Source organism: Phocoena phocoena, chromosome 1 (assembly GCF_963924675.1).
Source record: "Phocoena phocoena chromosome 1, mPhoPho1.1, whole genome shotgun sequence".
In the NCBI taxonomy this organism is placed as follows: Eukaryota; Metazoa; Chordata; class Mammalia; order Artiodactyla; family Phocoenidae; genus Phocoena; species Phocoena phocoena.
In genome coordinates, this window is record NC_089219.1 from 32,961,408 (window position 1) to 33,103,093 (window position 141,686).

At 49.4% G+C, this 141,686-nt stretch overlaps 2 protein-coding genes across 10 annotated transcripts; both read left to right on the top strand.

The window, feature by feature from the left end:
* The first annotated feature begins 6,059 nt into the window (after positions 1-6,059).
* Positions 6,060-69,613, top strand: NFYC (nuclear transcription factor Y subunit gamma). Of its 8 annotated transcripts, none has more exons than XM_065898306.1 (10): positions 6,060-6,228; positions 39,334-39,446; positions 47,146-47,217; positions 48,638-48,751; positions 52,290-52,385; positions 57,224-57,397; positions 61,161-61,319; positions 64,812-64,919; positions 67,394-67,453; positions 68,725-69,613. In XM_065898306.1, exons 2-10 carry the CDS (start codon positions 39,342-39,344, stop codon positions 68,842-68,844), a joined length of 1,008 nt encoding a protein of 335 aa, XP_065754378.1. In that variant the 5' UTR covers positions 6,060-6,228; positions 39,334-39,341; the 3' UTR covers positions 68,845-69,613. The 8 variants fall into 8 exon arrangements, with proteins under 8 accessions (XP_065754378.1, XP_065754390.1, XP_065754383.1 ...); XM_065898318.1 differs by having other exon boundaries at positions 6,070-6,228; positions 68,728-69,142; XM_065898311.1 differs by lacking the exon at positions 6,060-6,228 and adding an exon at positions 6,631-6,772.
* A 12,368-nt stretch (positions 69,614-81,981) lies between these two features.
* Positions 81,982-136,211, top strand: KCNQ4 (potassium voltage-gated channel subfamily Q member 4). Of its 2 annotated transcripts, XM_065898339.1 has the most exons (14): positions 81,982-82,295; positions 113,923-114,013; positions 114,656-114,782; positions 114,991-115,166; positions 115,809-115,934; positions 116,336-116,446; positions 116,638-116,733; positions 119,714-119,802; positions 121,538-121,699; positions 128,495-128,715; positions 130,435-130,534; positions 132,678-132,809; positions 135,294-135,423; positions 135,999-136,211. In XM_065898339.1, the coding sequence occupies exons 1-14, from the start codon at positions 81,982-81,984 to the stop codon at positions 136,209-136,211; spliced, it is 2,088 nt and encodes a 695-aa protein (XP_065754411.1). The 2 variants fall into 2 exon arrangements, with proteins under 2 accessions (XP_065754411.1, XP_065754417.1); XM_065898345.1 differs by lacking the exon at positions 121,538-121,699.
* Positions 136,212-141,686: the final 5,475 nt, after the last annotated feature.

The window sequence follows — 141,686 nt, forward strand, 5'->3', positions numbered from 1 at the left end:
CCGCTTGCCACAACTGGAGAAAGCCCTCGCACAGAAACGAAGACCCAACACAGCAAAAATAAATTAAATAAATTAATAAACTCCTAACCCCAACATTTTAAACAAACAAACAAACAAACAAAAAAACCCACAAAAAAAAAAAAAAATGACAAAAACAGTTACACATATTGGAGAGAGTTGGATCTCAGAGCCCAAAGGATGTCTGGGCACTGTGTCCTTCTCTTTCTCTGAGCTCTGCCTTCCTCTGTGATGCCTTCATGCTCAGGCAGGCTCTGTCCATAAAGCAGAAATGATAGCCACCCACAGATCTTTATGGCTCAAGACCTACAGAAGAAAAGTCCTGTCTCTCCTATATTTCACATCTTTAGGAAGGCCTTGCTTAGCTTAGTTTAGGTCATGTGCCCATCTGTTCAGAAACTGTGATCTGTCTAAGCAAGGGTTCCTGGAAAACAAAGCCTGAAAAAGGGGTTAAGTGCTAAAGCTTTATATGGGATGCACAGTCCTAGGGCAGTGAGGATAAGGGGATAGGGGAAGCAGGAAAAGATGGCAAGCAATGCAAGGAAATGTTTGCTGCTATTTCTTTACGATGAGCTGTGAAGAGACACATCTAGTCTCTGGACAGGTCTACCCACTTGGCCATACAGAATGCCTATAGACGGGTTGTATAGAGAAATTATACCATGAAACAGTCCATCAGAGGAAGGAAGGGAGAGTGGATTGTTCCCCCATTAATCATAGTTGACCCCATGGGCAGTTAAATCTCCTGTACTTCTAGGTTGCTTCATTGACCCCTTCAGCAGCTGCTTAGGAAGCCAGATCTCATGCTCTGTGAGGTGGTGTGTCCTCAGGATCTGGAAATTGCAGGAGAAGCCAGAGAATACATATTTGCAACTACTTGGCCTCAGGAAGTGGAACTGTGAGGCGTCACTCAGAGTTGGTCAGCCACGTCTGTGGTTGAGGTGGAACAAGCAGCTGATGGTCTGGGAGCCAAATGATGCAGAGAAACTCTGAGGAGGCACTGGGCCAAGATGTGGGGATCATTATGATTGGTCAGACTGGGTCATAGGCTTAACCCTATGGCTGATGGGGTGGAGAGGAGGTACTACGATCTCATCCTCCTTCCCCTCATGTCAGTTCAGATCCTCAGAAAACAGACACCTAGACAGGGTTAAATGCAAGAAATGTATCATGGAAAACACCCGTGAGGGAAAATGGGGGCAAGACCTAAAAGAGACTGGGAGAGGACCATCTGACAGTGAGACAGGTCTGACCCTAAGTGAAGAAGAAAGAAGGTGAGAGTTCTAGGTGGAAGCACCTTAGACTGCCGTGCAGCTCCAAGGAAAGGTTGTGAGGTCACTGAGGAGTCCTTGAGCCCAAGCTGTCCATCAGAAGAGTGTCACTTACCCCAGGAAGAAGTCTGTCCAAAATTCTCTGCTGTGCTCAGTCATCGGCCAGGAATAGCTTGTGGGAAGTGAGGCCTGGGGGTGAAGGGCAATGGATTTCAGAGCTCAGCAGCTGGGCTGCAAGTAGAGTGCCATTACCATTGGAAAGGGCAAGGGTGTTGAGCAGGCAAGACAACAAGTGTCCATCCTAGACCTTACAATGTCCCACTCGACATGCTCTGGAGAAGTCCAGAAGTCTTCATCTGGAGACTACCATCCTCCCATGTGGGAAACCTGGGGGTCATACTACACACCTTCATTTCTCTTGATCCCCACCCCTACAGCAGCTGATCAACAGTCCAGTCCTTCCAATCCTACGTTGGCAATATCACCGCTGCATTTGTGTTTTCTTCCCTCCATTCTGCTACATATGTGCTCAGGCTCTTGTTACATCTTGTCTGATATGTTGTGGAAGTCTCTAACTGGTCATTCTGCAACCCTATTCCATCCTGTTATCTCTGCCAGATAGTCTTTAAACACAGTTTTGACCATGTCACTCCCCTCTGTAAAAACTTCTATCACTGAGAATGTAAAACAGTACAGCTGCTGTGGAAAACAGTATAGTGGCTCCTCAAAAATTAAACATAGAATTACCATATGACCCAGCAATTTCACTTTGGGGTATGTATCCCAAGGAATTGAAAGCAGGAACTCAAACAGATATTTGTACACCAATGTTCATAGCAGCATTATTCACAATAGTCAAAAGATGGAAACAACCCAAATGTCCATTGATGGATGAATATATAAGCAAAATGTGCTATATACGCACAAAGGAATACTATATTCAGTCATAAATACAAATGAAAGTTTGGTACGTGCTATGACATGGATGAACCTTGAACACATTATGCTAAGTGAAATATACCAGATATAAAAGGACCAATATTGTATAATTCCACTTATATGATATACTTAGAATAGTCAAATTCAAAGGGAGAAAGTAGAACAGTGGTTCCAAGGAGCTGGCGGAGGGGAGGATGGGGAGTTATTGTTTAATGGGCACAGCGTTTCAGTATCAGATGATGAAAATATTCTAGAGACAAATAGTGGTGATGGTTGCACAACGATGTGAAAGTACTTAATGCCTATGAACTGTACTGTTAAAAGTGATTAAAATGGTAAAACAGGGCTTCCCTGGTGGCGCAGTGGTTGAGAGTCCGCCTGCCAATGCAGGGGACACGGGTTCGTGCCCCGGTCCGGGAAGATCCCACATGCCGCGGAGCGGCTGGGCCCGTGAGCCATGGCCACTGAGCCTGCGCATCCGGAGCCTGTGCTCCACAACGGGAGAGGCCACAACAGTGAGAGGCCCCCGTACCGCAAAAAAAAAAAAAAAAAAAAGGTAAAACAAAATAAAAACAAAAAAACTTTAAAACCCAAGAGCCTTAGTCTGACCACAATGTATTTTTCCAGATGATTTTTCTTCCTTATCCTCTTATTCTGTATTTCCTCCATCAATTCCCTGCTTCCTATATTTGCTCTAGTGGTCACCTACACATGGCATGCTCTTCCCCTAATTCTACTCATTTTTTAAATGTCACATCCTCACAAATCTTTCCTGAACTCTTCCCACTATTTCATACTAAATGGAAGAAATTTCTCCCTTTTTGAACTCCCACAGCATGTGAATTATATCTTTCTTTAGCACTTACCGCTCTTCTTTGAGATCAAAGAAGGCACACAATGAGATAGAGGGGTGTAGCTTAAGGTAGTCCAGCTGGTTGTCTAGACAGGTCCCTCTACAGTTCCAAAACTTTAAGGAATTTACCATCATCCCAGAACTGGTCTTCAGCCTTGCAAACTCAGAAGCCTGATTTTAATAGTAAGCACAGAATGGAACCATCTCCCAGGGGGACTCTTGTATTCTCTAAGTTCACAAAAACTGATAGTTACATAAACCAGAATCCAATAGATTAATTTACAATGAAAAATGCAATTATCAAAAGAACTTGGATCCTCTAGGTGACAGATCGCTAAATTCTGTCCCTACAGGAAATACATTTGCTGGGTGAGCGTAGAATCACACCAGGAAAAACATTGATCTTAAGAAGCATTTCTTAGCTGAGGCAGCCTGAGATATTCTCACCCACTATAGGGATGACACAGACAAGGAAATGTTAATGCCCAGGTTGGCCTGAGACAGGGCTCAGAGGGACAATGCTAATGCTTGCCTCTGTGACTGGGTTGTTTTGAGTTGTCATGGCTGATTAAGCCCGTCGGTTCACAGAATCTCTCTCCAAATAGGACACAGAATGATTGGTTGACAAGATTGATTGGGCTTCTGTTTATTAAATTACAATCACATCTGCCTTGAGATTCCTTTCATATGAACTGGATCAGAGTCTGGTTTGTTTTTTGATCATGCTTGTAGCTAAGCTCTTGGCTTACCCCTACAGATAGCTAATTTCAGAACTGTATTTGCCAGTTTAGGCCAGCTAAGTTATGTTGCAGTAACAAACAACTAAATCTCGGTGGCTTATAGCAAAGGTTTATTTCTTACTCACATTACATGTCTTGTGCATCAGCTGTGGCTCTGCACATCTTCATTCTGGGACCAAAGCTAGAAAAGCAGCTCTATTTGGAACATGATCCTCTCAGGGCTGAGGAAAAATATGGTGGAATCATGAGATGGCCCATACATTTCTGCTCAAGCTATTTCTACTCACATTTCACTGACCAAAACAAAGCCTAGCTTGATGGCATTAGGGTGAGAAGTATAACCTCCTAGGGACAGGCCAGATGGGGAGGGTTTTAGAAAAGGAAGGGCAGAGAATATTGATAACCACAGTCTACAGCAAGGACTAATATTCAGCCTGTATGTACTAGTGTGACTGATACCAGTTATAATACCGACTACTAAAATACTGAAATACTTTGGTACTAGCTGCTAAATAGCTGCTGTTCCAACTCTCCTGACAACTCCCCTCCCCTGGGACCTACTATTTAAAAACTAGCAACTGAAGGGTTAACACCTAGTACAGAGGGATATCTCTTGGACCCTTCCTGGAATTCACATCTGGTAGATCAGTGCTTGAGCAGTACCAGTTGTTAAAATATGTTTACTACCACCATTAGCTAATTTCTTCTACTATGTAAATTTTTATTAGTTTAATTCTGAGGGCAACCTGATTTCCACGCTCCCAGAGGGAAACTGACTGCAGCCCCTATATACTGTCAATACTTAATTATAAGAATGATAACTAATAATACTAATTTGTGCTGCTTCCTGCACATTTTTCTTCTCTTTCACAAGCATAGTATATGCAATAATTGCTCAATAAACATTTGTAGAAAGACTTAGCTAGCTTTTTCCCATTAGCTAAGCTTATCTATCTCAACATACTATTTCTTGAGTCTGTTTTTAATTTTTTACGCCATTTCTCAGGTCTGAAAAATCATTATCACTAACTTCTTTATAACACTTTTGCAACTTACAAAGCACTCTCCCTTACACTGTTTCATTCAATCTCCCCAACACCCCCAGGAGGTAGGAATTAGATCATTTTACAGATGAAGAAATCGAGACTCAGTGAAGTCAGGTGTCTTATAACTAGTTAGGTTTTGTTCATTCATTCATCAAATATTCATTGAATGCCTGAAGTGAGATTTATTAAAGTTGGAGTTGAAAACAATTTTCCTGAGTTCAAGTCAAGGGTTTATTCCACTATTCTCAACTACTTTATCACCAGGGTCATAAACTCAAAGGAAGGAAATAATAATAGTGTATTGATTTTATTGTTGAGGACCCCTGCAACCCAAGTCTCAGAAAGGCTGTAAGGTCATTTGTAAAATTCAAGGTAACCACCAGCAGGAGCAGTCTCACTTCTCTTTGTGCCTGCAACCTAATGCAAACTGTCTCACTGTAGCTACTCAATACATATTTGATGCATTTATCTACAGGTTTGGGGGCTATTTAAACTGAGTTTCAACACTTACTAGCTGCGGAGCCTTGATCAATTTAACCTTTTTTGCGCTTCAGTTTTATCACCAGTGAAATAAAAATAATGCTGATGCCTTCGACCAAGTAGTTGTGGAGATTAAAGCAGTAAAGTATGAAAAAGATATAATGTTCATTGTAGTTTAGTTTCCAATTGTTTTTTTAAGTTTTAAAATGCATTCAAGTGAGAAAAGCAGTGTCCATGTCGACGTAAGGTAACAAGTGACCACTATTGGGAAGTGCTGCTCTTTATTTTGGAGTGTATCATTTTACAGTTTTGGTGTTATATCCCTTCTTTTACGGTACTGGTAGCTATCATTAAAGGCGCACTTAATTTGGCATTCCCACGTCGCCCTCCAGCCCCCAGCTCTGCTTCCTCCCAAATAAAAAAAAAAAAAACTCACAAAAACTTTATTCCCCTAAAATTCAAAAGCTTACGCACCAAAGCAAAGACCCACAAACACAGAACGCTCCACGGAGGTCACTATTAAACGCCTCCGGATCCCCCAAAGGGGGCGGAGTCAGAAGGTTCTCGCCTCTCATTCCGCCTCACCAAGTCATCGCCCCTTCTCAAATCTCGCGAGACTTCAGGCAACTAAGCTTCTGCGCAATAAAGACACTGGGAGTCGAAGCGCCGAGGGGAAGGGGGAGGGGGAGGTGAGGGGGAGGGGGGAAACGGTGCAAACGGCGTGGCCGCCATCTTGTTTGTACCCCCGCTTCGCGCGCGCTCCGTTCTCCCTGACGCACGCTTCCCCCTCCCCTTCGCCGTGCCCAGGTCTCTGCACTGCCCGACTCCGCAGGAGCGCGGGGGCGGCTCCTGCTCTTCCTTGGACTTCTAAACAGAGGCGTGTGAGTGTGCGGGAGCGTCCGCGGGAGGAAGGGGGAGAGGTGAGCGGCGGCGGCGGGGGGAGGGGCGGCGCTTCCCGCCTTCGGCGGAGACCTCACTTCCCTCGCGCGGCTGCTGCTGTAGTTCGGTGCGGCCTGCCCGCCGCCATGTTATGTTCTCGCCGTGCCCGCCGCCGCCGTCGCCGCCGCTGCGGTCGTGGGGTCCGTACGCCTTGTCGGCCCGACCCGCGGGCTTTCTCCCATTGGCGGAAGGCGACGGCGGGGGGGCTCGCTCGTGATTGGTCGGTGGCGGGGAGGCCGAGGACCTGGCACGTTATTGGTCGCGCTGGCTCTGGCCTAGGGGGTGATGAAGGAATCGGAGGCTGTAGGGATGCTCGCGTCTGGGGCTCTCTGGCTGCGGGGTGATGACCCCCTACGGCGCAGGCGTGGGGTGGAGGTTGGGGGCGAGCCTAGAGGCCTTAAAGGGGAAGAGTGGGAGATGGTCTGGCCAGTACTTCGTGGGTAGCCTGTGCATGGCCGGGAGTGGGAGGCACTCCAAATTCCAGAGGTACCCTCCATGGAACGTGCATGGCCCGGGATAGGGGCGTGCAAGCGCCAAGGGTGCCAGGTTTGGAAATACTGAAACCCGAGTTTCAGGTTGAGAGGATCTTCGAGATCCAGGGGTGCTAGACTTGGAGTGTAACACAGGGAATGACCCTGATGTCCACGGGTGCCAGGTCTGAGGGCATGGTATAGGAGGAGAGGGCATCAGGGCCCTAGAGACATACCCGACGAACAATAGGATCAGATCAGGAATTTTGCTAGGGAGTCCCAGTTCTGAAACACTGAGGTTTTGGTGGAGCCCTGGAGTCCGTAGTTACCAGACCTGGGCAGTGGTGTGAGGAGCAAATAAACATACCCAGACTGAGAGAGGGTTTCTATGGGATAGGTGTGCATGGTCTTAATAACTGAATGCCGAGCCTAGGAGGCACAGCATTAAGTAGTGACAGATCTATAGGAATGAAAAAGCAGAAGCATTTTTGGAATTTTACGATTTGGGGATTATATTAAGAGAGTAGTTATAGATTATCGGGTCTCAGGACCATGCTGCTAGTTTTGAGATGTTCTACATGAAGTTTTACTGTTCTAGGAAAGATACAGTTTAGGGCTGAGTTTCCAAGTTTCCAAAGCTGCTCTTTTTAGCAAATATCAGATACTTGGCAATTATTTGTTTGAAAGGATATTGTTAGGTTCCTCTTCAGTGGAAGAGCGCTTGACAGAGATCCTGGGTCTTGGCTCATTTATTTCCTTTTATATATGACTAAAAAATATACCCACCTTCATACACACTTTTTTTTTTTTTTAATAAGCAGCTGGGAACAAAAATAAGCTCGTGCATAGCTTCTTGCATCTTGTCTTAAGTTGGAGGACTTGTCAACTCTCTGTGGTTCATATTTCAAACAGCTTTTGTTCTAATTGAGAGTTGTTAGAGTCAGCTTATTGGGGGTACCTTACTTTTCCATTGAATTGTGGTAACTTGGATTGTTCTACATTTGCTCCTCCCAAGGTTTGGGGATCATGGAAAAACATTTGTTTAACCTCTGTGTTTTCCTAATTTGTTTTTCCTTGTCTGTCTTAGGTGGTTCTTTCAGCTTTAGATAGATGTTACACTTCAGTTTTTATAGCATTTTCAAGAAACTCCTGTGATTTTCACATTTCTCAGTTTTATGTGAATGCAACTGAATTTTCAAGAGAAAAGGAGAAAGTGGTAGAGGAATTGACATTTTGGAGCACATTTAACACATTTCCTGTTAGGTAGGCATTATCATCCCCATGTTGCAGATGAGAAAATTGAAGATCAGAGAGGTTAAGTAGCTTGTCCAGTGTCACTCAGTGGTTGAGCTGGGATTCAAATCCAAGTTACCTGATGTCAAAGCTTGTAGTTTTATCTACTATGTCATACTATCAACATAAGCCTGACTTGTCAAACGCCCAGGTAGTTTTATATTTCACAGTGGATCATCTTTCTTTGACTTCTGGGTGTTAGGAGTGTATTGAGTGGGGAATTTGAGTAAGAATTTGTATTTATTTGAATAATTACAAAAAGAATTTTTGTACTGTTCAAACCACAGAATGGTAACCATATAGATTATAATTTTTTCAACTAGGTATTTAAATTGTATCCCTTGGTTTCTATTGTGAAGGGAGGGATTTACAAAGTAAACTGCTGGAGTTTTTCTGAACCCAGGTAGATAATGGGGAAAATATGTACAGAAAGCTTAAGAATCTGCATCCTTTAAAACCAGGCTTCAGAATGTTGCTGACATAGTCTTTCTATATATGGAAATGATTAATGCCAAGCAGTGAGGAACTACCAAGTGCATAGTGTAAAGAGCTCACTGGGGAGCTTTTTCAAACATCACCAGTTCTTTAGGATGTTTGTCCCCAAATACTGGGACCTATCTAAAAACCTAGTACCTTCTTCAAACTGTGGGGTGATCCTAGGATATGCTTATCCTCAATGATGTGTAAAATTAAAACTGGTTACAACAAAATATTTGCAATTCCAGTTTTGCATGGAAACTTTTAAATAATTCAGGTTTCAAGGGGAGACCAGTGAATTGGAAGTCTTAACTCCTTTGTGTCTTGATATGATTAGGTGAGGGTCTCCTCCCTCATGTTTGCAATTACATTGCAGTGTGGAAGATAGTCAAAAGTATGAGGGAAAACAGGGCTTGCTGTACATTTTGTACATTGGTTATCTCAGCTTCATTTGGCTTAGTCATTAAGTTAATCAAACATGAAGACTGTTATGGCATCCATAACTTAGTTTCTTTTTTAGCAAATCTGGTTGAGGTTATAAAAACAAGTGTATACATATAAATATCTTTTTTATTCAGCAAGCATTTCTTGGCGGTAGTTCTTCAGCACCAGTGACACTTTCATTCTACGTTAGCCCATGTACATTCTGCATTAACCCAGCGCCAATTGCTGGGCCTTGTTATTGATATAATTTGGAACTGACCACCCTAGAAATCTTGAACTCCCAGGAGGTCTGAGTAGATCTCAGTTTATACTAAAACCTTGTGAACATCAGCTTTGTCTTCTAAGCAGAAATCATACTAATGCTTTGTACTTTACAGACTGTGTCTATGTCATCTTATTTAATCCTTATAACAAATAATTGTTACTTCATTTGCTTACACATTTTCCATTTGGGCAAAACTGATTCATGGCACTAGAAAAGATTCAATGTTCCTTATCTCCACTTACAGAGAAGGCAGAGTGAAATGTGGGGCCATGGTAGGTGTCTTTTTGAGGCAGTTTTGAAATTCCCCTCTCTAACTTCTTAGTTCAGAGGTACTGAGCCACTAAAGATATATGAATAAAATTCAGGAATGTCATAGTTACTGCCTTTTATTGAGTGCTTACATTGAACCAGCAGGGGTATAAATATATATATTATCCTCACACAGTATGAGATAGGTACTATTACCACCCTCATTTTTACATATGAGGAAACTGAGGAGTTGAGTAATTTGCTCAAGGTTACATAGCCAGTCAGTGGCAGAACCCAGATTCAAACATAAGTCTGTAACTCTTAATTCTTACACAATTTGTGAAGGCCTTACTCTTAAACAGTGTTTTCTCTTTTAAAAAAAAAATTATTTATTTATTTATTTGGCTGCATTGGGTCTTAGTTGCGGCACACAGGATATTCATTGGGGCATACAGGATCTTTCGTTGCGGTTGCGAGGGCTCTCTAGTTGTGGGCTCTAGAGGCTGTGGGCTTAGCTGCCCCGCAGCATGCGGGATCTTAGTTCCCTGACTAGGGATCAAACCTGCATCCCTAGAAGAAGAAGGTGGATTCTTAACCACTGGACCACAGGGAAGTCCCTTAAACAGTGTTCTCTTAACAACATAGAATATGATGAGAAAAAGAAAAACTCTTACATCTTAGCTCGGGAAGTGACCTTTGGTTCTTTCAGGCATACCCTTTGTACTGAGGCCCTGAAGAGTGTGATGACCTTGATACGGTCATTTCTGTGTAAGGGCACAGCCAAGTGTATGCCAGATTACTGGATTCCCAGGCTAGTGCTCATTCCACTGGACAGCATTTCCTCTCCTGTTGGAAGCATTGACTTGACGGCAGAGATGACTCTAAGGCACCTTTTGTATTTTGACAAGTTTGCCTCATTCACTGGAGGGAGAATAGCAGAGGACATTATTAAGGTCACAAATGACCTCCTTGAGGTTCATTCCAGCCTCAGGCATACAACCTAAGAAGAACATTCCTTAGCCAGCAAGTTGTTCTTTTCCATTCTATTCCTTGTGCTCACAGCAAACTGATTGTGAGTTATCTGATGTCTTACAGTCTCTCTTTTCATTTTGTTTATTCAGTTTTGCATGCATGCACTGTGACTAGTTAGGAGGGCTACAAGGTCATTTTAGTATTTTCCCACAGAGACTCAAAGCACCTAACATAATATTCGTAGATTAATTGTAGAAGGAAATGGATTTGAAATACTTTGGCCAAAAAGTGCCTTTGGGAGGGGCTAGTGTAGTTGCTGACCTTGGAGTCCGACCTGGGAAAGAATTCTGTCTCTGTAAGGTGTTTACCCTCCGTGGCAGGGGGTGGGGTGGGGGGGGGTGGGGGTGGGGTGGGGGGGGGTGTCAGATTCTTAACCCGTCTGAGCCTTAGTTTCTTCCTTTGTAAAGTAATGGTTAATAATACCTATCTTATAGAGTACTTACTGAAAAATGAATACAGTAGCATATGGTAGGTGCCTGTCACTGAATGGACCTTAATAAGTGAGAGAACACATCACTTTCTTTTGAGAATAGCATAAAATCTGCCTGACAGCCAATTAGAGCTTCCTTGATGAGGAGGCTTTGTAATTATCTGCTCTGTTATGTACAGTAAGATTTCTACATGGCGGGGGTGGGTGGGGAGGCACTTGACATGAAAGAAATAGTCTAATTTAGTTGTACTGTTGTGGTTTAGGAGCTGATTTCTAGTGGACCGCTGTGAGGTCAGTATTACTTATGAATCCGCAAAGTCGTAGGATCATTTGTTTCAGGGTTAGGTTGTTTCCTGATCCCCTCTGTTAATCCCCAGGTGCTGAATGGTAGTGATTCTGATGAGAAGAAAAAGTCTTCATATTTGCAATGATTATTCATTGAGCAATGATAATTGAAATCAGAACAACCGGTTTTATCATTTTGTCCGGGAAGGGACTTGCAGTATAGTCATTTGAAATTTTTTCTAGTTGTAGAAATAGTAAGTTGAAATAGGACTGTAAGTTTGATTTGTAGTCACCTGGATAACATTTTCTTTGAAGTAAGCAGAAAGACAACATTGTGGAATGGTTGAGGGAAAAAATCTCCCTGCCTGCAGAAATTTTTGCCGGGTTGCAAAATTTGCTGTATCCTTCCCACACCTCTCCATGTTTTAGCAGTGATGTACCTGATAGCAGTGAGGTAACCTTTACTCATTTTCAGCATGGGAGTTACACTTTCCATTTTGTTTTAAGTTCTTACTTGTCTGCAGGTAGCGTTTAAATCCATTATACTTTCTTTTATACAGTGAGAGCTTTCTGATGGATAAACTTAAGGTGCAGTTTTTAGAGAGAGGGACTAGTCTAACCTTTGCATTTGAATGTTTCCAGTAGAATAGGTTTAAATTAAAGGTTCAAATCTTCATGTTCAGGGTATATAAGGTGTCCTATTTAAATGAACACTCTCATTTAAAGTCAACAGTGTATTGTTATAAATCAGATTCAAGAATTATTCTTAAACGCATTCATGAATATGAGCTAAAATAGTGATCTTGAGCAGTGCTTCAGTAAATGCTTCAGTGACTCATAGGAAATGATATTGGAGCATAGAATATTTTATATCTTATCATTGGCTTAAATTTGTTAGTTACTGAAGGTTTTCAAAATCCCCTAATTACTGTTAACTCTGTCCTCAGGAGCTGCAAGTTTTCCATTATCTATATGAAGTGAGATTCTTTGCCCAGTGTTAAGAAAACATATCCCCTCACCAGTGGCATGATCTGTCCATTTAAAAGAGAAAAAAGAAAGTACATGCAATCTGTACAGCTGAACATTTTTGTCATTTTTAACTGTCAAAAACTATTATTGTACCCTGAAGGTAAGTAGCTTAGACTTTGCTCATTATCAAATGACAAAGTTGGGGCCTTTTTAAGAAGCAAAGCATACTCGGTTGGCAGTTACTTGAGAAGCAGAGGATTGCTATTTATGGTGATATTTAATGTCATTTTCATTAAAAAGGGAAATGCCATAATGTGTGTAAAACTCCAACCATTTTTGAAGAATAAACTGACTATTCTGACCAGAATAGACTTGCCTGTGGTCTTCCTTTCATTCCACTAAAATTTGTAAGTGGCTTAGAGCAGCATTTCCCAAGCTGTTCCATTGAACATTAGTTCTTATACAATGCTAGTAAGTGTCCTCTGGGGATGAAAAAAGGATCCTTGACAAAGTAATGGGCAATGTGAAATGCATTTCTTTTCTGCAGAGGTAGTATTGAGAACATTTGTGCTCATATACCTTAACAACCCTTCAAGAGAAAGGATACATTATGCAGTGTTTCTCAGACTTATTTGGCCATGGAACCCTGTTTGTGAGAACACCTAATAAGCATTTCATGTTATGACCGGTGTGGAGTGGAGCCCAGTTGAGTAATTCTGGTGTAGAGAGTTTATGAATAAAAAAATGACTCCTTTTGGGGCTTCCCTGGTGGCGCAGTGGTTGAGAATCTGCCTGCCGATGCAGGGGACACGGGTTCGTGCCCTGGTCCGGGAAGATCCCACATGCCGCGGAGCGGTTAGGCCCGTGAGCCATGGCCGCTGAGCCTGAGCGTCCGGAGCCTGTGCTCCACAACGGGAGAGGCCAAAACAGCGAGAGGCCTGCGTACCGCAAAAAAAAAAAAAAAAAAAAAAAAAAAAAGACTCCTTTTGTATAGGATTCATAGTTTGGCCAATAGTGGGAAGGGACTTTCCTGGGAACATATAAGATATGTTTCCAAACTAACATAGACTGTTAGGGATGAATGTGATTTCAAAGGCCATCTAGGCCCATTGCCAATAACAGTAATACTAGTAGCAGCCTCCATATTTTGGAGCATTTGCTGTTCATCAGCCACTGTGTTGTCCTTCTACATGCATCATTAACTACTGGTCTCTCCAGAGTAGTTTACCATCCATTGGTCTTCATTTATGCTTTGGAGAATATAATTTATTTTTAAAAAACAAATAATTCAGAATTTATAATCCACTTATGGTCTCATATATTAGTTTACTTTATTCGTTTATTTATTGAGCAGCCATTTACTGAGCACCAGCACCATGTTCCTTATTCTAACGATGTTATCGTTGCTCAAAATGTTTCTGGGACTTCTTTGGGGATTATCTTCAGAACATCTGTCAGATACTTTAAGATATGTGTCGACATACCTTTTTTTAAACCTTGAAGGTGATTTTGATTTGCTAAATAGCGAATAGTTGTTCAGAACCAAGTCAGGTGAAAGCTACGGGTCAGAAGTTACAATCCGGCAGCCCTCAGTTTTCTTTGATCTGCTTATACGTTTTTAAAAAAATTGAAACAAAATGGAAAGATTTAACATTAAACAATCTGGTTTCCTTTTTCTTTTCTTTTTTTTTTTAAAACCAGACAAAGTGATACTATTTATGAAGCCGTTGCAAGGGTTCTGGAAGACATAATGAGGGTAGTGGCACAAGGAATGGGCATAATGGATGTTCTCTGTAATGCTATTTACAATATTTTAAAATTGAAGACATTGAAATTATTAAGTAATATGGAACTGATTAAAAAATTATATCCATTCAGTGGAATATCATTCAATTATTATAAATGATACAGGTCTGTATTTGATAGGGAAAATTATTCACATTATTTAAGTGAGACAAGATTACAAAACAGTTTGTATAGTATTTTTGTATGGTATTATCTAATATTGGGGGGACTAACTCAACCTTACATCTCATTTACATGAGAAAAACTTCTAAAAGTATAACCCAAAATACTAATGCTGCTTGATTCTGGCTGCTTGGATTAAAGGTGTTCTTAAAAAAAAAATACCCCAATCCCACTAACTTATAACAACATAAGTGCAAAACAAACTGCTATATACCTCCATCTCATCAGCTTAGTATATAATAAGGCACACAACAAATTTAATAGTCAAATGAATATGGCTTCGTTTCCCCATCTCAACATATGAGAAGTTCATTTTTCTCTAGAGATTCTCTTCTATGATATTTCCTGGGACCCACAGGTTTGCTTACTAGTCCAAAAGGGTCAGTTAAGGACACCATCAATAAAATGTTCAGGCCGCTGAAGAGCCCAGTTTCTTTGCTGCTCTTTTTGCTTCTGCTGCAATACAGTGTAACCTTCAAGATCAGGTAATCTGGGGTACTGAGCAAGACCCTGTCCTTGGCAGGAATTGCCATGGTGGTTGAGGCCAACTTCTGCCATAACTCTGGTTCTTTAGTCATTCTTCAGGATGCTATATCAGGGGTTATGCTAGCATCAACTTTTTGTGTCCAGGATCTGGCTTTTGCTTCTTTTATTGAATCTGAAGCTCTTACCGCAGTGGACCAGCATTCTTCCATAGCCCTCATCAGTTGGAGTTCAGTACTAGCTGCCCCCTACCACCCCCACCATTGGCTGCGCCGCATGGCTTGTGGGATCCTTGACCAGGGATCGAACCCAGGGCCCTGGCAGTTAAAGTGCTGAGTCCTAACTACTGGACCGCCAGGGAATTCCCCAATAGCTGCCCCTTTAGATGAGACATGCACTCTCCAGTTTTCATCAGTCCCCACTACTCCCTGTTATTTCATTGACACTATGGCTAAGGTCAGGTGTGATTTATATCTCTGTACTGAGCACTGAGGATATATGTAGATATAAATAAGACACAGTTGCTGCCTTCAAGAAGCCTTCCTCTGGTAATAGAGACATGGTAAAATGTAATTATATGGTAGGTGCTATAGTCAAGTGTATATTTAAATATTAATTGAATACCTACCACATGCTAGGTATTAATGCTCAGTGCTTTAACTCACTAAAGCCTCAACACTTCTGTGAGTTGGTGTTATTTTTTCATTTTACATGAAGAAAGTGAAATGTTACTTGTTTCATTTTAAACATGAAGTGAGCTCAGAGATGGTTAAGTAACCTAGCCTAGGTCATACAGCTAGTAAGTAGGTAATTGTGATTCAAAATCAATTTTCTGACTAAGCGCATCAGTTCCCACCCTGCCTTCTTTGGGAGCATTAAAGCTTGACCCATGTAACCACATGCACTCGTTTTGTCTCAGGGTGTTTATTAGGGCAAGATGATGCAATTGTCTGGTGTAGAGGGCTGTTGAGTTGCAGGACCGGGGAAGAATATGAGTTAGAACCGCAGATATCCAATGAGGCTCTTAGTCCACCATAATGACAAGCTACAGAAAGCTATCCTAAGTGAGAGTGCCAGGTGGAAATTCTAGGATAATTTGAGTTATCTTCTCACTAGTGGCTTGAATTCTACTAAGGTGACTGTTGATGAGAAATAGGAATTGAAGTGTTTTTCTTGCAAACTGCCAAGAACTAATAAAAAGTATGCCAAAGACCTTCACAAAGTATCAAGAGACATGTTTGGTTTAATCTGGTACATCAAAAGCAGAATCAAAGGGTAGGCTTTTGGAACAATAATCAGACTTCAGCCAGGATTGGTGGTGAAAGGCACGGATTTCCGGCATAAAAACTGGGGAAGAGTTTTAGTAGCAGCTGGGAAGTCCTCCTGTACTGCCCCCTTTATGGCTCAGGAGTTTCTTTCTGCAGGGTTGCAGGGTATGCTGGAGATAGAAGAGAGACATTGCGTTGTGGTAGCTTTGGGGCCCTAAGGAGCTAAGCTTTTCTGAATCTTAACTGCTGCGTAAAACAAGGAATTTGGATTGGGTGACCTTTAGTACTTTACTTTTTTTTTCAATGCTTATTCAGACACAGTACAGTATACTTTATATATGCTGGTTCATTTAATCCTTACAGTGGCTCTGTGATATAGATGGTGATATTCATATATTAAGATGAGGAAACTGAGGCTCAGGGTTAGCCCAGTGTCATACAGTTAATAAGTAGAGGAATCAGAATTTGAAACTAGCTCTGCCTGATTTCCAAGTGTTTATTGTTTTGCCGTAGTGACACTAATTAATGATCAGTGATGTGAACATGTTTTCCATATTCCTGTGCCTCCCACCCTTCAAAGGAGCTTCTTTGCTTCCTTGCAGCTGATTTGACCCCCAGTGTTATGAGGTTAAGAGGGGCTCTAGTGTGAATAAGGCACACAACTGGCCTCTTGGCTTTCTGCCTTCTCTTCCGAGTCTGGTAGCTATTCAGAAGCTGTGATCTAAACTTTTCAGAAAAGAGCTACAATACCTGTAGCTCTTTGTAGCTTCAGGAATCATCCAACAGTGCACCCTGTTAGCATAACTAAGCTCTTATTTAGATGCCATAGTGAAATTGCCATGCAGTTCCTTAATATTTTAATGTATAGTGTTTTTAATAATTTAGTTGTTTCAAGTCCTTATAAATTATACAAGTGATTTGCTACTGGTTAAATGTTTCTAGTAGTTTAGTAATAAAATTTGTATCAACTTATAGAGTGCTGTTTGTCAGATACTTAGCTAGATCTCTAACCAACATATCAAATTAAACATTAGTCAAATTTGTAATTTTTAAATTAGTGAAGTTGGGTGTAATGATTTATGCTACCTATACATACAGTCAGCTTCTATCTGTGAATGCTGAACTCAGATACAGAGGGCCAACAGTATTACACCATTTAATATAAGGGACTTGATCATCCTTAGATTTTGGTAAATGCAGGGGTCCTGGAACCAGTTCCCCATAGATACCAATGAAGGACTGTATATGACACCTAAGAATTTCCTTGGATGTGCCCTGAGGTGCTCCATGTCTTGGTAAGCAGTGTAGAGCCATGGGAAGAGTACCACCCTAAATGGGACCTGAGTTTGACTCCTAGATGAATGGCTAGGGGCCAGTTGCTTAACTTCTCTGCACCTCACTCTTTCTCGAAGAGAAGTTAATATGGCAAAGTGATTGGACAGTCTGCCTTGCCTCTATTTCAGTGACCTGCTGGATCTCTGCATATGCCTATAATGACCTCTCATGTAAGATCAACCAAGATTTTTCTAGAAAAGATCTCATCTGCCTGGCAAAACAGTTGTGTTGTTTAGTCCTGGGATACTTTGCTTTGATGAGAGGAAGCAGATATATAAGGAGATTGTTAAAGGCCTCAGGTAATAGTGAGATGTTTCTATTTGAATATTAAAAGAATATATATTAACTGATTTTCACCATATTAGGAGGCTTCTCTTAAAACCTAAACAGTTGGGCCCACAATCCATAAACAAGTCTTTGACTGTCACTGGTTAAACTTCAGCACCCCAGAATGTCTTCAGTAACCACGATACTTATAATCTCTCTTGAGATCACCCCTGCTGCTTGTTCTTGAAAATGTGGTAGAAAAGTTTATCTTCTATGATATCAAAACTCTGTTATATTAAAAGCTAATCAGCAGCATTTTATAACCACCCTAAATAAATTAATCTATCAAACTATATTGTGTTTTAAACAATATATTCACTGATGTTCACTCATCTTTGCCAATTTTTTTCCCCCTTTATCATTATATTTCCCTCTTGGGTTCCTGGTAGACTTTTTGAAAATGCCACTGTCCCTGTCACTAACTTCATACATTATCCCAGAATTTTCCTATTTAGATTAGTTTGTATTTCAAAATAAAGTGATTTGTCGTGGTACTAAAGTGTGCTTTTAAAATTACCATGGACATAAAGATAGATGCCTTTTCAGAAATCTTGCAAACCATTGTATGACCATTGATATCACTGTTTGTTACTTTAAAGAATCTGTATTTTCTTTGGTGACATTGGATTTAGCCCACCCAGTTTTCTTTTTCTTCTTCTGTTAATGCTTAACAGAAAACTGAAGATAGTTAAGTCACAACTTTCCGACCTTGTGCACATTGCTTCTCTGGTTTACTGCCATAGGATACTGTAGCAGTATCTTACAGACATCTTTGATGGCCAATCAGCAGCAGTTAAATTACCTTAAATTTTTTAAATGGAACTCTGACAGCCAATAAGAAATCCTTTGGGTGGGAACTGTAACAACCCTTTCGCATGATTTTAAGAACAATTCTAAATTTTCAGTATCTTCTGTTTTGGAAGCACATATGGCCCTAGTGCATCTGCTGTGTGCATTTGCCAGGCATTTTGAAGCCTTAAGTTCCTCGTAGTTTGAAGTCTGGATCTGACCCCTGTTCTGCTTCTCAAGGTAACTTTAAAACAGGAAGTGTACAAAGGAGGTAACTGATGACGTGATCAGCCAATCATGGTTTTGTGTTCTTAGCTGATAACGCAGCTCAGCCAATGGGACCACTCTGGAGGCAAGGTTTGGTGTCAAATAGCATGCTAGATTGAATGCCTTTGACTGTTAAAGTGGAAGGAGGCTGCAGGGCTTCATTGGAGCCTCGGAGTTTTTCACTGAGGCAGGGGTCAGCTGAAAGACAAAGAAAAATGGCGAATAGTTTGCTGGGGGGTGGGGGGACAGCTGTTCGGGTTTTCACTGGAGTGGACATTCCAGACTCAGGTTTCTGCATCTCCTGCTGCCTTTTGTTTCCTCCGTCCTTTTTTGGGGGGGAGGGATAGGAGTGACTTAAATTCTCCCTGTCCGAGGAGATATAAATAACTACATGTAAAATTAATGCAGTTCCCGGTAAGTTTAATTCTTTGTTTTGTGTTAAAATGGTAGAAACTGTTTAGCTTCAGAGAGTGTAGACAAGTTGCACTGTTTCAGAAAATGGCCACTTTACATTCCATGCATACCTTTTGGTGCACCTAGAATACCTTGCTCTGTTTAGATTTTGCATGCCCTTCAACTAGGATTTCTTTTCCTAGTTGAGTATTGAGTAGAGCAGGTACATGAAGAAAGGCTAATCATTTTTCAGGGGCACACAGAAGCAAAGCACTTTCTCTTTGCATTCGGTAAACTTATCTGTTTTCCAAATAATTTTCCTTTGTTCAAGTGCACTGAAGCTATCCTACAGGATAAGCTGAGTTGTTGTAAGACTTTTTCTGTTTCCATGCACTTTGTTGACATTTGTGTTTTCAGAGGTGGAAGCAACACCATTGCTGTTCTAAATTCGTGTGAAAATATGATTTGCACTGATGCAGGTTCTAATGGTAAAGGCCCACATGCCAGTATGAAATTCTCCCATAACTTTTTGATTTACCTGTCTGCTTCTAGATTCTAATAAGTACCGATTAATTAAAAATCTTTGTTTTAAAATGCACATTTTAGCTTACAATGCTGGTTAGAAACATCTCCACTATATTGGCAGTGACAAGAGCAGATCTTTTTCTGCCAGTTTCACACATTTTGTCAGGTGTTGATTTGGTTCCTTTAAATGATGTGAGAAAAATGCTTTTCATTTTCTATATGAAATCTTTAAAATCCTAATTTACCTGCAGTTTGTGAATAGGAAAGTTAAGAGTACAGGCACCCTGTCTTTTGCCCTTGGTATTTTTTTTTCCCTCTCTAGGGATATGAAACTAATGTAGGTTGCTGGCTAATTGGTAACCAGCCTATTCTTGTGAATAGTGAAATCTTCCATGCCGTGTACTAAGATCTATAATACACTTGATTTGAAAAAGCAGTTCTTTGTTTTCTTTTTATTTGCAAATATGGAATGAAGGTCATTGGAACATTTCTGCAGCAGTATGGAGCAGTGAACTGGCAGCACTCAGCCTTTGGGTGGGGAAGAGGAGCAGGCCCTATTAGAGGAGAAGTTTGGAGGGTGTTGGTTTGCCTTCCCCTTGAGTAAAGGATTTACCTGAGAGGATCGATAGGGGTTTAGATTTTGGGCTCTTGTAATTGGAGTGGTGTAGCAGTCAAAGTTGCTAGATGCAGGCCTCTGTCGTTGCTCGCAAAAGTGACCTTGAAAAACTGCCGAGGAGTTGAAAGATTGAAGGACAAAGTTTGTTTATGCAGATCTGGACTGAAAAGCTCTATTTAAGATGAAAAGAAGCTGTACTTCTGATGTTCAAGTCCAGTGGTTAGTAGGAATATGTTATAGATTCAAATTAGGAGTTTTCAAGCAATAAGACAATGGGGCTGTATTCATTCTCTCCCACTCTTCTTCATTCCCTCCCCCCAGCAAAAAAAATTTAAATCCTTTTTGGTATGATAGTTGAGTGAACTGCCTAACAGATTCAGAATTCCTTGCATGCTACCTTGTCTTCTATGTAATTTAGAGGGTTCTTAGTGAAGAATGGTATTTCAGGAGTTCAAGGTAGTTATGTTTGTGAAACTTCTTTTGGGAAATTGGAATGCTTATGGTAAGAAAACAGTCATTCTGGAAAAAAAAAAAAGGCAACGGTCATTCTGGGAAGTTAAGTCCTAAGAGAAAGGCATATGTGTTAAAGATTACGTTTTAACAGTTAATTATTTTAAATTTATTGTTTACAAGTCATTGATCTATATGTTACCAGTTACTCCAGTTTTTAATAATGGGATTAAAAAAACAGTTGTAGATACTGAATGAGCCTATTGGCCCTGGGAGAAGGCCTGGAGCGGGGGAGGCCGAAGGTAAATGGCTCACAGAATGAGGCCTAGATAAAACTCTTTAAATTAAGAACTTTGTGGATTTAGCGTCTTGGAAAGATATGTAGCTACTGCCTCTAGCCTGGGTTCTTAACCTTCTTAGGGTCATGGACTCTGAGAATCTGCCCTACTGCCTGGGAAAGTGCACCTAGGCATGCCTATGCAGAGCCCCTGGTGACTAAGATATTTCCTAGTATATGTTGAATGGTGTTAATATGATCTCCTCATTTAACACTTTAGCCAAATAAATGTTTCCCAGAGAAATGAAGAAAACTCTACTTCCATAAGGAGCAAAGACCTACAGCTAACTATAACTTAGGCTGGAGGGTGGGTGCGTGTGTTGGCCGGGGAGACTTAGATGGGGTCTGAGATTTGGGCGTTTATTTACTCTGATTACATTGTTTGAGGCAGCATTGTGCAGTAGCAAAAGCAGGAGACCTGTGTTCAGCTATCATCAGCTTTGTGAGCTTGGGCAAGTCAGCCATTTAGTGTCAGCTTCCTCACATGTAAAAATGGAACCTAAAAATAGCACCTTTCTATTTAGTGGTGAGTCTCAAATGAGATCATGTATGTCAAAGTGCTTTGCAAGTTGTGAAGTGCTGCATTAACGTTAGCTGTTACTAGTCTAAACTAGGGGTTAAATGCTCATGGAGTTAGCTGTGACATCAAAGAGAAAATGCCATTCTTTTAAAATGTTTACGAAAGAGTTTGTTTAAACCTGGTACATCTCTTTTTAATCTGGTTTCACATACTTTCACCTGCATATACCTGTTTCTGCTGACAGGACCCTATGTAATGCAGACATTGAGACCATCAAACATTCCTATGGAAGAATTTTAACCCTTCTGTCAAAAATTGAGGGCCTCTTAGAACAAGATGAAATGAGAACACTGATATTTTTAAAACCCTTGTTAGCTTTAGGAACCTCCCAGAATAAAAACTGGGAACCTGTTCTGATTGGATACTAAGATTTGCAGTATAATGCAGGTAGGTTGTGATATTTTCAGATGTTTACCAAGCAGGGGTTAACATTTTTAGTTTGTGCACCAAATATTTATAAAGTAAATGGGAGCCACTTTTTGTTTGCTTTGTGGTCATATGATCTCTTTTCTGTCAGTTTTCAAACTGGGAGGTAGTTTTAGCTTGCAAAGTAGTAGTAAGCTAATAAATGTTGGGATGAAGACTTAAAAAAAAAATACTTGGTCTCATCAAAATATAAATGCGGGAATGCATTTCTCACAGTTGATACCTATTGTGAGATACATTTCCAGGGTAAATGGCGGGAACCCATGGAGGTTTCTTTCTCACCCATTTTACATGCCTGGTGCCATCTATTTTTAGGGTTCCCCACCCCCACGGGGGGTGGTGGTAGTGGATATTTTGTGATCTATTAGATTTCCTGTCCTATTCAGTAATTTCCTCTCAGGCGTGTTCAGTCAGCATTGATGTCTGCCTCCTTTCTGTGCATTGAAAGAATCATAAGAAGATGGAATAAGGTTTGGCAAAATTGGCATTGACCTCTGCAAGTAAAATTCTAGTTCAGGGATGTGTATGTTTGAAAACAGCAATCATGGTCACTGGGAACTTTTTGTTCCTAAAACAAGATGGGGGGTCTCCTTTTAAAGGAGCTATATACTTTTGTGGAGGTTCCAGTAACCCAAAAAGCATTTTTAAAGCTAGTCATTTATACATGGTCGTCTTAGTGAAAGAAGTTATTTTTGCCTATCCCTATTCCCAATAAAATATGCAAACAGAGTTTATATAGTCTTAAGTTAGCCTAACGGAAATTATTTAGGGATCTAGCCTAGTTCCCTTGTTGTAAAGTGGGGAAGTTGAGGCCCAGAGAGGTTAGTTGTCTCAGTCTTTCAGCTTTTTAATGACTGGCCTTTTTAGTGGCTGGTCAGAGATTCAACTCCTGCTTAGTTCATTCTATGTTTCTTTTATTCCTCTAGGCTGTGTTTACTTCTTACTTTTCATATTTGTCTTCCTTTTTGGTACATCTTTGAACACAGAAGGAACAGAGAGAAAGTGGGCCATGGAAGAGGTTCAGAAGTCTTCATGTGGAGTCTGGTGGTTAGAAAGTCTTCTGTGGCAGCAGACTTACTGTCCCTTTTGGGATCTGAAGATCTCTTGCCTCAGCCAGTTGCTTATTCAGAAAGCTGAGAATAAGCTAGGAAGCTAATTGTACCCGCCTGGCTAAGCTGTCCCAGAGAGCTGGGTCACTTACATGCATTACAAGGAAGTAAACTAAGGCACACAAATACAACACCTGCATGCCAGTTAGTCTTGTTGTTAACACACCTCAAGAACAAGCCAATTCCCAAACAGGTTTGGGCCTGCTCTTCGAGTGTGTCCTTAAAGCCAACCTGTATTTAATAAACAAAGATCCCAGGATCATTTTAAGGATTTGACAAGACTGAAATAGAAATCATTGTCTGTATACTCCCAAAATAATATTTTAACTATGCTAACTTTAATCTTTACTACCAGCAAAGTAGTATTATGTATCTGCACGTGTGTGTGTTTGGGTACTTGTAGGTTTGATTTTTGTTCTTATTTTGCATATTCTCTGGTAGAGCATAATCTACTTGAAATTTAAAAATTTTTCTCTTTTTACCATTTTCATATATTTGAACAAAAAGTACAGCTTATTGAAACAACAAGAGCTTGAATTATGTAACTTATGTTATATTTAAGTCCTGAGGTATACTGTGACTGAAAATTATAGTAGACACAGCTGGATGGTATCCACCTCATGCCTGCATTTTCCAGAAGCTTAGTTTCCTTTTTACTCTGTTCTTTCTGCTGCCGCTGTTGGGCCTGGCTCTTTAGAACTTAGATTCTACTTGCATTATCACCCTTATCTTCCTGTCACTCCCCTCGGCATCCCAAAGCCAGACTCCACTGTTCAGTAATTGACCAAAAGTTTTTCTCTAAGAGTATTTACTATAAATTACAGTTCTACACCCTGCAGTGAAAAAGGGCAGTTGAAGGATAAGAAATGAAGGTAAATTCCAGTGTAAAGACAGAACTAAAGGAAAAAAAAACCTTGTAAATGTTTAACTTTAAAGTGGCATAACATAGCTTGTGACCTTGTGTTCCTTAGTTGAGAGGAAGAAAGGAGACTAAAATAACCACAGCAAACAGCAGTGCTGATTCACTTGGTTATCCTTTTTTTCTTGGAGGTACTGTCATTTTGGTCTGTCTCTATAGTTTCAATTACATAGAAAACTAAAGAGAAGACCCTCTTGACTGGAAATATCCAGACACAATGAATTTTTCCTTTATCTACCTAAGCTATATAGTTCTTACCATTGAGAAAATACTAAAGTTGGACGCTTTATAGTTCTTTCACTAATTCACCTGCATGCATGTCTCATTTATGTGGAGATTTTAAAAATGTATACAAATAAAATTTTACTACAGGATCTAACAATCTGATAGGGGAGACAGGTGATGTATATCAAGTATATGAAACTGCTATGGAAAGTACAAGCAAAGGACACAGAATTCAGAGGAGGGGAGACCTTTTCTTCTGGCTTAGGAATGAAGGAAGGCAGTTAGTTAACTGGGTGTTGGATTCAGGGAGGTAGGCACATGGGCACTTCAGGCATGGGGAACAGAAGGAGGAAGGTCATGATTCAGAAAGTGTAGTGTGGGCTGAAGAGAGCAGTAAATGGTCTAGTCTGCTTAGAACATAAGGAGATGAGTTAGGGACAGGAAGGAGTGGCAAAAGAAAGAAGTCTGAAGAAGTAAGTTGGGGTCAGATATTGGAGGGCCTTGACTGCCAGGCTAAGAAATTTGAACTGTCTCCGCTTGATAATGGGAAACCATTGGAGATTTTGGGTAATAGGTTGATGTGGCATTATCAGAGCTGTGCTTTTATAAGATGTATTAAGCATCATTATGTAGAAATGAGTAGAGGACAGTAGAAACAGTGAACATTATGTATTGAGTTCACATACTAGGTTCACAATCCTTAGGATTATTATGAGGGTTAAAAGAGACAGCAGTGTAAAAGGCTTAGAACCATACTTGGCACACACTCCTAAATGAATAGCATTAGCTATTACCGTCATCTTTATTATTACATGGAAGTGATGAGAACCTGAACAGAGATAGTGGCAATGTGAAGAAAGGTCAGGAGATGGACACTGTTATTACAAAGTTTAGCAGTTGATTAGAATTGAACGGAGTCTAGGATGACTCAGATTTCAAGCCTGAGAAACTGGAGGATAGAAACAGAAAAGTTAGAAGGAGCAGGTTTGGGGAAAGAAGATGATAGATGCAATTTTAGACAAAAGGAGTTTGAGTTCTGGGTGGCTTTCCAGTTGGAGATGTTTAGCAAGCAGGACTGGAACTTTGGAGAAGTACCAGAATTGGTAACATATGTTTGGAATTTAAGCTCATAAAGATCGTAGCTGAACCTGGAGAATGGATGGGAGAATCAAGGGAGAGCATGGGCAGAGGACCAGAAGAATAAAGCTTCTTGTTAATGATGGAAACGCATAAAAGTTTGGCCCCTGCAGTTGAGACATCTAGAAATGAGTGTGGCAGAGTCCTCTAGGTCAGTGTTCTCTAAGCTCTTTTGATTGTGCACCCCTATTATCTGAGTGTACAGCTGTCATATATGAGTTAGTATTCTTCACTCTAAAAAGTCACTTGTTCTTTTTTGGAATGTTAATTTAGTTAAAACTAGAGAATATCTATATCTTCCCTTATCTAGGGAAACACAACAAAGTGAAGGTATCGCTACTAGCCCCACATTTTCCTCTGAATACTTAGAGTACCGTGCGTGATACACGATCTTGTCACAAGTTAAACTGAGCGAGGATATCAGTATCAGCCCATAGGTTAAATATTCAGAAAGCTAATACTAACACATTTTCTGTGTGTGCCTTGATCTGAAAAAGATTAGAAATACTGCCCTACGATCTGGCCTTCACTTTTTCTGAAGAAGTACAAGTATTTCCTTGAAATGTTATGCATTAGCTCCTTGAGATTAGTTATGTATATGTTTATGTCTGTGTGTGTGCATGCATAACCTCAAGCTTTCTTGTTTAAGCTCTAAGTATACACCCACATCTCCATCCAATGCAAAGACTTCTTTTTTCCTGAATTGCATCAGGCTTAATCTTGCTGGTGTTAGCTTTGTAAAGTCTTAAATGACAGCATTCTGCATGAAGCCAACCATAAATACACAAGTAGGAATTTGGCAACATTTACTTAGCAAGTAATTTATATCCACATGGTCATGATAACACTGAAGAGCAGCACACACAATAAATTACCAGGAATAGGATAGCCTCATCTGTAGGATTTAGCAGATTTCTAGGCTAGGTATGTTGTAATTATCCTCAGTCTAAAATAAAGGCAATAAGAAACTTTTCGCTAGAGAAATAGTGGTAAATTTCCAGCCATCTTACTTGGTTATTTATATCTTGAACTCCATGATTATTTCTCTACTGGTAATTAATTGGCCAAATGCCCATGAAACTACCCTTGAAGGTAGTTAAGCAATGTGATGTGTTTGTATGAAACATAGTACTTTGCAGTTAATGGAACGATTTTTAAAGTTTTTGTCAAACAAGATAGGTGAACACAACCCTCTTTTCAGAACGAAACATAGTGCAAATAGATTATATACTAGTATGAGTACTACCAGTATGTTGGGAAATTGTCTTGTGTTAATCCTAAATTCACTAAGGTCAGATAACTAGTTGAAGGATTTCCAAATAGATATGAGGTTAGAATTGTGTTAGGTGTTCTATAGTGTTCTCTTCTTCCTTCCTCCCTTCTTTCTTCGTTGGGAAAGCTGTGTGCGGGCTTTCTCTAGTTGCAGTGAGTGGGGGCTACTCTTCGTTACGGTGTGCGGGCTTCTCATTGCGGTGGCTTCTCTTGTTGCGGAGCGCGGGCTCTAGGTGTGCAGGCTTCAGTGGTTGTGGCACGTGGTCTCAGTAGTTGTGGCTCGCGGGCTCTAGAGCATAGGCTCAGTAGTTGTGGCACACAGGCTTAGTTGCTCCATGGCATGTGGGATCTTCCCGGACCAGGGCTCGAACCCGTGTCCCCTGCATTGACAGGCGGATTCTTAACCACTGTGCCACCAGGGAAGCCTGTAGTGTTCTTTAGCTGTGCAAATCTATACTTTGTGGTATATATTGGGCACCTCTTATATTTGAGTTCTTATCTTGAACCACAGAGATTGATGTTTTTAGATGAGTCATGGTGTTCTTAAATAATCAGTTGCTTTGTATTTCTTAGCTGTGATTTATAATCTTAGTTTTATCCCTAGTAAGGTAGTTGGAACAGGGATTTTGATTCTGAGAGTAATGGCTGCATAATTAGAATAACATTGTCACCATGTTCACAGTGTTGCAAAGGCTGTAATTTTGAAACACTGCATAGAATTTAACCAGATGATTCCTCCTATAAGTGTGCAGCTATGAAAACAGCTCCAGTAAGGGGGGCTAGGCTAAGGCTATTCCTCTGAACTATAGTGAAAAGATAGAGTGACTTCTCATCACCAGGCCCCCAGAGAGTGAACTTGATCTACTGGACCTTTTTATCTCTGCTCTTGGTTGGTGACCAGATATCCCCAAGTCCCAGTCCTTGTGGGCAACTGCAGCTTTAACAAGCTTGAAAAACTTAAGCTTTCCACTTCGAAATGTGTAAGAATCTGACATCTTGGCATTTTGGAGTACTTTATTTATTTATCTATCTATGGCTGCGTTGGGTCTTTGTTGCTGCATTCTGGCTTTCTCTAGTTGTGGTGAGCGGGGGCTGCTCTTCCTTGCGGTGCACGGGCTTCTCACTGTGGTGGCTTCTCTTGTTGCGGAGCATAGGCTCTAGGCACATGGGCTTCAGTAGCTGTGGCACGCGGGCTCAGCAGTTGTGGCTCGCAGGCTCTAGAGCACAGGCTCTGTGGTTGTGGTGCACGGGCTTAGTTGCTCCGCGGCATGTGGGATCTTGCCGGACTAGGGATCAAACCCGTGTCCCCTGCTTTGGCAGGCAGATGCTTAACCACTGTGCCACCAGGGAAGTCCCTGGAGTACTTTTGTCCAGGAGAATGATCAGGAAAACTAAAGATAAAAGGCTTTATGGATTTATGTTCCAGGCTGAGAAGATCCACACGTTCTTAAATTCTTAGTCCTCTACTGAGTTATCAGTTCTGAAAGAGAGAAGAGAACATGCCGTGAAAGAGCACAAAACTGAGAATAAGGGCTTATGGGTTGTGGTTCTGGCTGTGGCATATACTTGCCCTGTAACCTAAGGCAAGTCCCTCAGTCTACCTGGATAAAGTATCTTTATCTGTCAGATGGGAATATTTAGTACCTGTGTTGTGTTTGCTGTGAAAAACAAATGAGATAATGTAAAGAAAGCTACTTTCCAAAGTGTAAAAGCATGTACAAACGCAAGGGATTAGCATAACCATCTCAGTTGCTTTGCATTCTTTGAAGTGATCTTTACATTCTCTGTTCCTGACAGCTGTATACACGGAGGTGGGAGATTTAGAGTTTGGTTGACTTGGAGGATTTGTTTATTCTCGTGCCCTTTCTTGCTTGCTTTCTTTTAACTTTCAAATCAATGCTAAAAGACACTTAAGCAGAGGGCAGAATTCTGTGTGTCTGTGAATCAGCAGAACCCATACAGCCAAATCAATACAGCCAGGCTCTTACTGACACTCTTGTAACACCCTCCAGGTTTTTAATTGAGAATTCTCCAGTATTTAGATGGATTAACTCACCTGCACAATATTCCATTTTCCAGTGGAGTCTATGATTAGATAATTATGTACACTTCTGCTACATTTTCTAAAGTAGAACAGGTTTCTCCCCATCCCTACTCTTTTTTGACTTTTCCATTGTATTACGACCAAAGGTTATTGCACAGCTGAGCTCAGGTACTTGCAAGGGATTTCCCTGTATGCACATTTCAAAGAAAAGAACCCAGAGTAAAGTCAAAGATACTTGGGGTCTTGAAGTAGTTCTTGAGGAGCTTGTGTTTGTTTATTCAGTAGATGTGTCCTATTCATAGGTGCTACTGACTGTCTCCACTAGTGCAAGGCATGTTTCCCTTGAGGATGTGTCAGAAACAAAGATAGTTACATAAGAGCTAGGGAGAAAATAGGAGCATGGAAATTTTAGGCTTAAAAAATAATGTGCCTAATAATAATAATATTCAATATATTAGAAAGTGAATATGATGATTGTAGAAATAGATTTTATTGGGTGCCAGGAATGGTTTCTTGGGGAGAAAAAAGTTTAGTGGTCACTGGGTATATTTATTTCTTATAGTTGTACATACTGTGAGAGCAAGCTTCTTATCAGTGCTAGTCCCAAAAATCTTTGGTTTCAGTCCATGAGATAGTCTCAAAAATTACTGCTTTCAGAACATATTCCCTTTACTCCAAGATCTTGGATGGAGATAGAAGCAGCCAGAGCTCTCTTCAGAGCTCAGTGTTCTGTTGAATCTTTTTCTTGGTTGGTGGGACCAGATGGGGTAGGATGCTGCCTAGACTTCAGGTCTACTCTGCCTTCCTTCTGCAAGACAGAACAGCTACATACTTCCAGCTTACAGAAGTCTGAGGTGTACAAGGAGACACGTTCTAAGAATTTTTATATTTTTGGACTTGTCTAGAGGGAGAGCCTGCATGGCTACTGATCATTGACATCCCCAAGGATTTAAGTTAAGAGCATTCCTAGTCATTTCCATCTTGAATTCTTTATTTGGAACTAGTACATTCATTCTAAATTTAATAGTTTAAAGGGCTTTAAAAATTATTTTATGCTTATAAAAGAGATGGAAGAAGATTTCTTACTGCATTTGTTTCCATGCATCTGATGCAGGACTCTTAGGACACGTGTTAAAAATAAAGTAAGGGGCTTGCCTGGTGGCGCAGTGGTTGAGAGTCCGCCTGCTGATGCAGGGGATGTGGGTTCGTGCCCCAGTCTGGGAAGATCCCACATGCCGCGGAGCGGCTGGGCCCCGTGAGCCATGGCCGCTGAGCCTGCGCGTCCGGAGCCTGTGCTCCGCAACGGGAGAGGCCACAACAGTGAGAGGCCCGCGTATCACACACACAAAAATAATAATAATAATAAAGTAAGTAGTCTAAATTAGAGAGAGAAAGAAGCAAATTGGGTTACTTGTTACAATACGTGAGGGAGATTTGTGTTTGGGCTTGGTACTGTGTTTGAGACTATTCAGGCCAGGAGTAGATGTCTTGTCTAGCTCTGAGCAGTGATTTTGATATGCCATCTGGCATTTATATGATGCTTGGTATTTTTCAAGGCCTTCTAACGTGTCTTTCCCATTTGTGTGCTGCAGCTGCCCTGTGAGGTGAAAGAGGCCTCAAGAAGTTACGGGACAAGTCAGTAGCCAGAGAGCAAGAACCTCCAGGTCCGATACATTTTATTTATGTATTTACCCTGTACTTTACTGCCCCCCACTGTTTGCTGCTGAGTATTCATAGGTGCTACTGACTGTCCTAGAGACAAGCAAGAGGGAGGATAAAACAGAAAAGAGAGTGATGGAGCAAGGAGAGAGACAACAGAGAAATAAGAGAAGGATGTTTGTATGATAGGAGATAGCAGTGCCATTAGCATCTTCTGTGATTGCCACAGAGATTTTGTGAGCAAGTGGATAAAAATGATCTTCTGGGTTAAGGATTTGAGTCAGTGATCCAAGCCGAGACTGCTCATCTCCCTGGACGGTTTGAATATACACATACCTTAAAGTAACAAAAAGTGAGAATGAACGATCTGTACTAAATCAAGAACAGAATTTTAGAGCTTTTGTATTTCCAGCTGCACTATTTACTATATTGTGACCTTGAGCAGGTGACGTAAGATACCCAATCCTCGGCTTTCTTATCTGTAAAATTGGAATGATACTGATATCTTTGGCACTGAGCTGAGTGAAGATCAATTGAGGGTAAAACTCTAAAGCTTTTAAGTTGGCACCTTTGAAACATTCTTCAGAATCACACTTTTCACCTCTCCTGGGCGTACATTAACACAGGATCCTGCTAGAAGCTGGGCAAAAGATTGTTCTTAGAGTTTCTGAGTCTCAGAGGGGATCCAGTAAGCAAAATGGCTCTTTGTTTTAGATTACGTTTTAGCTCAGACTTACAGGCACTATTCTTTCTCCAGCTCATGTTAGAATTCTCTTTGAGGCTCAGGGTCTGAAAACCCAGTTACGTACTTGTCATTCTTCCTTCAAGAATTTATTTACTTTCATTAGGTTGGAGTGTCAGAGAGATTAACAAATATTTCTGTGGGGTAGAGAGGGCTGGCCTAGTTTACTCCTAATGGAGGTTGAACAGGTGAGGAAGCAATGTAACAGCTGTGTGATCTAGGGCAAGCTTTTCAAACCTCTGACACTCAGTTTCCCCATCATTATATTATCAGATCCTTTTTTTTTTTTTTCTAAAGGGCCAGATAATATTTTCAGCTTGTGGGTCATACAGTTTCTGTTCTAGCACTTCAACTCTACTGTTGTAGCGTGGAAACAGCCATAGACAATGTAAGTGAATGGGGGCTGCAGTCTTCCAGGAAAACTGAATTTACAAAAACAGGCTGCACGCCAGATTTGGCCTGTGGGCTGTAGTTTGTGGACCCTTGCTTTAGAATACTTCACTAAAATATTTGGTCTTTTTTCTCCATCATACAAAATACTGATAGTGTTTTGTTGCTGTCATATATGCCAGTGTATAGACATACATGTCATGTAAGCTGAATGTCAGTAAAGGCATGAGGAAGAAACTATGTGAAGTAAGATGTTCACATACCATTCCTATTCCACAGGAACAGGTTTTTAAATGTTCTGGTCACGCCTTCCTGTTAAGTTTCATTGCTTATACCAGTTGCTCTGCCTTCCTTTTTTTCCCAGATACACTATAACTATATTATGATCTAGCCCTTGTTTGAAAGATTATGTTGTAGTAGACAGCAAGGAGAAACATGTTTTGTTTTTGAAGGAAGAGTATCTCTGCTGCCAATTTGAAAATGTATCTTTGTGAGCAGATCTTTAGGGAGAGTAGTATGCAGGCACTTCCAACCCATAGTCTTTTGGAAAGCATGATTTCTCCTGTAGGCAGTTTGAAAAGGGGCTTCATACATAACCTTTTGGAGCTTAAGACAGACACACCCTCAGACACTGAACTTGGCATTGTTTGGGATTGGGGCAAGGGATCTACATTATTCATTCTTAGAGTAGTGGGATACTGTGTAATAACCTGCCAGTAAGTATGACCATCTGGAACCCAGTTATGTTTAGAATTTAAGTAGTAAGGTTTCTGGCACTAGGCTTAGTGCTTTCTTGCTTCAGTAGAAACCTTAGATGAGCTTAAATAAAGACTGTTGAGGGACTTCCCTGGCAGTCCAGCAGTTGAGACTCAAGTGCTTCCACTGCAGGGGGCACAGGTTCAATCCCTGGTTGAGGAACTAAGATCCCGCATGCCATGTGGCACGGCCAAAAAGTTTAAAAAAAGAAAAGAAAGGACTGTTGAACTCTCTTTTCTCTCTAGTCACCCTGCCTTCCCTTGTATTCATTCATTTATTACATCTTCAAGCAGTGAAATGTAGGCTTTCCATACCAGACCACCCCTTCGGCCTTTGGAGTATGTGTTCGGTACACATTGCTTCTGGAATGGCTTAGTGAAGTGACTGGCCCAAGGCCACCAGCTTGTAGGCAGCAGGCCAGTTCACAAACATAGGTCTTTTTATTTCCAGAACATTGTTATTTTTCTCCTGAAATTGTCAATGTAAGGTTGGTTTTATTGTGGAGAACATATGCCTCCTTAAGGCTTGAAATGCTTTTTAGCCATTGTGATTGATAATGGTCCTTATGTCCATCTATATAAACATGAGAACCAGCTTGATGTTGGTGGAATTGTTTTGTTTTAAATTTATTTATTTATTTTTGGCTGCGTTGGGTCATTGTTGCTGCGCGCGGGCTTTCTCTAGTTGCATGGAGCGGGGGCTGCGCTTCTTTGCGGTGCGTGGGCTTCTCGTTGCGGTGGCTTCTTGTTGTGGAGCACGGGCTCTAGGCGTGTGGGCTTCAGTAGTTGTGGCACGTGGGCTCTAGAGCGCAGGCTCAGTAGTTGTGGCACGTGGGCTCTAGAGCGCAGGCTCAGTAGTTGTGGCACACGGGCTTAGTTGCTCCGCAGCATGTGGGATCTTCCTGGACTAGGGATCAAACCCGTGTCCCCTGCATTGTCAGGTGGATTCTTAACCACTGAGCCACCAGGGAAGTCCGGAGGAATTGTTTCAGAAATTTTAGTTCTCAAATTTAGTTTTCACTTTTCTTTGTAGTTTGGAAGAATATCTAAAATAACAAGCACAAGTTAGCTTAAATCTTACCCCCTTTCTTCTTATTCATTCATATTAATATTCTTTCTTGATCTTTCATTCCCCATTTGAAATATAACATCCCAACAGTTTTAGCCAATTCAAATAAAGAAGCCTGGAACTAACATTAATAAATACCTGAGCAGTACTGGAACATAAAATGCAGGTGATAGTGCCGCTAATTGGGCAAAATAAAAAGCATGTCATCTAATGACAGGAAAACATGATCAAAACGCAAGTCAAAAAGGCAAGTGAAGAAGTTAATTTGCTTTGAACATAGGGAGGTGCTTGATATATGTTAAGTTGGAGACACATAGGAATGTTTGGGGACATTCTCAGCCTGAAAGGCCTAAAGGCTGCAAGTTGGGATTGGGGTGGTGGTGCATTAAGGTGAAAGATGGTACCAGTGTTTAGATTTGTTTTTCCGTCACAACTGGGCCAAGAGATATTTGCTTGCATTTGACAATGAGAGCATTATTTTTAGGTAAAATTTGACTGCCTGGGATGGGGCAGCTCTAGTGTTTTAATAGGAAGCAGCAATGGGCAAGGATTGGACTTCATTTTAGGGGAAATTTCTGTGGTCCTTTTTCCTTGAATAGTTGTTGTGATGATAGGGATTTAGGTATTATCTCCCAACAATATCTATTTGGTTTTAGTTGTTTTCAGAGAGCTGTGTTGTGGGTTTAGGCATATTATAATGAAAAGGATTTTTGTAGAGAGAGTGAGGTACATGCCAAGAAATAGAGAGCCAAAACCTAAAGGTGCAGAGTTTTAGAAACTAGGGAATATTGTAGTAAAACCTTATGTTTCTTTGTATTTTATGAGGTTGGTCATTTTGATACATCCTCTTCCATGTCTAGCATATTACTAAGGGAGGATTTGGTGAGAATGGTAACTGGTCGAAAGAAAGAGCTTAAAAGACTTCCAAGGGAATCTTAAAGGAGGAGCACTCTGCTTCTGGGATATTTTGAAAACTCCTTAGGTCTCTTTCTTCAAGAATGATAAAGAGTAACCAGATATTAGAATGACAGATTGTCTACCCCTGAGTGATATGATTGAATCATCCCAATTTGATTGAATCATCCCATTTCCTCCATGATTTTCTCCTTATCCTCCTGGCAATGGCCAAACACAGGTCTCCCCCCTGCCCCTTCTTCTCCTACTTAACTATTGTCATTAATTTTTCAAACTTTGCTCATCTGTCCTGGTCACCTTTCTGAGAAGATTCTGACTTTCAAAAGGTTTACGCTTGGGAATGGTATGCACCCATGTTTCTAGCCTTGCAGTCTGCCTTGCAACTTCCAGGACGTGTGTGCGTGTGTGTGTGGTGTGTGTGTGTGTGTCCCCTTCCTATCATGTCCTTTTATCTTTTTAAAAAATATATATATATTTATTTGGCTGAGCCGGGTCTTAGTTGTGGCATGCGGAATCTAGTTCCCTGACCAGGGACCAAATCCAGGCCCCCTGCATGGGGAGCGCAGAGACTTAACCACTGGACCACCAGGGAAGTCCCATGCCCTTTTATCTTAAATTCACTTCGGCAAGTCATGTGGATTTCTGATTGTAGTCCTACTTATACTTTCAAGGCCCAGAGAGAACCTCGTTTATTTTGAAACTCCTAGGATAGTTTGCAGTCCCAATAAATCTTATTTCAGGGCCAGGCTTTCCAAGAGGCCTCTTTTTTCTCAGAAAGGCCATATGCAACAACTCTCTTGCTCCTTCATTCAGAAGTAATTATTTATCAGGCTTTGAGCTAGGTTCTGTGAGGGAATCCAGAGATAAATCATACTCAGGTCCTACCCACAAGCTTATAAATCAGAAGGGGAAATATGGTAAGAAATACATAAATAATGATCATACAAGGTAATGTGGTGAGGGCAGGAAGAAGTACAGATTAAGGGCTCTGAAGGTTTACAGGAAGGAGTGATCACTTGGAGTTATTTAGAGAACACTTGTGGAGAGACAGCAGTTGATTTGAGCATTGCAGAAGTGGCCTTTTCTTGGTGGACTTTGATTCTTCCCATTTTAGTTTTGGAAAGCAAACTGTTTTTGAAACCAGATAAATTAAGAGATAATGGGAGTTGAGATTTCTTATAGCAACAAACATTCAATATTTCATCTGGTCCTTAAGTCTTTATTAAATAGTTAAATAGGCAGTCTTATTCAAGTGTTTATAATCTAATTAATGAACATGAGTAATAAATCTAATATTAATTATGAACTAAATCTGGGAAATTCTATTATGCATTTTTCATGAGTCATCTAAGCTAATGTGGCTTGGTCTTACTATATATAAATAGCTTTATCTCATGATAGTGATAGCAATTTAACATGGAATAAAAAGGATCCTGGAATATAAATCTCTTTCTTACTTTTAAATGCATAACCTTTCTTATCACTCTAGAAGATGAACCTGGCATATTTGCCGTGGGTTGTAGATGTTGTAAGTAGGCTACTTCTGTAGCAAAATCCATTCAGTTGCAATTTATGTATTAATTATTAAAATAAGTGATAAAATTAACTAAGGTTACTTTATATTTTTTAACTTGTTGGGTGTTTGGTGAGCAAAATTTGTTTATGATTAGGTTTTATTATTTTAATGTTAAGTTTTGCCACAGTCAGAAAATATTGAGAACACCAACTTGTTTTCATAAGATCTGTTGCGTGAGATTTGATCTAATTTTTAAAGCCCCATGTGAAGACTGGATCTGCTTTGGGGAAAGCCTTTTGAATAAAAATACTCACTTTCTAGGAATTTATAGTAACAATTTATGTTCTTCCAAGAGATTTTTAAGATTTATTTATTATTTATTTATTATTTATTTTATTTTTGGCTGTGTCGGGTCTTAGTTGCAGCACGCAGGATCTTTGTTGAAGCATGCGGTATCTTTCGTCTTGGTGCCCAGGCTTCTCTCTAATTGTGGCGTGCGGATTTTGTCTTCTCGAGTTGTGGCACGCAGGCTCCAGGGTGTGTGGGCTCTGCAGTTGTGGCGCGTGAGCTCTGTAGTTTGCTGCACGCAGGCTCTAGTTGAGGTGCGTGAGCTCAGTATTTGTGGCGCACGGGCTTAGTTGCCCCGCAGCATGTGGCATCTTAGTTCCCTGACCAGGGATTGAACCTGCATCCTCTGCATTGTAAGGCGGATTCTTTATCACTGGACCACCAGGGAAGTCCCCCAAGAGATATTAAGATAATTAGCTACAAATCATCTCTGGGCAGAGATGCTAGAAAACATGCTCCAAACCATTTTCTCTTTTTCCTCATGAGAGGATCTTCTGTCCCTGATGGAAGTATAGTACCTTTGTTTTTTTGGAGTCAGGAATTTATGAAAAGAGGTTTCTCAATGGAAAAAGCATAAAAGTTGTAACTCTAAATCGAAAGCTGAAATGATCCTTTGTTCGTAAATTCAACTTAGAGTAAAGAACAGTGAGAGCTGGATGGATGGATGGAAAAGAATGCCTTACCAGTGAGCCAGTTTCTTAGAAGTATAGCGGGAGGAGCTCATGTTTAAGCTAAATGACTCCTTAGGGTGGGAGTGAGGGAGCTGGGCAGAGCTTGAAGTAGGGCTGTAAGCATCTTTTAGAGGAGGTGGCCTGGGTGGTTCTTAATGCCTTTTTCCCCCCAGTTTTAAACTTCTGTGATGCAGTAAAATGTAAAGGACATTATTACTGACTTGAATTTTTTTTGCCATTATCCATTTATGATTTTCTAATTCAGACAGGTCTCTCAAGTTAAACACTTAACCTTTAATACATTTATCAGTTCCAGATAATTTGTTAACTTCTGTTCTGTAGCCAACCCCCACTCTGACAGTGTGGCTCTGAGCCAGCCAAAGATTCATTCATAATCTATTGACTGCACAGATGTTTGGGAACTGATTGCGCCAGCACATCCTTAGTTGGGGCAATTCAAGATTTAAAAGCAGACTGTGCACAGATGGTTTTAAAGATGCTTCTTGAATTGTGTACCTTGGTAATGTTTGTGGGAAGAGATCAGAGGACAATCAAAACTGGTTACCAACTTTCTAAATCTCACGGGCCTTTGCACTCAAACTAAACCTACTCATCATTAGCAAGTTATACAGAGATACACTGGCAATTGTGCATCTTCCTCCTTTGACCATAGCAGTTTTCATGGCAGATTCTGCTAAGATCAGGCATGTACAGGGGTCCCTACAATGAAAGGTTAGATTCTTTTTAAAGTTTTTTTGATAATTATTTTCATTTCTAGAAAGCTTTTATTTGCCCCATTTAAAAAGGTTAGAGTCTCACTCTCATCATTGTCATGAGTACCTCGTAGGAATCTATTAATAAAAGTAAATAAATTTCTGTAGATTACCTTGGTTTCTTTGTTCTCAGTACATCTAAGAGAATAGTGTATATAGGCCATGTGCATATGGTGATAAGTGAAAATGTCATGGGAGCTGAGTTGAGAGGATCTTACTTGGTTGTTTAGGACTCAAAATTTTATCTAGTCATTTCCAACCGTGATTCAACATTCTTCACTTTAATTCCCTCCAGAAACTCCAAGATCATATTGCTTCCTAACACTTAGAGTTCCTGTTGATGTATGGAGCTGCTTGTAGGCCTCCAGCACCAGAAATTGGCTCCAAACCTTTTCCCATTACATCATCAGCCACTAATGTCATTACACCAGAGTGAAATCTGCTTTGAAGATTGTACTCTTGTTTTCCTTTCATTTCTTTCCTCTCATCATTTCCTTTAGAAGAAAAAGGGGGGGAAAAAATTAGAGACCTTTAGGACAGTCCCAGGCAAACATTTAAGAGTGAATCGAACATCCTCACAGTCTACACCTAGATTTATCAGCCTTCATTCCATTCTGCTGATGGAGAACGATGTGCCCAGCACGCATCCACATGAAGCCTGGAAAGTAGCAGTTTGGTCATGTGACCCCTGGCTTTGGTGCGTTTCTTTCAGCCCTTCAGAATTAGTTCTTAATGACTTACATAGCTGTCCACCAGCATCCTGTCACTGGCCCGTCAAACCTTTTCAGATAGTTTCCCAGAATAGAAATTCTTAGGACGTCGCTAAGTGTCTTGCTCTTTGTGTTCAATTAAACTGTTTCTTGGGTGTAAGTTTTTGTCAGATAAGCATTTAAGCCATCTGGAGTTTTTTACTTCCCCCCTGTAAATCTTTTAAGACATTACAATGTTATCTGTATTTATAGCTGATGTGGAGATCCTTATTCATCTTCCCTCCCCCATCACAAAGCAACTGACGGCAAGTTCTTACTCTCTTTTCTCTGTCCTAAATTTAATTCTTCAATGTTTTTCAACCATCTTTAAAGCTTCCAGTTGGTGGTGTGCTTTGTTTGGCTTTGTGCCTGACAGCATGGTTCAGGTAAGGAAAGAACGGGGAAGTGATTTCCGTTCGGAGACTTTGTGCCATCCACTCAATTACTGGCCTAGACTTTAGTGTTTTTGTGTCCTTTGAGGCAGATTAGCTTGAGATTAGAAAGAATAATAATCATCAGTAGCCCCAAAGAAGTGGAACCACAGTGTCTAAAACAAAAGAATAAACTTGGCTCTTATTTTTTAAGACTTTGGGTTTACATTTCTGTACAGTATTAATCACTGGGGACCCGTAATGTATGTGCTGCAGGCTGTGGCATGGAGTGTGAGAAGCCACATAGAACTTGAAAAACATTGGAGAGAATGGCATTGAAAATTATGGACCAGACTAGGACAACCAAGTGCCTTTTTTTCTTTCCCCTCCGCAAAATAAGACATTAAAAGTCCTTGATTCACATTAGGATTTGAGTTTGGATTGCTAGCAATTTTAGATTTTCTGCTTGGAGCTCCTTGTTAGTCTCTGCGGTATGAGCTGGATAGAAGGGAAAACTTTCCTCCTTATTTTTGGCTAAGACTTAAGCTGGTGTGAAAAACCCCTTCAGCACAATTTTGTATACTTTCTCAGGCTGAGAAATTGAATGAATTAGTGAAAACATCCACAAGGAAAGCTATAAATAAGCTGGACAGAAAGTCTGACTTTATTATTTCTAATGTATCTCATGTATGTGTTTGTTTTTAGTTGTCAAAATGTCCACAGAAGGAGGATTTGGTGGTGCTAGCAGCAGTGATGCCCAGCAAAGCCTACAGTCCTTCTGGCCTCGTGTCATGGAAGAAATCCGGAATTTAACAGTGGTAAGGAAGAATGAGAAACTTTTAAAGAGTGTAAAAGCTTTGAGATGAATAACCAAAACTTAGACTAAAGTGTTTTTAATCTCAAGCATATTTCTAAAAATATAGTTCATTTCTGACCTTTGGATAGGAAAATGAAAATATAATTTACCTTAGGTGAGGTAACTACAAGGGTTTTTTTATATCTTAGTGGCTCTCTTTAGGCATGTGGTTGTATAGTGGATGCTTTGACTTGGAGATACTTTAATGTGAGGCAGATCTTTTAGAGAATGCAGAAAAGCAGAGCTTACTTTCCTCCAGTAGCTGTAGGTCATTTCTTAAGCCTGATTTAGTGGCCCTGCCAAATTTCTAGGACCTGGTGAAAACTTGGGCAGTTTATTCAACAACAAATCTATTGTAAGCAGGCACTCTTTCCAGGTGTCAAAAGATACACTTAGATTGGGGTTACTTAACAGCCTTACTGACATTTTGGGCCAGATAATTCTTTGTTTTGAGGGGCTCTTCTGTGCATTGTACGGTGTTTAGCAGCATCTCTGGCCTTTAATCAGTAGATGCCAGCCAGTAGCACTCCCCTTTCAGTTGTGACAACCAAAAATTTTGCTAGACATTGGCAAATGTTCCCTGGGGGCCGAAATCATCCCCTGTTGAGAACCTCTGACATAGAAGAATCAAATAAAACCCTGGCTCTTGAGGGGCTTACAATGTAGTAATTACAACCGGAGTCATTTATTTGATAAGTATTTATTAAACAGTTACTGAGTCAGGCACAGTGATGAATCTGAAGCAATAAAAGTCAGAGTATGGTGTCATATCCTTAATGAAGAATGTTCCATTTGGTGTCATTTCAGCAAATGCTGAAGGAGCTCTCTGTGTTAGATGTGTCATTCCTGCCCTGAAGGTATCAATATTAGCATCCTGGCAGAGCAAACACTGGATTCCTTCTTGATGTAGAACTCATGTTGCAATTTCTTAGAGCTTTGGTCCTTAACCTCTAACATAACGTAGTCAGTTTATTTGTTCACTTGACGAATACTTATGCACCTACTTGGCTATGCTAGTTACTGTGGATCCAATTGTGAACCGGACAGACGGAATCATTGCACTCACAGAACATGTATTCTGGTGGGAGTGACAGACTATAAACAGGTAATGAATGAATAAAATAAACAAAATAACTTACTGTGATAAACGCCCTCTTGACTTCAGGGGTAGAGAAACTAATTTATATTCTGAATGTACCTGTGGGTCACGTTTGTGGGTATGGGGGATTTTCAGCAGTTGAACTTGGCTTGAGCTTTCTCGGAGTGGCCTGTGCTCACAGGTGGATTTCCACTGAAAAATCATTCTTTCTCTTCTGCAGTCTAAAGGTAGTAGTTATCTGTACTATCTTAGATATAAAACAGAAGGAAGGAAAAAAAATGAAATTATAAAGTCAAAAGTGGGGTATTTTGTGCATGTTTTGAGGGGATAATCTCATGGTTACGCTTATCAGGTTTTAGTGCTGGGATCAGCCTGGTGTAAAACTAGTGCCCTCCTGGGGTATGGTGGGACTAGGCCAGTGCAGCAAGTCTGTCCTCCAGCTTGAACGCCGAAAAAATCCAGGATCAGGCGAGGGGTCACATAAACTGTGGAAGTTCAAATTCAGCACCTAGCTTTTCTGTATTTTGTTGGACTTTGACTTTTTTTTTTAATTGTGGTAAAAGGACACAATGAAATTTACCATCTTAACCATTTTAAAATGTACAGTTCAGTAGTGTATTTACATTGTTGTGAAACAGATATCCAGGACTTTTTAATCTTACAGAACTGAAACTTTATACCCATAAAACCACCACCACCCGCTTTTCCCTCTCCCCAGACCTTGGTAATCACCATTCTACTTTCTGTTTCTCTGAGCACTCTAAGTACCTCACATAAGTGGACCCATACAGTATTTGTCTTTTTGTGCCTGGCTTATTTCGCTTAGCATAATGTTTTCAAGGTTCATCCATGTTGTAGCATGTGACAGGATTTCTTTCCTTATTCAGGCTGAATAATATTTCCTGTGTATGTGTACATACCACACTTTGTTTATCCATTCATCTGTCAGTGGGCATTTGGGTTGCTTTCATTTCTTGCCTATAGTGAATAATGCTGCAGTGAACAGGAATGTGGGCTTTGATTTTTATCCTACTTGGTTTAATTTTCAAGTTTGACATCAGAGCAGATGGTGGTGTTGACCAACTTTTTGTCACTAGACAGCTAGTCCTTCAGAGGTTAAAAATGGATTTGGGACTTCCCTGGTGGCGCAGTGGTTAAGAATCCACCTGCCAATGCAGGGGACATGGGTTCGATCCCTGGTCCGGGAAGATCCCACATGCCGCGGAGCAGCTAAGCCTGTGCGCCACAACTAGAGCCTGCGCTCTAGAGCCCGCAAGCCACAGCTACTGAAGCCTGTGCACTTAGAGCCCATGCTCTGCAACAAGTGAAGCCAACCGCAATGAAAAGCCCATGCACCACAATGAAGAGTAGCTCCTCCACCACTCGCCACAACTAGAGAAAGCCCGCGTACAGCAATGAAGATCCAATGCAGCCAAAAATAAATAAATAAGTAAATAAATTTATTTTTTTAAAAAGTGGGTTACTTTGAGGGATTCACTTGTAGTTCAAGTTTTATGAGTAAGGAGAAAGAAGCTCAAGGAGGAAAGTCTTCTTTAATCTTCTATTGATGGCTAACTAAAAATTTCCTCCTGTGTACCCCTGAGAAAAGACTCCTAGACTGCTACCATCGTATCTCTTACATCAGATGCTTAGAATGATGTTCGGCATAAAATAGGTGCACGTTAAATATTTGAATGAATCAGATTCCTCTGCTTCAGAGTTAGTGTGAAGCAACATAGTGCCAAGTTTGAGTGAGAATGCAATCCAATAAAGTCCCTTTGTAAAACTTTTATTTTCCCTCTGCCTATGGCACACGAAGAAGGCATCTGCTTCTCTGACTGCACTTCTGCCTGTGTAACATGGCTGACGTTTTAGTGTTTAGTCTGTGCCTTTCCAGAACTCAGCAGCACTTACAACCAGACTTCCTCAGATATATCAGAGCCTCTTAGGTTGACATCTCAAAGTGTCTACCAGATTTTTTTAAAAATCCATATGTTCAAACCATCCAAACGTAAATAAAACTTATGAGAATACTCATAGGTGTTGTGGTCTCTCTGTGACTGGGACAAAGATGTTCCAAAAACAAGTAATTGAAGTTTGCTAGATGATATAATTCGTGATGTATTGGAGACATTGGCCCCAGTCGTTTTGGTCTGTGTTCTGCAAAAGCAATTTGTCTTTCATCTCAGCTTGGCCATCAGGCTCTCCTCATTCTTGAAAGCTCTGCATTGTCCATAAACCCAGATGGTGTTCAGCTGGAATTGAAGTTGGTTAAAAATCATACCAAAATGATCGTACACCAGGATGATTGTGTAAAATACTGTAGCAGAACTCTGGGAACAGTAATTAATAGACTTCTTGGCATTGAATTTTACCCTTCTAGACCTCTTCGAAAGGGGGGAAGAAGAAGCTCACTTTTGTCTTTTGGGGGGCAGATGGGGAGGCAGTAACGCTGAATCTTAAAGAAAAATCTGATCCTCCTTTAAGCTCCTTCCGTACATCCCATTTAGCCTTCAGTTAGCTGTAATTTAATGCTTAGGTCACTTTCTTTTAATCGCCAATTATATCTTTTCATTCTTCAATGCCTCCAGATTGGAAGATGACATTTCCACCCTTACAATCAAATCAGATAACCATTTAAATAAGAACTTGGAGGTAAAGGTTGGTGGACTGTTAAAAAATAGGTCCTGTGCTGTTTGAGCTCTTCCTGTAGAGCAGTGCTTCTCAGAATTTATTATCTATATGTGAACAACATAAGGGTCATGTTGAAATACAGATTTTGATTTAGGAGGTTTGGATTGGAGCCTGAGATTCTACATTTCTTTTGAGTTCCCAGATGATGCCATTGCTGGTCTAGGGACCTCACATGGAGCAACAAGGCTTTAAAGCAGTGGTCCTTAACCCCTCACTGTGGATTACAGCCACCAGGGTAGTTTTCAAAAAATGTGATGCCAGGACTCCACTCCCTAGAGTTCCTGATTCACTTAGTCTGGGGTAAAGCGCAGACATCTTGTTTTTCAAAAGCTCCCCCAGTTGATTCTGACATGTTGCCAAGGTTGAGAATCACTGCTTTCGAGAGGATAGAATCTTGACTTTGCCAGAGTGAGTGCCTGACTAGGTAGGCCTGCAAAAGATTTCTCATCATTGTTTGAGACTGTGGATGTTCTTTAGTGCAGCCTGAGACCCACTGACTTCTCTTTGGCTTTCAGCTCTCATTGAGTGAATTCAGACTTCTTGAAATTCAGCAATTTGAGTTGGCAGCGTTTTTTTTTTTTTTTTTTTTTTTTGTGGTACGCGGGCCTCTCACTGTTGTGGCCGCTCCCGTTGCGGAGCACAGGCTCCGGATGCGCAGGCTCAGCAGCCATGGCTCACGGGCCCAGCCGCTCCGCGGCATGTGGGATCTTCCCGGACCGGGGAACGAACCCACGTCCCCTGCATCGGCAGGCGGACTCTCAACCACTGCGCCACCAGGAAGCCCCGTTGGCAGCATTTTTAAGTGTAGCTCTTTGGTTGTGGTCAAGAGCACGAGAATGTTCTGAGAGAATCTGCTCTTCTACCATGCTGACGTCACTTCCAAGAGTAAAATGTGTTAGTTGTTCTTCCACTTGGATTAGCATCGGGAGAAGAAGTTTAATGTTACTCATGTCAGTTGCATGGTTTCCAATGACAAGGGGAGCATTGACTTGAAAGCCAATTTACTGATAGTGAAGGGGCTCCCCTCTCCAATAAGCTTGTTGTAAACCCTTACATGTGACTGGAAAGCTAGGCTGAGATTATAGAAAACTGGGCTGTTGTCAGCGATAATGAGCCACACACACACATCTGAAGATCCTTTAAGATCTCAAGGTTTGGGGATCATGAGAAAGTTTCTCACAAAAGAAAAGGTTGGTGGGGCTTAGAGCAGAGCTTTTTGTAAATTTCTGCCTCATTTTACACATCATCAAGGTGGGGATGATATCCTTGACCTTTTCTTGTTTTTTCTTTTAATTAAAGAATAGTCTCATAGAAATTCTAAAAGTAATATTTTATTCTTTCAAGTTAGGGAAGGAGGTCTTTTTATTAGCTTTGGGCTTTAGTTAAGTAATCTTAGAACAGCCTTGTGGGAATTATATTAAATAACCAAGCCAAATGAGAGCACACTTGCAAGAGACCTAAATCTTGTGGTCATAATCTTTTTCTTTATGTATCATCCTGGGAGGCCTTCCAAAGGAATTATCATCCCTAGTATTCTCTTTGGCATTTCTGTTTAACATCACCATTTTGTGTGATATGCCACACAAGAAAGAAGACCAGTGATTGATTTCTGTAGTTAAATGTTTTTTTAAAAATCCCTTTAGAATCTGGCCCCAATCCAGCGTTCCCTTTCCTACTGTTCCCCTCTGTACTAAGGTCATACATCGAAAACTTAAATAGGCCAGGTTTTTTGTCTCTGTGCTTCTGTGCATGCTGTTTCTTCTGTCTGAATAACATACTTTTCCAGCAAGCAGATTTGCAGTATCCCTAGATATAATTGAGATTCAGCCCCTCTGTGGAACATTTGCCAGTTCCTCTCGCTCACTCCAGCGCCCCACACCTCCCATTGCCAGCTGGTCATTTCTTTTCCGTGTGGGATTTTACACCCCCATTCTAGTATAGGATAGGGGATTATAATGTTCTTATGTGATAGTCTCTAACAATTAAACTATTTGGCTATTCAAAGGTAAGAATATATTCGCATCTTCCGCATAGTAGTAGGTATCATACATTTGCTGTTAGTTGAGTTGCATGAAGTAATAAATGAAAGAGGAGGAGAAAAAATAAGAATAGTATGTGTCCTGCTGTCTCCTTTTGGTGAAACTTTAATAAACTGGACTTCTAAGCCTCTACCACTCCAGGGTTAGGTTTTTAGAGGCTTATGGAAAATGCTGATACCTAATTTGGAAAAGGAAAAGATGAAAAATTAGTGTTGGAAATTTGCAGAGGTGAGTGGTAGCCAAGCAGCTTGTTGGGTTTGGGTGGAGTAATTAGACGTCTTGGGACTTCCCTGGCGGTGCAGTGGTTAGGACTCCATGCTTCCACTGCAGGGGGCATGGGTTCAATCCCTGGTCGGGGAACTAAGATCCTGCATGCCGCCCGGCATGGCCAAATAAATAAATTAAGTAAGTAAGTAAGTAAGATGTCTCGGTGTACATTTTATCCTAATAGTTGCTCTTCTGTATTCATAAAATAGAGTCTGGAAAGGCTGGTGATGTTTTTCCAAAATGCCCCACTGCCTTCTTTGATGTATAGTTGAGGTTTTCTGTTGGTCTTGGAAAAGAAAGTTCACTGATGCATGTTAATTATACCAGATCTCAAATAAGAGCTGCTTCCTCCGTAATGTGATGATGTAAATTCCCAGGTGAGCATATTGAGTCACATTTCAGACCACTTATAGAATCAATCATTTGACACCTAGTCCCAGTAGGGATTTTGCTGATTTTAGCTAATCTCTGCCTTTGCACCTTTCTCTTCATTGCAGCTCTGAAACCCAAAATTGATTTTTATTTCTAGAATTGCATCCATCATTGGCCATGTGTTTAAATACCAGTAGTATCAAAATAAAATGAAAAAGCGCTTAAACTGCAAGTAATTGAGTAGTGCTAATCGAAAATCCCTTTCCTAAATCCTATCCACAGTAAAGTTAAATGGTTTCTCCCCAGCTTAGTCTTGTTTGTTAAGAAAAAATTGACCGGGCTATTCCTAAATGACAGCTGATATATTCACCCTCACCCTTTTTCCATACTCTTCTACTCCCACCCCCACCCCCAAGCAGATTTTGGAGACAAGGCCTTTGCTGCTGTGATGGGAAAGGAGCTCCTCCCCAATTTCTGGTGTCACATTAGTGCAAAGGTCAGAAATAGGCAGTGCCGGGCTTCCCTGGTGGTGCAGTGGTTGAGAGTCCGCCTGCCGATGCAGGGGACACGGGTTCGTGCCCCAGTCCGGGAGGATCCCACATGCCGCGGAGCGGCTGGGCCCCGTGAGCCATGGCCGCTGAGCCTGCGCGTCTGGAGCCTGTGCTCCACAACGGGAGAGGCCACAACAGTGAGAGGCCCGTGTACTGCAAAACAAAAAAAGGCAATAGGCAGTGCCACATTGGCTGATGAGAACAGTCACTGTGGTCAGGTGCTGCTGGCACTTGCCCTTGCAGTCCTTGATTAGAAGGAAGAACTAGAGGAAAATCCCTAAGACAAAAATCTCATTTTAACCTGCATGCAAGCTGGTAAACTTTCTTGGGTGAGGGGAAGACACGTATAATACATCTCTATATTGTGCTGGCAAAGAATCTGGTATTGTTTGGGGCCACTTTTCATGAGGGCACTGTTAGAAGCCATCATAAGTTTATCCTGAAACCCTTTGTTTGAAGCTCTGCCTTGGTTAAGAAGTATTTTGCCTCTAGAGCTTGTATTTTGTTAATTTCATTTGTACTTCCTCTCCTGCCATATTTTCTGAAAGGAGGGACTAAATCAATCAGAGTGTTTCATGCTGCCTGTCATACCCTGTTGATTATTCCTACCATTTATGTACCTGTTGTTACTCATTTCAGAAAGATTTCCGAGTACAGGAACTCCCACTGGCTCGTATTAAGAAGATTATGAAACTGGATGAAGATGTGAAGGTGAATTCACATTCATTTTCATTATTCATATTGAAAGTAAAACGATGGGAAAATTATTGCTCATTTCTCTAGAGCTCAAAGTCTAATTAAACAAAAATGAAAATAATATTGTCTGTTGCTTTTTTATTTGGATTCTCTCTAAAATTGTTATGTGAGCTAAAATTGAACAGTTTTAATTGTTGTATGGTCTTCTCTGAAAATTGGGGATATCCTGTTTTCCAGATGTTGAAAAGATGCTGAGTATTTGCTTTTTGAATCGCCCGATTCTTTCCACTGTGTAATGTGAGCGTGTGTCATCATATCAGCGGGACAGTGGCGTCTTCCTAGCATCTTATTGCAATCTCTAGTGTGTTGATCTGAGCTCTAAGAAATGTTTGATAATGATATTGCACTTGTTCTAACTTTTCAATCTGTAAGTTGTTTCACATGATTTATACTTGTGAGAAGATTTACTTGGGGGTGGCCTTTTCTGTATTCCTAGGAGTCCACATCCTGTTACAGTTCTCACAGGAAAAGAGCAACTGTCTCTCTTTCCACTCAAAATTGATAGTCTCTTGTATTTGTGTGGAAAGCTAACAGTTTACCACAGTTTTCCCTTTTATTAGCTAACTTCTTCCTCATGGTAACCCTGAGAGATTTGATAGGATAAGAATTGTTAGTTTCACCATTCTATAGACATGGAAATAGACACAAAGAGGTTAAAAGTGTCTCACCCAGCATAGAAGAACCGAGATCCCAAATCTCACCTCCTACTTCCTTAACTACAGAGCTCTTCCCGTGGCTATATCCTGCATAGACCACCTCACCAAGGGTTCAGAGCTTTGTTTGACCAAGAGTTTGAACTTTGAATTCAGACTTGGCAAAGGCAGCTTGCATTACTTGAGCACTTACTGTGTGCCAGGCCTTGTGCTGGGTGCTTTTATATATATTATCTCATTTGATTCCCACAGCAACCCTGGAAGGTTGTTATCCTCTTTTTCACTATGTGAAAAATAAAGCCCAAAAGGATGGGAAGCCAGAGATTTTCCCTAAATCCGTTGGCTCTCATACTCATTATCTTTCCCCACATTGTCTCCCTTTGGATTAGAACCTAAATCCTACCACTTACTGGCTCTATGGACATAGGCAAATCGCTTCATCTCTCCTAAACCCTAGTTTCTCTCAAAGGCTATTATGAGAGAAAGAAAGTGCATGGTAGGTGCTAGATAAATATCCTTTTTTCCCCCTTCCCTTCTTCTGTCAGCTACCTGCTTTGTCCCTACTCGTGGATTTATTTTACCTTGGAATCTTATAAGGCTACCGCCTTCTTGTTTTCTAGCCCTTGCCCCATAGCCCAAGAGTAGGACATGAGGTAAGGGACGAACTGACTGGTTTGAATGACTTGCTGGTGATTGACAGGGAGGGCCTACGTCTGTTACAGATGATCAGTGCAGAAGCCCCTGTGCTGTTTGCCAAGGCGGCCCAGATTTTTATCACTGAGTTGACTCTTCGAGCCTGGATCCACACAGAGGATAACAAGCGCCGGACTCTTCAGGTAATATTGTAGAAAATTAGGCAAGAGCTGCCTTTGCCTTCTTCTGTTGCATGGCTTTGGACCAAAGTTTTTGTTTTTCCTTAGGACTCTGTCAAGCTGATATGTTTAACTGGCATCTTCCTCTACTGCTGGGAGGCAGGCAGACCATATAGCCAAGATAGTCTTTATTTCCCCACCAAGAATCTTAATTTCCAACTCTCCTGTTTTTCACAGCTCAGTGACTGAACTTTGTACTTGGTGAGCTCTCACTATAAACAGAGGCTAAAGTGGTATTTATCTATTTCCAGACCTAAACAACTTCTGGTTGGAAGCCTTGAGAGACTGCAGAAAAGAACAGTCCCAGGAAGAATAGTCTCACTAACCTCATTAGCCTTTTTGTTCCTTCCCTACTTTCCAGGGAATCCTTTTCTTCTTCTTTCATGTTTCCTTTTTTATTTTAATCCAGCAAATCAGCATTCATGTTGTATGAGGACCCCTTGGTCATTGGCTCTAGAGGCCCTCCGCTCAACATCCAGGCCCTAGTTGTTAGAGGAAAGGTTTCCCAGACATAAGAGGAAGGGTGTGACAGATACAAGAGTGACAGTATTTTAACAACAAAGTCAAGGAAGTAAATTATGCTTTCTGTTTCCCTTTATCTCCAAAATTGAAAATTCATGCTTTTATTCATTTATCTTACAGATATTAAATGAATACCCACAATGTGCCAAGCACTGTTCTAGGCCCTGGGGACTAATACACAAAACAGACAAAAATTCCTACCCTTGGGGAGTCTATATTCTAGTGCAGCCAGACATTGAAAACTTATTTTATGCTGTCTTGAAGGAAGTCTGTGAATTTAGAGAGATCCAATTAAAGCTACCTTCAAGATCCATTCAGATTAAAAAGTAAAATGGGCAAAGCACTTGAACAGGCCCTTCAAAACAGAAGATACCCAGATGACCAATAAGCATGTAAAAAGGTATACAACATCATTTGTCATCTGGGAAATACAGATTAAAACCACAATGAGATACTGGTTTACACCCACTACAATGGCTAAAATAAAAAAGACTGACAATACCAAGTGTTGACAAGGAAGTGAAGTGACTGAAACGTTTATTGCTGGTCAGAATGTAAGGTGCGATCACCTTGGAAAACTATTTGGCACTTTCTAATAAAGTTAAACATGTTCCTTATCCTAAGACCCAGCCATACCACTCCTATGTGTACACCCAAGTGTGGACATTGTTGTATTGGAATGTTCATAACAACCTTGTTTATAATAGCCAAAAACTGGAAACAGCTCAAATATCCATCAAGATGTAAATATATTAACAAATTGATATATTCATAAAATGGATTACTACTCAACAATAAAAGAAGCAAACTGTTTATTCCTGCAACAACATGGATGAATCTCAATAATATTAAGCAAAAGAAACCAGAGGAAAAAATTACGTACACCATATACTGTCACCATCCGTGATGATAGAAATCAGAGTTGTTGCCTCAGATTGGTAGGGGAAGGAAGTTGACTGGAAAGGGATAGAAGGAAACTTTGTCTGTTCTTATCTGGGTGATAGCTACCTGGGTGCATATATTTATTCAAATTCATCAAGCTGTGTACTTAAGATTTCTGTATTTTTTTTACTAAATACGATAATCAGTAAAATACTAGCATTAAAAAAGCCAAAATAAAAATGTTAAAAAGACCCATTTAAGTATATCTGTTTCCAAAATTCTGTAGAACACTTTGGTGTATGTTTGGAGGTGATTTTTTTTTTCTCCCCCTCATTCTATCCATTGATGAGCCATTTGGGTAGCTTGAGTAGGTGACATCATCAAGAACATGATACTACATCGTACTAATCTTAAATGAGACCTGGCAGCCTTAAGATGTGCCCTGCTTCGGTTGGGAGGGTTTATTATCAAGCTGGTGGCTGGCAAGAAGGGTGGACTGGAGTTTTGCATTTCAATGGCTTGGGGCCATCACAAAGACAAGGGAAGGAAAATTTCCATCCCCTCCTATTTTGTCTGATGAGTCACCTTCTTTTAAGATGTGATATATAGGTCTTGCTAAGGATTTCTGTTAGCATGTTGACTTTTCCCTCCAACATTTTATTATGTTGGAAAAGTCAACATGCTAACGCACAAAAAAATTTGAACATAAGCAGAGTTTACAGTGAACACCTGTATACTGACCGCCTAGATCCTACCGTTAACATTTTACTTGTTTTGTTCCCATGTCTGTCTTTCTCTCTATCCATCAAGTCATCTATTTTTTTTTTGAAGATGCGCAGCCACCATTGCTGCTCCAAAGTCAGTTTATTTATTTGTTTTTATTTTTAATTTATTTTTGGCTGCACTGTGTCTTCATTGCTGTGCGTGGGCAGGTGGGGGCTACTCTTCGTTGCAATGCGTGGGCTTCTCATTGCGGTGGCTTGTTGCAGAGCGTGGGCTCTAGGCACGTGGGCTTCAGTAGTTGTGGCACGTGGGCTCTAGAGCACAGGCTCAGTAGTTGTGGCACACAGGCTTAGTTGTTCCGTGGCATGTGGGATCTTCCCGGACCAGGGCTTTAACCCGTGTCCCCTGCATTGACAGGCGGATTCTTAACTACTGCGCCATCAGGGAAGTCCCCAAGTCATCTATTTTTATATGCATTTAAAAGTTTACATTACCCTGAACACTTCAACATATGTCTCACTCACCATAGTTCACTATTTTTTTCTGTTTTTTCCTTTGCTTTAAAATTGTCATACAGTGAAGTACACAGATCTTAAGTATACATAGTGTGTTGGTTTTTAATTAAAAATCTTTTAATTTTATTATTTAAAGAAAGGGAATGTCACTCTTAGAAAGAACGCCATCAGAGCAGACCGTGGTTTCAGTAGCATTAGTCAGCTGACTTGGTCTCTACCCACCCTGCCTCTGTTCTAGTGACTTCAGGCTTCCAGTGTTCATGTCATGTGGAACAAGATTTAAACTGTGGATTTGACATTGTGATTTTGAATTTCAAAATAAAAATTGTAGCCTTGTAGGAACTAACATATATAGATCCAATGACTAGAAAATATTGCAAAAAGTTATTGAATTAGGATTTCAGCAAAGAGATTCAAAATAGATTATAACTACTTGTGAACCAAAGAGCCAAAATATTATTTAGGGGCTTAAAAAGTTATAAGGTTGAATGATAGTCTAACCTTGCTAACCACAGAATGACCAGAAACGTGTCAGTTAAGATTGCTAGATTTGTACAGATGTATCTGGAGGATGATAATTTAGGATCCAGCGGAAGTGGTAGTAGTTGGAGCCTCAAATATACAGTTTGTAGAGCATGAGCTACATTTATCTCTTTTTTGTCAGTGTTTGTCCATCAAGTCTGATCATTTGAAGTTTATAAGAGTTTGGTTGTACTACTTTTGGCCTGTAGGCTTGGCCATGGGTATTTAATTTGGCTTAGAAGTCATCATCTTACCTTACTTGTAACTTGGAGAGTAGAAAGCCAGGTGAACTAGTTTCTCCCCAGGCTAATTTTTCACTCTGCTTTTCTTTGTTACAGAGGAATGATATCGCCATGGCAATTACAAAATTTGATCAGTTTGACTTTCTCATCGATATTGTTCCAAGAGATGAGCTGAAACCACCAAAGCGTCAGGTGAGCTGGGAAGGCATTGCTGCTGCTGACTAGAGAGTGCCTTGCATCCTGGTGTCAGATACGCTCCTTTTCCTCTCGCAGCACAAGTCATTTGCTCTTCTTTTGCTTTTCTTTCTGTAGACCAGATCCACCCTTAACATCTCCTCCTGTTACTCATTTAGGGATGCTTTTAACTCAGTGCCTCTGAGGTGGAATTTCAGTGAAAACAGACAAAATGAAAATGAAAGACTTTAGTTACAACAGTAAAGTGAAGCTCATTTCGAGGTATCCTAGGAAGTCTGTCAGAGTTCTTAATCTGGGATGGGAGAGCAAGTTACAGATTTTAGATTTCCAAGAAACAGCTTCTGTGTGTGCATAGTGGTGTCTGGAGTGAGTGGACTGGGTTTTCTCTTAGTCTGGATTGTGGTTCTCTGCACAGTGCGCTGGCTGCACATTAGAATCACCTGTTAGGGTTTAAAAACTACCAGTCCCTAGGCCCCGCCCCCTACACCAGCTGAATCAGAATCTGCGAGGGGGAGGCCCAGGCATTAGTGCTTTTTAAAGCTCTCCGGATGCTTTTAATGTGTAACCATATTTGAGAACCACCACTTAAGCAACCTTTCTAAGCAGTCATGAGAAAGAATGTGAGTGTCTGCCTTTCCTGCTCTTCTGTCTGCTCCTCTCCAGAGGTCACACCATTGTTTTTCAGCACTTTGGGTGCATAAAGCTCTTAATTGCAATTGTGATAGACCCCTCTCCTGTATAGCTCATCATTTTAGGCATGCAGATTGCATGACTCACTAGATGTAGTAGAGATGCTTGGGGAATAGTGGCAGAGTCTGGCAGGAGCAAAGCTGAGCCTTGATCTGCTTTCTCTGTTTTGTTAATAAAATTTTAAGCGTTTTTAATGAATTAATTCATAGTGTATTGTCCTTAGAAACAGGAGTCATTCAGTGACGACCATTCTCCTGTGCCGTCTCACGTTAATAGCGAGTAGGAGAGTGTAGGAGAAGTGGACATCTTAAACACCCTTTGTAATCCCGACCCTGCCTGAGGGTCTTTGGGTTAGCAAGCCCTCTGCGCCTCCTTCCTAGAGCGGGGTGCCTCACTGCGTCTTCGTTCTTTCTGGGCAGTCTTTGCTACTGTAAACATCCTTGACTGGAAGCTGTAAGGCGTTCCAGGGAGCTTTCAGTCGGATGTTTACAGCGGCAGGCTGCCACGGTCGTCCCGCTGTGCATCGCCTTTGAAACATTGCAGGTTTGTGCCCACGGCTCAGTTCCTCCTCTTAGTGCTTCCCTCCTCTCTGAGAAGTCACCACAACAAGAACTCAGACCACTTCACTTCCTTCAGAACAGTTGATAGCATTCACCCATTCTCCTTGTTGGAATTTGTTTCAGAAGCCCCCTTTAGACCAAGGTGGTGAGCTCTGTGACAAAATCAGGCCTTGCTCGGGCTCCTTGCACCAACTCCTGCTTGTTCCCTGGGGCTGCCTGCCGAGCCAGCTGGCTAGAGAGAATGGTCATGTCCTCTCCCTTCCTCCAGCGTCCTCAGTGCTTGACTCTCTTAGGGTGTCAGAGAGCTCCTTGTTACATCCTAGCCTGACTCAGAATGCTATGATCCATCTCCTTTAAAGTGTGTCTAGCTGAAACAGCTCAGTTTCTGAACTGAACAGGTTCAGTTCTTTGCAGGTGTTCAGGCCATTGATAGGCATCCTATTCGGGAGAGCTACTGCCTGGCCTTTGAAAGGTTGAGGTTGCTGAAAGCTGGCCTGAAATTCTAAGATAGCACTTTTAATCCGCTGTAGACATGATGTTTTCCCAAGCTCCAAATTGGCTGGCACCTTCCTTAAGTCCTTTAAAAGCGCCTACTCTCCAGAACTCACCCTTTCTGAAGGAGGGAGCAGTTCATTCTTGCTACTGAAGCAAATGTGCTTTTTTCCAGTCTGGGGCTGGCTGCACAGCACTGTGGTGATGGCTCTAGGATGTGAGGCTGCTTGTTCTCTGGCGTTGTCTGTCAGACTCTACTTCTGAAGAGATTCTAAGAGCAGGCACTCTGGTTGGGGAGGCCACTGCTAAAGCTGGGCAAGCGCCCCATTCTGGATTGATCCAGTCATTCAGAGATTGTTCTAGCACAGGGGGTGATTTCCCACTGCTCGGGAAAGAACCGAGCCAGAAATACTGAGTTGTGCATCTAAGGCCCTTGACTTCTCTGAGGTGCGTGGGGATGTCTTCTTGTTCTTTGGGGAAGCGAGACTACTCAGGCAGAAGATAGTTGAGGCCTGACTTCTGCCCCACTAAGACTGTGAGTTGAAAGTTCCTGCACACTGAAATGTCATTTCCTCTTCACCCATTTCTTTAAACCAATCATAATCACTCCCTTGCTAGCTTGACCTCCATTGGCGGAATGAGTATTCATAATGCAGAAGAAGCTTAGATATGCCTCCTTCCATTCCAGTGATTTGAGAGCTGTCATGCCTGTCCTCACAACATAAACCTTGGTGCCTCTATTTGATACTCACAGAAGTGTCCTAGACACTGCCTAGTTCATAAACAGTTTAAGAGCATACAGTAGGCATCATAGGAGAAGCTCTTTACATGTTCTCACAGCTTTGGCAAGGGATATTTTAGCTTCTGAAAGTGGTACTTAAAGGGTTTGCTATTTGTCTGGCAAAAAGACCATATTCACTTGCAGATTAGCTACAGTCAAGGATAACTGGAGACAGAAGAGTGACAGGTCAGGGCTGGTAAATGCCAGTGGCTCCCTACTCCCTAAGACTTCCTACAAGTTAGTTCTAGGGGTCTTAGTCCTCTGTACCCTCTCATCACCCAAGAGCTTTTCCAAGTTAGTTTGGATTTCAGTGGTTGATGTTTCTTATAGAATGGGAAGGGAGTTCTGAGTGGAAAATAAATTCATTGAACCTATTTCAGGAGCCTTGAAAAGAGCAGTTGGTCTTGGTTTCTTCGCTAAGGAGGATGTCAGTATTATCCCTGTCACAGCCAAGATCAAGTTGACTGGCTGACCTTTATTTATAATGGTGAGAAGTTGGAGTTGAAGTGGAGGTGATGTTGTCACAGTTAAGTTGTTCTGGAAACTGAGACCTAGATGAACATAAAAGGGGACCTCCTTTTTCTTCTTCCTCGGCATGATCATGTCCAGGGTTCAAACTGTTTGGGCCTGAAGCACAGAATACATTAACTTAGAAAGCTGGTTCATGTTTGAGGACTAGCTTAGAAACCCAGAATGTTACAAGTGTCTGCCTAGACTGGGTGAATGGCCATTAGGGAACCTTGTCATGCAGAGATCCAAGTTCCTCAGGGGCTAGATATCAGGAGTCCTAGTTTTAGTATCCTGGGCCCCCAGTTACCGGGCAAGCAAAAGAATACCCAACCCCGTTCTTTAGCGGACAGGCGTGTCTCCTGCACTACGGCCACAGAATCCTAGAGGTAGCAAGAAATTAGGGATTCTTTTCTATTGCTAACAACTGTTGGGTTCAAGAGAATTTTTCATACTCCCAACTTGGGTTAAAAAAAGTACTTTCCTACCTCCGGTTGTCTGCCTGGCTGTATGAATCCATTCAGCAACTGCTTATTGAGTGCCTGCAAGGAGACAGGTGGTAGCGACAGTGGGGAGGGAGCAAGAGAGAGTGAGGCTTTGCCTTCATAGGGCTTTCATTCTAGCAGGGAAAGTAGTAGAATTTTCCAAGCAAGTACAAAACAAGTGTAATGAGAAACGGACTGTGGAAGCACAGATTGGGGATGGGGTCAGTACCAACTTTGTAAATGTCACTCTGGAGAGCTTTGGTCCACAGGGTCTCTATACCTTGAAGAAGTGTCTTCTTTTCCTCTTTCCTTGAACCTGGCAAACTTAGTCCAGAACATGGAAGTGAGTAAATTTAGCTGATATTTTGCTCAACAAGCCCAAGTGGTTGTATGTTTCTGTTGTTTTTGTTGTCCCAGGCAGGGCACCATGTGTCGCAGGGCCCTCCGGAGCAGACGCCGATCTGTGTCAGTGGTCAGGGGCCGGCCAACCCTGGACCCTCAGGCTGTAACCATGCCGTAGTGTGTGTAAACATCCTACACTCTCAGCTGTGAGCTCGAGGTGGCTGGGAGAGGGTTGTTTACTCCTTCTGCCATGGAAAACGTCAGCTGAAGAAGGAACGGTCTCTTCACCCAGCAGATCGGCCAGAGGCCACCCCACTGGAGGGCTGTCCCTCAGGCCCCCTGGGTTGCGCTTCTGTGGCTAAGTACCACCAAACCAGATGTGATGCTGGATGGACATGGCCTCAGTGACCACAGAGCTCTCGACATGCTCTGAAAAGCTGGGCTCTTGCCTACCAGTGTTCTTGATCCTGACATTTGATTCTGAAATTCCAGTCCAGAAAAAGCCCTGTTTCCCTTTCCCCTGCTCGTTCCCTCCTGAGGTGGTGGGAACGAAATACAGAGAGTGCTGCCTATTTGGGAGATTGGGATCCAGCCTGAGAGCATGGTATTTGGGGTGCTTGCCGTTAGCACTCTTCTCAGGTCATAGGCCTTGACGGCATTTACTGTCGAGCACTGCTAGTGCGTGGTTTTTAGTTACAGTAATTATTTGCCCATTTGCAACTCATCACGCAGTGGGTGATTACTCTGTACTTCAGAAAATTGGCTGTATGTTTTGTGAAGCCTATGGAATCTGTTATTTTTGGTGTGATTTAGCACAACTGGTCTCTTCGAATTCCACTTTCTCTTGGCTTCAGATGTGGAGAGCTCAGCGTTCAGCAGGCAACTGCACAGAGCCCGTTTGGGGGAAGAGTGGAAATCACTGTGGCAGCTGCTGAGCCGGTTCTCTTCCTCTTACCTGCCCCGCCTTCTGCCCCACAGGAGGAGGTGCGTCAATCTGTGACTCCTGCCGAGCCCGTCCAGTACTACTTCACGCTGGCTCAGCAGCCCACTGCCGTCCAGGTCCAGGGACAGCAGCAAGGCCAGCAGACCACCAGCTCCACAACCACCATCCAGCCCGGGCAGATCATCATTGCACAGCCTCAGCAGGGCCAGGTCTGTGAACCGCGGAGGGTGCCGGCCCAGCCAGACAGCACCTTTTAGGTTTGGGATGGGCAAAGTGTGACTGGGGCAGAGGGGCGGTCAGATCACCCGGTCCTGTAGAGGACTGGATTTGAATTCTGGACACCTGGGCTTTTCCCCAGATTCAGCCACTGAGGTGATGTGTCACCTGATCTCTCTGGACCCTGGTTTCCTTGTGGGTCATATGAGGAAAGTGCAGTGAGCAAGACATTCTCCAGGATCCCTAAAAAGTTTTAGGAGGAAAAAAATCTTTATATTGCCCCCATGAAGAATAGTGACATCTTTTTTTTTTTTTTTTTTTTTTTTTTTGGCGGTACGTGGGCCTCTCACTGTTGTGGCCTCTCCCGTTGCGGAGCACAGGCTCCGGACGCGCAGGCTCAGCGGCCATGGCTCATGGGCCCAGCCACTCCGTGGCATGTGGGATCCTCCCAGACCGGGGCACGAACCCGTGTGCCCCGCGTCGGCAGGCGGACTCTCAACCACTGCGCCACTAGGGAAGCCTAGTGACATCTTTTAAGTGGACTCCGTGCCTGCTGTCTGTGTCTCCCACCAGAATTGGAATTTGTACCCTCAAGGGGGAGATCAGGCATCATTGCCAGCTTGCATACCTCTCCTCTCCTTTTCCCCATCATTTCTGTGTCCCACCAAATTTGTGTCAGGTGACTTTCTTTTTACAGTAGTAATCAGAAGGTTCCTTCTCTGTCTGAAAGCAGTAACATCCACATGGTTGGGGATCATGAGAAGCTGAAGAGAACTATGTGTTTTTGTTTTTGTACGTCTTTATTGGAGTATAATTGCTTTACAACGTGGTGTTAGTTTCTGCTGTACAACAAAGTGAGTCAGCTGTACGTATACATATGTCCCCACATCCCCTCCCTCTTGAGCCTCCCTCCCACTCTCCCTTTCCCACCCCTCTAGGTGGTCACAAAGCACTGAGCTGATCTCCCTGTGCTATGCGGCTGCTTCCCACTAGCTATCTATATTTGGTAGTGTATATATGTCAACGCTACTCTCACTTCGTCCCAGCTTCCCCGCCACCCCCATGTCCTCAGGTCCATTCTGTACGTCTGCATCTTTATCCCTGTCCTGCCCCTAGGGAGAACTATGTTTTCTGAGCTCTGACTCCAGATTCCCTGCCAATCATTAATTTATTTATTCATCAAACATTGGACATCCTCTTAGATAAAGTCCAGTGCTGTGTTGGGGACACAAGCATGAATAAAACAGTCCCTATTTTAAAGAATTCAAGAATCTAGTTGGGGCTACAAATACTTGAAGGTTACACCACTTGCCACGTGGGAAGTATAAGATATTCTTAGGATTGTGTAGAGGGTGTTATGGGAGCACTTCAAAGTGGGTACCTAACAAGGATGTGAGGGAGGTGGAAGGAGATGTCAGAGAAAGTTCCCTGAAGGGAATAATGTGAGTCCTAGAGGGAACAATGGAAATGAATCAAATAAAGAGAGAAGGGGGGCTTTCCCAGGAGAGGGCACAGCACGAGCAAAGGCTTGGAGGTGAGAAACAGCACGGGGAAAATGGTAGGATGGGAGGGTACAGTCAGCATAGCGGAACGTCTAGGCAAGTTGAAAAGATAGGCAGAGGACACATCCCAAACAGCCATGTGTGTTCTAGTAAGGAGCTGGGTTTGCCTAAAGAAAAAAAGGTTGGGACAGGGGTAGATTTAAATATTACTGTGATTTTAGGATTTATTCCCTGCCCATTTTCTTATCCATGTAACAGAAATTTATTGAGTGCTTGCTCTTTGCAAGACACAGTGTTAGGCAGACGGGGTTTAAAGATGATCACGGCCCAGTCCCTGCCTCAAGGCATCCGCTGCACCTTGATGCCTGAGGGACTTTCTTTGGCTAATGCTGTGCCTCTGTGGTGGTGAGAGCTTTACCTGCCAAAGGCTTATCCCTGTACAAAGCAAACTTCAAGGGAGTCTGCCAAGAGCTGGCTCTGATTGGCTGGCCGTTCTAAGAAGCTCATGGCTGTTGTGCCCCGACAGCAGGGCATGCCATATGTGATTTGACATCTGCCATGCTAGCACGAGCCCTCGTTTTCCTGAAACGATTTAGAAATACCTTGGAAATCCTCTTGGGAAAATTGAGTTGGCAGTACAGTGATGAGTTGGCAGTATGCATGTTTTTTAGTCAGCGAGAATTTCACCTACCTCTTCTTTGCCACCCCAGACTTGCTCAGCTTGGAGCTGATAAGGCTTGTGAGGGCAGTGAAGTTGGTTCCTCCCAGCATCTCCTGTTGTTTCGCTGTCTGGCTGGTTCAGGGTGGCCTTGTGCTGTGTCACACCTCCCCGGACCTACAGGAATCGTTGTTTCAAATTGAGTTCAGATACCTTTGCAGGACCAATGCCTATTAAAGTTGGAAGAAAAGCATAATTTGTTAAAGTGAATCCTGTGTTTTCTGTCATAAAATTGGAAACATTTATTACTGGAGGTTTGGGGAACAGGCTGAGTTGGAAATCACGGTGTGAGTATAGGAGGTGTTTCCTGTTGACCTAACCCACTGCATGTATTGCCCTCTGTCATCTTTCTTCTCTACCCTCTTGCAGTTTGTAGTAATTTCTCCTTACCTAAAAATCCCTTGAGTCCCATCTACAGTTCTCAGAACATATCCCCTTCCCTTGTAACTTTAGATGCAGAGTAGACCTGTGCAGTCAGAAAGTGAGAGCATCAGAATAACAGCATCGATTGAAGCCCAGGATTCATTAAGACTCTCAGAGTTGTCTTAAGAGGTGATTCTTAATTCAGAGTGGGGAGAAATCATATCCAAAGTGAGGGGTTGGGGTGCAGGTGTGGTTAAAAGGCTCCACTAGCACCACCGCCAGATGAACAAGGCCGGGATCTGTAATGGTCACATCTAGGGCTGAAGTTTTGAGATTAAAAGAAATGACTGATCCTTTTGACAGTTTGAATCTACTGTCTCTCAAAGGAGCAAGTTTCATTGGGCAGTCCTCTAAGTGTGTGTGAAACACAGAATCTTCATATACATTAGACAGAAATTCCTTAAATCTGTGATTCCTGTTTCTAGAAAGTTAGAAGTCTGGCTTTATTAAATTCTGTTACTTACAGGTAGCCTCAGTGAAGGTCCGGGTCTTAACAGTGTCCAGGTCTTAAGGGTGTTTGCCTCGCCCGTGGAAAGCAGTGCTGTGATCCAGAGCAGCTGGCTGGCCAGAGCGGGCTGGAGTCGCTCTGCTGCTTGAATGGGGGTGAAAGCCAGTGTGCCCTTTATGTTTCTTCCAGTGTCCTGCATGCCTGAGAAGGAGTCCAGGGTCCTGAGCTTAGTTAACCCATACTGATCCCACTTTCCATTTAGTTTGCCCTCTAAACTCACCTGCTCCAGACTTGACTTCAGCCATGTCTCAGGCAAACTATCGTGGTTGCTTTTGATTCTCTTGTACCGTATGTGCCTTTCTATCATTGAAGGGGCTGTGAAGAGTTGAGACGTTTGAAGCATGGAGGTATTCGGGGCCGAGGCAAATATTCTGTACTCTGAGTCTGAAAATCCGTTTGGCCTTCCTGTCTTTATTTTGGAGAGTGACTTGAACAGTGCTCGGAGCCCAAAGGACTCTGTAGGTTGAGTATTGTTAGTGTTGCCATGAGGTCAGGCATTCATGGCGGGGGTTTGCTCCCGGTGAACTGCTCGCCATTAACCCCTTGGTAGGCCTAATGGCTCTGGGCTGGAGCTCAGTCAGCTTTCTCATGACTCTTTCTTCCAGACCACCCCCGTTACCATGCAGGTTGGAGAAGGTCAGCAGGTGCAGATTGTCCAGGCGCAGCCGCAGGGTCAAGCCCAGCAGGCCCAGAGCGGCACCGGCCAGACCATGCAGGTGATGCAGCAGATCATTACGAACACAGGAGAGATCCAGCAGATCCCGGTAAGTCCTGCCCGCCGCGAGGTCTGCGTGGCACTTTGCTCAGCAGTGTAACGGGAAACAGTTAAAGGTTTTACACACGCGCACACACGCGCACACACACACACACACGTACACACACTTTGTTATAAACCTAGATTCCCATTACCCCAAACCACAACTTGCTTCACTGTATACGCCCTGCCTTCCTTTAATCCAGGTTCGGGCTCGCCACGATGGGGCAGCTCCTCTCCATTTCCCCTCACTCGGCCTACGCAGAGAAATCATTGTAACCACTATTCTGTGCCAAGGCCCAAAGGCCCTGTGAGGCAGTCCTAGTCCTGTCTTTTGATTTGCAGAGAATAAGAGGGAGGTGTATAGAGAAGGCCATAAATACACTTGTTGCATATTCATGAGTCAGTTCCCAGTGGAGCCTGCAGCAAAGTGTATTTTTGGCTTTCATTTAACTTATCCATTCCTTCACTGTGGACTGCTACTTCCTGTGTGCCTTGAGGGATTTCATTTCTTAGATTTGTTGGCTTTTTCACTTGTACTTGTTCTTTGGTGGAAAAAAAAAAAGGTCCTTGTCTTAACACTTGCCATCTATTCATTGGTCAATTTGCCACAAAAAAATGTGGAAAATGAGTGACATGGAGCAGGCCTGTTCCTGCCCCTTGAAATGTAGGCAGATACAGAAACTCACTTGGACCTGGTTAACCACTTCCTTTTTGAAGAAAGTTCAGAAAGTATCCTCAACTCTGCTTTGGGGACTGTTCTTCTTAACAGAGTAATAGGCCAGGAGAAAGCTTAGGAAAGGGGGGTGTGTGCATCCCTCTGTTTACCTCTTCCCTTTTCATCTCTCTCTCTCGCTCCCCTTCCCATCCCCCGCTCCATCTCCCTTTTCCCCCTCCCTTTCCTTCCCCCACGGCGTGGGGCTGGGGGTGGTGACGCCACACACACACACACACACACACACACACACACACACACACACACAATTCCAGATTCCTTGCAGCCACCAGCCCATGACTTCTCTCACAAATGGTTCTCATTTTTGCATGTGGGGGCACCAAAACAAGTTCAGCTAAGCCAGAGAAGAGTTCACACTTCGTAGTAACTTTTTTTTTTTAATAAATTTATTTTATTTATTTATTGTTTTTGGCTGCATTGGGTCTTTGTTGCTGCGCATGGGCTTTTCTCTGATTGTGGAGAGCGGGGGCTACTCTTCGTTGCAGTGCACGGGCTTCTCATTGCGGTGGCTTCTCCCGTTGTGGAGCACGGGCTCTAGGCACGTGGGCTTCAGTAGTTGTGGCACGTGAGCTCAGTAGTTGTGGCTCGCGGGCTCAGTAGTTGTGGCGCACGGGCTTAGTTGCTCTGCGGCATGTGGGATCTTCCCGGACCAGGGCTCGAACCCGTGTACCCTGCATTGGCAGGCAGACTCCCAACCACTGCGCCACCAGGGAAGCCCTGTAGTAACTTTAACTTGAGTCTTGTAAAGCCTCTGGGGCACAGAAGACTTGTTGCAGAATTTAGGACCTGGTCTTCACTGTATACCTTCTGCAGGAGTCTGCATTTCTAAACTCGCCAGAGTGCTCGTGTTAGTGATGACCTTTAGGAAGGAAGCTTTGCTCCTCTTTTGAAAGCCCAGGGGGTAGGCTTCTTTGCTCTGTAATTAAAAAGGTGTGAGCGTCCCCAGGCCTACCCTTGTGGTAGAGGACTTGAAGGGCAGAGCATCACCAGTACCTAGACACAAGCCTGAAAGAAGAGCTTGCTTCTAAGAACTGCTTGGAACTGTTTGGCTCACAGCTTTTCAGTCACATTTGAGTTTCTGCAAAAGAGCTCTTCCCAGCTGGGAAATGTAAAATCCCTATGGCCAGCAGTATACCTTCCCCCACTCCTGGGACAAGGCTTTGGTCTTTCATCCCATGTTCTTCAGCAGGAGTTCTGGTGACTCCTGGTACCAGCCACCATCAGTCTTGGCAGATGAGGTTTCCCAAGCCTCCACCCAGCTGTCTTCCTCCCCATAAGCAACTTAATGTTGCCTGGAAGCCACACTGTGGGATGTAGTGGGGAGTTTAGGCTTGGCATCACAACTTCCCAGCAGCTCCTCTTGGCATGTTCTCAGGAGAGAAATGACTACAGGTCGCAATACCTTGCCCTGTCTCCTTTGAACCAGATTATTAACGGGTTTAGATTTTGTGTCCCTCCATCTTGCCTTAAGCGGACAATTCTGGAACGTTCTACCAGGAACTTCAGTGTTAGTCTTTTCTTGGTGGTTCAAATCCTCATTGAGTCTGAAGTTTCAGGGAAGCAGCTTGATTTAACACTGCATGCAGAAGCTTCCTCCTGTCAGCATTTTCCTCACGGAAGTAAAAGCCCCTGCAATGAAGTTAGCTCTTGAAGGCAAGGGAGAATTTTGCTCCAGGACATGGGAGCAAAAGCTCACCCTCAAGAAGCTCACCCTTACAAGCAAAGCAGGCTAGGCAGCTAGGGAGGGTGGTGTCTGGGCCTCCAGGTAGAGAGAGACCAAATCTGCTGGTCCTCCTGGAGCCGCCTTCATCCCCCACATCCTGAGTGTGGCTGTCCGTAGTCCTCCTTTGCTGACTCTTTTCTCTGCTGACTGGTCCTCTCCTCATCCCCGTGCTCGAAGCACTCACTAATGCTTTCGTGCTACGCTGTAGCATTAAGAGCCTGAGTTAAGGCTTTTAGCACACAATTAAATGCAGCATGTGGTATTATTGTATTATCTGAGACTTAATCTTAAGCATGAGGGACTTTAAGGGCATTTTTGTAGCTTTGGTTTCCGATGATGGGGTTTTATGTGAAAGGTTTATTGATTCAGCTTGCCTTTGGGAAGTATTTGGCCAGAAGCTAGTGCTGAACACCAAGGATCCTAAAAGTCCCACAGACCCCTATTGGTCCTGGCTCTTGGGGACAGAGATAGTAAAGCGGGCCAGCTTTCTCTTCCAAGATGTGCAGCCTGGGGCTGGGCAGTTCTAGGGCTGTGGTGCGGAGTGATGGCCATCGGCTTTGGTTACTCCTGGCAGACTGCGGGGCTCTTCTCAGTATTAGATCAGCCGTCCCGGGGACAGGGGTGGGGAAGGGTGGAGACGGAGGGGAAAAAGGCCCCACACTTAAGGTATAAGCGTTCCGACAATGTCAGACAGTCTTTGGCATCAAATCTTAACGTAAACTGTGAACAGACAGCTAAGAGCCAGTGAATGTTGAGGGTCCAGTCGTGCTGTCCTCACATACATGACAAGATCCTCTGGGAATTTTTCCCCAAGTCCATTCAAGGAACATATTCTCTTTTGTGTTGTGTGACTTACGGGGTAGGGATATTATGGTTTTGCTTGTTTGGGTTTCTGTTAAAAAGGAACTTTTCGGGGTCAGCCTTTTTGGAGGGGTTGGGGTGGGGACGGGTAGGGGACAGTCACCATTTCTTGTCTTGGAAGGCTTGCTTGTTTGAGGTTGCATTCAGTCTCCGCGGGCTTGTCTGTCTCTGCCCCTGCCTAGGTGCAGCTGAATGCCGGCCAGCTGCAGTACATCCGCTTAGCCCAGCCTGTGTCAGGCACCCAGGTGGTGCAGGGGCAGATCCAGACGCTTGCCGCCAATGCTCAACAGGTACGTGCTGCAGAGACTCGGGGCTTGAGCTGGGAGCCAGCTGGAGCTGGCTTCTGACAAAGTGCTCGGCACACAGCTCTCGCCACCTCATCCTTCGGCAAGAGCCGCCTCCACCCCCGCACGTCTGTTCTGCACCCCAAGGGACAGATGGGGTTTATCGGAGGATTGGCTTCAAAGTGTGTCTCTTACCATCGTGCTCTTGAGCGACAAGGAAACTCAAGGCAGGGGAAGCCTCAAGGATACCTGAAGAAAGCCCAGTGTGTGTGCGCGCAGGTCTGACTGGAGGAAGCCTTCTGACAGACTGCCTCATCGTCAGGCTGAGTTTCCATCTTTAAACCTGATGACTGTTGTGATCTGGCACCTCCTGTGCCCCTTGGAAAGCTACTTAGGTTTTTACTTCTACCTTCTCGTGCACCCCTAACCAGAGACTGCCCTCCTCATCTCCTCTCATGCCCTGAGATATTGAAGGCTGAGCCACAGGTGCCGAGGGGGCTGCCTCCCTGGGCTTGGGGATTGGGGGATGTGGGTATTATTTGCAGGGGATGGGGGATGCTGGACAAGGGGAGGCATTGTTAATCAATTCTTTTGCCTCAGACCCAAAAAAAGAAGGGATCGTTAAAGAGCTGGACTCGTCTGGCCCAGTTGCATTTTGGTGATGTATCTATTGACAGTGGTGACAGAGCTGAGTTTGTAGAGCAGGTCTCCAAAGATCTCATTTGGGAAAATATGAGGAATGAGCCAAAAGCAGGGCTTCTGAGTTCCATATCGTCTCTGGGATCCTTAAAGGCCCACTCTAAACCCATTTCTTGGCTTGCATAAGAATATGGGCTTTTCCCTAATTTCCTGGGGCTCATTGACGTGGAATCAGATCTCAAGATTGGTCCCACCCTTTAGTGTACCCCTCTTTTTTTTTTCTTAAAAAAACTTGTAAGATTCTAGCCTGGGATCCAGAAACTTTCTATGGCACAGGGTGGGAGGAAATGAGAAGGAAGAGTTCCTGGTTCCCCAGAGGTCAGTTTTGAGACCAGGAACTAAAGCCAGAAAGTGGGGAAAGTTGGGTGTATAGAGAGGAAGGAGTGAAGCAAGAAGAGGGTGCCTGAGGACAGAGTCTGTGTAACAACAGATTGTAATTATAACAACGTGGCACTTCGTAGGTGCTCAGTAAACGTTTGTTGAATGAATGTTAACGTGTAAATGGAATTTAAAGGTGAATGAAACTCTTCTCAACTGATGTGAAGGGCAATCCTGCTGGCCACAGGGCACAGTTAAAACCTTCTCCTCTATGACGAATGTTTTCCATTTGTCTCAGGATCATTCATTTATTCTGCAGATATTTCTTCAATACTTACTTTGCACTGAGAGATACACAAAACTTAGCTCCTGCCCTCAAGCAGGTGGGAGGAGAAAGACCCAAAACAAAGAACACTAGTAAGAAACCCTCATAAAGCCCTTTCATACCTGTCCCCTTGTTTTCCTCATAGCTTCATGGGTAGACCCGATGGGTTGTTTTTGGCCCATTGTGAGGACACTCGAGAAGACAGTCCTTACCTTGCAGGGTGGCTGTGATGATTCCAGGAGAAGGTACACAGAAAACATTAGCTAGTCAAATGTTCCATAGATAACATATACACACACAAACATTCTTCAGTCTTTTTTCTGGTCTACCAAGCTGTCTGCAGCAGCTGGCATTATACGATGCAGTTCTCCATGTCTGTAAATTTCCTTTAAAATGTATTTAAAATGCCCACGTAAGATTTTAAGCACATGTGATAAATGTTTTCCTTACCACCGCCCCCCCCTCCCCCCCCCGACCCCCCCGCCCCGCCTTGGCCCAGAGGGTTGCACGTGGCCTCTCTCTCGGAAAAAGTACTTCATAGGTTTGCCACAAGGGCTTCCAGGGCCAAGGCCACCTGCTCGCCAGGGTGTTTCATATTCCAGTCAGATAATCAGGGTGATACGGGTTTGGTTTGGAGCCCACCTTCCAAGCATGAAAGGGACCACTCACCACTTTGCCCAGTGTTTTGCAATCTGCCTTCACTGGTTGAAAGACAGACTCTTAGGGTTTCTGCCTAGACCATAAATGTTATGCCCTGTCCTGTCAGTACCTAGGAGCTAGGTGTTTTTGTTTGACTTGAGCCTCAGGCCCCAGAATTTTTTAGCAAGGGGCTGGTTTCGGTGGGGCGGGGGGTAGTTACGTGGACATTGAGAGAGATGGTTGCAGAAGTTGAATATTGCATGCTCCGGGGTCCTCTGTGTGGTGCCAACTCTGAGTAGCTGTCTGTGCTAGGGGGTGGGGAGGGACCCTTGTTTTCCTGCTACTCATCAAGCCCCTGTTCTGTGCCAGGCCTCATTCTGGGCACTTTATGTGCATTGTCCTTTTGATCTTCACGACCCTCTCCTGGCTGGTGGGCTGGTGGACTAGTGGACCAGACCCTGCAGCTGATCTGCCTACTTTGCCATCTTGATTCCTACAGATCACACAGACAGAGGTCCAGCAAGGACAGCAGCAGTTCAGCCAGTTCACGGATGGACAGGTAGGACACCCAGCCTAGGCAGGAGCAGAGGGTGAGGAGTCGTGACAGGGTAGCAGGTGATATCTGTGGGTTTGGATGGCTAGGGCAACTGTCCCATCATCTGTTGACAGTGAGTGGACAGAAATTGTTGAAACAACAGTCTTGCCTATCCTCTAGATTTATAGACTTGGTGGGAGTTGACAATAATCCTAGACATTATGTAGCCCCAGTCCCCGTTTTACAGATGAGTGAACTGAGCCCTGGAGGTGGGAAGTGCCTTGTCCGTGCTTGCTTAGCTGTTCATTGCAGAACCAGGACTAGCATGCAGGTCTCCTGTTTCCTTTCTTTAAGAATAGTTTTTCTCTAAGCCACGCTCTTTTTAATCTCATGGATTAGTTGAAACGCAGAGAACATGTGACCTCTCAAGCTCTCTAGGTGCCTGGAATTCAGTAATTCTAAACTCGTGAGGAAGGGATCTTCCCTTTGCCGGCCCCCTTTCCCTTCGCACTATCTTGCCAGAGACCCCTGAGGACATGATAGGATGACATGCCTAAGCCTATGTTCTCTGCTGCCCAGAAAGGAGAGGAACTGGCATCAGGACCCAACTCTGGCTTCTGCCAGCACCAGATGCCAGGCTCACATGCCAGGGCTGCTGTGGCAGGGGGTCTTAGCTTTTGGTTTCTTTTGGAAACACCTGAGAAATCATGTCCAGTTGGCCCTAACCTTCCGTAGTGGCTACGCGAGCATCTTCGCGGGTCTTCTCTGTAGTAAGCATTTAATCCCAGGTGACCTGCCTCCCCGTCAGGCCCCATGCAGGAGATGGAGATTCAGCGTAGCCTCAGCCTGAGCCAGAGATACTCTGAGGAAAAGAGGAGAAGGGGTAATCCCTACTGCCCCTGCCAGTGAGGATTACTGAGTTGGGGAAATGCTGACTTCCAAGCTGCTGGTACAGTGGTTCGAATTGCTTGTGTTTGTCACAGAGGAACAGCGTGCAGCAAGCTCGAGGCTCTGAGCTAACGGGAGAGGCAGAGCCCAGAGAAGTGAAAGCCACAGGAAATGCAACTCCCTGCACCTCTTCCCCGCCCACCACACATACCCCCTCTCACCGGGCTGGTGCCTCCTGTGTCTGCTGCTCCCAACCACAGCAGAACTCCACTTCCCCTCCTCCCTCTGATGCCTTGCAATGGGTGGTGGTTGAGGTATCTGGGGCCCCCAACCAACTCGAGGCCCATAGGGAGCTGCATGCCCCTCTCCCAGGGGTGACCTCACTCTCTCCTCTCCACCCCTCGCAGCAGCTCTACCAGATCCAGCAAGTCACCATGCCTGCCGGCCAGGACCTCGCCCAACCCATGTTCATCCAGTCAGCCAACCAGCCCTCCGACGGGCAGGCCCCCCAGGTGACCGGCGACTGAGAGCCTGAGCTGGCAAGGCCAAGGACACCCAACACAATTTTTGCCATACAGCCCCGGGCAATGGGCACAGCCTCCCTCCCCAGAGGACCCTGTCGACCTCAGCGCCTCCTGCAGGCTAGGACACTGGTGCACTACGCCCGACGCCTGGGGGCAGAGATTCTCCAACAGAAAGATGCAATATTTTTTATTTCCTTTTTCCCTTTTTTTTTTCTCCACGGAATCAATATTTCAGTATGTTGAGCTGTGTGTCCAATGCTATGAAATGAAAATAATAAATAACATATTTATGGCATTTTCTTGAAGAGTGTGGTTGAAGAAATATTTCGTTTCTCTTTTTTTGGTTCTTACTGCCACTTCTTTTAGGAGCAAATCTCAGGGGTGTATGTAATCTCCTGACTCTTAGAACAGCTGCTGACCCAGGATTTACCACCTTGTTCTGCCCTCACGTGAAATTAGGTGACCATGTGTAGCTTCTTTTTCACTAGTGCTCCTCTCCCCGCGTCCCTGCTCTTGCCCCAGAGCTCTGTGGATTTGCATCAGAGGCCATGGAAACATTCCATGCATTTAAGAGACTCATTTGCCATGGGGAGTGGATGGTTTCATTCCCAAACCCTTCTCTTCCAGGGACTCAAGGAGACTAGGACTTTGTGTATTTGCCCCCCACCCCCCAGTTTTAATTTTATTTTTAAATACATTAAAAATTATGCTAGTCTCCTTTGCTGCATGGACTTCAAACTGCATGAAATGCAATAAATCTCATTTTAGATAATTTGGAGTCTGGGTTTCTGTGTCTGGGGACATTCATGGGACCACTTTGCTTGGGAAAGGCTTGGAAAGGTTCGTCTGCCCTCAGGTTGGGTGTCTGTGAAGGAGGGGGACACCCTTGTGAGGAGGATGTCCAAAGCAAGGGGAACTTGAGCTGCATGTCTGATTCAAATTGAGATCTTCAGCTGATTTAAAAAATGACGTTCATTTTTTAAACGTTCATCAGAACATTTGCTGCTCAGAGTTGCCTGCCTGCCTTATTTCCTGGACTGCGTATGACACGTGGGCCAGATTCAGCCTGTGTCCTTCTTGGCTGAGGGTGAAGAGAGCATCTCTCATGGAGAAAGCTTTCTCTGTCCTTAAGCAGGGACTCGAGTACGTCCCTCCACTCCTGTCTCGGCACAGGCTGGCACTCTGAGCTGCCTGCTTTGGCCATGCCCATTACCAAAGGCATGGATGGCATCTGCCATGGAGGGTAGCCCAAGCCCCTTGTCAGCCAGCAGGTCAGAAGGGTTCTACAGCCAGGGCCTGAAAGTATGGAGAACAGAAGGAGCATTCCACTTCTTCACGGCCTCTGTTGGCCGTAGAGGCCAGTGGTGAGCCATCTTCCCCTCACCATGCCATTTACAGCTAGAATGAGGCCTGTTGTCATGGGAAGGGCAGAGAACTGGCTGCCAGGAAAAGTACTGATGTCTTCTCAGTCGGTAATATGTCATAAAACCTTAGGCAACTCCCTTCTTTTCGGGACTCTCTTACAGTGTGAGGCAGGGTTAGGGAAGGGCTTTAATATTCGATTATTTCAAGTCTGACCCTGATGCTCTAATAATTCCCTCACTGAGTATCCCCCACTGTTAACCATGGTAAGCACTTGGACATCTGTCTCATCTGTTTCATTTTCAGTTACTTACCTAAGTGTACCTTACCTTACTCCACAAGAAAAAGTAAGACGGCTTGCACTGAAAACATACACAGTGAAACAATGTGACAGATGAGAATTAGGAAGAATATTGTTGAGTAGGAAATCAGGATCATCGAAAACAAGGACAAATATTCTGGCTGCAAAGACCTACAGAGTTCTTAAAATTAGGTTTCACGTTCGATCCCGAGCTTCCTGACCACCAGGGCAAACAGAGAGATGGGACCAGGTAAGAGATTCACATCTAAAACAAAGATAACATTCTTTAGCAAAAGCAAAGATTTTCCTAGCTGTAAGGTTTTGGATACATGGTACCCCTCCAGAGTCATCAAGGTAGATGAAGCAGGTGATACTGTCACCATGAGAAGTCAGGTCTGCCCCCTTCATTCTAGCCCTGGACTTTTCTCTGAAGGGGATCATCTGGCCTTTCCCACTGTCCTGTACCCAAACACGTCTCAGTGAGACATGCAGGTAATTCACTGACAGCACGTGCCCAGCCCCACGTGGAGAGGATTCAAGAGAGCGCTTGTGAATGAGAAGCACCCAGAAGGGAGGCTGGGCTCAGAAAAGGCAGAAGCTCAGCTCTTTTCGTTTCCTGGCTAACCTCTCATTTTGAGGTCACTGCACAGTCCCACCTTGCTGCTCTTCCTCCCATTCACGAAAACCCAAGCATAACTGAAATTTCAGACCAGTCAATGGGTCCCCATTTTCCTGCAGACTTCCATTCTTATTTTGGAAATGTTTCGATCAGTTGCCTTACTGAGCACGTTCCCTTTAAATTTCCCCGCCAGCAGGGCCCATGCGGGTGTAAACAAACACTTTGGTGCTGCCCAAGAGAGCCCCTATCTAATACCCAGCACGATCCCCTTACATCCGGAGCACTCTTAAACATTTTTCCTAGCACTTGCAGCATCTGTCCTCCCAATGATCTTCACAGTGACCCTGCAAGGGGAGACAAGAAGAGGGATGGTGATCCCTGTGCTACAGATGGAGACATAGGAGGCCCAGTGAAGTGCAGTGACTTGCCCAAGGTCACTCCATGAATAGGGGTAGAGCTGAAACCAAAACGTTAGTCTCCTGACCCCCTGTGCATACATAGTTGCTTTCTGGCCAAAGGTGGTGTGTGTGTGTGAGAGAGAGAGAGAGACAGGGCTTTATAAATATGAACTGTCTCCTTTCGCTCTGCCTCCCCAGACCCACTGGCCCAGCCTTGAGTATACGTGGAATAAATAGAGCACTTAGGTCTGGTCTGTAGACAGCTGGTGGTTGGGATAACTTTCCCAGAAGGCGATGCTGGGGGCCGGAGGCCCCTGGGATTATGAACAGACCACCTGGCCAGCCTCCTTACTGCTTAATTCTGCTGAGGCCACAAGGGGGCAGCATGTAGCACTCGCCGAAATCTGGGAGGTGCCCTGTCCCAGCCTTATCCCAACTTAAGACAACTCTAGAAACTATGGGGTATGACTGTCCCCTTTCTCAGTGGGTACTAGATCTTTGGTACTAGATCTTTAACCCCTTTCCTGATAAGACCCTTAACTTTTTTTTTTTTTTTTTTTTTTTGCGGTATGCAGGTCTCTCACTGTTGTGGCCTCTCCCGCTGCGGAGCACAGGCTCCGGACACGCAGACTCAGCGGCCATGGCTCACGGGCCCAGCCGCTCCGGGCATGTGGGATCTTCCCAGACCGGGGCACGAACCCGGGTCCCCTGCATCGGCAGGCGGACTCCCAACCACTGCGCCACCAGGGAAGCCCAAGACCCTTAACTTTTGAAGAGAGGGGCCTTCCTGGGGCAACAGCGAGGGCTGGAAACACTATCCTCTCCAGAGTATTACATTAGGGTAGGTGGTTAGATTTTAATAAGGAGACTTTTTGACAGCCCTTCTTATCTCCCCAGCTTTGTGTCTTTCCACTCTTCCTCCCCCCTGAACTCTACATTCCTGTCACACTCAATTACTCACTGGTCCCTGAACTCAACTCCATGTTTTCAGCTGGCCCCAACGCCTGGATGTCCTTTTACTTCCTTTTCCACTTATTGATCTCCTATACATACATCAAGGCCCAGTTTAAATGGCCCTTGCTGAGAAACTTCTAACTCCTAGGACAGAGTTAGCAAAGACTTCTTTGATGCTCTCACAGCAACTTCTACAGCCTCTATTATTAGTGCTCATATACACAGTCGTTCAACAAATGTTTCTTTGGCACTTTCTGTGTTTCAGACATTGTTTTGGACATTGTGAAGACAGCTGAAAACAAGCCAGATGAGGTTTGTGCTATCATGGAGCTTATATTGGGTTGGGGGCAGGGGGAGAGGTGGGAGTGGGGAGGGGAAAGATAGACAACAAACACAAGATGAGTCAGGCTCTGAACAGTCTGTTAGAACTTTCTGGTTTGGGCTGTCTTCCTCACCGATGGTCCTCCAGTTCAGGGTCATCTCCATGCTTCCAGAGCCCAACTTAGGGCCTGGCACCAAGAGAATGACAGTAACTGATGACTGAGTTAACAAACACGAACTCTTCCCTGAAGATGGGGCCTCCAACACTGCACACATTCCTACCCCTGCTCATTGGCTCTCACTGTCACTTTTTTGTTGGGAACAGTTTTCTACTGAGCACTGACTGATGATATGCTAGGCAGGAGTATTCGATGGAGATTATTCTTTTAAGAAATTTCTGTGTAGGAAAATACATCTAGCTAGATGGATTATCTCATTTCATCTTCACATCTTCATTAGGTAGGTATCCTGCTCATTAGTGAGAAACTGAGGCTCAAAGAGTTTAAGAAATTACCCAAGGGCACCAGCTGGTTGAGTGGAGCCAGATGCTCCAAGAAGTCTCCCGTCCCAGGCGGCTCAGCCCCACTGGTCTCGTCCCCTCTGATAAGTGATTCTTTTCCAGCCCCACTGGTCTCGTCCCCTCTGATAAGTGATTCTTTTCCTACAGAGAATGAAAGTCCTCACCCCCCCAACTCCTGCAGAGGGACCTAGCTTTTGTCCCATTGCTCACTGACCTCCCAGGAGGAGAGGGCCCCAGGGCAGAGGGCCAGGCAAAACCTCGTCACATGAGAAACTTGGGCCTGGCCTCCTCAAGGAGGCCTCTGAGCCAGACTGGTAGTGGTACTCCCCAGCTTGGGTGCTGGGCCACTACCATGAGGGGATAAGAGGATAGCAAGGCTGGCACTCAGGAGGGGAGAACCTGAGCTGGGCCCCGGCTGAGCCAGGCTGGGCTGAGCTCCTCAGGCTGGCTGGTGCTGAAGACAGGTCCAAAACAGAGCCCAGCCTCCCTCCGCAGCCCTGAGCCACATCACCTCTCCAGCTCCCAGCCCTTGTGCCTCTCTCTTTCAGCAAAGGTCCATGGGACAGAAGCTTTCTAAGATATTGAATGTGTCAAAATGTCTTTATTTTGCCCTTTATTTAAATGACAGTTTGGCAATGTGTGGGATTCTACGTTCACAATTATTTGCCTTCAGCACCCTGAAGATACTATTCCACTGTCTTTTGGCATCTGTTGTTGCTGATGAGATGCTTACTGTCAATTCAATTATTGGACCTTTGTAGATAAGCTATTTTTTCTTTCTGGTGGCTTTTAAATTTCCTCATTATTCTTGTCTTTCTACATTTTGGCTACAGGGTGTCTAGATGTAGTTTTTGATTTGTTTTTAAAGCTATCTTACTAGGCACTCTGTGGGCCTTTTAAATCTAGAAATTCATGTCTTATTTCTGGAAAGAGCTTAGTCTTTCCAGTATCTTTTTCTGGAAGTAATAATATGTATGCTGGAGTTTCTCATTCAATCTTCTTTGTCTCTTTTCTTTCATATGTTTAACTGTTTTATTGTTCTATGCTTCATTCTGGAGGATTTCCTCAGTTATAGCTTCTAATTAACTTATTCTCTCTTCACCTGTATTTACTAACCCATCTACTGATTTTTTTTTAAAATGTCAGTGATGTTAGTTTTCATTTCCAAAATTTCTAGATAGTTCTGTTCATATCTGTCACATGTTTCTGTCGGATATCTTTCTGTTTTTGTTCCATAGATGTTATTCCTTCCTTTATCTTCTTGAAGATTTTAACTAAAACTTCCTTTCAGATTGCTCCATTATCTCTAGATCTTTAAACATGAATTCTTCCTTGAGAGAGGTGCCTCTTAAAATATTGTATTTCTTATATGTTGTGAAGTTTATCCTTGAGATAGTTAGTTTCATCACATTTTCCTGACTGTACCCTGGGATATGGAGGCCTCCCTTTGGGGCGATTTCTCAGCTGTATCTGCCCAAGCCTTGTAGAAAAGCACCAGCCCCAAACTAGCTCTTATATAAGTGTCTTTTGGGATTTTTATATGTCGTGAATATCAGATTCTGAGTCCGCATTCCATGTGAACGGGCTTAAGGTGTCCTAATCATATGCGTACTCTTTCTACCCAAAGCCAGGACCAGGCGGCTAGCAGGCAGATATTTTAGTCCTGTTTATGGCATGCAGCACTTTCCCAGGCCCAGCTTTAAGCAGGGAGCCTACCACAGCCCTTGCCACTAGTGGGGTCTGCAAGTGTACTTCCCACCCCCTGGAATGCTGAATCCCTCCTCAGAGGTACAGCTGCAACTCCTGCTCACCACCGGAATTTCCTCTCATTTCTGGCCCTTAGAGATTTCTCATTCTTGCCTTTGAACTTGGATACGTGTTTTTATGTTTTAAATTATCCAGCATTTATATTGTGTATCTACTATTTTAAGGAGGAGGGACTTTAATAGGTGTTCAATCAAGTTTGACCTGGCAGGGCTTCCCTGGTGGCGCAGTGGTTAAGAATACGCCTGCCAGTGGAGGGGACACGGGTTCGAGCCCTGGTCGGGGAAGATCCCACATGCTGCGGAGCAACTAAGCCCATGCGTCACAACTACTGATCCTGCGCTTTAGAGCCTGCGAGCCACAACTACTGAGCCCGTGTGCCACAACTACTGAAGCCCGTGTGCCACAACTACTGAAGCCTGTGTGCCTAGAGCCCGTACTCTGCAACAAGAGAAGCCACCACAACGAGAAGCCCATGCACTGCAACGAAGAGTAGCCCCTGCTCTCCACAACTAGAGAAAGCTCACGCACAGCAACAAAGACCCAACGCAGCCATAAATAAATAAATAAATAAGTAAGTAAGTAAATTTATTAAAAAAAAAAGTTTGACCTGGCAGTCCTGCTCTCTGGGCCTTCTATCCCTGTCATTGAGCCCCTAGCCTCCCTTCTGAGCCCCCATTCTCCTTTCTGAACCTCTATGTCCCTTACCAAGTCTCAGCCCTTTTCAGAGTCCCCTTCCCTGACACTCAATCTGCCATCCCTCCTACTCACGTCCTCTCCCTCCCTGAATCCTCCTCCAGGTCTCTCTGATGACGGGACCAGAAAGAAGGGAAGCTTTTTCGCATTGTACTCTCAACAACTCAGAAAAGGCCTTCCTCCTCATTTTCCAAGGAACTCCACTGTCCCAGTGGCTCTCACTGAGAACATGGAGCCTGCCAATAGAGCTGTAGTAGTGTTGTCTTCTACATGGTCTTCCAGGAGCTGGGGTCATAGAGGAAGAATCCTGAAGGTGGAGGAGAAGCGGTTGCAAGAAGGGATGGCTTTGACCTTCATTCCCACACCCCCTTCTCCCTCAGTGTCTCCTCCTTGTGGGCCCCCCTCCAGCCCTGAAGATCAATGGGGGTTCACTTTCACTGAGATCAGCGACACTGCTCCCTCCGCTTCCTGTGGCTCTGAGCTGACTGGCCCAGAAGGGTAGCAGGGGCTGGGCTAGGGACAGGTCAGTGGCACACCCAGATATGGGGGAGAAACTCCTTGGGACCCTCTAGCACCTCTACCTGCCAGGTGGCCTCAGTCTCTTGTCCTCTCTGGGCTCATTGGGAAAATGAAGCAGGTTCGATCCTTCTCTCATAATTCCTCCTGCTCTCAGTGGAGGTGGATCTCTGGAGGCAAATAATGCACGTGATGCCGACACCCATGAGAACCCTCCCTTCCAATCCCCTCCTGCTAGGAAGACTCCCAGGGAGAAGAGGTGCTAGGACTAGGGAATTCTCACAGCATCTCCCAGCCCCATCCAAACGCACACCTGAAGGGTGATAAGATCAATGGTTCACATTTGTACAGCTCCCTGCACGGTCGTGACTTTTTCATGTATTATTGCATTTAGTCCTCCCGATAGCCAGGGAAGTTGGGGCAGAGGTGGAGTGACCAAGGTCACCAAGTAGTCCAAAGGTAGAGCCAGGAAGCCCAGACATAACCTGTTGTTCAGTGATCTTTCTGTCCCCGCCCCCCAACTGCCGACCTCCCTGGGTACTGGCACCTCCAAACCTTCCTGCCCTGAGCTGTCTTGTACAGAGCCCGAGCCTCCGTGGTATGCTCAGTCTCAGCCCCGGCCAGTCTCCCTGTTTCCCATCAGGCTGAACTGGACCCTCAGCACAGCATTCAAGGTCCCTTCTGTCCCCCTTGTCAAACTTGTTTTTCCTCCCCCATGTTCTGTAACATCCCCCCTATCCCCACACCCCACCTACACACACACACACACACACACACACACACACACACTCACTATAGCACAGGGGTAAAGAGCTACACTAGGCAAGTCTCTTCACTGAGTCTCAGCCTTCTTGTCTGTAAAATGGGGGTGTGAATAGGATTACCTCAGAGGGCTGTTGGGATGCTGAAATAGAAGATACAGTTAAAGCATCCTACACAAGGCTCTGGGCCTCATTCATGGTAGCTGCAGGCATTATTGGTTGCACTTCTCTGCACCTCTCCAAGTCCTCCCTACTCCTGTCCCCAAGAAGGCTTCCTCTGCCATTGCCAGTAGAGACTTTCCCTCATCTGACTTCTAGCAACACTTAGAGCTATAAGAAAACCAAAACAGGGGCTTCCCTGGTGGCACAGTGGTTAAGAATCCGCCTGCCGGGCTTCCCTGGTGGCGCAGTGGTTGAGAATCTTCCTGCCAATGCAGGGGACATGGGTTTGAGCCCTGGTCTCGGAAGATCCCATGTGCCGTGGAGCAACTAGGCCCGTGAGCCACAACTACTGAGCCTGCGCGTCCGGAGCCTGTGCTCTGCAACAAGAGAGGCCACGACAGTGAGAGGCCCGCGCACCGTGATGAAGAGTGGCCTCCGCTCGCCGCAACTAGAGAAAGCCCTCGCACAGAAACGAAGACCCAACACAGCCAAAAATAAATAAATAAATTTATAAAAAAAGGAATCCGCCTGCCAATGCAGGGGACATGGGTTCGACCCCTGGTCCAGGAAGATCCCACATGCCACAGAGCAACTAAGCCCGTGCACCACAACTACTGAGCCTGTGCTCTAGAGCCCGAGAGCCACAACTACTGAAGCCCGCGTGCCTAGACCCTGTGCTCTGCAACAAGAGAATGCACTGCAATGAGAAGCCCGCGCACCGCAGCAAAGAGTAGCCCCAGCTCGCCACAACTAGTGAAAGCCCGCGTGCAGCAATGAAGACCCACCCAACGCAGCCAAAATTAATAAATAAATAAATTTAAAAGAAAAAAAAAAAAAGAAAGAAAACCCAAACAGTTTCTGTGGTGTGGAGAGAAAGGAGGAGGAGGTCTGGTGGGTGGAACCTTGACATCCTCACCTCAATTCAACCAGAACACCTCTGCTTGAATGCTCTTTGCATATTGGGGTGCTACCTTAAGATTCTGTCTGTAGAAAGGATTCCATTGCTAATAAAGTCTGAAAACCACTGACGCAAAACCCCCTTCCCACTCCAAGAAAGGAATCTGCATCCTTGGTTGACCTGAAGTCACACTGGCGGCCGTCAGTCGATGACAGGCTTGAACCTGGCCGCAAGGTCCCCACAACTTCTAGATCTCAACCCTTTCAGACCTAGGAGTCTCCACCCCTGTCAGGAATAACTCCTAGAGAACAAAGATTGGGCCATCTGTGGTTCCCCTCAGTACTGATGCCAGTACCCTGTGCACAGTGGGTAGGTGCCAGCCAGGGGAGAGGACAGGTCACAGGCAGTTCTGGATACTGGCTGTGTATCCTTAGATGAGTCCCCACGTGTCTCTGAGCCTCAGTTGGTGCTCAGCAAATGGGAGCTCTCTCCCTCCCCACTCTTCCTCTCAGTCAATACTTGCTTCATTGATGGATGAAAGTGACAGTGATGAATTACAGAAGATCTTGGAGCCCCACCCCCTCCTTATGGGCAGATGGGGAAACTGAAGCCCAGAGCCAGGAATGGACTTGCCCAGGTGGGACAGAGTGAGTGAGTCAGGGCAGAGCGGGATGTTTTTTTGGCAGTGTTACCTGGGAGAGGTGTGGCGGCTGGTGGGGGTGGGTGGGAAGGAAGCTGCTGAGGGTGGGGTGAAGGGAACAGGTGGGAGAGAGGGAAGGAGGAGGGTGGGGAACCATAGCTCCACCCCCTGTCCCCCCAGCAGGGAGAGAGCCGGAGACAGCTGTGCGCTCAGAAAAGTGTCTTAGTCACTAAAGGCTGCGGTGGGGAAAGGCCTTCCTCCTGGTCACGCTCGTGTCCCAGGAATCCGGACGGGACAGGAAGGCCGCCGGGTGACCCTCAGAGTGGCCACCTGTCCTCTTGGAACTGGACTTTCTCCTCTGCCTCCTCCACTTTCCCATGCACACACATACACACACCAACCTAACTTTGCTCACATCCTCCTAGAACCATCCCCCATCCCCCCACCCCTTAGGAAGAGTTCCATGACCCTCCACTTTATTTATTTATTTATTTATTTATTTTTGGCCGCACCGCGCAGCTTGTGGGATCTCAGTTCCCTGACCAGGGACTGAACCCGGGCCACGGCAGTGAAAAACCCAGAATCCTAACCACTAGGCTACCAGGGAACTCCCACAACTCCCCACTTTAAAAAGTGGTGGGCCTGTCCCATTACACATACACCTACAGGAGAAACACGCCTCTGTGCCCCATGAAACTCCCTCCTGAGATCTAACTTCCCTCCCTCTAGCTGCAGCCACAGTCTCTTTCTTCCTCTTGCTGCCTTTGAGGGGCTCATCCGGAGCTGGAGTTGGGAAAGGTGATGAAAGACCCTCTCCTCGCAGTGAGGGCTCCTCGCAAGGAGAGGAAGGGACTTTCGCAGCCCCCTAAGTGGGAAGAGAGGCGTGGCATCCGGGGGTGACGCTGAGCCCGATGATCATCTTTCCCAGAACAGACCCCATTTCAGATATTCTGAGTGTTGATAAAGGGCAACCTGTGTTCAAGTGCCATTTCTGCGCATAAGAAGAGCCTCAAAAAGACCCCCAAGAGGGCTTCCCTGGTGGCGCAGTGGTTGAGAGTCTGCCTGCCGAGGAAGGGGACACGGGTTCATGCCCGGGTCTGGGAAGATCCCACATGCCGCGGAGCGGCTGGGCCCGTGAGCCATGGCCGCTGAGCCTGCGCGTCCGGAGCCTGTGCTCCGCAACGGGAGAGGCCACAACAGTGAGAGGCCTGCGTAGCGCAAAAAAAAAAAAAAAGACCCCCAAGAAACACCCCCCAGATCCCTTACAACTGCTTTTCTTCCCACCATTTCAAGTCCCCAGGCCTTAGTCCACCCCCCCAGGACCCCTGACTGAGGAAGCCCAGTCAGGCAGTCCCATAGCGTCTGGGAGGGCAGTGCTGCCTATCTAGGGAGTGCTAGCTGCAGCTCATGGGGAGACGATGGGTTAACACAGCCGGGGCAGTGCATCCATAGCTGAGCCCCGGGGTCCAGAAACCTTCCCCAGCTACCAGTGAGGAAGGGGCATAAACTGCCCAGGGGCACCAGGCTCTGGCCCTCGGCACACCTGGAGCCAGGAGCAGCCAGAGGGATTCAGGTCGGACCCCAAAGGCAGCCTCTGCTACGCAGAGGGAAAAGGGTCACTGTTGGGGTAGGGGTGTAAACGGCTGTCAAGCCCAGTTTGGGGTCCCCCAGGTCCCTGCAGCCCCCTCCCAGCACGCCGGCAGCTCTGCCTCCTTCCCTCCCCCACTGGCGCTCAGCAGATCAATGCTGCCTTTGCTGACAGCTGAGAATCGAGCTCGCCTTCCCACCCCGTCCCCCGCCCCTCCCGCTCGGCTCCGTCCCCCGAGATCCTCCCGGAGGAACTGGGAAGAGTTTGCTGCAGAAGCGCTTCACACTGGGGCAGGGCCTGCGGGGGGAGCGGCTGGTGTGGCCGAAGCTTTCGTCAGGGGACGAGGGAAGGAGGATCGGGAAACCCAAATGACCACCGTGGGCTGGGCCAAGAGGGCTAAAGGGAACGAAAAGGCCTCTCCCAAAGCTAGAGAGAGTAGGTCAGGCACCAGGAACTTTCCGGCTGAAGAGGGAGTGCCGTGGGGAAAGTCTCGCCGCTTTTGGGTGCGATTCTGTGAGCCTTTGGGGAGGAGGCTGTGCGGCCTCCGCGCTGGTTCAGAGCTCACCTCCCAACACCTGTGTGCCCTGAACCTTGCCCTGCCCTGGAAGCGAGGCAAGGGCGCGCTTCAGACTGGGCTGGTGCGGAGCAGCCCCTCTGATCAGAGGAGACTCTTCTTTGGGGTAGAGTGGCCTAAGCGGAGGCTCTCTCCTCATCCTGAAGAAGGGACGCTCAGAGGCGGGGGTGGGGTGGGCAGAAAAGAAGACACACCTGAGGCCCACGGTGCTGCACACACAGGCCTTTCAGGCACGAGCGCACCCCGCCCCACGCGCACGGGGCACGGCCAGACGGGGCACACCTCGCTGACGCCGCCACCGCCAGCGGCCCGGACCCTGCACGCCCATCCACACCGCACCTCCTCACTCAATCTCACCATCACAGCCACCCACTGCGCCCACACAGCAGGCACTTCTGCATCCACTCACACTTAAACTCCGCGGGACCCGCGTCCCATCCGCGACGGCGGCCGCGACTCCTCGCCCCACTCGCCACAACCGCACATGAGGCATCCCGCCCCCAGCCCGGCCTTCGGGTCCACGCAGCCCCGCGCAGCCCGGCGCTCCGCTCGCACCAGCCGGGGGCCGCCGCCACGCGGTCCGGTCCCCGCCCCGACTCGGCGGCCCGCGCGGCGGGGGCGCCCTCCCGCCGCCTCTCCGCACGTCCCCTCCCTCAGCCCGGCCTCGCCGGCTCGCTCGCTCCCTCCCGATTTGGGAAGGCGGCCGCGGGGCGGGCGGGGGCAGCGGGGGAGGGGCGGGGCGGGGGAGGCTGACATGTGAGCGGCGCGCCGGCGGCAGGTGGAAAGGCGAGCGGCATGGAGCGCGTAATAAGAGAGTTGGAGTCGGAAAGAGCCGCCCCAGTCGCCGGGGAAGAGGGCGGTCAGCGCGGGCTCCGGCGGCCCCCCGGCTCTGAGCGCCCGCCCCCGGCCCCGGAGCGGCCCCGGCCCGGCCCCTAGCCCCCGCCGACCGCGCCCGCCTCGGGCCGCCCCGCCGGCCCTGGGTCCGAGACATGCGCCGCTGAGCGCCCCTCGCGCGCCCCAGCCCCGGACCGGACCCGGGCCCCGGCCCCCCCGCCTGGCGCCGCCCATGGCCGAGGCCCCCCCGCGCCGCCTCGGCCTAGCCCCCCTGCCCGCGGACGCCCCCCGCGCCGAGCTGGTGGCGCTCACGGCGGTGCAGAGCGAGCAGGGCGAGGCGGGCGGGGGCGGCTCCCCGCGCCGCCTGGGCCTCCTGGGCAGCCCCCTGCCGCCGGACGCGCCCCTCCCAGGGCCGGGCTCGGGCTCGGGCTCCGCCTGCGGCCAGCGCTCCTCGGCCGCGTACAAGCGCTACCGACGCCTGCAGAACTGGGTCTACAACGTGCTGGAGCGACCCCGCGGCTGGGCCTTCGTCTACCACGTCTTCATGTGAGTTTGCTACCCCGAGCTCCCGACCGTGCCCTCGCGCTGCCGCCCCGTGTGGCCCCTGCCGCCCCGCGTGGCCCCTGCAGGAGCCTGGGCTCCCGGGGGACGGCTGCCCCGCCTTGGCTCCGCCTCCTGCCCCCCAGCCCCCCGGTCGGCCGACCCTCATCGCTCTGCCCCCAGGCCTGAACCCGATTTCCGATCCCCCCTCCCCCCACAGCCTGCCCCTATACCCCCCGCTCTCCAAGTCCTGACCCCAGCTTGACCTGGCTTCTGACCTCCCCCACCTCAACTCCTGATTTCCATCCTGATCTCCAACCCCTGCTTCTCTGTCCTCTGTACGCCCCACGTCCAGCTTCTTGTCCCCCATCTCTCTCCAATCGGCAGCCACTAAAGTGCGGCTCCCTTTTCCTCTTCCTCACTTCTGTCTCCCTGTGTCCCAGACACAGAGGGCCCTTTGGCCCCCGCACACTTTCTGTCACCTTCTCCCCAGCTCTGTAGCTACAGTGGCCTCCCACCTGGACTCCCCTCGGAGATGCCCCTCTCCAGGGACGATCTCCCCCCCAGCTGAGGGCTGGTCCCCAATTATAGGTGTTTGGGTTCCCCTTGAGCCACCAGAGTTCTGACACTGGCGTGTGCTGTCTGACTTTGAGTTTTCGCTCAGTCTTGCCATCCACCCTCAACTTCCCAGTGGCAGCAGTGGGCCCTGCCGCCTGCCCTGCAGGCTTGGCCAGCTAGCCTGCCCAGCTTGCTGGCCGCTGCACCAGGCCTGGCTCTGGGCACCCTGGGGAAAAAGAAAGAGGAGAGGAGTAAGTTTGGAAACACTCACGCTGCGGGCCCCCTCCTCCCCCTCGCCAGGCTCCTACAACTTTCAAAAACACTGACCCTTCTTGGATGTAAAGAGCGAATTTTGGCAGCTCAGAGCTCAGTCTTGGGGGACGGCCTGGCCCAGCCGGGAACATGAGAGGCCCCGCAGATATCAGTTGAAGGGCTGGGCCTGGCTCTCGGGCGCTCGAAGGTGCCCGGGAGAGAGACCTCTGGTCCCTGGGAAATGTGCCGATATTAATCCCTTATTGCTGCCCCCAGAGAGGGCCCTCTAGTCTTGGGGTCTCCTGGGTGGTCCCCTTGCCTGTCCACCTGACTGTCCCACAGTCCTTCTGCCTGTCTGGCTGTCCCTGCGCCGGAGTGAGTTTCTGCCGGTGTGTGAGTTGTCCTGTCTCTGTCTCTCCAGCTATCCAACAGTCTTTCTGCTTGTCTGTTTCCATCCCTCTGTTGGCCTGTCCAGTTATCTGGGTGCCTGTCTGTCCATCTGTCTATCCACCTGTCCACCTGAATCTTACTCTTCTACTTGTCTGCTTCCACCTGTCTTTTGGTCTGTCTTCCTGCCTGACCCTCTGCTGTCTGCTTGCCTGCCTCTGCCCCATCCTAGCTGGCCCACAGAATTTCAGAGCGGAGGGGAGGAGAATGCTGGCAAAGGAGCCCCCTGACCACAGGGAGGGTAGCGGAAGGGAATTCTTTCAGCCTGTATGCTTCTGAAGGTAGCAGCCACGATTTGGTGCAGAGACCTCCTGTGGCGGGCCGGGGCAGGGCCGGGGGGGTGGGGGGGTGGGGAGCAAGGGCAGAGAGTTGAGATGCTCTGGACCGTGAGGTCTCACTTAGGGTCAGGGTCAATGGTTAGGAGTAGCCCATCCCCCAATGCCCATTGTCAGGGCCTGGATGAATCTTTTTCTCTGCAGAGAGGGCTGCTGGAGTGCTGCGGGTTCTCTGCTGGGGTAGCAGGGACGGTGGAGTTGGGGATGAGGGGCAGGGGACTGCTAATGAAGAGCCGCTGCGTTGAGGCGCCCTTGCCCACCCTGTAGCCTGGGTGCCCGTGGAGGCTGAGACACTTCGCAGGGAGCAGCTGCATCGTCCGCGGGCTCCTCTCGGGAGATGACTTTTCCGAGGCAAGGCTGGGCCTGGGGAAGCAATAGAGCTCTGAGGTGGAGGTCCTTGGTCCCCAGGCCTGGCCTCTCAGCCCCTTTGAGTGTGAAGGACTTGCCTCGTGTCCTCTGGCCAGCACTGTCTTCACCTCCTCTGGAGGGGCCTCTCCTTCCTCTCCAGGAACTAAATCCGCTAGTAGCTTTGCCCCACATCCTGCCCTTTCTGGATGCCAGGAATGCCCTGGCCAGGGACCTGGTTGTTCTGACCACTTGTCACCAGGATCCCAGGGCTGAGGCATCTCTCAGGAACTCTGGGAGAGGAAATGTGGTGTGAAAACGTCCGGACATTTGGGAATCTCGGGTCATTCATCTTAGAGGTCAGAGTGGGCTGAGGGGTCAGGAACCCCACCTCTTGCCTGCTGTGCGATCTTGGGTTGATCATTGCGCCTCTCTGAGCTTTAGATCTCTAGGCCATCCAAGTGGGTAGAAACCCCAGACTTGCGGGCCTCCCTCTTGGACGAGGTAATGGGTGGGAAAGAACTCGGTGAGCCGCAAGGGCCTGTGGGAGTGTGAGGGGTTGGTGTTATGATTGGGCCTGGGGGAGGGGGCCGCACAGGAGGCCTCTCCTGTTCGTGAGGAGCTCCAGATGTGGGGCTGTGCAGTCACTCACTGCAGGGTCTTGGGCGAGCCAGGAAGTTCTTCCTGCTGTTGGAATTCTAGCCTGATTATTGCACTTTTGGTCAAATCCTTCCCCAGCCCCAATGACTCTCACAGGCAGCCCAAGCGAGGGGAGTCCAGTGTGCACAGGTAGCTAGGACCCCCTTCCCAGAGACTCAGGCCCTGGTGGGAGGGGCCCCAGAAGAAAAGCCTGCCAGAGAAGGACTCAGCAAGGAGGGAATTGAGGTGAGCCGGGTCCATTCACCCCAGGGGACACCTCCCTCACACCTGCCAGCCATGTCCCTCTGAGCCCCACCCAGAACCTGCACCTTCTCTGGCCCCGAGGTGTGGAACATCACCCAGAGGACCAGCCCCAGTTCTAGCGTTTTTGCCAGCAGCCGCAGGCCTCTGGGAAGTGGGAACCACTGACTCCTGTCTTCTTCTCATTGAGACCCAGAAGGAAGGATTGCTGTCCCCTCTCCAAGCTCTCCCTCGTCTCTTTAGGCCCTTGGTCCTGTCATCAAGCCCCTACTACACCCCCTGTGCCCCAGTCCCTGATTTCAGCCCTCAGCCCTTCACAGTCCCTGCTCCCTGAATTTTGAGAAACACCACATCACTGCCCATCCTGCTTCTGAGCCTTTGGAAGGGATGTTCGCCTCCTTGCTGCACCCTGTCAAAGGCCACCCTGGCCTCCCTTTTGAAGTCAGAGGGCTGAAAGGGGCAGGTACAGACCAAAGCCCCATCTCCCCTCATCTTCCCCACGCCGCCTGCCGCTGCTGTGAGACTCTTGCAGCTCCCAGCCCCCAGCTGCCCCACGAACTTTCTCTAAGTGAAGGTTTATGCTCTGTAAACATCCTTCATCAGCCTTGTCCCTGGGGTCAGAAGCTGTGGGAATGGGGAGGGGAGGAGGTAGCAGCAGCTCCTGGGCCCCTCAGGCTCCCAACCCCGGTGCTTCCCACCAAGCTCCCACCCTGACTGTCAGAAAGAACATCACCTGCGTTGGAAATAATCCCAGCAAAAGGTGCCCAGAGCCCCCAGGCAGGCCCCCCTGCTAGGTGGGTCCACACATTTTGACAGCCCCATTTTGTTTATGGGAAAACTGAGGCTCTGGAGACTAACATCACACAGTGGATCAGTGGCAGATGCAGGCTCAGGCCGGAGACTCCTGATTCTCGGTCCAGGGCCTCCCCGCTGCCCCCTGAGGCTGCCCGGGTTGGCCCTTGGCGTTTGAACTGAAATTGCTGATCACACGTGGAGCATCAGCCGTGTGCCGGGCACGGCGCTGATGCCCTTTATAAACCACTCTAATTGTGTCCTTTAGCAGCCCAGTAAGGCGGGGGCTGGGGTCCTCCTCATTTGCAGGTGAGGAAACTGAGGCTCAAGAGAGGTCCCCCCAGTCAGCGTGGAGGAGCCTCAACCCAGAGCTGGTGCTGCCTCGGTGCCGTCTTCCTCTTGCACCTCAGCTCCAGCCAGCACCCCAACCCTGGGCTGCTCAGGAGCCACACTCCTGCGTCATTGTCCCCCTGTCCCCCCAGGACACAGGCTGTTGGGGGAGTGGGCAGCGGCAGAATTTTGTGGAATCGGGTGGAAACTGCCCAGCCTCACCCAGTGCAGTCACACTTTTGTTGTGCACGGCTTTGCACACACACATCCCTGCTACATGCCCGTCGGTCTGTCTCGTGCATGCACTCCTGGCCACTTGGAAACACCTGCCCAGGGGTGTCACAAGCGCACACACAGCATACATCCAATGCAAAGAAATCTAATGCACAGCTGCTCCCACCTTTTCTCCGCCTTCACAGACGCACACCTGGGCCTGCGCCCCAGCCTAGACCTCTAGGACGGAGCTGAGTCGGCCCCATCTCTTGCATTTTCTGCCTCCACCTGTTCACAGCTACAGGTCTGCCCTTATGGATCTGTGTGTGTTTGTGCATCCACCTTGGAGGGCAGCCCTAGACCCTTGTGGGAGTGTGTGGCTGGCTTCCTAGGACTTTGCTGACCTTTGCTTCTCCTGAAGCTCCCTCCGAGGTCCTCTGTCCAGCCCTGCGGTGCACTGCTGGGTTCACCAAGGCACAGAAAGGGGGCAGATACTCGTCCAAGGTCACATCCGATGAGTCGGTGGTAGAACTATGCCAGTAACCCAGGCCTTCTGCCTCCCAGATCAGGACTTTAGATAGTATTTTTCCTTGCCCGGCCAATAGGGGAGACTGCTCCAAGAACTTGGCTTTGCGATGGAGAAAGTCTTGGAGTGTGACCCAAATTTTTCGTGCTGCTATTTTTCAGTCCTGGTCCTTTTGTTTGGTCTTTGTAAGAAGGGCATAATGGAGAGACCATCCTACCGGGCTTCTAGCCCTTATTCTATCTCTCTCCCTACCCCTTACACCCCCTTTGCTCCCTCCTTTCCACGTTCTCCTTTGGGGTCACTGGAGCAGGTTGGATTTCTCACTGTCTGCTACCCCACCCCAGCTCCATGGCGCATTCATTCCTTCCATCGATGAAGCCCTGCTGGTTGTCTAACTTCATTCCCTATTGCTGCAGAAGCCTATATTCTCAGAATGCCGGAGCCAGGAGAGTTTCAAGCGGTGATTATTCTTGGGCTGATGGCAGCAGTTTGAATGGGTGATTAATTTAAGGTTCTCTGAGCCAGTCAGGAGAGCTGAAATTGTCTGGGGAACAAGGAGAGAGGAAGGCTCTGCAGAGCGGGCCAAGGCCGTGTCCCCAGAGGAGGCTGTGCAGGGAACTTCCCCAGACTTGGAGAAGCCAGCTGGAGGTTTTCTCATCCCCCTTCCTCCCCTGCACCCATGTGGGTCTTTGGCCAGGGCCGACCCTCTTGTGGGCTAGGGGGCCCAGCGGGGAATTCTGAGCGTCTGACCTGTAGGCAGCCCCTTTGTTAAAGGCCCCTGTATGGGAGTTGTGGGGCTGAGGTGGAGGAAGAGGGGCTACTTTTCATTGCTCCAGAGGCTGCCCCGCAGGGGGTTAAGAGCATGGGATCTGAGTCTGACAGATGTGGGTTCATTTCTGGTTCCACTCTTAGCAGTTATGTGTCCTTGGGCAAGTTATTTAACCTCTCTGAGCTTCCATTTTCTCATCTGAAAAATAGGACTAATAATACCTGCCTCTGGAATTGTCAGGGCCAAGTGAGTTAAAGCACCTGACACCATGCTGGGCACAAATAGTAGCTGTTATCTTATCACCGTTATTATTATATCGTTATTATCGTCATCATGCTCCTTCCTGGGGAGAGGTTTGACGGATGTCCTTGTCAGCACGGTGAGTGTGTCTGGGTGTACCTGGGGGTGACCAAGAGCTGCGTTCGCCTGGGTTACGGGGTGAGCGGCTCTGCACAGGGAGCCTGAGGACGCGTTTCTGTGGACATCTGAGGAGCCTAGGATGCGCCTTGCCCTGCCTCTTCCCGGCATTCTCTCACTTAACCCTCACAGCCATTACATCAGGTGGGCACATAATAGTGGCACATATCCTCATTTCACACTTGAGGAAAGTGGGGCTACTGAGGGGACATCACCCACTTGCCCAAGGTCACGCAGTGAGTGTAATGGTGGCACCGGGACGTCAGCCTGGGTGCCTAGGATCTCACTGACTGTTCCTTCCTTCACTTGACAAACAGAGTTAAAGAGCATCAACTCCGTACCAGGTCTGTGGAGGCAGAGGGAGAGACAGACCACGCCTAAGCCCCGCCCGGGAGTGCGGGGGCTGGGGAGGCAGAGGGAGAGACAGACCACGCCTGCGCCCCCGCCGGGAGTGCGGGGGGGCCGGGGCGTTGCCCAGTGAGGAGGCTGTAGAGGGTGCCTGGACCACTGGGCTCTCCTGCCTCCTCTCCCAGGGACTCGCAGGGACGGAGTAGGTGTGAGCGTGTCTGTGTGTGTACAGGGAGGATGGCGTATGTGAGGGTGTTGCTGTACGGCTGAGATGTGGGCCTCGTTATCAAACTCTGCAGCTAGTCTGGCCCCAGGCAGGTGGAAGTGAAGCCGTGGTGCCCAGGGGGACAGCCAGGGACTCCTGGGAGGGGAGGGCCATCCCCCACTCTCTCCTGAGCTTGTTGTTCTGGGGAATAGGGACAGGGAATCCCAAAGGAGACTTAGAGGTCTCAGTCCCGACACTTACTGGGAAGGTGCCCACACCTACTCTACCCCAATCCCTGAGCCTCACTATGCCCCTCTGTAAAATGGGGCTGAGCAGGAAAGTGGATCCTAAGGGCTGCCTGGCACAGAGGGACTCTGGATGCATGGGAGGAGCCGCTGTCTCAGACCTTGAGTTTTATAGGGTGGGGGTAGGGGTAGGGTGCGGGGTGGTGGCAGTTCTTCTCCAGTACCTTCTTCCTGAGCTCCTCAGAGGACTTGGCAGCACTTAGAAGGGCACCAGGAAGGCTGCCTGTCCCCAGCGGGAACTCTGAGGGGCCGGGGAGAGGGTGCTGGTCACACTTCTGGGGCATCCGAAAGCACTCCCCCCAGGACTCTAGGCTTTCTGGGCAACTTGTCCCTAGGGCAGGATCTGCGTGCCCTGGGGGTTGGCACCTGGGGAGGTGAGACCGGGAGGGGCAGCCTCAGGCAGCAGACTAATTGGGCAGTGCCTGAGGGAGGGAGGCAAGGGAGCAGGGAGCTCAGAGATTCCTTCCTCTCAAAGATTTGGGGAACAGTGGGTGGAGCGGGGTCTCCTGCCCAGGGGCCCTCCGCAATCCCTGCAGGGAAGTCTGGGGAACGCTTTCTCCTGAGACTCCTCAGACATCTAGGCCAGGCAGGTGGGACAGGGGGAGAGCAGCTTGCTAGAGATAAATGGGCCCACTGAAGCAGGCGAGATAGAGGTCAGACAGGAGGAAGGACTGACTTCCCCAAACCAGGAGGTAGAGTGAGATTCCCTGGGGTACTTTTTTCAAAACTTGGGAACCCATGTCTAGCTGGCCTGGACAAGATTTACTCTGCCCATTGTGCCTATCAAGCAGGTGGCACCCAACCCTCCCAGCGTGATGGAAGGAGAGTGGATGGAGCTGCTCCCTTTGAGCCCCTCTGTTGGTGAGGGGGGGCGGGGGGGGCAGGGGGGATCAGATCAGGCACCCTTTCGCTTTCTGTGGGGGGGTGTGTGGTCATCTCCTCCATCCTTGCTTCCCTGTCACTCCGCCCTGGGAGCCTCAGGCCCGTCCAGGTCACTGCCTTTGAGTTTATTTTTTGCCGGGCTCGGCTGTCCCCTTGGAGGGGAGGGGTAGGGAGAGAGGAGGGGAGAAGGAACAGCTTTGTCAGCACAATCCTGGCACCTCTGCTTCTGCCTTCCTTGGTCCGGCTGCCACCCTCTTCTGGAGGGACCAGTCCCTGGGGACAATGGGGACCCGGACCCCTGTGGGACCTCCTCCCCTGGGGCAGGACCAGTAGGTCTGGATTAGGTCTTTCTCCCCTCACCCTTCCTCCATTCGCCCTGCCACAGAGCATCAGAGGCGGAAGGGCCTCCGAGCTCAAGCAGATTCATGGCTTTGTTTCCCACGTGGGGAAACTGAGGCCAAGAGGAAGGACACAGCACACCTGGGGCCTTCTCCACCTCCCTTCCGCGATAGATGAGACTGGTACTGGAGCCACCGAGAACCGAGGAAAGCTGCCTCCCATTCCGCCGTCCACTCTGAGGGAGAGGGGCAGCCCCTGATTTCATTCACTCATCTAATCTTCTGGTCTCTGGGGACTGGTGCCAGTCTGGTGGGAGAGACCTAGGATGGGGGCCAGAGGAACATGTGACCCAAGCCTCCCTCCATGCCCTTTATCTTCCTTTTTGTCGAAAAGTAAATTAGCCCCATGTTACACATAGGGAAATTAAGGCCCAAAGTCAACATAGCTAATACGTTGTAGAGACAGGATTTGAACCCAGACTGTGGCTCCTGGGATGCTGCTGGGCTGCCTCCCGAGGGGCCCTTCCTTGCTTGCACGCACCCTTCCCTTGACTCTCCTCAACCCGCCCCTGGCTCTTCCCTGGGTTCTGTCAGCAGCTCTGCCCCCTCCTCCTCCCCTTGAATGTTGGGTCTCCTGGGGACTCTGTCCTGGGCCCTCCTCTCCATGCACAGTTTCCATGTGTGTGCACATACTTCTGTGACTTTGGGGGGTCACCTCTGTGATGACAGCCTCCCCTTCTGCAGTTTCATCCCCGAGCTTCCTGTGGATGCCTCGCCTGCTCATCCCCTGGGCACCTCAAACTCAGCATCTGTCTCCAAACGTATCCACCTCCCCCCAACAGTGACTCCTCCACCGGCAGTGCCCAAGTCAGGAACCCCTCTCTCGGGGATCCTTTGCTCCTCGCCTAAGAAACAACCTAGAGCGTCCCCAGGTGTGCTTTTAATACTCCAGATGCTTTTCCTTCCACCCCACAGTCCGTCCCCTCTCCCGCTCACCCCATCATCTAGCGAACTCCTATTTATCCTTCAGATCCCAGTTTGAGCACCACCTCTTCTTGGAATCGCTCCCTGCGCCCCCCACCCCTGGCTTGACTGGGGGCCCTTTGGAGCCCCCTGATCTCTACTCACCCTCCCTTGTGTATTCTGGGCTCTTCTGTATGGGGTTGAGCACAGTGCGTGGGTGGTAATTAGTGAATGTTTGCAGAGCCAGGGAATGAAGGTGACATTGAGGCTGGTTGTTAGGATGAGAAGGGTTTTGCCGACTAGAGAGAAGTGGTAAAATGACCCCTGGGTCCTCTGGGTGCAGGCAGTGAGCTGGAAGCCCTTGTGATTTTTGTCCTGAGTGCGCTCCACGTGGAGGCCACAGCTAGAGCAAAGGCTTTGAGGCAGGACTCTGTTCTTCTACTCTCTTTGCCCCAGGATCTGCAGAGTCGGGTGTGTCCAGAGGGTCTGGCTACAGAGGTGGGCTTGACGCTGTGGACGACGGGGAGCCATAGGCAGCATCAGGACAGGGAGGTGCCGCTGGCTGGGAGCCTGGGCTTGATTGATCTCGTCTCAGAACTAGGGCTCTGCAAACTCTAGACCACTTAGCTCTCCAGGTACCACTGAGTGGCAGCACTATTCATGTTCCCATTTTGTAGATTGGAAACTGAGGCTCAGAAAGGGGAAATAATGTGCACCAAATGACACAACTTGTCCGTGGTGATTCAAACCCATGTCTGTGTGACTCCCACACCGAAGCTGCAAAATGGTTCTCACACGCGTCAGCAGACCCGGGCTCTCTTCAGTGGCCTAAGGCAAAACTGAGAGAAATAAGGACAACGTGGTGACTTGTCCACAAAGCGAAATTTATTTCATTTAAAGGGCTGTCTTTTAGTCTGAGATTATGTCCTTTCTTTGATGAAATGACGGGCCTGGGAATTTTTTTTAAAATGTCCTTACTTGGCGAAATAAAAAGTTGACAACTTCATGCAGTCCCTAAATTGTTTTTGAGAATTTTACCGGTGCGTGAAATCCCTGAGTCTGGGCGCCATCCTGCCTTCTCCCTCCTGAGCTCTGGGGCCAGAGCTGGGAGGAGTCCGGGCGGGGATGAAAGGGTTAGAGGGCTGGGGCAGCCATCAGTCTCCCCGGTCTATTCCTCCTGGGCCTCAAGGCCTGCCTGCCCTGGGGTGCGGTGAGGACCAGCCCAGGGCTCTTGCCAAGATTGTTCTCGGGGGCAGGGGTTGGGGGTTAGGTCACCCAGAATCAGGGCTTACCCCGCAGTTAAAGGAACATTGAACCAGATGTCAGCAGGCCGGGGTTTGGCTCCCACCTCTGTTTCTTAAAGGTTGTGTAACCCCAGACAGGTGACTCAGCCTCTCTGAGGCTCCAGCTTCCATTCATGTAGAATGACAATTATCATCTCCACCTGCCCACCTCCCAGGGCCGCTGCCTGCATCAGGTGCTTCATGAGCTACCAAGTGCTTTGATGAGAAGAGGGCCTGTTCTGCTTTTACTCTCCCTGCTCCTCGGCCCATGCTGCCTCTTCTCTTGGGTCCTGGACCCCTCATCTCACCTTGGCCTGCACCGGTTTCAGCCCTGAGGAGGGGATATCGTGGGGGAGGGTGGTTGGTATAGAGGTCCTGTAAGAGCATATCGGCCGGACTGGCATTTGCTTTCCTCAGGAGCCCCCTGCGCAGCGGCCGGGGCTCTGTGACCACCTTACTGGGGGCTCAGAAGCTCAAGGGTTCTAATGGTTTTCACATAGTAATAAGTTTCATAGTCTAACCTATACAGGGTATGGTGCCAGATCTGGGGTATTTTCCACATGCTACTTCATCTAATCCTTCTCAGAGCCCTAGGAGGTAGGCACTGTCATTACCCCATTGTACAGAAGAGGACACTGAAGTTTAAATGGTCAGCATAAGCCCTGTCATGCAGCCACTAAGCGGTGAATGTCCAGGAGGATGGAACTGAAGCCTGAGTGTGCAGAGACTCCGTGGAGTGAGCGGGTGGGAGCAGGTTTGCCGGGCCACCGTGGGCGGGCTGGCGTGGGGGTCACTTGTAGTGTATGTGGGGGGAGTGGGTTAGGGTGGGAAAGCAAGAGACACCTTCCTGCTGGGTGGCTTTGGGCAGTCACCTCCCTCTCGGAGGCTCAGCGTCCCCCGCTGCTATGGCTCTCAATAATAGTAAAGACAATAACAGGGCTTCCCTGGTGGCGCAGTGATTGAGAGTCCGCCTGCCGATGCAGGGGACACGGGTTCGTGCCTCGGTCCGGGAAGATCCCACATGCCGCGGAGCGGCTGGGCCCGTGAGCCATGGCCGCTGAGCCTGCGCGTCCGGAGCCTGTGCTCCGCGATGGGAGAGACCACGACAGTGAGAGGCCCGCGTACCGCAAAAAAAAAAAATTAAAGAAAAACATAACAAAGACAATAACAGCTGATGCTTATGGAGTGCCTGCTGTAGGCCAGATGCTGCTCTGAGGACTTGCCCTTTTTCTCTCACTTTTTCCTCTCAACAACCAGAGGAGTAGCTAGTACGGTTGTGCCCATTTTCCAGATGAGAAGGCTGGGGCACAGAGAGGTTGAGTAATTTGCCTGGGTGTAGATAGTGGGGCCAGGATTCAAACCCTGGAAGTCCAGCTCTGGAGGCTGTCATCTTTTCCACCATATTATGCCTAACTGGCCCTGATGGGCCTGCCTGCTGGAAGGCTGCCGTGAGGACCAGCTGAGCCTTAAAGTTCAGGTCCTATCTCCACCCCACTTCTACACTGAGGATTCATTCCTTCTTTCTTCCTCTCTCATTTGGGAAGCCTGGACTGGCAGTCCCTGGGGGCCAGGGCCTATCCCACGTGCTGGGGACAGAGCAATGAATCAGACCCTGCTGTGTTCCCCAGGTGGGGGGCGGGGGGGGGGGAGATGCACCAGGAGGCTGGCAGCTGTCTGGGTGGAGTCCTGTGGGGGCCGGCCCAGTCCCAAACTGGCGGTGGCTGGGAAGGCTTCCCAGAGGAAGAGGTTTCAGCTGAGACCTGAAACGTGAGTAGGAGTCAAGGCAAACAGGAGGAGGGAATAGCATTCCGGGCAGAGGGACTAGCATGGGCAGAGCCCAGAGGTGGGTCTGACTGAACATGACATTTGTAAAGAACTGAAAGATGGCAGGAGAGTGGGAGCCTAGACGGGGCAGGAGGTGTGCAGAGAAGGGGCTGGAACGTGAGCAAGGCCAGGCTGAGAACTCCAGGCTGAGGAGCTGTGGCTTCCTGCAGGAGGCTAGAGTTCAGGAAGGAACTGAGGACGGGAGTGCCATGGGCAGATTGGTATTTTAGAAACACCTCTCTGGGTCTGGCAAGGAGGATGGTTGTGGGGAGGCTCTAGCAGGGTGCCCTGGGGAGGCCAGCCATTTGGCCTCTTTTCCCTCCGCCTTCCCCTCAGGGCCCAGGCCCCTGAGCGTCTCCTCTGGAGCTGCCCACTAACCCTGCCAGGGCCTGGCCAGACCTGGCCTGAAGCCCTTGGATTTTGCCTGTATGGAAAGTTCAGCTGCTTCTGCAAAGCCTGGCTTGGGGGAAGGTGTGTGTGAATGAGCTGAGGGAGGCCTTGGAGGCAGAGGGGGTGGGTGCAGGCCCTGAGGCTACCTGCCACGGGGGTCTGGGGCCTAAGGGGGTCCCCAGAACAGTGACCTTAGAGCAGCCCCGTGAAAGCACTGGGTTAGGCCCAGTTGATGGCAGGGTGCCCTGGGGAGGGGGCAGAGCCCAGGAGGCCCAGCCTGCCAAGCTCGTTGCTCCCTCCCTGTCTGCCAGCTCAATAGGGTGTGGAAATCACGGATCCCACCCAGCCCCCTCACTCTACCGATGGGGAAACTGAGGCCCAGAACAGGGCATAGACCAAACTTAGGTCAGTGGCAGAGCCTAGGCTCAGCCCAAGAGTCTCAATTGTCCCCAACAACAATAAATAACAATGAAAACCTCTCTGCAGAGCTGACCTGGGCTCAGGTCCCCTGTGTGTTGTCTTGGGTAGGTCTCTTCACATCCCTGAGCCTCAGCCTCTGGGTCCAAAATGCTGCCTCATACTGGGAAGAACATCGCCTCTCCCACTTGATGCTTTAAGGCATACCTGGCCCATTGTGGGGCTTAATTAATGTTTACTCAATGAATCCCATTGAGTTCTCATAACGCTGGAGGAAGATATTTGTTACACTATTTTATACTGAGGCTCAGAAAGGAGAAATGACTTGCCCAAGGGCATTCAGCTGAGAAGTGGTTGAAATGGGACTGGAGCCCAGGTGTCTGGGCACCTGTCTAGGACCCCTGATGGACACAGCTCCTATTTTGATCTCTCAGTGAAAAGCAGCTGGTGTCCCAAGCAGGATCCATCAGTAGGTTGGGCAGAGTGTGTGTGTGTGTGTGTGTGTGTGTGTGTGTTTTAGGCTGGGCTGGCCTGCAGGCTGGAACTCAGCTCACATCAACCCCTGTGCTTCCGTGCTTGGGCCAGGCTGCAGCTGCTGCCCCATGGGGAAAGGGACCTTTCCACTTGCCCTCCTGCACTGAGGTTTTTTTCTCTTGGCCTGGCTAGCTGGGGAGAGGAGCTGGTCGTGGGATGACCAACAGGCACCTGCCAGCCCCTCCCACGATGGAGTCTGGCCATCTAATGCCCTGCACATGACAGGCATGGCGTGGTCACTGGGCTGGGGAAAGGGATTTGCACTTTCCTAATCTGGGGGCTGCAGCCCTCCTCTATCTTGGCCAGGGCCGTGGGAGAGGTTTGTCTCTACCCCCGTGCCCAGTGACCCCAGCTCAGATCCCTGGCACACATCCAGCTACTCTGCTTGGGGCCTTCCCTTGCCCTGTTCACGCTCCCACCACCCTCCATCCCCCCACTGATTTAGGCAGAGTTGGGACTTATGGGGCCAAATGCTGGGGCATTTGTGGCTGGTGGAGATGCAGTGCCATGCAGGATTTGGGGCTGAAGGATGGGGGCAATGTCAGGGAGGTTTTGGGCCCATGTTGGGGCAGAGTTAGGGGGAAGACCTCATAGGGGTACAGAGCTGTAGTGTTTGGGGCTAATCCTGGGCCACCCCTTCCTGGAGAAATTTGGCTACAAGTCAGGGAGGCAAATGTGTGGGCTATGCCCCCCCTCGCTGGGCGGTAAACACAGCCGTCGCCCAGGAGACGAGCCCAAACATCTCGGTCCCCCACGGTTATTTATACCAGGACTCCCTCTCTTTCTTGGGCCTGGTCTGGCCTCTCAATCCACTCCTGAGCTGAGCGTCCTGAGTGGAGGGTCCAGCCCCCGTCAAGGCAGGAGTCCCCAGCAGCAGGCCTGCTTAAACCCCACCAGGGACTGGGCACTCACCACCTCCCAATGGCAAGTCCATTGGAGGCACTGCGTCTTACTGATCAGAAATGTGCCCACGGAGGCCAGGGCCTGGCCAGGAAGCGGGAGCCCTGGGATCGAGCACTGGATTTGCTCTAAACTGCTGCATGACTGTGGTCCCAGTAACCTCAGCTTCTCCATTGTTCAGTAGGAGGGAAGGGTCCTGACTGCTGTTTTGCAAGCTTTTAAGCAGTAGATCTGGTTCTTTAAATGAAACGTGACACGGGAGCGCAGGAGTAACACAGTATATAAAATACATTAAAGCAGGGCTGCTCTAGGTGAGTCAAAGGTGGGGTTCCAGAATTCTGCCCACTCACTCTATGGCCCTGCATACCACCAACCTGGAGCCTGTGCGCGGCCCTCCTTATTCTAGAACACCTTCCGGGGGACCCTGGACTTCCCACTCCAGGGCTTGCACAGACCTCTTTGATGGTTCGCCATCCCAAGGGCCACTGTTGTGTGAGTGCTTCTAGGTCCAAGGGCAGGTGTTTGCAGCCAATGTGGATGAGAGCAGGCTGGGGGCAGCCACAGGAATGTACCCAAGGCCCCCTCTGGTGAGGGACGATCCCAGTGTGGGAAGAGAAGAGGGCACACCATGGGCCAGGGACTGGAGGGTAGCAGGGGCTGGCTGTCCCCTCCCTGCCAGATTCCAACATGGGACTCCAAGGGATCCAAGATTTTAAATTCAGGCCTAGCCTTCCAGATCCTTATGAAGCTATATGTGTCAGGAAGGATGGATCATATTTTATTTAACAGCTTGTTAGCTTGATTTAAGCTTTTAAATATTCAGACTTATAGTGTGTGCGTCTCCATTTGTACTCTTTCCCAGCCCCACCAGGTAGGCTTGCATTGGCCCTCCCTCCACCCACCCACCCACCTCTGTAGCAACCCCAAGATGCCCTTGCTGAGAACTCTTGGGCTTCAGAGGACAGTGGGACATTCCTGACTCACTGATGCTTAAGGCCCTGGAGACCTGGACCTTCTTGTTGCCTCCCAGATACTGTCTGAGCATGTACTGGCCAGCCCGCGGGAAGTGGAGGAGTCAGAACTGGCTTTGCCCTTGACGGATGGATCCTAATGAGCTGGTGGGGGGTGGGGAGTGGACAGAGGTAGGAACTGTCTCATCACAAAGAGGTCCTGGGGTGCCCAGAGGGGGCCAGGAATCCCAACCAGGGGCTGGGGGAGCACTTCTCAAAGCAGATCAGGGATTCTTGGGGAGGAAGGGGGAACATCCCAAGAAGAGGAGAGAGCACAAAAGTCATCAGGGTGGAAATAGACAGAGTATGGAGGGGTGGAGTGTGGCTGATGCCTAGTGTGTGCACAGCCTCAGGCTCTGGGCTGAGGACCTCAGGTTGTGAACCATGAGAAGCCACTGTAGGATTGTAAATGGGGGAGGGGTGCACAGACTGCAAGGTAAGTGGGCTGTGGGTGAGGATGAGGATGGTGCTGGAATCGTGGTGGTCAGTGAAGAGGTGCTGGAGGGAGGAGGAATGGGGCGAGTGCTTGACCGGACAGGAGTGGGGGGCTGGGAAGAAAGAGCTGATCTCAACTTCGCCTTCTGGAGCCTCTTCGCTATGTCCTCCTTCGCTCTGTCTTGGTTCCTGCCTCTGTCTCCCACCATTCTGCTGCCCTGGGTCTCCATGCTGGGGAGAGGAGTTCCTCTTCCAAACCCCCCTCCCCAACTAGGTGGGGAGTGTGAGGCCACTGTATAAGCTGTATAAGAGGGGACCTGCTCATTCATTCATTCACTCAACAAATATTTATCGATAATCTGCTCTTACACCAAGCCCTGTTTTAGGTGTAGGAGGGATAGTGGTGAACAAGATAGATAAGTCACTGCATTCATGGAGCTTACATTATGGGGTGCCAGGGGCCCAGAAACTGTATCTTTCCCTGGTGTCCACCCTCAGGCCCATACCTCTGGATACCCGGGAGCAGGGACTCTCTCCATTACCCACTCGTTCATCCCAGCTGCCCTGGTATCAGCACCCATCTTCAGAACATTGAGGAAGGGGGTCCAGTGCTCACGGTCCCAACCCCAGGGACCACCCATCTCCATAAGACGAGCCTGGGCTTGGGGGCAGGACCTGGGCTCAGGCCCTAGCCCTTTTCATTTCCATGTGACTCTGAGCCCCTTACAAGAACCTTCCTGGCCTCAGTTTCTTTATCTGTCAAGTGGGGCTTTGGGGAAGCCCAGAGGAAGTGAGGGGAGGGAAAGACCTGTCAACTCCAGTATTCCCCATTGGTGGACAGCTCCTTTGGCTGTGGGTGGAGGTGGAGGTGTGCCCAGGGCTCAATATCATCGTCATTATCAACCCAAGATAATAATAGCTACTATCTATTGTGTTCACTGTGGCCAGCCTCATGCATCTTCTCATTTAATTTATTCCCCACAACCAGCTCTGTGTGGTCGCTGTATCTTCCCTCCCCATTTGCCAGGTGAGGAAATTGAGTCTCAGTAAGGTGAAATGACTTGTTTGAGTTCACATGCGAACCTACCTGACTCTGGGAGCCCTTAAGGACTGTACAATGAGGGTGCTGCCTGGCACCTGCCCCTCCTGGGCACTCAGCCTCGAGAGTAGTAACCCAGCCCTAGTGCCTCCCCCCACCTCCCTCGGGGGCTGGCACCACCCCGAGTCTGGGCACTGGGTCCTACAACACTGGCCAGGGCAGTACCAGGGGCCGGATCAGGCCAGGACCCGATTTAGGGCCCTTGGCACCTCTGGGTCCTGGAGCGCTCAGTCCCCAGCACGCAGCGTTGATGGGTGGGCGAGCCGCGGGCAGTCGGGGTGTCGCGCCCCCATCTCCGCCCCCGTCCTCGGGGACGCGGCGGCACCTTCACACTTTCCGCTTGGCCCGCTGCTCGCCTTTCAGGCCGCCGCGTTTTCAATTGTTAATTTGGAAACGGAAAAAGAAGCCGGCGGGGCGGGGGAGGCCGCAGGGAGGTAACTGGAGCCGCAGCGCCGCCCGCGCCCCTCCCGCGAGCGGTGCCGGGTGTCGGCGACGCTCCGCCCCTCCCAGGAACAGCCCGGGGCCCCGCCCACCACCGCGTCCCGCCCCTTCCAGTATGTCCCTCCCCTTGCTGACAAGGCGGGGTCAGCCCTGAGGACCCCTGAGCGGGAAGGGGCCCCTGAGGGGGAAGGGGCAGAGGCCGTGCCGGGGGAGGAGTCCCCCAGGAGCCCTCCTCCCCAGGAACGTCTCCCTCTCCCCGAGGAACCCCGCCTGGTGTCCACCTCCTCTGCGTCCCGAAGTGAACCCAAGCCTTTCTGCAACCCCTCAGCTCGGGGTTCATCGGGGCCAGACCTCTGCCTCCAGGCTGCCGCACTAGGGATCATTGGCCCCATTGGACAGATGGAGAAACTGAGTCCCAGAGAGGGACAGTTCCCTTGCTCAAGGTCATGCAGCCAAGGCTGAATTCTTGAGCCTGGCAGGGGTCAGGATCGGAGCTGAATTCAAGCCCGGTTCTTTCCGCTCTCAAACGTGTAGGGTTCTGTCTTCCTCAGAACGTGTAGGGTTCTGTCTTCCTCAGAAGAGGAGGGGGCGTCAGGACCAGAGGTGCAATTTGTCCCCTACCCCCTTCTGTGGGTAATGAGCTATTGGAAGTCCTTCTTTGGTCTACCCTGACTCCTCCTTGCTATGATTATTCAATTATAGGGGAGTTTTGGAGGTAGAAGGAGGTCTCTCTAGACTTTCCACGCACAGGAGTGCCATGCAAATGAAATGTAAAAGACCTTCCACCTCCGGGAGACCCTAGAAGTCCCTCAGGACTGGCAGCTTCAGGAGCTGCCTCCTTCATTTCCCATTGGGAAGTCAAAATCATCAGTCCCAGATGGATCAGCAAAACATGGGGCTCTTGGAGACCCTTACTCAACCCCTTCCTCTCCCTGAGAAGTAAACTGTAACTCAGAGAGAGCTTTCCAACCCCTCCTGAGTGGTGGCAGAGTCAGGATAGAGAGCCTGTTGATCCAGGTTCCTAGCTGTGTCCACATCCTGTGCCTCCCCGTCTGCTGCCCCCAACCCTGACACCTTTCTCAGAGCCATGAAGCAGGGCCTTGCCTTTCAAGGGACTCTGAATCAGGCGGAACCTCTCCCCTTAAAGGCCGAGGAAACTTGCGGGCGGAGATGTCTGCAGATGTGCTTCCAGCTTCCAGCCTAAGACCCTCCTCACCACCCCTCCACCTTGGCTGTGGAGCAGGCCATGGTCGCTCAGCAAGCCTTTCCCAGCTGTCAGGGCCCATTGGAGACAGTCTTGCTGAATTCAGTCTGGCTGGTCCTGGATTTGGGATTCCCATGGTGAGCAATGCTCTCAGGGCGGCTGTAACCAACTGCCCCAGGTGTGGCCTTGTTAATAGCAAATGCATCCAAACGCTCCTCCCCTATCAATCCCCATAAACCTCCCCCTGGGTGAGATCCTCAATGGCTGAGTCTGCAGGACTTCCAGGGTGTCCTCCCTAGGGGGCTCAGCCCTCCCCAAGCTCCTGTTCCACCCTGCCAGCTCTCGGTGCCCTCTCTGCTCTGGGAGAACCAAGCTCTTTCCCCTCTTTTGACTCTTCCCTCCCTTCCCCCTTCCCCCTTTGCACAAGTTCTGCTGATTCAGAGGACAGAAGGCTTCTAAGAGGTGACCCTGACCCCTGCCAGGCTCAAGTAGCTGGAGGCCTGGGTAATCCTCGAACCCAGTGCCACCCTTGACACATACAGCGAGAAGGGCAGGGGCGGGCCCCATTCTGCCACCAGGATGAAGGAATTTTCAAGGTGGGCATGAGGGACAGGTGCCTGGGTCCTTCTACAGAAAGAGGAGAAATCAAAAAACATTACCTTAGGAATAGGGAAATCTGGGTGTCAGTCCCAGCTCTGCCACTGATCTCCTGTATCATCACAGGTAGGTCATGCCCCTCTCTGGGACTCAGTTTCCCAACTATAAAGAGAGGATTCATTGACCCTAAGGGATCTTTCAGTGCCAAAATATAGTCAGTATCTGCTCACCTCTTGCCACCTCTATTCCCGTTGTACAAGTCACCATCACCTGTCGCTTGGATTAACCATTAGCGTGTCAACTCAAGACAGGGGTGAATGCCATTGCTTTCCCCATCCCCTCTTCGTGCCATAGTCTGTTCTCCACTCAACCTCCTGTGTGATCTTCTGCAAACGTAAGTCAGATCATGTTACTTTCTGCTCAAAACTCCCCATCTCACTTGGACTAAAAGCCCAAATCTTCACACTAGCCAGTAGATGCTCTGCTTCCCACCTCCCTCCACTGCCTACTACTCTCCCCCTTCCTCACTCCGCTCTGGGAGCACTCCTTTCTTTGTTTGTTTTTTGTTTGTTCGTTTTTGCGGTACGTGGGCCACTCACTGCTGTGGCCTCTCCCGCCGCGGAGCACAGGCTCCGGACGCACAGGCCCAGCGGCCATGGCTCACGGGCCCAGCCGCTCTGCGGCATGTGGGACCCTCCCGGACTGGGGCACGAACCCGCGTCCCCTGCATCAGCAGGCGGACTCCCAACCACTGCGCCACCAGGGAAGCCCCGAGCACTCCTTTCTTGATGGTTCTGGAACACACCAGGCACCCTGTGGCTCAGGTCTCAGGCACCTCTCTCATACCTCATTTCCTTCTGCCCAAATGTCACTTTCTCAATGCTGCTTTCCCTGACCACCCTCTGTAGAATAGCTCCCGACTCCCATACCAGTGTTCTTTGTTCCCATTTCCTTCTTTATTTTTCTCCATCATCGTCTGACAGTTTGAACATTGTCTTATTTATTTATTATCCATCTCCCCCCATGAGACCGTAAGCTCCATGAAGGCAGGGATGTTGTCGGTCTTTGTGCCTGGCTCACGGCGAGCACTCAGTAAATACGTACTTACTGAATGAGTGAGTGAATGCTCTGTGGCTCTGGACTGTGGGGTTCCTGGGTGTTGCTGCCCACCCCAGTTCCCTCATAATCCCGTCTGCTGCGGGGAGGGTTGAGGTGTGGAGCTGGGAGCGGCCAGCAGGGTGTGGGCACCCTGGGTACCAGTACCAGTCAGAGGTCCAGTGCTGGGTCGTCCCCTCTTTCAGGAAACTTTTACCCAGCTCCCATCCTGAGTTGGGAACAGGGCATTCCAGGTGAAAAGGACAGGACCTCAACGAGCTCTTGGTCTGGGGGAGGAGACTGGTACTCAAAACAGTGCTTTTCACGTGTTGAGGCAAATGCCATGATGGAGGTGAGCGTAGAGCTGGAGATGGGGGATTAAGGGAGCATAGAGTGGGGGCTCCCACCTAACCCAGCCGTATTGGAGGAGGGGCAGATACAGCATGGGCAAAGGTGAGGAGCAAAAAACAGAGCAAAAAAGTTCTGTTTGCTTTTTTGGGGGGGAACAGAGCTGTGACAATGGAGTATTGCGTGCCAGGTGGGGCACTGAGTGGTGGAGAGTCAGGTGGCGGGGTGAGTAAGGGCCTGCCTTGCAACCATGCTTAAGGTGCTTGGGCCTGAGCCTGCAAGTCGGTGGATTTCACACTTTAAACAAACAAACAAAAAGCAGCAAAGCTCTTTGTTCAAATGAAATCTTATGCCCAGCTCAGCATGTAAAACTGAGTCACCCAAATCCACACAAGCTGCTCAGGTAGAACCAGGGGAAAGTTTCCATTGGCCATCTTGTTTAAGTTTCCAAAATTCAGGCTGCCTGAATTCCACCCCTTAGTTTGCTTTCGCTTTGCTGGCCTCCTGCTTGGGAGGACACGCTCCCTGTTTATTTGAGGAGTCAGCGCTGCCTGGCCAGCCCTGGACAGATGGATAGCCCCTGCCCGCTCCTCGTTGCCACCCTTGACATGTTGCTCAGCCCACTTACCTGGTGCACCAGGTAGTCTAGCTGGCATGGCTCAGGGAAGCAGCAAGAACAAGTAGGAGGCTTTGGAGCTGGTTCAGGTGGGAGAGAACGAGGCTGTGACTCATAAAGCACCTTGTCGAGAAGACACCGCCTTCCATACCATACTGGGACCAAGACCATTCACATTGGCTCAAGAAAAATTGGCATGTGGAGGTGGAGAACACCTACCAGAAGGAGAGGGAAGAATTTGTAAGGCTTCACAGCAGGAAGCACATCTGGGCTTTGTGGAGTCGAGAGGGGGAGATGAGATTCTGGAGCGACAGTCTCATCTCCACTTCTCTCTGCACCTCCGCCAACGTGCTTCTATGGTTCTTTTTTTCCCCTAAGTCATACATAATCTTTTATTCTTTTTTTTCATCCATTCATGTATTATTTCTTTAAAAATTTTTTTTAAACTTTAAAAGAAAAATTTATTTATTTTTATTTATTTATTTTTGGCCGTGTTGGGTCCTTGTTGCTGCGTGCAGTCTTTCTCTAGTTGCGGCGAGCGGGGGCCACTCTTTGTTGCGGTGCGGGGGCTTCTCATTGCGGTGGCTTCTCTTGTTGCAGAGCACGGGCCCTAGGCATGAGGGCTTCAGTAGTTGTGGCTCGTGGGCTCCAGAGCGTAGGCTCAGTAGTTGTGCCGTGCGGGCTTAGTTGCTCCACGGACTGTGGGATCTTCCCAGACCAGGGCTTGAACCCGTGTCCCCTGCACTGGCAGGCAGATTCTTAACCACTGCGCCCCCAGGGAAGCCCTAAAAATTTTTAGTGGAATCTAGTTGATTTACAATGCTGTGTTAGTTTCAGGTATACAGCAAAAAGAATCAGTTATACATCTACAGATATCCACTCTTTTTTAGATTCTTTCCCTATATAGGCCATTACAGAATATTGAGTAGGCCTCTATGGTAGGCCTTAATTCCATGCCTAAGAGAAAGAATCTGATTGTCTCAACCTTACCTATGTGTGTGGGGGCTGCTTTCTTGGGTCAGCGTCCATCTCCCGGCAGCCAGGAGAGGGGCACGGAGACACGTGGTACCACAAGGGGTTGGCCCTTCCAGGGCTGTGCTGGCTGTCAGGGCCATCTCCAGAGCTGCCCCATGTCCTGTGTGCCCTGTATGATGCAAAGGGCTGGGCTGAGAGGGTGAGTGGTGCCAAATGCAGCCTGTGCTTGAGGGTGGGTCAGCCCAGGGCAAGGGTTACCTGGTTCTAATGGGGTCATTTGGAAGGGTCAGTTTCTATCATTTTTCATGCTAAAGGGAATGCCTTTTCTAATTGGTCCTCCAGGAGGGCACATTTTTTTCATAGTTTGTACTATGTACTGGCAGCTGCTGTCCCTCCAGGGACATCCTCAAAGAATCTGGAACTGAGCTGAAGGCCAGCCCTTTCCCTTCTGCCCCACGGCTGGAGAGCTGTAAGGCTAAAGGGACTTTAGCCGTTTCTGAGTTGTCCCCTACCTTCGTGTTGCAGATGGGGAAACTGGGACTCCACTGAGACCTCACTCCTAGCCCTGAGCCCCAGCACAGGCCTCTGGCCCAGAGAAACGGCGGCCGCAGCAGCAGCCCTGGTGCGGGGCCCTGGGTCACGTGCTTTTGCTCCCTTTGCCATATTTAGAATCGCTGGATCAGGGGAAACTTCTCGTCCCAGCCCCTGAGGATTCTTGGAAAGAGCCTCACTCTGAGGCCTGGCTGACTGCCCCTACCCTTTATCCCCCTGCAAGAGAAAGTTCGAGCCTGTTCTTCCCAGAGGAGCCTGGGACCCTCTGGGCCACACTGCACCTCTGTCAGGAAGTGCCTCTCAGGTCTAGTTGAAGTTCCTTCATCAGTATCAGCTCGGGTTTGGGGTTTAAGAAGCCCTTTTCTGCTGGAAGGTGGTGGGGGTCATGGCCTCTGCCTTCCAGGAACCTTGGCTGAATGGGGACAGACTGGCCCCAGGGTTCCATAGCCAAGGGAAGATAGAACCTTGCATTTGGGGTCCTGGTCTGGGAGGCAAGGAAAGAGTCACACTCTCCCAAGGCCAGATGCAGAAATGAGAGAGCCAGCTGGTGGCCAGGCCGGGGGCAGACCCTGGCAGGGCTCAGTGTGGGAGGGGGGACACTGGAGAGAAGGAAGGAAGGAAGGAGACCCAGTGGGAAGGAAGGGGCAGGGCCTGGAACTGCATTTACTTTGGCCTTGTGGGGAGCGGGGAGGTTCCCTCATCCCACACAGGCTCCTTCCTCCCTCAGAATCATCATGCTTAAAAAAGCAAAAAAAGCCCAGCCCAACCCAAGCCAAACCAAAAATGCGTGTGTGGAGCACCTGCGATGTTCTAGGTCTTTTCTCCCATCCTCCCCTATGGGGATAACCGTCCTGTGTTCCCATTGGACCCCTCTCCAGGGCCTGGTCAGCTCACTTTCCCATTCTCCACACCTGCGGTTTCGAACCTCTTCAGACCCCCACCCACTCTGCTCCCTACTGAAAAGTAGATCTGGCCTCCTCTTCCCAGAGAAAGCCGAGTCCCCTGATGGGGACTCTCTAGGCTTCTCCCATCTGTCCCCCAATCTCCTCTCCCACCTGGTCTCTCCCTCTTCCCGCCTGTCACCATGGAAACTGCGGGGGTCCTCTCTGCTCAGCACCAGCCCTTCCCCTGCTCTGGATGCCAGCCTCCCAGCTGCCCTGGGGACTTCACTCCATTGATCACTGCGTCTCTCTCTCACATCTTCAACTTCTCCTTCTCTCCTGGCTCCTTCCACTCTGGCTCTCTCATCTTAAAACAACAACCACAACCACAAAAAGAACAGTGGCTTATTCCCTGTGCTCCGTATCCTTCTCCAGCTACGGATCTCAGCCTCTACACTTTAAACTTCTTTAAATAGTTATACCTCCACTCAACTGTTTCCACTTCCTCACGGCCCCTCTCCCTTTCTCATCCCATCTAGACCTGCTCCAGCACCCCCCTGCCCCGTGGCTGGCCTTGCCAAGGTACCCAGTGACCAATGTGTCACCAAATCCAGTGGACATTTTTCAGGCCTTGCTTGACCTCTTGGTAGCATTTGACACTGTCGTCCACACTCCCTCCTTGAAACACTTTCTTCTCCTGGCCTGGCACCTCTCTCTTCTGGTTTCTATCCCATCTCACTGGCTGCTCCATCCCAGTCTGGGTAGAGGGTCTCTCCACCCTCTGCGCCCCTGGGGTTCCATTGGTTCCTCCTCTAACTTTGCCTCATGCTCTCTGGACTGTCTCAGCCGCACCCATGGCCTCAGTCACCACCTCTCCCTCGATGTCCCCCAGATCCACATTTCCGGCTCAGGTTTCTATCTTCATACCCAGAGTGTTTGCCCAGCCCTCTCCATCTCAACACGTCCAAAACGGAGCGCATCACCCCCACACCCGCTCCTCCACTGGGCATTCCCATCTCAGTTCAGTCATGGTACCTTCATCCATCCAGTCCCCACACCAGAAATATGAGTTATTCTCTCTCATTGTCCCCATTTCCAGTTAACCATCAAGTCCTACTTCCTAACACTTTCTAACACTTTCTCCAGTCCATTCACTTCTCTTTCGTGTTGCACTGTCATCTCTCATCTGAACTATTGTGGAGCTTCCTACTTGCTTTTCCCAATCAGTCTCTAATCCATGGTTCCTACTGCCCCTGAGTTGTGGTTGTGAAACACAAATCAGACCATATCATTCCCTCTGTTAAAACTCTTCAGTGGCTTTCCATTGCCTTTAGGTAACGTTCGTAAGGTCTGAGGGTGCCTGATCTGGCCGTCTCTGGTTTCTCCTCTGCCCCTTCAGTTTAGGCCCGCACTTGCTAGAACTACCAGCTGCCCTGTGCTGCCTCCAGGCTCCCACCTCTCTGTTGCTTGCACACACATCCTGCTTCCTCTGCTTGGGGCACCCCACCCCTGTCCTCGTCACCTCCGCCTCTTCACTGATCCCTCTACTTTGACTCTGCTAAAGCCGTCTTGGGGTTCCCCCCCAGCCTCTGGGTACATTGTTACCACTTCATCCATCATATCACCACTGTGTTACACTCGTTAGTTTCTTGGGGGCCTGTATGATTAATTGCTGGCTTTACAATAAAACTGGCTGAGTGTGGATGGCAGTGAACAATTTCTTTTATTATTATTTATTTATTTTTGGCTGTGTTGGGTCTTCATTGCTGCCCACGGGCTTTCTCTAGTTGCGGTGAGTGGGGGCCACTCTTCATTGTGGTGTGCGGGCGTCTCATTGCAGTGGCTTCTATTGTGGAGCACGGGCTCTATGCACGCCGGCTTCAGTAGTTGTGGGCGTGTGGGCTCAGTAGTTGTGGCTCGTGGGCTCTAGAGCACAGGCTCAGTAGTTGTGGCACACGGGCTTAGTTGTTCCGCGGCATGTGGGATCTTCCGGGACCAGGGATCGAACCCGTACCCCTGCATTGGCAGGCGGATTCTCAACCACTGCGCCACCAGGGAAGTCCCTGCATTTCTTAAGTATATGTGGCTCAGAGAGGTTAGGCGATAACCTCTTTTCTGCTGCCTAACCCACCCTACCCCAGCCCTCTTGCCTTCCATATCCCCATCTCTCCAGCCTTCAAGCATCTGTCTCTCCACAGACATCCCCAGAGAGTGTGGAGCTGAACTCATGGCTCACCCTTCCCTTCTACCCCACTGCTGGGTAGTCATAAGGCTGACACTCCCCACCTCATGTTGCAGACAGGGAAACTGAGGCCCAGAGAGGCACTATGCCTTGGTGGTCCAGGTGGACTTGGGTTCAGGTCCTGGCCCTATGGCTTTGGACAACCTAGTATACCTTTCTTTCTATCTTCTTTTTTCCTTTTTTTTGTTTTTTTGCGGTACGCAGCCCTCTCACTGTTGTGGCCTCTCCCGTTGCGGAGCACAGGCTCCAGACGCGCAGGCTCAGCGGCCATGGCTCATGGGCCCAGCCACTCCGCGGCATGTGGGATCTTCCCGGACCGGGGCACGAAGCCGTGTCCCCTGCATCGGCAGGCGGACTCTCAACCACTGCGCCACCAGGGAAGCTCCCCACGTGCCCCCCTTTTAAAGTGCACACAATTCGGTGGTTTTTAGTGTATTTACAGAGTTGTACAGCCATCGTACACCTCTCGGAGCCTGTTTCCTCACTGATGGACCATGGTGACTGTGGTGCCGCTCTCATGGAAGTGCTGGGAGGAGGGGTTATGAATATGCACATGGAGGGCCCCCGCCAGTGCCTGGCCAACAGGAAGCCTTGGCCAGCAGGACCAGTTATGGGGTCACACAGCGAACTGGGGTGAAGCTGAGGTTGGCATGAGACCCACCTCCCCAGCAGGCTTTTCCTCCCCCACCCCGACCCCCGCCTTCGTACACTGTGGCTAGGGTTAGGGTTAGGGTTGGGGTTCCCTGGCATTAATTTGAGGAAGGCCCCGGGGTGGGGTGGGGGTAGGGGGAGGCAATGATTACAGCTGTTTAAAAAGCCTTGAGTTGGCTAATAATTGAGTCAGTCACGACCACTCCCGTTCACTAACCTGGTGATTCTCAAAGTGTGGTCCCCGGGGGAGCAGCATTAGCATCACCAGGAACTTTGTAGAAATGCATATTCTCAGGCCCCAATTCATACTTACTGAATCAAATGCTGTAGGAGTGAGGCCCAGAAATCAGTATTTTAATAAGCCTGCCAGGTGATTCTGATGCCCGCTGTAGTTTGACAACCATGGATCCAAGCAAACCATTCACCTATTCATCCCTAATCTCCTTGCTGCCCTCCTGAATGAGTGGGATGGTCACAGAATGGGTGAGTGGGGGAGGAAGGCCTGCAGTAAGTCTCACAATAAGCTCTAACCAGGGAGAGCCAGCCAGGCATCACCCACCCGTCCCAGCTCTGCCTGCTGGGCTGGGCAAGGGAGAACATGGGCCCCAAGTTGCAGCCAGGCATGCTGGGCAAAGATGCTCCAGTAAGTGGCTGCCAGCCTGGCCTTTCTGCTGGAGTGATTTTATTTTTTATTTATTTATTATTATTATTTTTTGCGGTACGCGGGCCTCTCACTGTCGTGGCCTCTCCCGTTGCGGAGCACAGGCTCCGGACTCGCAGCCCCAGCGGCCATGGCTCACGGGCCCAGCTGCTCCACAGCATGTGGGATCTTCCCGGACCGGGGCACGAACCCGTGTCCCCTGCATCGGCAGGCGGACTCTCAACCACTGCACCACCAGGGAAGCCCTGGAGTGATTTTAGAGGGCCCAAGCCAGCCAGCTCCTGTGTACCACCTATACTTTTTAGATGGGGAAACTGAAGCCTCAGAAGGGGCCAGAGACAATCCTTAGACAATCCTTATTTGTTGTGTGAATGAAGTCACACACTGGTTCTGGCAGACATGACCAGATCCCAGCTCAGGGCTCCTTCTCCCTGTCCCCTCCATCCCTAAGCTCCAGACATGATCTCTCTCTGCTGTCCCAAGAATGGGTGTCTGTGTGAGGACCTCTCAGGAGGGCCAAGGCAGCTTGGGCCCTAGCTCTGCCATGGATTCACTGAGTGATCTGGAGCAAGTCTGCCCCTCCCTGGGCCCATTTCCTCAACTGGAAGATGGGGATAATTATTCAGCTGCCTGGAACACAAGATGTTCTCTGACAAACTAAGTATATCTGTTCAACTGTACTGAGCATCTAACCCCCAGCCAGTGTATGAAGGCTGGAGGAGGCGAAGTTCAGGCGTTTTTTAAACAGTGTCTACCAAATAGAGCTGGTCAGGGTTGGAGACTTACCTTCTCTTCGCTTCTCAGGAAGGCTGCTGGGGGGCCCAACGGGTCAGGAATGGATGTGCTTGGAACTTTGGGAGCCTCTGCAGTGGGTACAAACTGGGGGCTTTGGTGACGCGGTGTTTTGAGGTTTGTTTAAGATGAATTTCTGCTGTTCGTTTACTCAGTCTATGAAAAAATAAATAAAGCAGATTCAGGGGAGAGAGAGCGGGGATGGGGCCATTACTTTGGAGAGGGGGTGGCTGGGGAAGGCCTCTCCAAGGAAGTGATGTTTGAACAGAGATCTGGATGAGTACGGGAGCAATAAATAGGCAGAGGAAACAGCAAAGCAAGTGCACAGCCTGGAGATGGAAACACTTTTGATGTGTTCCAGGAATGGCAGGGAGGTAGAATGGCTGGAGCACAATGATGGAGGGGCTGGAGAGAAGCAGATCAAGTTCAAGGGCTGGATGGGACCGGATCTCACAGGGCCTTGCTGGACATGCTGAGGAATTTGACTGCCGCTCTCTAAGTGCCATAGGAAATCAGAGGAGAGTTCTGTGGAGAGTCCTGGTTTCCAGCTTTGCTTTGTAGGAAAATCACACTGATTGCTTTGAAGAGGGTTCCTGTTGGGCCAGAGTGGAGGCAGGGAGACCAGTCGGGGTGAGATGATGGGGGTTAGTCCGTCCAGGGCTACATTCTGTAGTTAGAGCCAATAGAAATTGCTAAAGGACGGGATGTGGAGGGTGAGGGAAAGGAAGAGTCAAGGGTCACTCTTTAGATACTTGGCCTGAGCCCCTGGATGGAAGGTGGTGCCATTCCTGAGATGGGGCAACCAGAGAGGAGAGAGATTTTAGGGCAAATTGAGAGTTTGTTTTTGGACACGTTGGGTTTGAGAGGCCCCTGGACAACCGAGAAGAGATGTTGAGCAGGCCGTTGACAGGTGAACTGGACTCGGGGAGAGGCTGCCACACCCTCACACCTGCTAAATGGCCAAGGCTGGGGGCGTCCCTGGTGGCACAGTGGTTAAGAATCCGCCTGCCAATGCAGGGGACATGGGTCCGATCCCTGGTCCAGGAAGATCCCACATGCCATGGAGCAACTAAGCCCGTACGCCACAACTACTGAGCCCATGTGCCACAACTACTGAAGCCCATGAGCCTAGAGCCCGTGCTCTGCAACAAGAGAAGCCACTGCAATGAGAAGCCTGTGCACCGCAATGAAGAGTAGCCCCCGCTCACCACAACTAGAGAAAGCCCGCGCACAGCAACAAAGACCCAACGCAGCCAAAAATAAATAAATAAATTTATTTTAAAAAAGTGGCCAGGGCTCTTATGGTAAAGGGGTGGGGACAGAATTTAAAGGTTTTTCCCCCCCGTTTGTATTTTTAAGGAAATGCATTTTAAAATTGATGTTAGTTTGTTATTACCCAAGCAGCACATGTTTATTCTTTAAAAATACTAAGAAATGAGCTTCCCTGGTGGCGCAGTGGTTGAGAGTCCGCCTGCCGATGCAGGGGACACGGGTTCGTGCCCCGATCCGGGAAGATCCCACATGCCGTGGAGAGGCTGGGCCCATGAGCCATGGCTGCTGAGCCTGTGCGTCTGGAGCCTGTGCTCCGCAACGGGAGAGGCCACAACAGTGAGAGGCCCGCGTACCGCAAAAAACCCCAAAAAACTAAGAAATGAAGATAAGCAAAAAGCAAAACAAATGCCAAATCATTCTTAATTTTGCCACCCAGAGATCAGCCCTGCTGATTCTTGGTATGTATACACAAAATATCTATATTTTAAAAGTTGAAATCACATTGCTTTAAGGTTTCATAATCTGCTTTTTTCACGTAACCTATTGTGAAGTGGACATTTTAGAGATGTGTACCTATCGACGTGGAAAGAATAGTGGTGAGAAAAAAAAAATCTTGAAACACTCAGCAGGAAGCCCCAAACGTGACCCATTTGCCTGAGGTCAGCTGAGCAGTGGGATTAAAGGATTTCTGTCCAGGGCTGGGGTGAAGGCCCATCAAAATTTGGCTGCAGGCCTCCCAGAGGAGGGGCCTGGATGGAATAACCTCAGGAGTACCCTTCCGCCCCTGAGCCCTGTGTCGGTGGTGGTCCCCATTCCCAGTGGATGCGGCACTGGGTTCGCTGCGTTTGCTGTGGTTAATTATTGAACACAAGGAGCTGGTGTTCTCCCCAACCTCTCCCTGTGCTTTACGTCTTTGCTGACTCAGCTCCTGCCTGGAACTGGCACAGGAGGCCTCCTCTTCCTCACTCATTCAACCAAAACCTTTTACTGACATCTACCACCTACATCCTTCCTGCCCTGGGGCATGTGCTGGGCTGCAGCCCTATACCTGCCCTCCACGCAGGCTGGGAGCCCTGTCCAGGGAGGTGTAAGTGGGCCAGGGTGGAGCCACGCCCTTCCCATGTCCCACCCCATCCCCCCGTCAGCCCCCACTTTACGGATGCCGAGACTGGCTCAGAGAAGGTAGGTGACTTGTCCAGGGTCACACACACAGCAGGGCCGGAATTTGAACCCGCGTCTCTCTGACTCGGAGCCCATGCCCCTGCCACGATGAAATATGAACACAAATAAAGCGCCATAGACAGTGACTTGGGAGGCGAGCACTGGGAGGGGCGTTCTGAGGGAACAGTGGGATCAGGGCATCCCAGCAGGAGTGCTGGGGCGAGGGGACCGTGAACAGCATCTCATCAGGCTCCAGTGGTGAGTCGTTTCAGGCAGAATGCAGTGTCAGCAGTCCCAGGTGGGGACACTCTGGGAACACTTTGGAGAGGCTGTAGGTCTGTGCGTTTCCGGAGAAGCCCATGCCCTCTGGAGTCTCTTCCAGGAGCAACACCCCCATCAAAAGGAGGAGTGCTTCCGGGAGGCCAGCATTGTTCCCTTTTGCCGCATCTGCAGCCTGTGCCCCACATCTTGTCTTCCCTCACATATTCACATTCTCCCTGAGTCCAGCAGCTTCTCTCCTCACGCCCTTTCCCCTCTTCCCATCCACTGGGGAGTTGGAAACCCTGGCTCTAATCTCACCCCTGTCCTGGACATCCTGGGTGACCTTGGGTGAATCCCTTTCCTCCTCTGGGCCTCAGTTTCCTCATGTGTGCAATTAGGGTTGAGGGGAGTGTCAGATGAGTTGGATTCTAAAGTTCCTTCCATTTCTAACCATCTGGTTCTGAGCCACTCAGTAGCTTTCCACTGCCCTCCGGGAAGTTCCAGGGAAGTTCCAGGCCTCGATGGCATGGCTCCCTGCTGCCTGATTGCCCTCCCACACCCTCTCCCCCTCTGCATGTTCCCTCCCTATCTGTCTTCCTCAATCCCCTTTCCTTCCCTAGCTGTCTCAGTATTTAATTCCATAAGAACCCACGAAGGCAGAGGCAATTGTCCTCATTCTGCAGGTGAAACCATGCTTCTGCCATCTTGGAATTCATAGGGAAGGGGGGATTCCTGGGTCCCTCCCTCGGCCAGCCCAGACAGACCTACCACCCACAGCTCAGTGACCACCTCTGTGAGCGGCAGCTGCATCAAGGGCAACTGAGAGGGCTGTAAGGTGTCTGTGAGCTCAGCAGCCTCCTGGAGCTCGGGGGCTTCTCCCTTTGGTGTCCAGCACCAAGCCACAGCTCCAAGGAACTCTGATTCTTAGTCTGCTTTCCAGATTATTCTTCCCAAATGAAGCTTCCCTCCTCCTCCTCCTCCTCTGACTCTGCAGCCCCCTGCCAGAGGCTCCTTGGCTGCCCTGTCCATGCAGCAGTCTAACCCTCTCCTTCATGCTGCTATTGCAGATTTTTGCTGGTCTTCAGCTGCCTGGTGCTGTCCGTGCTGTCCACTATCCAGGAGCACCAGGAAATTGCCAACGAGTGTCTCCTTATCTTGGTGAGTGCCGGAGTCTGGGTCTGAGGGAGGCTGTGTCGGGGTAGCACCTCTGGTCTGAGGGTGAAGGTGGAGTGAGGCTTCTCATACCATGGCTCAGAGAGTGGCTTGCTGTGCTGTGGCTGCCCCTCTCTGGGCTTCATCCCTTGCTTTATAGCAGGTGTTGGGAGAGCTCCCGCCTCTATGCCAGGGCTTATGATGGGCCCAGAGGAGAGCCACTCCTTCTCAGGATCAAAACTGCTAACACCACCCCTGGTGTGATGGGGGTTTTCCCCCTAACGGGAAGCACCTTGGAGGGTCACAGTGACAGACAACCAACCACCCCTTATGTCACCTGGTCAGGGTTACAGAGGCTGGGATGGCTGGGAGGGGGAGGGTGGGATGAGGAGAAGAAAAACCCAGACAGCTCATGGGGACAGCAAGGGAGGATAGATTTGGGCTTTCAGTCTCTTTGGAAGACATGGAAGAAGCCACTTCCTTCTGGAATCCTCCTCAGGTCCATCCAGGTGTAAGAACCTCCAGGAGAGGTGGTCTGAGGAAATCCTAGTACCCCTAACCCAGGGACTCCGGGCTGGGTGGGTGCCGTGTGACCTAGACCCCGGTCCTGAAGAGTGGGGACCAGAACTCAGGCCCCTGGTCCCACAGGAATTCGTGATGATCGTGGTGTTTGGTCTGGAGTACATCATCCGCATCTGGTCCGCGGGATGCTGCTGCCGCTACCGAGGATGGCAGGGCCGTTTCCGCTTTGCCAGAAAACCCTTCTGTGTCATCGGTAATGGGCCTACCCAGACCCGCCTGACTCTTGACCCCCAAGCCCCAGGGTTAACACCCTGACCCCAGGACCCTGGCTGCTGACACAGACTCAACAGACCTTCCCAATCGCCCCCTCGGCCCCAGGAACCCCCAACCTCGGGTCCAGGCACAGGGTAGGTTGGCTCCCCGGCGCTGGCCATGACCTCGCCCGCTCTTCGCCCCTGCAGACTTCATCGTGTTCGTGGCCTCAGTGGCCGTCATCGCCGCCGGCACGCAGGGCAACATCTTTGCCACGTCTGCGTTGCGCAGCATGCGCTTCCTGCAGATCCTGCGCATGGTGCGCATGGACCGCCGCGGCGGCACCTGGAAGCTGCTGGGCTCGGTGGTCTACGCTCACAGCAAGGTGAGGCCGGGCGTGTTCGGGGGCGCGTCCGGGGCGGAGCTGGTGCGGCAGCTGGAGGGGCGGGGCCGCGCGGAGGCGGGGCCGTGGTAGGGGAGACCAGGGACCCAGCGCGGGCGAGGCCACAGGGGCTACCTCGGGGGGCGGGGCAAGGGCGGGGTCTGGAGGGGAGGTCAGGACGAGGCCAGGAGGCGGGGCCTGAAGGGCAGGGCTTGAGAGTCTCAATTGGAAGCTTCCGGGTTTGGGGGTCTACGCTTACAGGGAAGTGGGGAGCTGGAGCGGGGTCTGAGGGTGGGGCTGGGGCGCGACAGGGTGTGGGGCGGGATGGAAGCCTGAAAGTGGGGCTTGGGGGGCGGTGCAAGATGGGCTTGTGGGCGGAGGTCTGAGCGTGGAATCTGGAGGGTCAAGTGCAGGGCCGGGGCGTGCTCTGAGGTTTTGTGAGGGCCTCGCTCTTCCTTGAAGGCGGGGCAGGGTCTCCTTGAAGGGAGTTGCTGAGAAAGAAAGGCAGGCAGAGCCACCTCCAGGGACTTCCGAGAGGTCGGTACTCTTATCCCTTTTCAGAACGCCTCCCATAGGCCATTCTGGGAGCCGTCCACCTCCCCACCTGTGCCAGGTGTATGGTCTCATCCCTTGCTGACCTCACAGGAGCTGATCACCGCCTGGTACCTCGGGTTTCTGGTGCTCATCTTCACCTCCTTCCTGGTCTATCTGGCTGAGAAGGACGCCAACTCCGACTTCTCCTCCTACGCCGACTCGCTCTGGTGGGGGACGGTGCGTGAGGGTCTGTGCAGGGCCGCCCTTCTCCCTGGGACCCTCCCCGGCCTGATCATCGTGACCCCGACCTAGGGGCCTGTCCCTGTCCTCTCGACTAAGGCTGGGACCTTCGTGACCAGCCTCTGTGTTAGTCCTCCAGTGGACCAGCATGTGACCCCATCTAGTTCCCTACATCAAGCCCTTGTGACCTGTACCCCTCTCCTCCACCAGCACGGGGGAGGGGGAGAATCCACTTATGCCTCTAACCAGCCCCCGTGACAAGTCCTTGTGACCAGTCCCTGTGGGCAACCATGGAGGCCCCCTCCCTTGTGATCAGGCTCCCACCTGCCTGTGACCCAACAAGCTCCTGCGGGTGGCCCCCGTAACCAGCCCTGCAGGTAACCTGTTTGTGTTCCCAGATTACACTGACGACCATTGGCTATGGTGACAAGACACCACACACGTGGCTGGGCAGGGTCCTGGCTGCTGGCTTCGCCTTAATAGGCGTCTCCTTCTTTGCCTTGCCTGCCGTGAGTCCCCCTCCACTTAGGATGGCCCAGCCCTGGGCGGGGGCGTCCTGGGGACAGATCCTGCTTAAGCCCCGTCCAGCATTTGCATGAGTGGTGGTGGGCACCTCAGATGGGCAGCGGTGGGGGCACCTTTGCTGCCTTTTGTTGTCCCCACCATCACCATATTCCGCGAACCATGCCTATCGTCCTAGGGCATCCTTGGCTCCGGCTTTGCCCTGAAGGTGCAGGAGCAGCACAGGCAGAAGCACTTTGAGAAGCGGAGGATGCCAGCAGCCAACCTCATCCAGGTAAGGGATGCCCAGGAAGCCCCTGAACTGAATTGGTGTGTCAGCTCTGTATGATGACCCTCGTGTCCCAGCTTCACAACTATGACTCCACTTCGAAGCTCAGAGAGATGTGACTTTTCTGGCGTCACGTGCCAAGTCAGGGACAGAGCTAGGACGCTGGCTAAGATTGTCAGAAATTTCTCCCTGCACCACATGCCCAGTCCAGGGCTAGCCAGAGCTGTCCCATTGACCCACTGCAACCCCAACTCTACATGGCCTGATGTGGAGTGGAGACTGGACAAGAGGCCCTAGGTCCCTAGTGGAAACCCAGTCCTGCCACCCATCAGCTGTGCAGTCATCAGTAAGCCTGTTCTACTCCCAACACCTTAATTCACCCCGCAAGTGAATGTTGTAGCTACAAACCGAGAGAAACACGTTGAAAGAAAGAAATTGTTCTCTGAAGAGCATTTTACAGGGGACCTGGCCTGATCTGACCTTAAAGGGGAACTCAGGGATGACTACACTGGGAAACTGACACTTGAGCAGAGAGCTGGAGGATGGGTAGGAGTTAACTAGGTGAAGAGGTGAAGGGGGAAGCCTTCGAGGTAAGGGAACAGCGTGTGCAACGGTCCCGTGGTGAAAGGGAGCAGGGCGTGTTTGATGAACAGGAAGGAAGCTAGTTGAGACGGGAACAGAAAGCTCAAGTGGAAGGGTTTGGATAAGTGGGCGAGGCCTAGACCTGAGGGCCAGAGAGAGGAATTTAACATTTTCCTAAGAACAATTAGGATCCATTAACAGGTATGGAGCAGGAGGAAGGGGTGACATGATCAGATACGTGTTCTGAAAGGTGGTGAGTGGATTGGATGTGGTGTGTGGAGGGAGCAGATAAGAGGCTCTGGGAACAGTCTGGGTGAGGCGGGGTGGCGGGTGACTTGGACTAGGGTAGCAACAGATGAGATGGAAGGAAATAGGCAGATGCTGCGTATTTAGGAGGTAAAATCGGTGACATCAGGAGTGAGGGAGAGGGAGATAGCAGGGTGACTGGCTTGCCTGACTGGATGGTGGATGACCCTCCTCACTGGAGGGGGACCAGACTTGGGGCATGAAGAGTGTGAGTTTGCTGGGGCATGCAGAGTCTGAGGGGCCTCTGAGCCCCCGAGGGGGGATGTTGAGGAGGCCACTGATGTACTGGTGTGCAGCCGTGGTGAGGAATGTGCTGGGCCTTGTGTGCAGATGGTAATGAAGTGCTTGCCCAGTGGGGAGAGGACAGAAGGAGAAGAGAAGATGGTCCAGAGCTGGGCTTTAAGGAACCTCAGCACTTCGCGGCTGCGTGGTCAGAGTTGAGCCAGCCAAGGAGGCAGAGAAGGAACAGCCAGACGGGTGGGAAAAAAGCAGGAGTGTGTGGGCTCAGTTTCCCCCACTGTCTGAGGCATTCCGACGGGGCACGGGGCTGAGGCAAGACTCTGATTTTTTTGTGACTCCGTGACTCAGCCTTGTGCAAGAGAAACCTCGGCGAGAAATAGTTCAGGGCACATATGCACAGCCTGCCTCGGCCTGCTCCCCAGCTGGGCATGCTCTGACCCCCCAGCCCAGGTCTGACTCAAGGCCCCCTTATCTTTCCTCCCCAGGGTGGAACCCCCCCTCCCATCTCTACTATTTCCAGCCACCAGCCCAAACTTTCCTTCTTAGCATCCCTTGGGGCACAATGGCTGCTGTTCCCTGGGAGCTGGCCTTCCGAGGGGCATCGTAGGGGCAGGCGGCTGGCACTGGCCGGGCCGAGAGACAGCTGGTATTGTGGTGCCCATAATTAATGAGACAGCTCTGGCAGCTGCTCCCCAGCCCAAGCCAGGGGCCTAGGCAAGCAGGAAGTAAAAATATTCCTGTCTTGGGAGGGTGCCTGGCCAGTGAGGTCAGCAGTGGGCCGTCCCTTAAGGACAAGAGGCACCCGAAGAAGGGTCCAGTTCTGCTTCCTCCTGCCCAGCACCTCCCAAGCCTTCTTGCCCTCGCTGATCACCCCACTCACAGTCCCTACCTGGCTCTTCGCTTTACCTCGGGGGAGAGGGACTGTCCTTCCTCTTGTCTGGTCGTCATCCCTCCTGCCGCAGAGGAAACCCTGCAACTTCATGGATGCTGAGGGGTTGGTAGGTGATGCTGTTTCCTCCCCTCGTCAATCCCATGGGCAGTGACAGGCAGCTGGGAAGGAGGGGGTGGGGTTATTATTAGTAACAATCGTTTATTCAGTCAGTGTTCATTCCCCAAACATTTGCAGAGCAGCCATCAGGTGCCAGAGGATACAGTGCTGGCCAAGACACAGCTTACAGTCTAAGGAGAGAGAAAGACATTAATCAAATACTCAGTGAATAGGTATTTATCAGCTGTGGTAACAGGATAACAGGAGTGTTTAAAGGGGGATCTTGGTCACTTTGTTATGAAGCAGAAACTGGAACTTGGTCACTTCGTTATAAAGCAGAAACTAACACACCATTGTGAAGCAATTATAATCCAATAAAGATGTTTAAAAAAAAGGGGGGACTAGGTATTAAGTGCCTACTATGTGCCATGCACTGCGCTTGGCATTTAATATACATTTGCCCATTTAGTCCTCACAACACTCTGTTAGGTAAGTAGTATTATGTCCGTTTCACAGATGAGGAACCTGAGGCTCTGCACATTTACTTAATTTGCCCACATGAGTAGGTGGCAAAGCTGGGGTTGGAAACCCACTTCTACCTGATGACAAAACCGCAGCTCTTACCTCCCACGCTCCGAGGCCTCTGGCTCTGATGCTGACTGTACATCACCTCGGGGCAGTCTTTTCTCTCCAGGCCTCCTTCTAGCCCTGCTGGTGGCTATGGAGTTGGAACTGGCCTCTGGCTCCGAGTACCCTTCAACTGGCCTGAGGACTGGGTTCTTTTGGGGGCAGAGGGCTGGTGGGGGGCTGAGAGGCCTCTCTGATGCCTTGTCCCCCACCACCTCCTTCCCGTTTCTTCCACACCACCAGGCTGCATGGCGCCTGTACTCCACCGACACGAGCCGGGCCTACCTGACAGCCACTTGGTACTACTATGACAGCATCCTCCCGTCCTTCAAGTAGGTCCTACTGCAGGGGTAAGGGGAGGTGGGTGGCTGGTAGTAATGCTCCTTGGGGACAAATGGCTGGGACTCAACCCTGGTGGGGGGGCAAAGGGGTGACAGCTCCCATGGGAGCATCTGGGGCTGGCTCTGTAGATCCTGTGTCACCCAGAGCCTGGACCGTCCTCTCTCCCACACTGCTATACCAGGGAGTGCGGTGACACTGGACACAGGGCGTGGGGTGGAGCCCTGCCCTGCTGGCTGAGCCCTGGGTCCTGGGGTTAGCAGGCCACACGCTCACCCAGAGTTGTTGCCACTCAGGGCAGTGGCCCAGGCAGCTCACTCCCCGCGGTCTGAGTTGGGGGCGGTGTTAGCGCTCGCCACCCTGGCGTATTGCAGCTGGGTAGAGACAGCGTGGCGTGGGCAAGAACGTGTGTGCCATGTTGGGTACAAGCACCCAGCCCAGCACCCCCATGCGTAACTGATTTTACTGTCCCAGGCAGCAGCCTTAGGGCCCAGAAGTGGGTTCGCCCCACTGGCCCAGGCTGGGGTAAGACTGCACGGGGTGGCTCCACACAGGGGGATCATAAACAGCATCACCAAGGTTCGTGTGGCCAGGTGCCTGGCCAGGCCCTGAGGCAGGAATGAAGACCTTGGAGAGCGGCTCAGTCCCGTGGGCAGGCGGGCAGTGAGCAAGGCGGGGCCGGGCTGCTGTGCTCAGCGTTTTTGCCGGTGCCTTTTTTGCCTCATTAGTTCTCCAAGAGCAGCTGTTGCGTGATCCCACTCACCCCTACACCTGGCTGCCCCCATCCCCGCTCCCTCTCAGCCCCAGGGGCCTTCCAGGGGAGGAGCAGGAGAGAAGGGGCTGGGAAGGAGGGGCTCCCAGAATTACACTGGTTCCCCCCATCTCTCCACCTGGCAGAGGCAAGCTCCCACCTTAGAGACAGGGAAGCTGGTTAGATTAGAAGGAGCCATCCTTTCTAGAAGTAGTCCTAAGGACTCAAGGCCAGGCCTTGGGGAGTGGGGCAGGGGCTGGTTTGTTAGAAATATGGTGTGTGATGGGGAGGAAAGATTTGGGAAGGTGGTCTTGGGTCCTCTGGAAAGAGGAACAGAGCTTGGTTTGGAAATTCTGGGTCCACTGATCCTCCTTTTCCCTGGACCTCGGTTTCCTCATCCATACAATAGACAAAGAGGACAAAGAGAGGCGATATCCTTCTTGGGTTATAGAAACAAGAAAGCCTGAGAGTTAAGAAGAAGCTGAGCCCTCAATCTGGTCTCCAAGAGCCCAGTGGCAAGAGTGAATGCTGCAGGAGGAGGAAGCTGGGCTGCCCTATCAAGTCTCCCTCCTCAGCCTCAGTTTCCCCCTAAAATCCAGTCGGATCTGGAGGGCGAGGATTTCAGGGCTGCCGCTGGCCTCCGGGTGGGCACAGCTCCACATCCAGGAGCTCGGCTTGCTGAGCAGAGAGTGAGGTGGATTTGAGCTCCCACCTGCCCCCTTGGGAGGGTGCCCTCGAGTGGCGCCCACCCTGCACTGTCATACTTGGCACCCTTGAGGGTTTCCCAGGAGCTGAGTGTAGAGAGAGAGGGAGGAAGGCTAGTCTCCCACCCCCACCCCTGCCCACACGGGCCTGGGGTGTTTGCCGAGCACCTCCAGAGAGGCAGGGCCTGGCAAGATCTGTCAGGAGCTCAGTGCCCTTGGGTGAGGGGGCGGTGCCAGGGCCCTGCCTGCTGCTGACGGTGCCCTGTCCTGCAGAGAGCTGGCCCTCTTGTTTGAGCACGTGCAACGGGCCCGCAACGGGGGCCTACGGCCCCTGGAGGTGCGGCGGGCGCCAGTACCCGACGGAGCGCCCTCCCGTTACCCGCCCGTTGCCACCTGCCACCGGCCGGGCAGCACCTTCTTCTGCCCTGGGGAAAGGTAGGGGCCCCCCGGGGCTGCCACCTCCTCTTGCTTCTCCTCCTCCTCTTCCATTCTTTGTCTCATCCTCTCTCAGACCTGCCTCCAGCCACTATGTGGGTGTCTGTGCCTGTGCTGGGGACTCCCAGGCCTTGTCATGAGGCCTGGACCAGTTGTCATCAGAGGGTCTGACAGGTACAGAACGAGGGTCTCTCTGGAGAGGCCAGAGTGGACTCATCGTCTTGTCACCTTGGGTTCCAAGGGTCTGAGTGGGGGAGATGTCCACACCATCCTTTCCCATCACCTCCTCCATTCATTCCATTGTCCTCTTTCTTTCTCTGTTTCCACATCCCCCTCACTCTTCCATCCCTGCACTCCCATCCCTCCCGGGAAGCTGGAGAGAGGAGGAGGCCGCTGGCCACAGGTGCTTACAGCTCAGGTAATCGTGGACACCATACTGGGGTGTGAGGGCAGGGACCCCCCCCCCCCCAGCATGTTCCTCTAGAAGGGGCTTGACGCTGAACTCGCCTCTCGGGAACGAGATGCCACCTGGAAAGAGAGCTCTGTGACTAAGAACTGCTGTAGGGCCTATGTAAACTCAACCAATGACTAATGCTCTTGTCTTGTGCAAGCCTTGTCCACAGCTTTGCTAATCCCAGAGGGTCCTCCTGGGATTCTCCCACAATGTCTTTCTTCCTTATAGAGGGACATTTTGCTGTCCCAACAGTCTCTTTCCCCTTGACCTGCCTTTCCTGGAGCGTTTGCATCTTGAAAGAAGAACAAAGAAAGAACAATGCTTACCCTCACGTAAATGTTCATAAATAGTGGAATTTCAGGCATATTTGGGTAAGGGAGGCCCACTAACTCACAATATGGGAAAGCGGCTTCTCCTGTAGAGGTGTAGTTTTGAGGTCAAGGATTCAATCCCCCCCGCCACCACAATCACCCCGTTGCCTACCCATCTCTTTGTTTTGTCTCATCTTTACATATCATCCCTGAATCAGGTGGACATCTGGTCCTTGAGCCTCAGGTGTGATTCTGAGTCCCAGGCCCAGAACAAGGGAGGGGAGAAGAGGTGAGCCACTCGGGGATCAGAAGGTGGAGGTGCCCTGAAAGCCTCCGCGCCTGGCGCTGCGTGTCCTTGAGAAAGTCATCAAGCTACTCTGAGCCTCTGGGTTCTGGGCAGAAAATCAGCAGTTTTTAGGCTGATCAGGGGCTCTGGGTTTCTGGGCTAAAAGGGCCTGGGGAACAGGGAGGAGGGGGTTCTGGTGCAGAGGATGCTGGGAGCAGAATTCCTTTTCCAGTCTCAGTGAGGGCACTTCTGGCCAGGGGCTGAACAGGAAGTGGGTAGAGAGGGAGAGCCCCTCCAGGTCTCTGGGAGGAAGGGAAGCATGATTGGCCAGGGTAGGCTGGGAGTTCACTGGAAGAGGGTCCACGGTGCAGCCCCACTCGTATCCTTTGTCACTATCTGAATGTCCTACAGTGTTATCCCCACACCCACCCAACCACAGCTGACAGGGAGAAACTCAGAAGTTTTGGCATTTGAGCACCGCGGCCCACGGCCTGCGCCAGGGCTCTCTGTAGCTTCAGTTCGCTCTCGTCTCACTCTGCCTGAGTAGGAAGACACTGAAAATGGAGATTATCCTGGACTCCAGTACTGGTACCACCCCCCACAGCTGCTCTGGGTCTCTGGCCCCCCGAGGCCTAGGAACAGATGACTGCCGAGAGCTCGGCCATCACTGACTTCCAGCCTGTGTCTGTCTGCCCTGCAGTGTCTGTGTGGCTGGGGCTTATGGTGCTGGTGGTGGAGTGTCCCTTCTTCCCAGGGATGCCAGGGGGCTGAGCTGGGATTTCTAGGAGATCAGGCACCAGCCTCAGGCCAAATGGCCATATCCTTAATCTTGGCTCTCTGGGCCCTGTGGGGTGGGTGCCCAAGACAGGACCCCCTCCCCCAACACACACACACCCCGGTTGGCCACACCTTTAGTGGTGCTTGTGGGTGGATCCAGGCTGAGTACGTTCCCAGGGCTACACGGAGCAGGACTTCCTGAGGGGTGGCATTGCAGGGCCAGCACCTCTCTCTGTGGGTTTTGTGATGAGGTGCTAAGACAGTGGTTCTCAAAGCATGGTCCACTGACTCCCTGCGTCTGCATCCCATGGGACATTTGTTCAAAATGCAGAGATACTGGACCTCTCCCCAAGCCCACGGAATGAGCATCTCTGGAGAAGAGGCACAGAGTTCTGCATATTTAACGTGCTCCCCATGAGATCCTTATGCAAAGCTGGAGAACCTCTGCATTCTGGGCATGTGGGCTGGAGGATGATTTGAGCTGGGGGGTCCTTCTCTCCCACCAGCCACGGGAAGCCAGCCCCATCCTGGCAGCTCCCCATGTTCTGCCCACCTGCCTCCTTCCCACTAACCTCTGTTTGTGTCTTGTTCTCAACTTTCCAGCCAGATGTTTAGTAATAAACGGAGTTTCTTTCGGATCCACGCCAGCTGGAGACCGAGGTACCCCCTCGCCTTCTCCTGTTCCCGTTCCTCCTTGCCCCACCCAGTTCTGGGGCTGGAGAGGCGGACAGGATGGGCCAGAGACAAGGTGCATGTGCCTGCCGCTTGCCATCTGCCTTGGGGCCCTGATGAGCCCCTCGCCTTCCTGGGGATGCCTCTGCCAGGTCTGGTGCCCAGTCTTCCAGGGCCTGGTGCCCAGTCTGCCAGGTCTGGTGCCCAGTCTGCCAGGAGGGACACGTACAGGAGCCTTGGGATGAGTTCTGGCTCTGCCGCTGACCCCCCTGCGTGATCTTGGCCAAATTGTTCCCTTCTCTGGACCTCAGTTTCCCATCTATGGAATGGGCAGATTGAACTAGAGGCTCTCTGAGGGTCCTTCCCACTCTGACCTTTGCCGGGCCTTTAGCTTCCTGGCTCCCCGCTGACCACCTAGATCCTAGCAGATGCCTGAAGGAGCTGGGATTGGCACCTCCTTCGCTAACTCCAGAGCCCAGTTCTTTAGCTGCCTCATTTAGCCACTACATCCCTTGGTACCTGCCCTGTGCCAGGCCCTGCACTAGGAACACAATGATAAATAAAACATTGTGCCTAGAGAGCTGCAAAGAGTAACTGCTCTTCGGTGTGATGAGCACAACTAAGGCAGAAGCAGGGGGCCTGTGGAGCTTGGGTCAGGCATTTCACCCGAGGAGGCCCCCAAAGGAGTGGGTGTGAGGGAGGGCCTTCCAGGCCAAGGAGGCGACACGCACCAAGGGGAGGGGGTGAGAGAGAGCGCGGCTTTGGCAAAGAACAGGCAGCCCAGCGTGGAGGTCGGGAGCCGAGGCTGGGTCATGAAGAAGCCAAGGGCCCCGTGAGCTTTATACTGTTGGCCCTGCCTGGCAGCTTGGGCTTACAGAGTCCTGGGTTTCCCAAAGTGCCTCAGGAGCCTTGTGGATCAGGGGACCCATGAGGAGGAGATGGGTGACGGAGCTCCTGGCTGCTCTACCAAGAAGCAGTGTTTCTTAGAAACATGGGTCCTGGATCTGAGCCTGGCTAGGGGACCTCGGGCATAAGCCCTCTGTGCCTCCATTTCCTCCCATGTAAAATGCGGACGATCGTAGGGTCTGCTTCCGTTCAAACTGTGCCTGGCTCAGAGGAAGTGCTATATAAATGTCAGCCTCATGCAGTTTGGTATGTTATGATATGAGCTTGGAAACCACGGCTGTAGGACACGGGCACATGCTGGAGGATAAAGCCGAGGAGTCTCTGGGTCAGATCTGCCCCTTTGCAAGATTCCTTGGGATGTGTGGGTGTGGTGGGCAGGAAGGGCGAGGCCAGGGTGGAGAGGCCAGCCACGTGCTGTTTCCCAGTCCTGAAGAGAGGGGCTGTATGCAGCACCAGTAGGGGTAGGCTGCCTTCCGCCACGCCTCCACCACCGAGCTTGGCCTTCGGCAGGCAGATGGAGTCCTTAAAGAAATCCCTGTGGGAGTGAGCACAGGGGTTGGGTCCAGCAGAGCAGTCAGAGGGCAGCCAGTGCCCCGAGCTTACCCTCTCACACGGGGAAGCCCCAGTCAAGCCCACACATCTGTCCCCCAGACACCAACAGACGCTGCAATCAGTTTCTCACTGGCGCCATTGATGTCTTGGGTCAGAAAATTCTTTATTGTTGGGGGCTGTCACATGCATTGTTCAGCATGTTTAGCTGCGTTCCTGGCCTCTACCTGGATGCTAGGAGCACCCCCCAGAGTGACGACCAAAAATGTCTCCAGCCAAATGTCCCCTGGTGAGCAAAACAGCCCCCACCTGAGCATCACTGCCCGAGACCCTATCCTGGCGGCTTGCCCCAGGGAAAGAACATAGTCTCTGCAGTCACAGAAAACTGGGTTCCAGGCCTCGTTCCATCCAGAGGAGCTCTATGACCTGGAAGCCGAGTCACCCCCTTCCATATCTGTAAAATAGGGGTCGTAACACTGGAGCCCGCCACCTGAAGTGGCTGAGAGCTGAAAAGGCTCAGGCAGTCAGAGTGGACCTTGTGTGTTCTGAGGAGCCAGGGAGGGAAGGAGCTCTTTCGATGTCCACTGTGTGCCAGGTTTCTTTCCATTTTCTTTGAGCTTTTAGGCTTCAAAGAGGCTGACATGAGCCATTTTCTGGGCACTGCCCAAGGAGCTGGAATCCAGGGCCGCCCCTGGGAAAACAGTGCCTTGTTACCTTGAAGAGGAGTCCAGGGTCTCTGGCTGGCTGGAAGGTTACAGAACCCCACAAACCACGCTGGAAGCTCCTTCAACCATCACAGAATCAGAGCTGGAGAGGGACCTTTCAAGACCTCTAGGGCAAGCCCCCACCCCCTTCCTTTATCAGTCCTGCTGAGTGCAAACTCAGTCTTGCACACTTCTCGTGACAGGGAGGTCACCCCCTTCCCCCAGAACACCATTGGAGTGATGTGCCGGTCACAGAGGTCCAGAGTTCTGGGCCCTTGGCTGAGTGTCAGGGCCTTCTCCGCCCCCCTCTCTTCCTCTGCCCCTTGGAAGAGTGGAGGACAGAAGGAGGGGCTGCACGGATGGGGTTGGGGGGTGCTTGCCAGCATGAAGAGAGCCTGAAGTAACAGCTCGGCAGAGGAAAGTTTGGGAGAGCCAACCTCAAACTTTGGTTGGAATCTTTGGGATGTGCTGAGGGGGTCCTGGGCCAGCAAACAGCATGCTGGATTGCAGGGGCCGCCCTGTCCTCATATCTTCAGGGCTCGCATCCTTGACCTGTAACCTCTCCCCTCCGGGCAGAGGTTCCTACCCCTAAGGATGGCCCTACATCCCAGTTGCCTTCCTGAAGGCACCTGCTGAAGGTGCCCCTGGTTTCGAGATCTCCCTCACCTCAGCACCTCGGCTCTATACTCTGTCCCCCATGCCCTGGGCATGGAGGACCATAGCTCCCACTCTGCCCTGAAACCAGAGTCTGTCCTCTCAACCCTGGATCTGAAAGTCCCAGAGACTAGGTGACACAGTGTCCTCCCCCAGCCCCGGGCCCATCTCAGAATTCCTCCCAGACTGGCTGGTGCTCTCCTGAGCCAGGGCCCTGGACATCTGGGGTGGAAGGGCCCCAAACGTGTCTGAAGGGGGCCCTTCAAGTGGCAAGCCACAGCAGGGAGGCAGTGGTGACACCACAGGCCATGGGATGGGGATGTTTGCATAGGTCCTATTCAGACAGCGACAACGTGGTCCTTGAACCTCTTGGACACAGAGTTACTCTACCAGGTATTGGTTAAGCAGGGCCTGTTGCGGGGAACCTGAGGCCTCCCCTCACCTGTCTTCCTCCAAGATTTGGGGAATGGGTGAGGAGTTTGGGTGCGGGAAGGGAAGTCTGAGTACACACACAGATACACACGTGTGTTCACACGTACACGGAGATGTAGATGCTGTTGAACTGCAGACTCAGGAGGCTGGGGGGGGGTCACATAAGCAGGACGTCAGTCTGGGGGGGCAGAGCTCAGGCAGGGGAGACCACAGAAGAACAGGTTATAGACCTTCACTGGGAGGAGGGGCACCAGGCATGGCCTGGGCATACTTGTGGGCCCATGCTGGGCCAAGAGCCCCAGCAGGCCAGTGCACTGCACACCTCCAGGGGCACCATTCTCACTGAAGTCTGAGTGATGGAGACTTTGGAATTTTGCAGTGCACTGCCTGTACAACTGTACCATGTCCTAAAGCCCTGACCTGACCAGTGTGGGGTCAGATAGCTCCAGCGGTGGGCAAAGGAGGAAAATATAAATTGACACGTGTATACACATGCCGACGTAGGTACACACACTGGCACCTGTGTGCATGCAAGCGCACACCCTACACAGGCACATGCCCTCAACTCCACACAGCCCGCCCCTGTGTACAGGGAGGAGCTGGGGGCCTAACTCAGTGTGCGTGGCCAGGTGAGCTTCTCCATCCCTCAGCAGCCTGTCTGTCCCCAGAGGGGTCACCACCTCCACCCACCCACCTGCCTGGGCCAGGCCCAGCTCCCCAGTCCCCCTGTCTGTCTCTGACTCCCTTCTTGGGTTTCTGTCACTCTTTCCACTCTGACATCTGTCTCCTGTGTACCCCTTATCTGTCTGGGCAACAAGGGGTGGGAGGTCGGAGTGGGGAGGGGAGCTGTTCAGACTGACCCTGGATCAGCTTCTCATAGGAGTCAGGGCCCCCCTCACCACACCCTTGTCCCATCCCAGGAAGTCTCCCCTTGGTGGAGAATCAGCCCCAGTAGCTGCCCCCAAGCCCTAAGTCAGCAGTGTCCCCACTCGCACTGGCCCCCAGCTCCGGCTAACTTGGCTCTCTCCCCCACCCGACCTGCTGTGCCAGCAGGCGGATGGGTATCAAAGACCGCATCCGCATGGGCAGCTCCCAGCGACGGACAGGCCCCTCCAAGCAGCACCTAGCACCTCCACCGATGCCCACTTCCCCGAGCAGTGAGCAGGAGGGGGAGGCCAGCAGCCCCACCAAGGTGCAGAAGAGCTGGAGCTTCAACGACCGCACCCGCTTCCGGGCCTCCCTGAGACTCAAACCCCGTGCCTCCACTGAGGGTGAGCCCCTGCGGGTCTGGGGCCAGGACCTGCTGAGGGTGGCAGCGCGGACACAGAGTCTGGGCTGGGGGGTGGAAATAACTCGGTTCTAGCCCTAGCTTTGCAGCGGGTTGACTATCTTTGGGCACCAGTCTTCTGGTCTGTAAAATGGGCATCATAATACCTGCTTTGCTGATGCTCCAGACTGAGAATCAGAGGAGAATGTAGAGGTGGCATTTGGTAGTGGTTAGGAGCACAGACTTTAGAGCCAGGCTGCCTGGGTTTGAATCCTGGCTTTGTCACTTATCTTGGGCAGGTAACCTGATCTCCCTGGGCCTCATTTTGCACATCTATAAAATGGGGACAAGAAGCATATCTACTTCATAGGTTTGTTGTGAGGATTAAATGAGATTATCCACAGAAGAGTTCTGGAATATAGTAAGTGCCCAACAAAAGCTAGAAGTATTATAAACATGCTCTGGAAGGAGCAGGAAGCCATCCTTGCTGAACTGAGCCCTGACTGTTGGGGGCTGGATTATCTCATTTACTTCTCTCAACAACCCTGGGAAGTAGGGTCTGTCTCTACCCCCATTTTATGGATGTGGAGACTGAGCTCTCTCAGCTAGTGAGTGGTAGAGCTGGTATCCCCAGCCACGTCTGTCCAGCTCCACGGCCCACACTCCCCACCCTGGCCCTCTTTGCCAGCCCAGCCTGGGGATGTGAGGCTGTGAACCTGGTGGGGTTGCTTTTAACTGGTTAGAGAGGTCACTTTTTTGAGTTCGAGCTCTGCTCCTGACTTGCACTGTGACCTAGGTAGGATACTGCCCCTTTCTGTGCCTCGGTGTCTTCTTCTGGAAAACAAAAGGGTTGGACCAAGTCCCCTGGAAGACTTCTCCCAGCTTTGACCTGCTTCAGGGCCCTGGGTGGGAAAAGGAGTTGGGGGGGTAGACAAGGATGGAGGTTGGGGACGGGAACCTCGGAGGGAGGGGACCCGGCCATGCTGTCTCTGTCCGTGCTGTATCAGCCCCCAACATGCTGCTGGCTGACCACTCAGACAGCCCTTTCCTGGAAAGTTACAGAACCCCACAAACCAGTCTTTGGGAGGTGCTGGAAGTCTGGGCATGGCTGGTGCCCGGGGCCTCCTCTTCCCTGCCAAGAAGCTGCCTGGCCTCCTGCCCCTCCGGCCCCTGTGAGGCCAGGATAGCATTACCTGTCTGTGCAGTGCAGGGCACCAGCCTCGGAGAAGCTGTTTCTCTCATGGGGGCGGGAGGGAGAATGACTTGGTTTAGAGGCCTCGTCAGTTGCAGAGCTGGGGGGTGGGACCCAGTCCCTCGATTCGCTCCTGGCTGAAGGATGAGGCTGTGTGCGCCATTATGTGCAGAGGCCTCAAGCCCCTTGTCTTTGGCGCTCACTGGCCTGCGTGGTGGGACGGGTGGGACTTCCTCTAGGGCTGTATGCAGTTTACCCCGGGCCAGACCAGACGTGCCCTAAAGCAGCTCCTGCGCACCAGCCACCAGGGAGATGTTTACACAGGGCAGACGGGCATGCAGCAAACTGAGGTTTTCACTCTGGGCAGGACAGCCAGGGGGGGCAGGAACCTGGTCTACTCTGTGCCCCCAGGAAGGTTCTGGGCCCTTCCCGAGGCTCTGTCTCCCTCTCCGTACCTCTAAGGGTGGTGGTAGGGGTTGGGAATGGCCCCTTCTGCTGCCACCACCTGTCCCCCTCTCCCCGACTTTTCAGAGGGCCCCTCAGAGGAAGTGGCAGAGGAGAAGAGCTACCAGTGTGAACTCACAGTGGACGATGTCATGCCCGCCGTGAAGACGGTCATCCGCTCTGTCAGGTGAGACTGAGGCTGGAGGCGGGCCGCCCACTGCTGCTCCCCATCTGGGGCCTGCCCTCATGGCCAGGCCCGGCCTAGCATCCAGCGCGCCAGCTGCCGCCTGCCTGGTACCCTCAGTGGAAGGCGGGTGGGGTGGAGAGGCGGCATATGGCTCCCAGCAGGGTTTGCGCAGACTCATCGTGTCTGGAGGGCTGGCCGGGTGGGGCGGTGGGCACCGCTGCCCATCGTGGTCCCTCCGCTCACACCTGCGGTGTCCTCTCTGCTTCTCTCCCCTTCCTCTCTCTTACTTTATGTCAGGCTCTCTTCTCTTTATTTCTCTCTCCCTAGCTGGTATCGGCACCTGCCTGTTTCTCCCTGGGTCTCTGTCTTACAGGCGGTTTTGCTCCATCTCTGTGTCTCAGTCTCATCCTCCTCTTGCCTCTGTGACTCACACTTACTGTCTCTCCTTGGGTGTCTTGACCTCTGCCTGTCTGTCTTCCCCAGGACTTCCTCCAGAGCAGTATTTTTCAAACCACAGGTCACAACAGTTTGAAGTGAAATCAATTTAGTGGGCCATGGTCAACATTAAAAAAAAAAGAATAGAAAGTATCAGAGTGCATCCCTCATAGTAAGAATAAAAGTGTTGAAACTTGTTTCAGTTGTGTGTGTGTGTGTGCGTGCGTGTGTGTATACTAGCTTCTGTAAACTGTGTTTCTTATGGTGGGTCTTGGTCAAAAAGTTTGAAGGCCCCTGCCCTACTGGCTTTACTGGCTGTCTCCCTCAACAATTCAGGGGTGGGGGGCAGAGTCTCCTGAGCCCTTTGGCCATCCAGCCAGGGATCTGGCCGCAAGCTCCTTGGAATGGAGTTCTGGTCTAGTCTCTGTCTCCACCCTGCCGCTCCAGCTTCACCCCTAGGCCTTCTAGACTCACCCCCTCTCCTCCCTGCCTCATGCACCTGCCTAACCCTTTTAAATCAGATTCAGCTGGGCACCCTCCTCCCAGAGAGTCTGAGGCCTCTCCCCACCTGCTTTTTACACATCCTGTCTCTCCCCTCCAAGTGCCCAGCTTCTGGAACACAACGCCCGAGCTGCCCCCTGGCTAAGGTCAGCTCTCCTTGACGCCTCACACGCAGCATGCCCCAATCCTGTTCCTCCTCCCATGTCCCCACGTCAGGCAGTGCCACCGCCATCCACCCGGTGCCCAAGCCGTGGGAGTCATGCTGGACTCAGACTTAGAAGCCTTTCGGTCCTCTCTCCCGCACTGCTCAGGGCTGTCCTGTGTCTCCACCCCACTGCCCTCTCCCAGCTCTTCCCCTGCAGTGGGTCTTCCCACCCGGGACTCTGCCCATCCGGGGCATCCTCCACACAGGCCTGCAGAGGAAGCCACATGGCCGTCCCCACTGCCCCGACCTCCCAGGGCCCAGTCGCTGCTGGGGATTCAGAGCTCTTCAGAGTACCCCCCTCAGCCCCGCCACACATACACACACTTCCCCTGCCTCCCATGGATTAACCCTTTTCCTTCACATCCTGTTCCAGCTACTCTGAACTGACTCTCACTCACACATCGCCTTGCCTGTCTGTGTCCAGAAAGCCTCCCTTCATTCCCCACCTCTTGCCCTGGGACTGCAAAGTATCACTCTTAAGACTTGTCCCCTGACCTCCCCACCCGAGCTCTCCCTTCTCATGGTCCGCAGTCTTCTTTCTCCATTCCTTGACATGACCCTTGTCACCCCATAATTGTCTGTGTCCTCTCCGTCTCCCACCCCAGACCAGTGTTCCTGAGGCCAGGGATTGGATCTGGTGCCCTTTTGGGTGCCCGGGGTCCAGCACAGCCGTGCTAACAGGCATATGCAAAAATGTCTTCCCCTAAGCTGTCATCAGCAACAGTGTTCACAGATGCCTACCTTGTGTCCCACCCAGCAGAGAGAAACCAGGCCCAGCCCCTGCCCTCCCAGCTGACTGAAGATACAGGCACATTAAAGAATACCAAACAAACTTAGGGGGCCAGGGCAGGAGCGCGGTGGGTATGTAGGCAGGCTGGACACCCAGCAGTGGCTGTTTGCGGTGGCCCAAGCAGGAGCTGCCCTCGTGCTGGACAAGGTAGCAAAGGACGGAGAGGGGGCTGGAAAAGAATCCCTGTCCTCTGAGACCCCCTCCCCCGACAGGATCCTGAAGTTCCTGGTAGCCAAAAGGAAATTCAAGGAGACGCTACGACCATACGACGTGAAGGACGTCATCGAGCAGTACTCAGCAGGGCACCTGGACATGCTGGGCCGGATCAAGAGTCTGCAGGCCCGGTGGGTGAGCCGGCCTCCAAAGGGGGAGGGGGGCAGGGCGGCCGCGGCACCAACCCCCGCACGAGGTCCGCTGGAGCCTCTCTGCCGGCGCCCGAACGGAGCCCCGAGCGCCCCCTAGGCGCCGCTGCGGGAGCTGGAGTTTCTGGCCTGCAGCGCTCTGCAGCCAGAGCCCGCACCTGTTGTTGAACCTGAGGAAACGCCAAGCCGCAGGTCCTCCCTGCGAACCCTACTGACCTGCTTGCCGCGGGAACGTCTTTAGATGACTGTTTTCTCGTCCTGAAGTAACAGGCTTAAGATAATCAGTGACTTCCCATCTCCTAAGGGAATAGGCAAATTGTCCTCAACGCTGCTCACCTCTTGCCCCTGGAATCCTCCAGCACCTCTTCTCTCCACCCAGCGTCTAGGTAGATTCTCACGTCAAGACCCCAATCACCTACAACTCTCCCTTTTCCTCTTGTGGCTTGCATTCTCACTGCCCATTCATTTGTTCTCTCAAGAAATAGTTATTGGGTATTTATTTGTTACTTACCAGACAGTGGGGATATGGTAGAAAGCAAATGGCTCCTCCCTCATGGAGCTTTCATGCCAGCTGAAGGAGAACAGATGATAGTAAGTGAAACTAGAATATGTCAGATGATAATAAAGGCTAAGGAGAAAAATAAGGGTTAGGGTGTTGGGATTTGTGGTTTTTAAATAGGCGAGAAGGTGACATTTGAGGAAAAAAAAAGTTGAAGGTGAGGCAAACAGTCCCATGGTTGTTGTTTAAATAGTTTCCAGAGGGAACAGCAGGTGCAAAGGGTTTGAGATGGGCAGGTGCCTGGGGTGATGATTTAGGAACAGCAAGCAGGCCAGTGCGCCTGTCCTAGCATGAGGGAAGCAGGAGATGAGGTTAGAAAGCTAATGGCACTTAGACTATATAAAGCCATGTAGGCCACTGCAAAGATGTTGGCGTTCATCAGAGTAAGATGCAAGCGTTGGAGGGCCTTGAGCAAAGGACTGATGAAATCTGAGGTATATTTTAAAAGGATCACCCTGGATGCTGTGTTGAGAATGGCCTATAAGGGGCTGGGGTGGAAGCAGGGAGACCAGTGAGGGAGCTACTTCAGACATCCAGGCAAGAGATGCTGGGGACTTGGACCAGGTGGCAGCAGTTGAGGTGGGGAGAAATGGTCATATTCTCGATATATTTTGAAGGTAGAGCTGACAGGGTTTTTGGAAGGAGTGTAAGAGAAAAAGAGAGAGAGGGAGAGAATCAAGGATAAAGCTAAGGTTTTGGCTTCAGCAAGAGGAAAAAAGTTGCTGTTTATTGACATGCGGGAGGTCAATGAGGGGAGCAAGTTTTTTTTGTTTGTTTTTTTGCGGTATGCGGGCCTCTCACTGTTGCGGAGCACAGGCTCCGGACGGACGCGCAGGCTCAGCGGCCATGGCTCACGGGCCCAGCCGCTCCGCGGCATGTGGGATCTTCCCGGACCGGGGCACGAACCCATGTCCCCTGCATCGGCAGGTGGCCTCTCAACTACTGCGCCACCAGGGAAGCCTGAGTGGAGCAAGTTTTGATCAGGAAAGTTGGGACATGTTGGGCTTGTGATGTCCATCAGACATCTAAATGGAGTGTTGATCTGGTAGAGGAGTGTGGAGTTTGGAGGAGAGGTGTAGGCTGGAGATACAGATTTGGTGTCAACAGTGTATAGAGGAATTGAAAATCTGGAACTGAAGACATCAGTTAGCGAGTGAGAGTAAATAGAAATAAAGAAGTCCCAGGAATGAGCCTTGGGTCCTGCAATGTTTAGAGATTGTGGAGATAAAGGAGGAACCAGCAAAGGAGACTGAGAAGGAGCGGTGAGTGAGGTAGGAGGAGAACTGGGCGAGGCTGATGTTTGGGAGTCCAGATGAAGAACATGCAGGAAGAAGGGGTGATCAGTTGTGCTGAACACTGCTAACAGGTCAAGTATAATGAGAATCAAATTTAACAACGTGGAGGTCATTTGGGAACTTGACAACAGTAGTTTTGGTGAAATGGTGGGAATGAAAGCCTGATTGGGGAGGTTTTGGAGAGGAAGGGAGGAGAGAAACTGAAGATAGAGGGTAGAGATAACGCTTTCAAGAATTTTGCTATATAGAGGAGTAGAAAAATAACGTGCATCCAGTTCCAGCCTTGTCCCCCTTATAACTCACATTCCCACTTTTGTCTCTCCCTCTACCCAGCCCACCGTTGCCTGCCTGCCCTCCCATCAGGCAGCTGTTTTACTTGTCATGCTTGCGTGTGGTGCCTTTGCTCTCCTGTTTGGAAAACCCTCAAAGCAGCGGCCGGGTACCTCCGTTTAACTCGGCCTCCATTTGGCAGATCAAACTGGCCCCTCCCTCAGATTGCCTGCTCCCACCTTGCAGGATGTCTCTCTCCCCTTTCAGCAGGCAAACTCAAATTCTTGTAGGAGAGAGTTGTGGCGAGTGCCTGGGCCCTTTGACAGTTCCCTTTCCCCACAGGGTGGACCAGATTGTCGGCCGGGGCCCCGGGGACCGGAAGTCCCGGGAGAAGGTCGACAAAGGGCCCTGCGACACGGAGGCGGTGGATGAAATCAGTATGATGGGACGCGTGGTCAAGGTGGAGAAGCAGGTGAGTGTCGGAGGTAGTTTCGCTGGTGTGGTGGAGCTAGTCGTCGACCGAGAAGCTCTGGAAGGCCCCCGGGTCAAGCCCAAGGGGAGGGTGCGTTTCTCAGAGCAGCCCAGAGTACCCGCGGGGCAGGCATCCCCTGCCCGACCGACCCCGCCCCACAGATAAGCCCCGCCTCCCAGGAGGCCCGCCCACTCCTGCTAAAAGACCCCGATAACCCCACCCTCTCCAGCCAAACCCCGCCCTAGGTTGCTAGCGTCTCAGATAAGCCCGTCGAAGTCCCACCTACTTCATTTGACCCCCTCCTCACTTGTCTCTGTCGATCACCCGGACTATCCCAACCAATCACAACTAAATTTCGTTCGTGGGGGGCGGGGCGGGGAATAAAGCCCAGGTTCCCAGCTTCGTTCCGCCCTCCGGCCAAGCTCCGCCTTTCCTGTCGCACCCCCTCCCGGAGGAGCCGCGTCTCCCACATGTGACCCTCCCCGGGAAAGCCCCGCCTCCCAGCCGCGTCCCGCCCCCCAAGTCCCGCCTCCAGTCCCGGCCAGGCCCCGCTTCCAGCCGCGCCCCGCCCCCAGGTGCAGTCCATCGAGCACAAGCTGGACCTGCTGTTGGGCTTCTACTCGCGTTGCCTGCGCTCTGGCACCTCGGCCAGCCTGGGCACCGTGCAAGTGCCGCTCTTCGACCCCGACATCACCTCCGACTACCACAGCCCTGTGGACCACGAGGACATCTCCGTCTCCGCACAGACGCTCAGCATCTCCCGCTCGGTCAGCACCAACATGGACTGAGGGGCTTCTCAAGGGCGGGGTAGCACACGGCCAGCCCCTCGGCCTGGCGCTCGGACCCGCCCTCTGAGGCCTCCGGACTCCTCTCTTACTTGAACTCGCTCCCTCGTGGGGAGAGAGGCCACACGCAGTATTGAGCTGCCTGGGTGGGCGAGATACCCGATGTGGGTGCCAGCGACCCGCCCCACCTCAGGAGCGTGAGATGCCAGGCCGCACGGAGGGCAGCAGCGACGGCTGTCCTGCGGCCTCTGGGCCCCCCAGTGCCCTGCCCGTTCCATCAAGGCCCGACACGGCCCGCCGGGCAGGGGCACTGCTCCGGGAGTGGGAGCGGGGCGCTGGGGCCCTGGGCCCTGACTCAGCTTCCAGCTATGCAAGGTGAGGTCTTTGGCCTGCCCTTTGGACAGAGCAGGGAAGCCTTCCGGCCAAGTCCCCGCCCCACTTGGGGGTGGGCCCACGGTGCCCATACAGGTACCCACAAGCACAGGACCCTGCCGCAAGGCAGGTGGGCACCATATATGCAAACTATGTTAAATATGCAACTTTGGGGACCCCCATGGGGTCCCTCTGCCCCTCCCCCACTGGGAGATGGGCCCCCAGCAGTAGCTGGTCTCAGGCTGCTTGGCTATGACCCCCATCCCTGTTCTTTGGCTTATCAACTGCTCACCTCCCAGCATGGGGCCTCTTTCTCCCTTGCCTCCCAAAGGGCAGTGTCTGGGCCTTTCTTCCCATTTGCAGGTGTCCCCTCCCAGGGGCTCCCTCTTCCTGCCAATGTTCACTCCCCTCTGGCCCTAGACACCTTTGACAGCACAAGTTTCTGTGTTCTCCCCCCAACCTCCCGTAGACAATGCTCCCAACCGTCACACAAACATGTCCCTACAGTTGCCCCAGACATGCAGGAAGTCTCTCACACTCGCGCTGACACACACAGTCACCCACACTTGGAGACTTGAGCACAGAGCCACTCCGCTTTTCCTGGGCCTCTGCAGCTGAGGCCAGTGGACTGGCCTTGCAGGGCAATGTCCACTCCTACCAACTACGTCCAGGCAGGAGAGGGAGCTCTGACGTGACTCCAGGTCTCCAGAACTTTACCAGCTCCCCTTTCTCAAGAAGATCTACTCCTCACAGGTCCAGGAGCCCTAACTGCTGCCTCTGCCTGCCCCCGAGGGCCCTCCTTAGCGCCCCCACAGCACAACTCAGGCCTAGGCCTCTGGGGCCTGGACAGCACTGGAAAGACCAAAGGCCCTTCCGCAGGGTGGTTATCAGGCCCACTTCCATCTAGGCTTGCCCTCTTCCTAGTTACTCTAACTCACTCCCAGAGAGAATAATAAGGCATCTAGCGAGTACCATTTGTCAGGAACCAAGTGCATACGGCGCTCATATGCACTGTTTCCCCTCCTTCCATACTCCACTTTTCACTTCAGTTGGCAGCCCCCATACTGCATAAGCCTCCATCCACTCCAGGCCCCCAGCACCTCTTTGGTATCCCTAACCCTTTGTCCCTCTTCTGCAAAGCCAGTGCAGGTGGCAGGAGGGTGATGGGTAGTGGACCAATGGTGACCCTTTGTGGGGCACCAGGGAATAAGGGTCTCAGGCCCAGCTGCCTGCATCTCATGACTGGGGACCTGCATGCACCAGCGCCAGGGCTGGGGTTGGATCTTGCTCAGCCCCACGGTGCCCAGCCTCTGCCCCCACATGCCCTCTGCATGTGACCGTCATGCCCTGGATGGAGCCTATCCTGGCTCACCTCACCTGCACTGCACTGTCCCCAGAGAGCCACACCTCCGCCCCCTGAGAGACAGAGCTGTGGAGAGGGGCAGGAGAATGGGATTACCCTATGACCAAAGGAGACTTGGGAAGAAGCCCTTCCTGCTTCCACCATCAAGGTTCCCCACCAACCCGGTTCTCGGATATGCAAGTACCTCACTTTGTTAACTTATTAACTTATTGATTTCATTAAAGTTTTCAGCAGGAGGTGGTTGGTCTTGGTTGTTCAGTGCCTGTGGAGTGGGGCATCTGGTCTGGGGGTGGGGATGAGGAGATTTGGAAGGCAGCTATCCTCACCACTATACCACCAACGCTGCACAGGAGGACGAGGAGATTTGGATTAGTCAGGACTCTTTTGGTTGTAAACAACAGAAATGAAACACGATATGCCTTAAGTGGAAGGAAGGAAGGAAGGAAGGAAGGAAGGAAGGAAGGAAGGAAGGAAGGGGAGGGAGGGAGAAATTTATTGGCCCAGATAACTAAAAAGTCCAGGGGATAGATTTGGCTTCATGCGCAGCTAGATCTAGGTGCTTAAATGTGTCAGGGATCTCTCTTCTGTCTCAGCTCTCCTCTTAGGTAGGCTGACCTCTCAAGATGACCTCCGGCACTTCCAAATTTACTTTCTTTTGGTTTAGTGCCCCAGTGAAAAGTGAGTACCACTTTTCTAATAGTTTGTATCAGTCAGGGTCCAGTCAGAAAAACAGAAACTACACTAGGTTTTTCAACACAAAGACTTTACTATAGGGAATGGGTTACACTGATGTAGGTAGACTGTAAGAACAAACAGAACCACTGCAGGAAGCAGCTCCCACTCCTAAGGCAGGAGTACAGGGAAGAGGTTGGGACTAACAGAAACTACAGGCTTGATTGGGGGAACCCTAAAGTGCTAGGGCTCAGAGGTCTGGAGAGGGGGTGCTGTCTGGCTGATGCTAGTACCTCCTAGGGGACACAGTGAAGCTTGTCTGGGAGTACAGAAAAGTAGCTGAGGGCTGGGAGCGGCTGTGGCTACCAGGCTGTTGCCGATGAGGTTAGTAAGCAAAGAAGGAAAATCTCCACTCCTTCTGCCTTCCAGTGTTTCCCCAGTGTCCCTAGTTGTCAAAACTAGCTGACAAAGCTGATGTAGTTTGCAGAGTGCCAGCTCCAGCTTCACAGAGCAGATTACAGAAGGCAGAATCTGGAACGAAAAGACAGTAGCTTCATAACTGGCACCGCCCACCCCTTTGGACACTCAGTATCCACACACGTCAATCCACACGTTTGAACGTCCATCTAACAACTATCCTGCATACAAATGAAGAGGCTCTAACTCACTCCCCGGAAAGAGAAAAACAAGTAGTCCCGACATCCAATAGATGTATCCAGCTCCAGGAGTTAGTCACTGAATCCATATTAGAGCGATGTTAATTACTCTAATTCAGTCACAGTTGCACCTACAACTGAAGAGTAAAGTTAGCAATTGCTTACAATCTTAAACTAATAAGGGAAGGGCTTCCCTGGTGGCGCAGTGGTTGAGAGTCCGCCTGCCGATGCAGGGGACACGGGTTCGTGCCCCGGTCCGGGAGGATTCCACATGCCGCAGAGCGGCTGGGCCCGTGAGCCATGGCCACTGAGCCTGCGCGTCCGCAGCCTATGCTCCGTAACGGAGAGGCCACAACAGTGAGAGGCCCGCATACTGCAAAAAAATAAATAAATAATAATAAGGGAAAAGGAGAGGAGAGGGGAAAAAAATCACTTAATATCACACACACACACACACACACACACACACACCAAGCAAAGAACATATACATAGCTGCAGTAGACCTCCTTCTGGTAACTGATCACAGTGCCATAGTTGTTAGATACATAGATAGATACATAGATACATTTAATTGAGTAAATGTTTCTCTTTATATATTATATATATTTCACTAATTGAGTGAATAAACTTCTTTCTTCCACTGTCCTTCTATGTTCTCTTTGCCCTCGCCAGGATCTCAGCTAGTTGGAGTTAGTTACATGGTGGAGTGACCCAAATAATCATTCCTGAAAGGTCTGAAGCTTCAGTAGTCCTGCACAGTTTTGGGTGCCATAGCTTTTTTTTTTTTTTTTTTTTTTTTTTTTTGCGGTACACAGGCCTCTCACTGTCGTGGCCTCTCCTGTTGCGGAGCACAGGCTCCATTCACGCAGGCTCAGCGGTCATGGCTCACGGGCCCAGCCGCTCTGCAGCATGTGGTATCTTCCCGGACCAGGACACGAACCCGTGTCCCCTGCATCGGCAGGCGGACTGTCAACCACTGCGCCACCAGGGAAGCCCTGGGTGCCATAGCTTTTTAAAATTATTATTAATTAAGTTACTTTTGGCTGTGTTGGGTCTTCGTTTCTGCGCAAGGGCTTTCTCTAGTTGTAGCGAGCGGAGGCCACTCTTCATCGCGGTGCGCGGGCCTCTCAATGTCGCGGCCTCTCTTGTTGCAGAGCACAGGCTCCAGATGCGCAGGCTCAGTAGTTATGGCACGCAGGCTCAGTAGTTGTGGCTCGTGGGCTCTAGAGCGCAGGCTCAGTAGTTGTGGTGCACGGACCTAGTTGCTCCACGGCATGTGGGATCTTCCCAGACCAAGGCTCGAACCCGTTTCCCCTGCAGTGGCAGGCAGATTCTCAACCACTGTGCCACCAGGGAAGCCCCAAGTGCCATTGCTTTTTGTTAACTTTTGTACATGGAAGTACTAAGAGGACCCACAAGAATCCCCTGGGTCCCTTCCTTGCCCTTGCTGTATATCGGCACCCTAATTTCCCTTTGGCAGAGAGGATCAGTCTGGCAAGCCAGCATGTTAACTCTTTCTTTGCCTGCTGTTTGAGTGGCATGAGAAGCCCAAAATAGCCAGTTAGAAGTTTCAGCTTCCAATTCAACAAGAACTGTGTTGCTTCCCTTCTTCCCTTGATAACTGAGACCTCCAAACTATCGGAGGCTGGTGTCATGGGGACACGAAGCAAAAGCTTCACGAGCGGCTGTAGTAACCTGAATAATGACCACCCAAAGATATTAGGTCCTAATCTCTGGAATTTGTAAAATGTAACCTTATAAGGAAGAAGGATTTTTGCAGATGTGATTAAGTTAATGATCTTGACATGGGAAGCTTATCCTGGATTATCCAGGGGCCCTAAATCCAATTGCCAGTGTCCTTTTAAGAAAGAGGCAGAGGGACTTCCCTGGTGGTGCAGTGGTTAAGAATCCACCTGCCAAAGCAGGGCACATGGGTTCGAGCCCTGGTCCGGGAAGATCCCACATGCCGCAGAGCAGCTAAGCCCGTGCGCCACAACTACTGAGCCTGCGCTCTAGAGCCCACGAGCCACAACTACTGAGCCTGCGTGCCACAACTACTGAGCCCACGTGCCACAACTACTGAGCCCGCCTGCCTGGAGCCCGTGCTCCGCAACAAGAGAAACCACCAAAATGAGAAGTCTGCGCACTTCAACAAAGAGTAGCTCCCGCTCACCACAACTAGAGAAAGCCCGTGCGCAGCAGTGAAGACCCAATGCAGCCAAAAATAAATAAATAACTTTATTTTAAAAATAATAATAATAAAGAGGCAGAGGGAGGGGTTTCCCTGGTGGCGCAGTGGTTGAGAGTCCGCCTGCCGGTGCAGGGGACACGGGTTCGTGCCCCGGTCCGGAGGGGTCCCACATGCCGCGGAGCGGCTGGGTCCGTGAGCCATGGCCGCTGGGCCTGCGCATCCG

Excerpts from the sequence above, each read along its gene's own strand:
- NFYC (XM_065898284.1), top strand. The coding sequence starts at position 39,342 with ATGTCCACAGAAGGAGGATTTGGTGGTGCTAGCAGCAGTGATGCCCAG. Across the intron at positions 39,447-47,145 it reads AAATCCGGAATTTAACAGTG|AAAGATTTCCGAGTACAGGA; the intron begins GTAAGGAAGAAT and ends TACTCATTTCAG. Across the intron at positions 64,920-65,123 it reads TTGCCGCCAATGCTCAACAG|CGACAAGGAAACTCAAGGCA; the intron begins GTACGTGCTGCA and ends CGTGCTCTTGAG.
- KCNQ4 (XM_065898339.1), top strand. The coding sequence starts at position 81,982 with ATGGCCGAGGCCCCCCCGCGCCGCCTCGGCCTAGCCCCCCTGCCCGCG. Across the intron at positions 82,296-113,922 it reads TTCGTCTACCACGTCTTCAT|ATTTTTGCTGGTCTTCAGCT; the intron begins GTGAGTTTGCTA and ends CTGCTATTGCAG. Across the intron at positions 121,700-128,494 it reads TTCTTCTGCCCTGGGGAAAG|CAGGCGGATGGGTATCAAAG; the intron begins GTAGGGGCCCCC and ends CTGCTGTGCCAG.